The sequence below is a fragment of the Amia ocellicauda genome, chromosome 2 (assembly GCF_036373705.1).
Source record: "Amia ocellicauda isolate fAmiCal2 chromosome 2, fAmiCal2.hap1, whole genome shotgun sequence".
Lineage (NCBI taxonomy): Eukaryota > Metazoa > Chordata > Actinopteri > Amiiformes > Amiidae > Amia > Amia ocellicauda.
In genome coordinates this window covers 23,075,031-23,210,056 of record NC_089851.1, presented here as the reverse complement: position 1 = coordinate 23,210,056, position 135,026 = coordinate 23,075,031, and the positions used below count along the sequence as shown (strand labels likewise).

Below are 135,026 nucleotides of genomic sequence, written 5' to 3'. Positions count from 1 at the left end.
CAACATGATGAAACATGCAACAATAATGCAATGTCTCCGCCTGCAGGTGTAATTTGATAGAGCATTTTTAAATATTATTAAAACCACTAATAGTGATGTACCTTCCACAGATCCGAGCGGTAGAAGCTGGTGCTGCGGTGCACCCCCTCTCTCCAGGCCCGGTACCGGGAGTACCACACCAGCCACGGGTTGAGCTCGAAGCCCACCGCCCGGAACCCCTGCTTGGCTGCTGCAATGACCTGCCATGACACGGAGACAAGGCAGCAGTGAACACAAGCAGCGCATTCATACATAAAAGACATTTCACCACTACGGCAGAATTACATGGCTGCTTTAAACAGAGGTCCTAGACGGGGAGATGCCCGGTCCCTGCACTCATCCCAGGCCCAGCCCAGCGCTCAGGCGGGAGGTTTGCGACTTACTATCCGTCCGTCGCCGCTGCCGAGATCCACCACCGAGCCCGTCCTGCGCTGCAGCGCCGCCAGCACGTTGCCCACCTGGGCCGGGGTGGCCGGGACAAACGGCAGGCACACCTTTCTGAAGGCAGGTATGACAAACGGGGTCGCCACGGCGTACAGCGCCAGCACAGCTCCTCCGACCAGCCCTGCCAGCACCACCCCCCAGCCACTGGCTCTGCTGCCGGCGCTGGGCTGCGGGTCTCCCGACTCCAGGGCATCTGCGTCGGGCTGCAGTTTAGACACGGGTACCATAACACAGAAAGGGTCTTATTTATATATTTGTGTCAGTGACCCCACAATGACCCTTGTATATACACCTCCCCAACAAATAACTACCATAAACAACATCCAGACTGTGATTGTGCAGTTAGTGCAGCAGTGAAACCGAGCCGCCCTGCGCCCTGCGCTCACTGACACTAATGGTCCGGCCTGGCGCTTTGGGCAGCAGCTCCTTTCCTTTTTACAACCAAAACGCCAACTTGATCTCAACTCGAAATATATACTCAAAAGAACCTATTGAATTTATTTGCACTTGCTTTCAGTGTGTGTATGTATAGTCAAAAGCATGCTTATTTGCTCAAACAGTGCATAGGCTGTGAATTTAACAACTATTTTTCTAAGAGGAATACAAACTAAAGAAAAAGTTTTAAATGCAATACGCTACAATACGCATATGCTTTTTCTTAACATTATGTGTATTTCTAAGTACTTGTGCCTTCATGTGGAAGTTATAGCCGTATAATAGCTCGAATTTAAAGTATCTGGAGAAACTTTGCATGTGACAGTACTTTTCACATGATCTATATACCTGGATATGTATTATTTTTATGGTAGTAGTTTGCAGGTTCATATCAACTGTAGTTTGCATTCAAAGTAGTAGTAGTGGAATTAAAGTTATGCGTAGTATGCATCAGTATGTAAAGCAGGCTAGAAGGTATGTTCATGTTTGTGACAGTATGTAAAGTTCGTATATTAATAATAATAATAATAATAATAATAATAATAATAATATTATTATTATTATTATTATTATTATTATTAATCATACAGAGGGAATAGCCCCAAGAGGAAATAAGCTGTTTCTACATCCTAACTCCATTATAAATAAGGAAGCCCAAAAAGGAAAAGACAGCTTTAAGTGTCTTGTAGATCGTGGTGTGGTGTATTGTGGTAAATATACAGTAAGATGTAGTGTGGTGTAGCATGGTAAACATGTGCTGAAGTATACTTTACTATAGTAATGAAAGCTTAAAATGTGATGTATAGTGATGCATGGAAAAAAACATGGTAAACATGTGTTTAATGCATTGTAAAACATAATGAAATCATGGGGGGGACATGGTAAAACCATAGTAAATATATGGTAAAAACATGTTAAAATCATAGTACAAATGTAGTATAATTGTAAAAACATAGTACAATCATGGTAAAGTTGTGATAAAATAATGGTAATGTATAGTGTTCCATGGTAAAACATGGTCAAATATGATAGTGTAGTGTAGTGTAGGATGCACAAAGACCATATGGACCATATGGACCAAAGACGCACACTTGTCCCATACTTACCTGCAGAGTCATACAATACAGATTATACAGATTTGTATTTAGACTCGCCGGTGTCAATGTTTTGATTTGTTCTACCCCTAAGTGTAGTGAACCATTAATCAGCAAACTTCCCATTTAAAAACACCCCATGCCACCCCAACATGGCACATCAGAAACAACAATTTCAAGTTAAATTATAGATTTTTTTTATTAAAGAAATTAGATGTCTTTGTCACTTCATATAAATAATGCAAAATAAAAATAATACGTTCAAACATATTACATTAAATAAATAAATACATGGAATAATATGGCAATAATAATTGCAGGAGTTGCTTGTAGTTATTTTCATATAGGTTCATCACTTATTTACGTCCTTGCATTTTCCCAAATAGCAAAAAAAAAAAAAAATATATATATATATATATATATATATATATATATATATATATATATATATTTGTAAATGCCACACATTTGACAGATAGCACATGTTTTACAATAACAGAAAGGAAAACTTAACAAGACACGTTAAGCTCACAAAACGAGAAGTAGCATCTCCAGGAGGCCAGTGCAGAGGATGCGCGGCGCGTCAGCCCGGCTGCCCCTCTCTGCGCAGCTGTGCCCCGGACCGCCGCGGAGACCTGGCTTCATCAGGCGGATCCCGCTTTTCTTTTGGCCCAAACAACAACCACTTTCCATTGGAGATGATGCCGGCAAGCTTGTGTTTCCAGCTGAGAAGGTCGCCTATCTCTCGGAGGGCCATCGCACAGGTAAAGACGGCGTCTTGGTCTGCAGATTATAAATCACGCAACACGTTAGACTGATAGATCAAAACCGTGATCATTAATATGGCATGACGGCAGTGGCTCACACGCCCGGCTGTATACAGGCGACATCACTTGCAAATTCATTCAAGAAAACAACGTACTTTTTGTCATTTGCACACGATATTATAAAGTTTTAACAGAGAAACTTGGAAAGTCGTCTGTGGTCTTATTTCTTTGCAGATATAAAACGGCTTGCTTGCACCCGCAGGTAGGCACGCATTTACATGTTAACCGTGGGGGACTCATGTGTCTTGTGGATCGACTATCCCATTCATGGCAAGGACATGTCAGGTCTTGTTTTTCTACGGAGAATACATGTAGTGATGCGACTCCCATCACATAGTAAAACCTAAATACACCACAAGGCAGTTGGTTTAAAAGCAAACAAATAATGATACAATCATATATAGACTTCTAAGTCATTGTCACTTACATTTGATTTAAACAGTATGTTTTGGATCATAGCCCTCCCGACCTGATTGTGGTCCCCAGTGTATGGATGGCTGGTGGATGGACAGTCAGTGCTGGTCCATGGTTGAATGGAAAATCAACAGGATTGCTACTAATGACTGTAATCGTTTATTGTTATACATAAGTATAACTTAGACCTCAAATAATAAGTCTTAAGAATCTTAATTTCTCAGTAGGATGTAAATCAAGTGTTACAATTGTTTTCCCATTATTATTATTATTATTTTTTTTTATTTATTTATTTATTTATTTATTTTTAAGATCAGATTGTTAGGTTTAATTAAACAAGTGTGTCTTAAGGAGGTGTGTTAAAACAAAAACAATCATTAAGTATAATAATGATGACATTGTTAAAATGACCATCCAATTTATTCTCCAGTTGTCTATTTATGACTCTTTTAATGAACTGCCTTTTAAATGTACATGCACCTTAGGGCTATTCCTTTCCTTTAACCGAGCTATCCTAAATGGCCACTTGTGACGTCAGCGCCTTAAGCAGCGGCTTCAGTCCTTCACTAATTGGATTTTAGGCACCTGAGCAATTAAGGCAATGACGTCACCTGCGCAAACAGCATGTCCGTATTTATGCTTGGAGAAGGTGGGTGTATGTAGAAGTGTGCTAGGGAATCCCTCAAAAAAAGAAACTAAAGCTGGGACAAAGTTGCAGCATGAAAGGCCCTCCCATCTTTTAAAATGGGAATGGATATTTGTTTAGCTTTTGTTAGATAGGCTACTTCAATCTCCAGTGGTATTCAACAAGGTCATCTTTGGCAAACGGGAACAAAATAATGAAACATTACCTTTATTACATTAAACAATTGGCAAGAAAAAAATGAAATCCATTTGGCTCAACATAATGAATAATTGGGAGGAATAAAATGGTAAATGTTTAAAGTGGCATCTTTGCTTTTGTTAGTGAATGTGCAAGGGAAAGCACCCTGACTTTCACAGGGAGGGAAGAATTAAACCACTTAACAAATATTCCAAATATGTAATGTTTCACTATGCTTTACGAGCACATGTAACTTAAATAATTCAGCAAGCAATTGAAAATATATAAGCAATATAAAATACAGTTCACAAGAAAATAAAAATAGAATTTGTAATATTTATGTTAAAATATACATTGTAATACATTCATTGTACAATAATAAAAAAACATGTTCAGTATATGTCTGTCATGTTTTACCTCACACTTTCCCTATTCGTCACCAGAGGTCGTCATTCTAGCTTCTGACATTGCACAGCACCATGTGCATCTCATGTACCAATCCTCTCTCTCATTGGTCCAGCTCTCCAAACCACAGGTGCCTCTTCCCTCAACCCTGAGTATTTATACCCCGTTTTGTCTCCCTCAGCTTCTCCATCTAACACTTCTGTGAGAATGCCAAGCCTCTACATAGTTAATGTGTCTAGTATGTATGTGGGTAATTCTCCCAAAACATGTAACACTAGTGATAAACAAATGTATTTATAATGAATGTCAACACAAACATTTTGGTTATTCTGAATTGATGGGCTAAGAGGCACAGAAGCAGCACAATGCACAACAGCACTCCCTTGAGGGAGATTTTATTCCAATAGGTCATCTTCATGGCTTTTACATTATTGATAAGGTAATACTTTGGTGGTGTTATATATCTGCAAGCAAAACATATAAATGAATTACAAACCATTTTATTTTGTGAAGCAGAATAATTAATAATATCAACAAGGATTTGACATCTGCAATTTATCAAGCTTCCTTGTTCTGGGATTTACAAAGATCTAGAAATTTTTAAAACATCTGACCATATTTTATGCTCTCCAGTTTTTATTCCTGGTTTGCAGGTATTCCAGCTTTCACACCAGAGTACAGTGTTCTGTATCCGAGGACCCCACAACTTCGAATTGTTACAGTATTCACCTGGAGATCCTGTGACGTCCTGTCCTCGGAGGTGAGGGGTACCTGGGCCTGCTTCATGGTCCAGAGCTGGTCCTGTTAACCGTGGGGAGAAACGCATGATGGGAGGGTGAGAAAGGGATGTGTGCTATGTGCTAGTCGTCTGTCTGAGTCAATAAGACGTGTCCAAATATCTACTGGGGAGGCAGGACATTGGAGACAGGAGCACACCCATAGAAGGGAAGCAGAGATCGGGACTTATCAGGACGGTTGACTTGATCTGGTATTCATATAACAGGAGGAAAGTGAAGTGGATTAAATTAGCAATACATTTTTGCTCAGTTCATACATGTAAATCTTAGCCCGGGTTTAATTGAGATCCGAGTTGTGATGTTTGTGGTTTGGGTGATGTATTTATGTGTTTTTTCCCCCCCTTCGCTTGAAATTCAAAACTTAAACCTTCCAGACCAGCCTATGTGGCAAAATGCTGTGCATCCAACTATCAATCTATCTGACAGCTTCTTAAACAAACAGTAACACAATATAATCTGTAAGAGAAACACCATTGCACAATGACTCTGCACATCTCATTTTATGCAGCAGTGCAGTAGCACACAACCAAGGAATTATTTTTTCATGAGGGAAAATTATTGCACTTTGGCTTTGGCCTCTCCGGCCAGCAGGGGTCTCAACTACACTGGACTGCTAGACCTTTGTATTTTGGTCCTCTAACACACAGTTGGTATAAGTATCTTTAACACTATCAATTTATACAACATGGTTATAGCTCACTGCATGTCCTGCTGTATCATTTGTCATTTAGCCATAGAATTTGCTGAAAAGCCTGAATACTTTGGTGTTCATCTGGACTTCTTAACCTGTTAACGTCTTCCATAAACTTTGCTTTAGTCTACCCAAAGGCAAGGCAATACGAGGCAATGTATTTCACATTATGGGATTTAAAAAGAAACACTTAAAAAATTAAAACAAGCGAGTCAAAATTAATCAAAATCTAATAGTGTGCCTTTTTTTCTAGTGAATAATAAACCTCAATATCCCTGCTGCTGTTTCCATGGGAAAGATTACTGGTAATCCCCCCTAGATGGCAGCACATGGTGACTCAATCTGTTATAGCAAAACCAGGGCATCATTAAATTCCTTTATTTATTTATTTATTTGTTTATCTATGTGTTTAATTATTATTTGTACAGCCATACACCTCTTCACTTGCATTTCCCTGCGAGGCTGCATTCTGCATTAAATGGAAATATCTATAAGGGCACTGAATAGTGAAATTCATCTTTGGGGGAAATATGAAGCAGCCAAAGTCACACATCAATGAAAACTCTATGGAATACAACGCACCAAAACAAAAGCAACCAAAACAAAGGTACCTGTAAATTAGCACCTGTACACAGCATTTCAAACACACACATACAGTAGGAAATTGGGTAATTTAAAATACCAAAAACAGGTAAAAGGGCCAGCTGTAGAGTTATAACTCTAAGTCTTGCTTATTTAGAACCACTCTTGTGTCAGATTGCACTAATAAACATCTCAATATAATCACATTAGGAATAGGAAGAGAAATACAAATATTGTTGTGTTCTTAAAATTGATTCTGCAAATCCTTCCCTGAGACTAATATTGCATTATTTCACAAAGTTAATAAGATAACAAGATAATAGATTTAAGCAATTGGAAAGGAGAAGTTATTTATGTAAGCCTAGCTCTCCTTTCTTCTCATTTGAACAAGATGTATTAGTGGTAGAAGCATTTGTTTGTGCTAATATTCCCATGGGGAAGAAAAGATAAACTATGTGCTATGTCACAAACTACATGCATTTCTGAACAAACATGTAATAAATGCTCTACAGCAGGTCAACTGAAAAGGGAAAATCTTCCACAAATTGCTGATTTCCAATTGGTGAAAATTGTACAACTGGTAAAGGTGTCTGATAGAGTATCGACAGATTATTATCATAACCCCGGTTCCCTGAAAAAGAAAGACAGCCATTACCGAATGGGAAGAGCCTTCTGACCTGTCAGTCAGTGAAAGTATGTACCAAAGCTTCCCAATAGGGAATACTGGCAGGAGGGAGACTTACCCCCGGTGTCTGTGAAAAGTCTCCTCCTGACTGCAGCTCCCTGCCATTTCTTCATCAGGAAGGTAGTCTGGCCGAGCAACCCCTGAAGGGTAATGGCTATCTTTCTTTTTCAGGGAACCGGGGTTATGATAATAACCTATTGTTCCCTTTCAAATCGAAAGACAGCCATTACCTAATGGGAAGACTATACCAGAGCTGTCGCGAGTCCGGACACCTGACTAAGCCTAAACCCACAATGACAAGGATAGCAGAGCCTCACGGCGCCTGAGGGCTAGCAGTTTGCAGTAACTGGGAGCCCAAGCCTGGGCGCAGCCGATCCACCACGTTGTTGACCAGACCAGGTCGCAGCATTGCACAATTCTTGCAGTGTGGCACCGTGAAAGAGAGCCCACGATGTGGCTTGTCCCCTCGTTGAGTGCGCTGAAATGTGTTCAGGCATGGGAACATTAGCAATCTCATAGGTGAGCTGGATCGCGTCCGCCACTCAGTGCGCCAGTCGCTGTTTTGAAACTGCCTTCCCTCTAGTGGTGGAACCGTAGCAGACAAATAGCTGGTTGGATTTGCGGCTCTGCGCAGTCCTCCGCATATAGCACCTCAAAGCCCGGACAGGGCAGAGTGTGTGTAGTCTGCGGTCCTCATCCGATTCGTGTGGAGGGGGATGGAAAGACTCCAGGACAATAGGTTGATTTATATGGAACGCCGACACGACCTTGGGCAGGAAAGCCAGGTTCATCCTGAGAGTGACTGTCGTTGCTTCCCGAGAAGATCAGACAGGTTTTATCCACAGGACAAGGCATGAATTTCACCAATTCTCCTTGCCAATGTTATCGCTACAAGAAAAGCTACCTTGAGCGAGAGGAAGTGGAGCTCCGTTGTGGAGATGGGCTCAAAGGGAGCACCGCTCAGTCCTTTCAGCTCTAATTCCAAGTCCCAGGCTGGAATTGTGTCCTTCATCGGTGGTCTCAAGCGTCTCACACCCTTCAGAAACTGGATCGCCAGGAAATGCGCTCCTGGGGAGACATTGTCAATTTTATCATGACATGCCGATATGGCAGCCAGATAAACTTTCAACGTGGATATAGATTACCTGTCTTCAAGCAGCTGTTGCAGGAAGCACAGGATTGTCGATATGGGGTACGACACAGGATCCACACACCTCTCTATACACCAGTTCTGAAAAACTGACCACTTAGTAAGTATACTGGGCCCTAGTGGAGGGGGCCCTGGCTGATTGCAGTCTTTCCACGACATTCACAGGCAGCCACAGAGACATCAGACGGTGCCCTTCAGGGACCAAACCCACAACTGCAGCTGTGCTGGATTGGGGTGCCACAACAGTCCCTCTGCCTGACTCAGTAAAACCGGTCGAAGCAGAAGCTGCCATGGATCCGCGCTGATCATCTGTGCCAGCGTTGCGAACCACAATTGTCTCAGCCACCAGGGGGCGATCAGGAGAACTCAAACTCCGTCCTGGCGAATCCTCTCCAGTGTCAGTGGAAGAAGTGGCAGTAGGGGGAAGGCATACAGCAGTTCCTGCAGCCATGGGTGAGCATCCACGTCCAAAAGCGTCCATGCCCAGCGGGCCGCCTGCCGTCTTCAGGCAGAACCACAGCGGACAGTGGGTCGTTGGCTGTGTAGCAAAGAGGTCGACCCGAGCTCGTCCCGGCCTCTTCCAGATCTGCTCCACCACCTGAGGATTCAGTCTCCACTCTGAGCTGTCCAGACCTCCCCTGGAGAGAGTGTCCGTCGCTGTATTGGACACGCCCGGCAGGTGTATTGCCCATATGGAGTGGAGATTGTCTTGCGCCCTCAGGAGAAGTCTGCACGCCACATGATGTAGTCTGGGGGAGTGTAGGCCCCCCTAGTGGCTGATGTAAGCCACCACCGACGTGTTGTCCGTCTGAACCAGTACGTGTCTGTCTGCCAGACCGTGGTGAAAGTGGCGCAGCGCCAGTCACACCGCTTACAGCTCTTGTACATTGATGTGTGCGGCTGAGAAGGAGGCCGCTCCACACTCCTTGGACTCCCCTCCCATTCCAGACAGCGCCCCAGCCTGTTCCGGAGGCGTCTGTGGTGATGACTTCCCGTCTGTGCGGGCATCCGAGGGGGGAGCCGAGGCGCAGATTGTTCTGGTTTCTCCAACAGGACAGTGCATGCCAGCACGCCGTGGTCACTGTCAGTGGGTGGTGTTTGTGTCTCGCTGGGTGTAGCTTGTGGGCGTTTACCCAGCGTTGCAATAGGCGCATGCGCAGCAGGCCCAAGGGGAGATTAATCGAGGTGACCACCATCAGCCCCAACAGTGTTTGAAAGTTGACAAGCCAGAGAATCAATGCCCTTCTGAATTACGCCAGGCATTTCTACAACGACTCGATTCTGTCTCTGGACAGGTAGGCAAACATTTTTTGAGAGTCCAGCTTCATTCCCAAAAAACCCACCATTCACCTTTGCGTCTGTCGTGCCCTTAGGCTTCCAGCTGGTGAACCTGTTCTTCCCCCTCGTCTGCAGCTGGCTTCTGCGGTGTTCAGGCTGTCAGCCACTAGACTGTTGCGGCCTGGGTTGAGGCCTCCCCATGGCCTTCGCCCCTTCTCGCAGCAAGTCAGTCATATAGGCGCTGACTAGCTCCATCTCCTCTACATCCATCATAGACCGGCGCTCCCTCAGGCCTCCCATCAGGTAACCCATGTACAGGATTAAGATGGCCTGTGTGTTATTGGCCCGGACCGCTGAAGTTTCCGTAGAATATGCTTACTTCAGCATAGCGTCCGTTGTTCTGCATTGTTTATTAGGGCAAAGCGGTTCTTTGCCTAATATGGCATTCACCTGAACCAGCCTGGACACCGAGTCTCCTATCGGAGGAAAAGATCCCAGTCCTTTCACCTCAACCCCCGCTGTTTCGTACATGGCATCCGCCTGCCTAGAAGTCGTAGGAGCAGATGCCGGCTGGTTCCATGTGGATTGTACAATGTCCACGTAATCATCAAGTAGGGGAAGGGTCTCCGCTGGTTTAGCGGTCTTCTCCCTCATAAACCGGATTTTCGAAACCTCACCCTGGGGGCACCGGGCTTCATCCCAGTTAACAGCTCCGTGTCTGTGTCTCCTTCGTTCAGACTCTCTAAGTAGGTCGACAGCTCTTCTGGCAGATGGACTTCGCCAAACTCCTCAGCTCTGATACTGCCCCCCTCGATGTTTAAGTCGAAGTTGTCGACATCGAAGTCCGAGAGGTCGACACGGGGCATCCAGAGGTCGAGAGCAGGTCGTGTTGTCGAGAGGTCAATGGGACATGAAGGTCGACGAGGTCGGTCGTGGTCGACACGGGATGGACACAGGGAGAAATTCCACGGTCGATATCGACAGAAAGGTCGAGGGATCGACAGTTCGTTGTCGACAAGGTGTTCGTCGAGCGGTTTAAAATCTGCCGACAGAGGTCGAGAGAATCCGGAGGATAGAGCAGGGCGGTCGCCGACCAGCCACAGGGAGGCTGCTCCAGTGGAGTAGTCTCCGTCTCTGTCCTCTCCTACACCACTTGAATCTGTAAGAAGGAAAAATGGTACAAGAAGGTAAAATCCGTGCGATAGATCTCCGTGGAGAGACTGAGGCCGGCGCCGATCGAGACTCCTACCACACACTTACCTCCCAAGAGAAGCAATTAATAATAATAATAATAATAATGAGGACCGTAGTCCGAGCTCCGAAGAGACAGGAATATTATAATACACTCTGAAGAGGAAGCAAGAATTCAACCGCACTCCGAAGAGCAGGTGAGCACACTTCTCAAGCTTTAAGGCAATCGCAAGCGAAAATCAGTAAAGCACATTCACAGACCGGTGAAAGAAGAAATGGCAGGGAGCTGCAGTCAGGAGGAGACTTTTCACAGACACCGGGGGTGAGTCTCCCTCCTGCCAGCAGGGCCCCTATTGGGCAGCTTTGGTACATACTTTCACAGATTGGCAGGTCAGAAGGCTCTTCCCATTCGGTAATGGCTGTCTTTCGATTTGAAAGGGAACTGTAGTTACTGATGAGTCTACAGGTGCAAAAGACCAGTAGCCTATGATTTGCACATTTAGTTTGTTTTCCAAGGACTAGCAAATACAGGGAGGTTGCACTTAACATGGTTTCATTTACCATGGTTTCAGAACAACACGGTGAAATAATGAAGGAGCAAATTCACTTTGCACAGTCAAGGTTTCAGAAAATGGTTTGGGAGTGACATTGTGTGCGTGCTACATGGCACATACTAGTGTCTCTCGTCTAACTAGTACTGGTGTTAATTTGTTTTCTTATTTTTGTAGTGTTTTGGCCACAAGAATATCTCCTAAACGTCCTGTTTCTTTGTGTTCAAACCGGAATAAAAGTATTTTTTAAGGTAAATTATCTTACAACATTTGTTATTTCCTACATACATTATAAATAAGGCTAATATGTTTAGTTTTGTTCCATTTCCTACACTTATTTACAATGATTTCTCTCTCCTTGGCTTCCATTGGAACATATCTTCTTCCTACAGAGAACATGCCTTCCTATAGAGAAATGTTTTTTGTTTTACACTATTTCAGCAGCATGGCCATTTCCAGGAATGCATCTACTGCGTTAAGTGAGACCTCCCTGTACATCTGAACTGAAAATAACATAATAATAGCCAATACTATTAGTTAATCTGCACTATGTGAATCACTCATCTGTGGCTCAGAACGGTTGCAACCGTTAAAACAATATTTATACATCACCCAAGTAGAAAACTAGGTTTAAAAGGCCACCTGACAGATGCAATCCAACAAAAAGGCTGTGCTTTACCCATAACGTTGCCACCTGAGACATGCAAAGCAGGATGGAATTTGGTATTCTGCTGCTGAATATCATTCCAAATACATTCCTTTTTTACGCAGGCTTTCTGGACAATTAATTCACAGATCACCAAACACGTGTGCTGGGACCTCTTGAAATTGCTGACAGATGTCCAAAGTTTAAAATTAGTTTGCATTAAAGCTGAACAATTATTTCCCTTTTTAACGCAAATATATTGTAGCCTTTTACTAGTTATTACCAATTCTTTAGATGCTGCAATAAATTATTTTCTTACGGCCAAGTTTTCAAAGAACAACATCAATCTCTGACAGAAGACAGGGTTAACCAACTGATAATTCAATAGTAAAATGTAATGCCTTTCTTTATCTTTAATAAAGACATTTTCTATCATGAAGTGACAATTAATGTGCTGCCTGCAAACAACCTTGCATTATTATGATTATCTTTGTAATTACAGCATTGATGTAATGAATTCAGTATTTTATATAAATTGTTCCCTTTAAATAAATGTCCATAGCTGCTGGAACTTAATGCACCATTGCCCCTTAAAAGACTAATTGAGATTATTACAGGAACCCTGAGATTAATTAATAAAGGGTTCAATTAAGCAGATTACATGGCCACCTTGTGTAACCTTAGGAAGCACATAGCATAAAATGCAGGGCACTAAAATGAGGCATGTGTGATCACCAGGCAAAGGGCCTAGAACAGTGGTTCCCAAACCGGTCCTGGGGGACCCCCTACCCTGCTGGTTTTTGTTCCAACCGAGCTCTCAATTACTTAATTGAACCTTAATTGAAGTAACAATCTGCTTAGATTTTACTTTTTAAATTGTGTAAGAAAATAGTTGTTTCTTCAATATGTTTTTAAATATAATTCTATACTTAACTTAAAACCCCTACTGTTTAAAATAATTAAAAGTCTCTGATTTAGGAAATTAATAGTTCAATTAAGGGTTCAATTAAGTAATTGAGAGCTCAGTTGGAACAAAAACCAGCAGGGTAGGGGGTCCCCCAGGACCGGTTTGGGAACCACTGGCCTAGAAAATGGCAGTTCACTTGCGGTTTTAAATTGTTGATACTTTTCCTAGGATCATCTTCATTATTACTGTTGGATGCTTGTTCTATCATTGGAAGTCAAGTGGACATATTTTACTGGATTATCACTCCTGTGCATGTAGTTGTTAACAATTTGGAAACAGGAAACAGGAAACACAAGCACCACTTAAGATTTTGGGTATTCCATGAAATAAATATAAAATGGAGTAAATATATTTTGTACAGATTGACTGTAAATATTCTGGAGTAAAGCTACTGCTGCAGATCAATCTGACACTCCTAACTCTGCCTACAGGTATCACTATTTTTAACTGTATAATAATTCTACCTGCATGGGGTGAATATCTGTTTTCATGGCAACCACACAGGTTAGAACCAGACTGCATAGAAACACAAAATCAAAATCTCCATCTGCGCTAGTTATATACAAAAAAAAAAGCACTAACCATCTTACACCATTTTCTTATATAAAACAATATGAATTTGTTTTCAGTACCGCAAATGGTAAAACATTATACCATTATGTCAAATTTCAAAAGCTATAAAACTTTATTTGTCCTAAGTTTTTGTACATGATATAACAATAACCAATAAATGCAGTGTACAAACTGGAAAGTAGTTTTATACAAGTTATTTGGGAATTTTATTTACATTTATTTTTTAAAATATGTAATGAAATGTATAATTTTTTGTTGCTTTAAGTTAGCCTTTAATCTGCAGAAAAATGTTGAAACCATTTTGTTAGAAACCCATGAATTATCGAACACATGGAGCAGGATCAAGACTAAGGGCCTTGGGGAAGAAAAAATTAAATAAAAGCCAAAGAAAAAAGCAAAATGCATGATGTACTTTTGTACCAAGAAATGTGGTGCAAAAATATCCCTAAGTTTAGTCTACTAAGCAGATCAGTGCATTGAGTAAGACATAACTTTGTTTCAAAAGTAAATTAAATTTGTAACAAGAATTGCTGTAGAGCACAGTACAATGCAAACATGCCTATAAAAACTATATTAAAGCGTCACAAACCAACTGTATATTGATCCCACAACCACCTTTAATTGCATTAACCTTACATAAGACTGGTTCAATTTCACATTAACTAACCAGATTGATTTTTACATTAAAAGTATTAAGAAATTTCCCTTAAAACGCTGGAGCATATTAACAGTCCAATTTCAGGTGCACATTATATTTGATTATGCCCCCCAAACATCAAACTCTCACATTTGAAAAACACAAATCAGTACATTTGGGAATTTCTAATATCTTCCCCTAAGAATGGCACTAATTACATTTTAGTCGGCATTGGTAGATTGGATGGCATAATTAGTTACCCCAACAGGTTTGTTTGTGTGGTGTTATTTTGTTATTTTGCACATGAATCAACAGACTACAGGTAAATTTCTCTCACTTATACTTGAACACCTGCATTGTCCTTTTATGTGGCCAGTTTTATTATTATTTAACTTGTCCATAACTGATTAAATAAAATTTAAAAACAATGGAATGGAAAAACCAGGGGGAGAAGAAATAAATATGGCCTTAGTCACTTCAACAACAGATCAATCCACAGTGGGTTATATTAAGCAAAATACACACACATAGACACAAAAAGTTGTTAAAAGGCCTGGAAACAGTGAGTCACAAGCTGCTAATGTTTCTTGAGAGAAAGGAGATAAAGCAACCTACATCTCTGAGAGCTGCAAGGACAGTAAATTAGTTCATTTCTGCATTTCAGATGCTGCTTCCTTAAATCATTGAATCACTTGTCCCTTTTCTTCACGACTGAGAGACGAAATCAGTCTTTATTCTGTGAATATCGCAAACCAAGGTATCCATTCCTCATCTTAATCAAAAAACAAAATGGCACTGACAAGAGTCATCCCTGGTGAGTTTGCAAAACAAGACAACACAGCTCAACTGCCTTCCGATCACTTTCAATATGTGCAGTGCAATGGCTCTTGACATCATCACAGAAGCTTGACATTTGAAGTTCTAGTTTCGGGAGGCCGAGGCAGCTGTATTTTGGTCTGCCTGCACATAAGCTGGTGCCGCTCCATCTTGCGGCGGTGCATCACTGGTCGGGCTGGGAGTGTATGGCGGAGGTGCGTCACTGATGCTGGAAGAATCACAGCTCTCTGCAAGGGGAATCACCTGGGAGTCCGAGATGGTTTCTGCTTGTGCGTACAAACTGTAGGGTGGAGGTTTCATGTCATCTGCTTTGGGGACAAAAAAAACCAAGATCCTTTAGATTAGAGTACACAATTTGCATATACAAAATCTTTTCAACCTGAAAAAAAAAAAGGATATCTTTTATATCAATAAAATATTGTATATAAATATTGATGCCCTGAGAGAAACTGGCCCCTAATAATGACTAAATGTGTAATTAACACAAGGCAACTAACCTAATGTTTATAGCTTAGTTATTACAAACTTATGTTTGTACCTTAAACTACAGAATTTCTAATCCTCCTGAAAATTGTATTCTGCCAATACAAGCTCTGACCCAAAAAGCCTTCTGGTGAATAACAGAAAGGTACTATGGTAAAATTTACAACTTTGATATTTACACCCATATCAACAGAATCTAAATATGAATTACTTACTTCATTCATTCATTCATTCATTCATTCATTCATTCATTCATTCATTCACTAACTCTATCAATAACCACATCATGGTTATACTCATGGTGTACCCAGACATTGTCATAGCTTTACTGATTTCTAGAAGCTTTACACATACAATAAAATCTCTCACTTTGGTGTAAGTTTGTAAGATAGAAATGAAATTAGTTTAAAAATACACAAACTCTTATAAAGGACTTTGCGAAACAAAACAAAAGCTATCTGACAAAGCAAAGATTAAACAAGTTTAACAGTGTTTACTTTAACAATACAAAATATTCCTCCCAGGTTAGCAAATTTATGTTATTGAAATTATTATTATTCTTTTACCCATCATGGGGTTGCTCTGAGCATTTACATGGAGCCCTTAGGAGAGTCTTTCTTCTCACACTCTTTGTAACTGACACACTGAGTGAGAATTGAAGATCTTTGCACTTCAGTTACAATCATATTACAAGGTCAGAACATTATCATTTTAGTTCAAAATAGCATGGGCATGTGATCACAGCCAAGGGCAACAACACACACTGTGGCTTTGGTTTTCTTCCAGTAATATCCTGTACAGTCCACTACTTTTAAATGTAATACTATTAATAATAATAATAATAATAATAATAATAATAATTTAAAATAAGTATCAAAATTGTAATAGTTACTATTAATATTATAAAATACAGATACTGAGTGGTACCGTAATTGCAGTTATGTTTCCAAAAAGAAAGCATAAATAAATCTCCCATGAAATGTATTCTCTCTTAAATAGCATCCAAAACTGTCACTTTGGCATAGTTGAGAAAAACAAGTTCCTGGCATGGAAATGCAAAGAGAGCAAACTGCATTATAATAGCAGGGGACGGAGGTTTCTCCAGAGACAGACACAGCTGTGCGTTTACAAAGTCAACACACAACGCAAGTCCTCTCGGAACATGACTGTTGAATGAACAATTACATTAGCTCAGGGGAGTGATGCGAGTGTAGGACCAGAAAGGCACTTTGCTGTTAATGTTTCATGGTGCAGTGCCCAATATATCTATCTCCATAGAGATCCAGTTCTAATGTTATTAGCATATGTGATCAAGTAGGTTTGTTGATTTAAATTCACCGAGATAGTGTCTCATTTCTAATCAGTCTCCTTCTGCTTATATTGCGATTTTTAATCCTTTTTGATAACGTCAGCCTGCCGTCTCCCTGCTCCTCCCTGCTGCAGAGACACACATTTTTCATCTCTACATTTGTTTTTCCAATATCAATTTGACACTGTTCTGTAACTCCTGTCCTTGTGAGCCATACTTAATTCAAGTATATACTGATGAGCAAAAGCTAAAGGGTTTTACCTAGTAAAAAATAATTATTTAAATATGGCTTGAAATGTGAAATGCATTTAGTCCTTTAAGATTCATCCACTGAACATGAAAAATTATTCAGAAGTCAGTGTATTCAAATGGAGCATCCATAGCCGATGTGAGTGACTGTCAGATGTACATTAATAATCATATTTGTTTGATATTTTAAGCCTCTGTACATAGTATGTTACTTAATACTAACAAGGTTCAAATGTATGATAATTATATTGTGCAATTACATCAATTGTTTTAGATCAGGAATCAGCCAATCATAATTATGGGTGTGTGTTCTTGTGGTGCAGATTTCCATGCTTTTCAACATGCAATTTTTTTTCCTTTATAGCATTATATATTTGGAGACAGACATCACCAACAACCAATCAGTAATGAGTATGTAGTCTGTTCTCACCAATGATATGCTTTGGTTCATAAATCTATGAATGTGAGGTTGACCAGTGCAAAGCAAACTCAGGTTGAGGTTAACCTGAGTAATACTTTACCACTGGAAATGTGAGTTTAAAATTTGACAGAGTGTAAGAAAGTCAGGAGTCGATTCCCCCCCGACACAGAGGAAATGATGTTGAATCAAATTTGAAAATGTAACGCTAAGAAAAAAAAAAAAAAAGAAAGAAGATGAATTGACTATTTAATGTTTCCTGAACAAAGCACTAGGCAGGAACAAGATAATACAGGAACAACGTAACAAAGGACAACTTGCTGTCAAAATATTAAACACTGACATTTTCTTGCAGCGTACCTTTAACAAATTAAAGAATTTTATGATTCGAATATGATATTTGAACACAGACACATGCCTCAAAACAACATGCAACAACAAAAGCTGATTTCTGAGGTGCAGCATATAGACATACAAAAGAGAGTCATTGCCAGAAGGTGCATTAAGAAGCACATTGACTTATTTTAGGCTGTTTGTTGCATTACCAAAGTAATGCACAATATATTCTGTCATTAAGCTTTAGACCCCCAGAGATGTATTTTCCCCCCTTAACAATTTGCCATCCTATAGGAGTTTTAGTTTATCTCCTCCATGGCTAATGGTTTGTGTGTTTAATTATTTTTCAATCTGTCAAGCGCTCTGTGGCTACCCTGCGAAGTGTGCTATACAAAATTAAAACTGATTGATTGATTAATAAGAAAAAGTGAACTGGATCACGCATACAGTTTACATTACTCGACAGTGAAAAACATTTGTGGCCTTTTTAAAAAATAAATAATTAATTCTGCATTCACACAACATGATCATGAGAAAGCTCTGGTTTTTATTCGTTTGCATTTTCATTTGTTTTATTCAATAAATTATACTGTTGCACAAATCTTTGACTAGAATACTTTCGCAACACAATGTAACTCGAAGACAGTCCCTACATACGCATAATAAAGTGAGGTTTTGTGGAGATTCAATAAGAATTGAAACTAAAATGAGCTCCCACTACAAATAAAATGTTAAATTGCTTACAGATTAATATGATTTAAGAACATTATGTGGTACATGTTTTAAAGATGACTGTCTATAATTTAAACATTTCAGGACCAACACGGGCTCTGGGGTCCTCCTTTCTTAAACTAAGTAGAAAGTTTAATAAACTGAAACACTGCATTTAGTTTGTATATACATTAATTTTATGAAAGTTTAAACAAGATTTGTGTGTTCTAACATAAGGTGCATTGTGAGGAGGTGAACTCGCTCCTCATAGAGCCAGCTTAGACGTCTCCTTTTAATAAGGGCAATCGGTAATTTAATTCAGTTTAGCTGTGTTATTTGTTTGGATTACATGAGTGACATGCATGTCTGTGTGCATCGCCATTTTGGTTGAGTTAAAGAGATGCGGGCCTCCAATGTCATGGTATTTAAAGGGGCAGGCAAGTTTATCTAAGGGGGAGTATATTGATGAACAGTGGAATCTGTGTTATTGGGGGGGAACTGAAATACTTTTTATTGTTTGGGGAATTTTATGGAAAACACAAAGTTAAGGTGTGGGTTTAGGTTGACTTTATTTTATTGTTCATTTTACATAATAGTTTTCTTTGTTGGTTTAAACTGATGGAGGAGTCAGCCTGCCAGCACCAATATAAGGGTGCTGGATGCTTCAGAAGAGAAACTTCACCCCGTACACACACTACCCTGGTTTCTGATAAGACTGAAGTATGTATCGGTTTATTTGATGGTATTTTCAGTTACATTTAACTTTTAGATAAAGAGAGTCCTGAGTTTATTTTATTCTTCCTGTTTTATATAGTTTGTTTGGACTTATTTTTGGTTTCCTCCTTGAACACCACGCTATTTTGGAATAAACTTGTTTTTTGCACTACTCCTTTGTGTTCCCACAACTTTGTCTCTCCCCCATCGAGCAGCTGGGAGGTCTCCTTCACATGCCACACTGCTATTTCTGATCCAGATGAAGTGCATCAGTAGCATTTAATCCTGCTCAGAAATGGCAGTGTAAACCCTCAGCAATCGGATCAAATGCACCTCTCAGAGAGACAGTACAGATCTGGATCAAATGGTAGCATTTGATCCTGGCAGTGTAAACACTCGACCGGCTCAATTTCCGGCATGCACTGCGGTGGCATGTGTTTTAGAGACAGACAAACACCCTTCACATTAGTGGACATTTATATACATAAGAGAACTCTTCCGTACTTCCCATATTATAAATAAAATCTTGTTAAAACTAGCACTAAATGGCTTTTTATGTTAGCAAAAATATATAATTGTATTTTTATTTGAAATGCTTCAGTTGTGAAAAAATATGCAAGTGCATTGGTTTTATTAGTTTAATAATTTATACTTGAAATAAAATGTCTAATTCTAAAGAACTAATTTATTATATACATATAACTAAGTGGACTTACAAGCTACTACAAATGATGACGGTAAATGTTATTGCAAAGTACACACATACATACGTATCATTAAGTAACACTGTGCAACAACAGTGGCCCAATGAAGCTTCACTGATTTATACCCCCATAAGGAAAAGACCAAAGCATGAAATGTTATCAATGGGTACAGCTGAACTTGTGATTATCAGCCCCTACAACTACTGTCTTCACCAGATCCCTGTTCCATACCTGGAAGTAAATCCATGTGCTAGTTATTGATTATGTCCATATACATTTCTGTATTTGATCATACTTCCTCAAAATACAGGCAACCACTGTCATATTGGTTCAGTTCAAGTCAAAGATGATCAATCAGGCATGATCGTGACTTGATCCCATTTGAAACTGACCCAACACATCTTATATAAAGCTAACAAAATGGTGGCAGATTGTCGTGAATGATTAAGACAACGGACTGCTTTCTGCAGCATTCGAGCTGGTCCCTTACTTCCTGAAACGGCTTCATATGGAGGAGGCACGTCCAGATGACTGTATGAGGGTGCTGGAGGCAGGGATCCAGAAGGCTCGCCAACAGAGCTGTCATCCTGGACACCATACCAGCTAGGCCAGATTGAAGTCTGTAGATATAAAGATGTAAAATATCAGTTGGTGTTTAACACCCACAATAATATCACGCTGTTACAAAGTGCCTTCCAATTGGCAAGCTATGGCAGACAGATTTGCATCGGATTGGATTGGATTAGCGGCTTCTTATTCACCCCATTTAGATCCAAGTCCAAGGGTGATTACCATGCTGTCTGAAGACCACATTAATTCTTAGTTCTATGTTTGAATCTTCAAAAAACATTATATTGGAATAGTTCTTCTTTTTAAAAATCAAACACAAATAAAACATTCACAGTATTTATTTGACAAAAATCATTGTTACAGGACAATTAAACAATTTCTTAATAGACTAGGAGTCCTTCAGAGTTTTGAGATAAGGTTTGGTGATGTTTAGGAGAGACAGGCTTGTTAACAATTGTTTTATTAGTATAGTGCAAACGTCAAGTAAACTGAGTGGTATTAAAAAGTAAATGGCTGAACTGTATTTAATACCCTGCAGTAGATGTATAATCAGTCTATGTGCATCAACAATTACTGATAGTAAAGGGTTTTACTTAAAAGGTTTTCTGCAGACTTAAATATCATTACAATCCCTGGTATGTCATTCTTCCTCACATTACCATCAACTCTCCTTCTTAAGTGAACAAAGTCACACAAACATCAGTATTTCCCAGTAAGTAATTTTCATCCTTAAAAGATCTGAAAGCACATTGTATTAGGATGACACCCATGGCTTCATTTATCCGCAGCAAATACTGAAATACTGAAAACAAACATGTCAGCCACACCTCTAAAGGTCGTTGGGCTCTTCCAGGAATAATGTTTTGTGGTAAACATGAACTTTCAAACACTGTTCTGTCATCTGTACAATGTATCTGTTGAATTCCTTCATTAAAAATAGCTTTCTTCAGTCCCTAGTAATATGTTGGGTAGACTACAGTCATTATAAGGAAAATCTGTGCTTTGGCTTTTGCTTACTGATTGCAAGGTCACATTCCAGTATTAAACAGGAAGATAACATGTAATATAATGTTTTGGGGAGGGGGTTCTCATGTTTATATGGCTTGATAAATATTTAAGACTAGAGACATGTATGTTATGACACACTACATTTGATTTTAATTTAAGATTATCTCATCAGCCCTTACATTTGCTGTGCAGTGTAGGCATGGTAATTGTTTTGGTCTCTGACTGAAGGGACACAAATGCTTGTCTTATAATCTGAAGCACTGTTCCAGCCCTAGAATTAACTAGCTGAAATTTCCTGTTACAGTTTAGTCTAGACTATATTTAAAAAGAAAGATTAGACTCCAGTTTTTAATAATACCCTTTAACATCTGGAATATACAGGCTACTAAGTCATTTTAAAAATAACTGGAGGCAGTTTCAAGATTGCAAAGCATAATTATAATGCTCTTCGTGGAGTAACAGTTAAAGTTTTGAGTGTTATGATCTTAGGGTTTGTACAGGCAGTAGATTCTCTTGTGCCTCTTCTACAATTTCCTGTCATATTTTCCATTTTCATAGTTGCACTTGCTGGAAAGTGTGAAAACCAATGAAGTATTATTAAAGGTTAAACCAATGCACTTTTAAGGCTGGAAACATTCTATGCAATACCTGTTGAATAAAAGCATCTGGAACTTTTATACACAGAAGATAATTTTCCAGGTGTCAGAAGTACATAATTACATAGTGGTACAGCACATTTAATTAAAAAAAAGTATCCATCCATGCAGCAATATACATTTATTGAAATAAAGCTACTATGACTTGATTTAAAAATAAATAAAGTTGGAATACTAATATTTGTATTGAAGGATTTTGTATATATAATCTTTACATTAAAAAAAAAGTTTAAGAGTGCTTTTTATTAGGTCAGTCTAAATTATTTCAGTCTGAGAAAGGTCTAATGGGAAACATTAGTTTCCCTTTGTACGCAGCCAGGATTAGCACATATATGAGTGACATAACGTTTTAAGAATAAAAACATCAACATTTATATACATAAACTCTGGTCAGTGATGTAAACCACAAAAAGCCCAAAGGATAACACATGTAAAACTATTAGTCATGTACTGTATCGGTAACTCTGATGCAGAGAAGACAGGTTAAAACAGAGCAAATAAGGACATCTGTGAAAAGGCATTATGTATCCTTATGGATTTTACAAGGGGGATTGAGACTGTGACTAATCAAAGGTGTTCGATGTTATTTGGCATATAATGCACAGATTACTCAGCACAGTTTGAAATTTTCAATGGTGGTCATTATTACAAAGAATACTTTTTCAGCTTTCATTTTTAAAGGATTTTCCGAGAACAGATCTTAGGAATTTCACATCCAGGTTTGAGAGTGTATGTTCATCTCATCTGTGAGACATGTGACCTTTAATGCACAATGGAATTTTGAACCGATGTGAAATGTTTTAGGTTTTCTTTTTGGTTGAAATAAATGAAGTGACAATTCAAAGTTCACAAAGCCTGTCAAAATAAACCTTACTGTGGTTTCTGGGCTGAATCTGTGTTCACCAAACTGTGACAAGATAACTAATAAGTACAGTTTACTGAACAATATTAATTAAACTAAACAAATCACTGAGTTTCAAATGAAAGGTTGTGAGTAGAACTAGAGGAAGCCATCCATATTTAGTCATTCACATAGCTTTTACAACAAAGGTACAACGAACAATCAGGACACTCACATTTTGCCTCTCACACATTTGGTGCAGGTAGGCCCTTCCCCCAACGATCACAATCTGTGCATTGCGTGGATTACTGAGGTACGCATCTAGCTGCCTCTGCCGAGACCGGTACCAGCAAATGTAGAAGAAAATCTTGATGATTATAAATATTATGACAATTCTGTATAAAAAGAGAAAGAGAAAATTATTCACAGGATAAAATGTAATGGAACTTGGGGTGTCAACATTAACTTGACACAACCACAATGGAAGGAAACTGTGATCTCTACACAGTCAGAAAATACTACAATACATACTTATACTGTATATAATATTGAAATCTGGTCCAATCTCCAAAATGTGGGTTTCAAAATGATGAACTAAATTCTGACCATATACCTAAAATACAGTCTCACTGAAATGCAATGCTAGGCCCTTAAACACTGAACATTGTTTTTGCAACTTAAAAGTCAGTATGGGACAGGTTTAATGCAGCACTGTTTCTGTAATTACACGCTTCTAATAGAAATATTTTCCAAAAGGTAATGCTGTAACTTTTTTTTTTCTGATGTTCAAACAGGGCTGGGTTAACCTTCTGATGGCAAGTGCTTGCAAATGTTAATTGAATACACAAACAAGAAACATGGGGAAACAGATTTGTTCAATTTTCAGAGCAAATGGGATTTGCTATTAAAACAACATTTACCTCAATAAACCCAAGAGAATTTTTCTTTCTTTTTTTTAGAATATTATAGTAATTTCAAAGTTTTGTACTCAACTGTATCTTATTATTAACTAGTATCAGTCGCCATGAGTTATACTTACATGTACCAGTACAGCTCCATTTTAGGCTCAGTTGTAACTGGTTTGCATTACTAAATCACAGGCACGTACTTCTGTTTGTAAAGAAAAATCAAAGGCTTGAGTAAATAATGTGTTCATTAGCCCTGCACACAATGTATTGCATTTGATATTTAAACATTTCTGCCTGCACAAAATACAGTACCCAACAATAGGATTAAACATTACTAGAATAGAATTTGGAGATATGTTAGCAATATGTCACTGTCCTTTCAGGCACATGACAGCATATTATGTGGATTATGACTTTAGGTAATAAACAACAATACAATAAATTAGTGCTGGGACAGTGTGACTTTGGGTTTACATGTTGCTATGGTTAGGTAGTGATCCTAGTGAAAATAGCAGACTGGGGAGAGAAAAAGAGCAGGAGCACAAATCTGATTGAAAAATATGTAAGGGGTGACCACCACTGACTTTGTCGCATGTGCATATACTGTATATATGTACATGAAGGCATCTTGTGGACAAGTCAAATATACACGTGAGAGAGGGAGTTAGATGAAGTTGAAGTTAAATTAATACTTGTTATTTGGATAGAGAATATGAACAGTGTAAGACAACCAAATTAATATCTTAGAGTTAATATTACAGAATATCATCTAGTAAGGGTGCCATTATTAAATGACAAATGGTTACTTTTATAAAGTTAACGATTAATCGGAAACATAATTATCAAATTCTTATCGATAATTTAAAACAAATCGTCCAGCACCACTAAAGTAATTATATATTTTTGGTTTATAGGCAAGATGCCAACTGAACTGGCAATACATTAGTCCAATATTACTACCAATAACCCTTGTGTTTTGTTTCAAGAATCATCTAAATAAGTGGGAAATTGGGAATTCCAAAGTAAGATAGTATTTGTATCTACTACACTTGGTATAGATCTAGGATAGAACTCTTAAAACCCTTGACACAAAGAAACATTACATTTTGTGGATATTCAAGTAGATCAGTATTTAAAATGACCATGTCCTTCAAAAGCTTAAAAATTTCAGTGACAGCTCCATTTCATTTGATGACATTTCAAAAAAAGTAGTAAGCAAACTGTAATGAAAGAGTAATCAATATTATTTGGGTACTTAATAAAATTTGACTGAACAAGTTTAGTCTAATAACCTACCTGTAAGATGGTAAAAATGTCACAGTGGCCATCCAAAACTATGTGAAATGAGATTTTGTGAAATAATGATCAAAATTGTAAGATAATATTAAATATAAAGGAAAATGTAGCAATATAAAAAGCATTTTATAGCAAAGCTACAATGAACGATGTATTGCATACACAAACTTGTTCATGCTTACTTAATGAGACTGGGACTCAAGTGCAGAATTTCAATATATTTTATCCCCACCTGGCTCAGAGAGGGTATAGCTTTAGGGACTGTCCACTGCCTTACTTGCCATGTCATCTGTTATTACTAATAACTCAAACTATAAAAGCTTTTTGTTTCATTTTGGAAGGATTAGTGTACATATTAGACAATCATTTGGCATGGGTTGGGTAACTTTTCTGGGGTTATTGTTGCCATAACAACTACATTTGGGATTGTGCTTATATGCAAGTTTTTGGACAATAAACATTGTTTTCTTGCAAACTTAAAACTAAGATGTATTATGGTTTGGCCAACATCTGATTAGATTTGTAGTCAATTCAACCAGTAAGCAAACAAATGGCAACATCTTTTACAGTTTACTGCATCATGTTTGTATTGTCTTGTGTGCAAAATGATCAAACGAACTATTATAGTTTGGCAAAGATCTGATTGGATTTTGGACGAATTGCACCAGTACACCACTGGCAGCCATTTTGACATTTTGCGGTCACTGCTTTTAGCCCTTTTAGTGCTGCTGTCTTCTGTTAAAAAATTAAGGCAATTTAAACTGTATACAAACAAATGGCAGCCATGTTTACGTTTTGCATCCTCTGCAATTTAGAGTCCATACGTACACAATAATTAACAGTTTTAAATTTATTTATAATACATTTTATCATGTTCATCTCGATTAAAATAAAACTAATAAAAACACGTATTATTGATTCTGTCCTGTCAGCTGGGCAATCCTACTGTTCTGTAGTGGTTGATGATTACATTATTCATATAGTGGTATCATGTAAAGCTAAATGAAAAGGATACCCCATTTCCACTAGCCATGTTCAGGTGCCCCTCAGCGTGGCCGTGCTGTAATTGTGCACCTACACTATGCCCAGCAGCGTTTCCACTCATTGTCCTGAGGTGCAGCTGCCCTAGGAAGCGACTGAGACACGAAAGGTCAAAACCAGTCTGGGACACTCAGCACTCTGGGATTTAGTGTTTTAAACTGGAGACTGAAATACCGCTAACATTACAGTGCAATACACTTTGGGCTGAAACGTTTTTATGATATCTAACAGTCTTATAGTATAAGTTATACCAGATATTCAAAAGTACAAACCGGGACACACTGAAACAATATATAAAATACATTTCATCTAGTTTATTTTGTTTACCAGCGCATCGTAAATAACCGTGTTTCTACTCCTTGTATCATGATCCGATTAACTGACAATATAGATTAATTTAAGTATCCTAGATATTCTCCCTTATTATTTTCTGTGGGAGAATGAATTGTGTTGCATTATTAAATACAGTGCGCTGGGTTTAAATCTGTCCTGTAGCCACTACACATCTATATCATGAAATATACAGTATGACAGTCACAGCCAGTTTCTTAAGCAAAATTAATACATGTGTATATAAATACGGCTACAACACTCTGGGATCCATAACTTACTCAAACAGTTTTTCCTGTCCAGGCACAGCAGAGGTGCAGCTGAGCCCTAGTGGAAACAGCACGGCCACGCTGAGGTGCAGCTAAATGTGGCTAATGGAAACGGGGTAGGAACCTGGGACCACAAGATACTCTTAGGTCTTTTCTGTGTTTTATTTATCTATAATGCGAAGGCTTCCAGTAACTACTTAACAAAGATGCCTTCTGGGGACCAAGTAGACGATTACAAAATATACTTAAAATGTAAGTGCATAAATAAATCTTAAGACTTTTCAGAATGATGCAGCACATGTTTTTACATTTAATTTTAATAAGAATAAATTAAATCTTAACCTTTTCTATTGGTTACATGAAGTGATGTAAATCATATATACAACCATGAGGAATGATTTTAAATAACTATTTTCTAACAGACACTTAAAACAGCAGTCACAAATGTTTACCTTACATGGCTAATTTATTAAAAAAACATAACTTAAGTTCTCACTTATCTGATACAACAATACAGTAAGAAAAAAAAGTTTAGGTATAAAAAGAGAATGCCTATTTACCTTAACTGTTGGTTCACATCTACTGTGTGTGTACTGCTTTAACTGTACAAGTTGTTAGTATTCTCCAGGATGGTTTTTGTGCCTTCACCCTATAAAGCAATAACAGCAACATTACTAAGTACCTGACACTACAGATTGACTTATAATATATATTAATATATTCTTGACTTGGGGTCAGCTAGACAAAGATAGCTTACTTCATGTTAAAGTTTGGTAGCCAAATTAGACAAATGTAGACATCTAGTTACATTTAGACCTCAGTACAGTATATCAAAGGGTTAACATATTTTCATGTGATAATATTTAAAAAGTAATGTTTTATTTCCTCTACTGATAAGACATCTTGGAATTTCCTAAATTCATAGAATAGTTACTAGAGCAGAAAATCACGAAAGTAGAATTGGGAACATTAAGACTACATTGTAACATTTTTAGATTCAACGTTGCCTATTGTATTGTATCAGTTCGCTGTAGCCTATTCCTAAGAACAAATTACAGATTTATTTATTGCACTTCTTCATCCATTTATAAATTCTTAGACTGTATGCATATAGGTATTCTGTGTTTTTTATTAAGCATGCATAGTGGGGTTATTATTTTTTTTTATATATAAATATAATGAGTAGTAGCTGATGTTGTACATTTGGAAAAACATTTTTTGTACATTTCTGTATGACCTTCACTTTTCATATAATGTAGACACTGACAAGAAGTGTGCTTAAAAAATGAATTTCTCAAGCAGCTCAGTGGAACTATAAGTAACTGATAAGAAATATAGTAATAAGTAAAAGATCAATGTATCACAGTATGGCCAAAATACACCGCTCAAAAAAATTAAGTGTACAATTAAATCGCACATCAGATCTCAATGAACGAAATATATTAAAGATCAAAATCTTTACTGGTCATTGTGTAATTCGTTGAGAACAAAATGATGTAACAACGGTCAATGGAAACCAAAATCATCAACCGATTGAGGGCTTCAACTCACACCGAAAATCAAAGTAAACAATTGAAATCACAGGCTGTTCCAACTTGCGTGAATTTCATCACAGCAACTCATAATGTGACTCAGTAGTGTGTATGGCCCCCACGTGCCTGTATGCACTCCCGACAACGTCTGGGCATGCTCCTGATGAGACAGCGGATGGTGTCCTGGGGGATCTCCTCCCAGACCTAGATCAATAAGCATTAAATGCTCTGTAACATCCCATACCACCTGCAGCAAGCAGCAGCAGATAAAAGTGTATACTGGTCAAATGTGATGATGGCCCCACTGGTCACCACCCTTAGGCCTCCCCTAAGCATGTTTAAATAGTAAAGATGCTGCTTCCCAATTGTTAATTGATTGAATAATTACACATAAATAAATAAAAAATGTATCAAAGAATCACAAGCTAGTCACATTAACAATAATTAAATAATAATAATAATAATAATAATAATAATAATAATAATTAACCCTAGAGATGTAGGGAGGTCTGAAAGACTGTGGAACATAGTCAGTGCCTTATGGACATCATACATAAGTCTTACATATCCAATGACTGTAACCGAAGAAATCAAACAAAATTAGCTGCTTCAATAAGCATAAAGTTTGAATGTTGTCATGTGGTCAAATAAAATCCCATTTGAAACATTCACTTTTACATTGAGAGTGCTCTCTACAGTATTATTCCACATGAAAGATTATATAAATAAAGAAAATGAGTTTGTAAGGCTACATTTGAGTTTCTCTCTTTTTGAAAGATAATAGAATTGCTTCAGTCAAGTATCAACAATGTAACATATTTAGCAAATTTAGCCATATCCTGCCAGGCTTTTAAAGATGGCCACATGGGATGCAAAATTACTGTGGATATACTGTAGATATGACTCAGATTGCTGCTCGGTTTGCTTTCTATCCTTGATTATTAATTTGAGAATAACAAATATAATACACATAACAAATGAGGTCCTAGCTTAAAGATAATGTTCTTAGTAAGACAAAAAAAGATTAGCATTTTAGTATTCAGTGGGTGATAAAAAAAAACCTGGTATTTAAAAAAAAAAAATTCTAGTAAAATCGGAGATGGTCGGACAAGAAAACGCCCCTTTTCTGGTTGAGCTGTTGTAGAACGACACACCAACAGAACTATCACACACTATGATATGACTTATGTATCCGCTTATAAAAGGTAAACTGCCCTTAAAGATTTTCTACAACTCTGCTTAGCATGCTTTAAAAACCTCATTGGAAAAGGAAAACCTATAAAATCATAAAAAGTAAATTCTCTCATTCAGTCACAAAGGATTTTCAAGTATGTAAAAAATCCTGGAACAAAAGGGCATTTCAAATTATCAAGAGGAACCTTGTTTATTTTTCACCTTATCTCTGCATCTGTGTAGACGTGACTTAAATATCGAATATCCTGCCAAAGAAGATGATAAGTAGCATGAAATGTGCAGTGCCTTGGTGAACACACATTTGATCAATTTATAATAAACAGCATAAGGAAAAAAACAAAAACAAAACAAAACAGTAAAGGGCCTATATTTGATTCATATGTTTAAGACCTATGCAATGAAAGTTTTTTGCGATGTAAACAACTGACTGATGAGATAAAATTATAGCCATTTTTAATTAGGCCAAGCACTAAATACTAAAACGTTTTCATTTTACAATTCCTTCCATTTAACATCCAGACATCCACCAAGAGACTGCATCTGAAATGGCTGATCAATGAAACAGGAAGGAGTTTGCACAGGCGACTGACACAACTGAAAGTTTATAGAAAATACATTAGTTACATGGCAAATATTCTAGTAGAAACACTTACTAAAAGTTAATAAATAACTTCCCAACATTATCAAAGCAACATTTACATTTCTCCTGCATTTGAATTATTTTTTGTTGCGTGTGAATTATGTGAGTAATGTAACTCACATACACTGTGGTTTAGTGTAGTTCACAATACTCTCTCTCTGTCTGACTGACATCCTGCACCTACCATTAATTGTGGTATATTGGCTTAGTTATGACATGCGCTGGAAAAGGTCTAGTTAATGTGCCAAGCAAAATTTAAAGGTTAAAGGCATTTTTATGACAACAATACATAAATGTGGAAAAAATAAATAAAGTTAAGGAAGGTGTATTTTGTTTCGGTCTGTGTACAGAAAGCGAAGAGCAATTTTAACTGTTACTAGATTTGGCAATGGTTTTTAAAGTTCACACATCATAAAGCAAAAAACAAGTAAAACACCACTACAGTAATTCAAACTTAACTTGAAGGTTTGTACACTGTATTGATTTAATCCTGATTTTATTTATGGCCTCAATGTTATAAATTATATCTCAAAAAATGAAGTCCATACAGGCGTGTTTCTAGACTTCCAGATTTAGGGGGGCTTTGAAAAGGTGTCCAAGAACGGTGGGTGACGGTGGAGTTACTTCTTCATTCCTGGATTCTTTTGTTGTATTATTTTTAGGGGGCCTGAGAGAAAATACAGGTGAGCTGAAGCCTCCCTAAATTGGGTCTAGCGCTGCCCCTGAGTACATACCATTTTAAGTCTCTGTGTTAGTGGAAATCGAAATGAATATTAATGTGTAATTACCAGTTATCAGGCACTGCAGATTCTCATTTCCTGTCTGATAAGAGCCCACGCATAGGTCAGGAGGTTTTCTTGGAAATTCCCAAATTTGTCTGGGGTTGCAGTGACATCAAATACATTTATTCAACTTTATGCATTATGTTATAAAGGTAAATTCTATTTACATTTCCCTAAATAATTAGCTGGGATTAGTTAATGTGTGTTAAAATAAAAAAAAAGAGAAAAGCAACCATCTATTTTGACTAATTTCATGTGATCATTGCGACTAGTGTTTTTGTAGTAGCAATCTGTACACTTGATTTATGTATTCTGTTTTGAACACCAATTTAACTACAGATATGATTTTAAAAGCCTTGATTATGACAGACGAGCTTGACAGACAAATACTATAATGTGCAATACCTTGGCATCACCCCAGTTATTTAAATAATACTTCATCACAGATAAATACAAACTCTTGAAGATAAACCTTAGAAAATGCTGGATAGGCACATCATTTTAAACAGAAAGAAAGACCATTGAGAAATAATAGTACCTGAGTGTAATAAAAATCAAAACTATGTCACATTGAAAGCACATCTGCTGCAATGCACAGCAATATGTGTTTATTTTCAGGCAAACGCTGTCATCATCTCAGGCGTGAGCTAATTTAATATCTGGGGTTTTGGACACATGTAATTATATCCAGGGTGTTTTTGTGCTACTGATTGTATCAACAAGTTGATAAAACCAGACCTGATCTACAAACAGAAATGGTGACATTACAGAGGTCTTTCCTGCGTAATAACATTTCATGTCGACAGGAATTGCTTACAGCAGAGATTTTAAAATGTGTAACATTTAAATAACTCCAGAATTGTATCAAATCCACATACAAAAGAACATATAGTGCAGGGCTCGCCAGTCTTCTATTTTGTCTGTAACATACTGATTTAAATCCTACTGAACTTGAATGGGGGTAATTTAAGAAAAACACATTGCAAAAATAATGAAATAACATTTGAATTGAAAGACGTGAAGCTCTTTGAAGAACATAAATGTCTGATACAGATGTCAGAGATCAGCTGTTACCACATATTCAGCACAGTACATAAATACAGTGCCTATAGAAAGTCTTCACCCCCTTTCAAAATGTTCACCTTTTGTTGCCTTAGAGGCTGGAATTAAAATGCATACAAATCATTGTTTTGTTTTTCTTCCATTTATACTAATCATACTCCCAACTTCCAAGTGAAAAAAAATCTATTCTAGAAATGTGTAGAAAATGAATTACAAATAAAAAAAAAAAACTAAAATAGCTTGGTGGGATAAGTGTCCATCCACATTGTAATAGCAATCCTAAATTATCTCAGGTGCCTTCAAAATCACACCAAGTTAAGTGTAGGTTCTGTAGGTGAATTTCAAAGACTCAACCATGAGCACCTAGGAGCATTCAAAATAACTCTGGGACAAAGTTGTTGAAAGGTACAGATCAGGGGAAGGGTATAAAAGAAAATATCAAAGGCCTTGAATATCCTTTGGACCTTAGTTAAGTGTAAGGTGTATGGCACCATCAAGACCCTGCCTAGATCAGGCCGTCCCTCCAAACTGGAGGACCGAGCAAGGAGGAGACTGAAGAGAGAGGCTAGCAAAAGGCCAATGGCAGCTTTACTAGACCTACAGGAGTACGAAGTGTAGATAAGCGGAAAACAAATCCTCATTTAAATGCATGAAACTCTGAGGTACTGACTCAACAGAATGTGAAAAACAGTCAAGGGGGTGTAGACTTTCTATTGCCACTGCAGAATGAGACATTTATTTATAAAACAGAGAAAACTGAAACAATCAGCATTTTCTCAGGATATAATTGACATTTAACTCCGATTTCACAGTTTGTGACAATAATATATAGGCAATGACTAGTTAAATAGGTATGTGGGTCAATGACAAATAAGGTTTTCAAAATGGGAGGAAAAAAAAAAAAACGCACAGCAAAATGAATGTAAAATACTTTTATGTTCACAAGAATGCATTCCGTGTATTCTTGTTTGTTTTATAGCTTTTAAGAAGGCATTTATTATTATTATTATTATTTTTTATAAGATTCCTGATTTTACCACCCAAGAAATGTCAGATGGCGCAACCGTATATTAATACAAAAATATATACTTTTAATGCATTTCCCACAACTGAATACAAGTACATATGAATCATTGAACTGTCTAAAATACCTAAGACATACTCAATTTCCCTTTAAATTCTTTATTTTGGGGGCACTTCTTAGAAATTGACACTTGTTTATGTTTTTAAGCATCCAATTTCCCATAGGGAGAAAGAAAATTGATGTTTTAAAATATAAATTTGCTGGTTGCACCGCCTGACCATGACTAGTTGTGCCACCTGATATGCTCAATAACAACTGATTATCACAAAACAACAAGAAGTTCATGCATTTTATTCTGATTTCGTTTGGCTTTTAACTCGCTTGTTTTAAACTTCTTAGACTAAGTTTTTATATTTTTTTATATTACATTTTTAATATGGACATTATAAGGAATACAGGTATGTGACGCCTATCAAATGAAAATAGACAAACTGTACTATAATTTTCTGCATAGTTGATCATGATCAGACAAACTATATTACACTACTACCAATTTTTTTTTCACAAAAACAAAAATGCGTTTCATTAAATTGACATTTTCTTCCATTAAAGTGTGAGGGATATTTTTAGATGAAAATGTAATGTTGAAATACCACTAAAATAAAATTTGTAGAAGTTGTTGGGTGAAAATAGCATAAGAAATGAAGGAATAATGTGCAATTGAAATAACCTAACCAATGCGGAAAAGTTTAGAGAAAAGTTTTGCTTTGGACACCCATGCTTTGGGCACCGACTGAACTCTGCTATTGGCAAGTTATACACAGTTAATATAAATGTTAGTGAAATGTTATGTTTACCAAAATCACCAAATCAGGTGTGAAATAATTAAAAAAACAATGTAAGCAGGAGAATTGTGATTTTGCTGTAGCAATAATATAAATAAACGGAAAATTGTATTTAAAATACAAATGAGAACTATATATTGCAATATTTTTCTCTGTCTACAGAGAAAGTTAACCAAGACAAGCGAGTGGACAGAGCAGTTGGGGTCTGTAAAAGGGTGGTGGCTGCCTTTTCCTACTCCTGGAAGAAGAAACGGGGACTTGCAGCTGCTCAGGAGGAGTATCACTTGCCAAAGCACAAGTTCATCAGTGAAACACCAACAAGATGGGGCTCTCGTTAACAAATGGTGAAACAGGTTCTGGAGCAGAAAAGGGCCATCACGGAGGTCCTCTCAAAGGACAAGAAGACCAGGTCGCTGGTTCCTACCTGGCAAGAGGTGGATGTTTTAGAGTATATAGATGCAGCTCTAAGCCCACTCCTCGAATTCACTAATGCCTTGTCCGGTGAGTCCAATGTCAGTGTGTCATTCCTAAAACCAGTGATGCATCTCTTCAACACCTCTATCTTGAAGGAAGCAGAGGATGACCCAAAGCTCACCAGGACCATAAAGACAACAGTGATGGGATACCTCAAAAGTATGATGACCCAGCCATGGATGATCTACTTGACATGGCATGCCTCGTTGACCCAAGATTCAAGCTTCAGTACACTCAGGAGGAGAAGAGAGAATACATCAAAGAGAGAGCTGTGTTGGAGATGCTGAAGGGAGAGAGAGCTGTTGTGGTAAGGGAAGAGCAGTCCAGAGAAGAAGCCATGGGAGACGCTTCTGCAGCAGTGCCACCAGCCAAGAAAATAAAGCAGTCTCTGGCTAGCTTTTTTTCAAACAGGCCCACCACTACCAACACAGAAGGCTTGAGTGCACAGCAGGTAGTTGAGAGGGAGCTCGGCAACTACCTTCTGTCAGATGCTGACAAAGACTTTCCACCAATCCAGAGGATTTGAGTCAATCAAAAGAACTTCCCCAGAGTAAGCCAACTGGCACAACATTACTTGTGCATTCAGGCCACAAGCTCCCCCTCCTGTTTTTTATTTTTAATAAATTTGCAAAGATTTCCAACAAACTTCTTTCACTTTGTCATTATGGGGTATTGTTTGTAGAATTTTGAGGAAAATAATGAATTTAATCAATTTTGGAATAAGGCTGTAACATAACAAAATGTGGAAAAAGTGAAGCGCTGTGAATACTTTCTGGATGCACTGTATCTTTAACAAATTAAAACATTTAAATGTGGTCCGAAAGCGCTTTCATACTGATATTTACATTTATTTAAACATTTTATTTTTGTACTTTGTCAAATGAATGTACTAAATATAAGCAACGGGGTATATTACTAAGTCACAGAATTGTGTGTGTGTGTTGGAAAGGGGCATTTGGAGGTGTGAATTTTTCCCCCCCCCCCCTCTGGAGTCTGAACCTTGACCAAGAAATTTGGACCCTGAAAAAAATAATTGACAACCTCTGCTATAAGAGGTAACCAAATAATAAAGATCTGATCTGATTTGTTCAATGTGTTTCTACAGGATGTGTATCTGTATAACAGTTTTATTTTCCCTTGAGGCATTGTAATATATATACACACAGATCAGCCATAACATTATGACCACTGACAGGTGAAGTGAATAACACTGATAATCTCGTTATCATGGCACCTGTCAGTGGGTGGGATATATTAGGCAGCAAGTGAACATTTTGTCCTCAAAGTTGATGTGTTAGAAGCAGGAGAAATGGGCAGCGTAAGGATCTGAGCGACTTTGACAAGGGCCAAATTGTGATGGCTAGACGACTGGGTCAGAGCATCTCCAAAACTGCAGCTCTTGTGGGGTGTTCCCGGTCTGCAGTGGTCAGTACCTATCAAAAGTGGTCCAAGGAAGGAAAAGCAGTGAACCGGCGACAGGGTCATGGGCGGCCAAGGCTCATTGATGCACGTGGGGAGCGAAGGCTGGCCCGTGTGGTCCGATCCAACAGACGAGCTACTGTAGCTCAATCCAATCAAGCATCTGCGGGATGTGCTGGACAAACAAGTCCGATCCATGGAGGCCCCACCTTGCAACTTACAGGACTTAAAGGATCTGCTGCTAATGTCTTGGTGCCAGATACCACAGCACACCTTCAGAGGTCTAGTGGAGTCCATGCCTCGATGGGTCAGGGCTGTTTTGGGGGACCTGCCCAATATTAGGCAGGTGGTCATAATGTTATGGCTGATCGGTGTGTATATTATATATATATATATATATATATATATATATATATATGCAGATCGATCCACAGCTGGATGAAGGCCTCACCAAGATGTTTCCACTTGTTTCAATTTACAGCATCTCTTTTCCATGTCACACTTGCAAATCATATTATTTTATCTTCCCATCTTTTATGCGGTCGTCTTCTAGGTCTTTTTTACTCTCTTGGGATCCATTCTTTAGCTTCCATTGTCCATCTTTGGTCTGTTCTGCTTGCATCTTTTCATGCTTCTTTATGTTGTTTCCAGTTTCTGTATCATTATTGCATTTACTGACCTCAGACCACTGGTATTATGCATTGATCAAATACTTTCTCATCAAGCAAATGGGTAATTTCCTTTCCTTCCAAATGCACTCCATTCCATTGATTTCTTCCATAAAATCTGCATTGATTTGCTATTCCATGGAGATCACTTTTGACTTCAAGAATCTTTTGATCTACTTCAGTTTCCTTAGTTTTAACCAAGTTGTTGAACATGACTTTAGTCTACATCAAGTTCATAGTTGTATTCAATCAATTGTCTGTGTGTGCATGTGTGAATGTATATATAGTTAAGAAACATTCAAAACCTTATTAACGTGTGTCCACAACTACCAAAGAATATGCAGCTGTCTTTTTCAAGAAATGCATGAAAATGTGAAGAAAAGTTACTATCAATGTCATATATAGGCCTAAATGTTTTGAAAATGTATATGATATATGGTTAGCATAACAATGCACTACATTGTGTTTATCTGGTGGTTTTGCAAAAGTTGATTAAAATTGATCAATGGTAAATAAAAGCAGTGTGCCATGCAAAGAAGCAATCGAGATTTGTATGGAGTTGTCGGCTCCACATTTCTGGGGATAACCATTAAAATATCTATGAGGGAATACATATCAAAAATTCAGCTGTAGGGTAAAAGATGTTCAAGTCCAGTGGAAACATGACTATCCTCTCGAGAAGCAGAAGGAAACATACAGTCACAAAAGTGGTTTCAGAGACTTAAACCAATGGGAAACTGTCAGAGATCCTCAAGAAACTCTATCATTGGGATATAACATCTGGTGTCCAGATCTGGTGGCAGATGTCTGCTATGGAACCCTCCACTGAAATAGCAACATGAAAAGACTGAATAACTCCCGGGTCAATTAGGTCCATGTTATGCAGTCTAATGATTTTGGACATGCACAAGTGCATTATATTTGGTGCATAAAAAAAAGTGATGCTCATGCTGAGAAAATGTGTCAGATGTGTTCTGAATTGAAGGAAAGATGGATTCCTGATGGAGGGAATCATTCATAAGTGCAACTGCTGTATTGTTTACAACAGCTAGGCCTATGTGTCAAAATTAAATTATAATACATTGTAACATCTGCCCCTCAGCAAGAATGCCTGGTAGATAACATCCTAGGAGTTGAAGGTATGCTTAGGTTGAAGTAGTCTGTCCATCTTAAGAATATTTAACACATTGGGGGAGAAAAACACAAAATCAAGCCATAATCCAGCAGTTTTTTGGGAGCTAGACAGTAGAGTGGGAAAATCCACAAGAATGCATCAACTCAATGATCTGAAGCATTCCTTGTAATCATTAGTCTTGCACTGTAGCAGTCGGACAATATACCAAACTGAGGAGTGCAACCATGCATCCAGTAGCAGCTGCTTTTTCGAGAGCAGGTAAGATATTAGACAATACTCTACTGACACTCAGGACTTTTGGAGAATGTTGAGTGTTTTGTGCTGAAATAATAATCCAAAGTGCAATTCCAAACCTTGTTTTGTTTGGTTTTTGGCTTGTTTATTTCTCCCTTTTGGGGGAAGGCACACAAATATCTAGACAAAACCTTTTAATACATCCATGTTTCTAGAGCAATTGCTGCAATACTAGAATTCAAACCATTCGTTTTCATTGGCACACAGGAAATATACTCAAGTTAATATTAACATTGTTAAAACATATGGAAAGACATTCAACACCTTCTTGTTTACTGTGAAAACAAATCTGTTTCCATTGTTTCTCCTACACTAAACAGGACCAGAACAGACTAATGAGTTTACCATACACTGAAGAACTGCTGTCTGTTAACTGAACTGCACATCATACTAGTCTTCTCAGACTACATGCTACAGTAAGAATGAGACTTAAATCACCCGAAAGCTCTTCAGAAACCATACATGGACTTGAAGTTGCAACCTCCATTACCTCAATGTTCTCATAAGTCTAAAATGATTGTTTCTTTTTTGACCAATAGGCCTACATGTGAACATTTACTAAAAAGTACAAATGGGTGGCATTACCAAGGAATTATCATTTATCAAAATAGACAGGCACGAATCTCACAAAGGGTGCATAATTCTTTGTCTTCAAAACAATTCAGCTTTATAGGGTCAATGCCAAGTGCTGCATGTATATAACTAACTGAAATTCATTAAGACAGTCAGTCTGCAGTGCAACAGAACTAAAGTTTAACCTTTGTACACTGTTCTGTTTTAATGTGGGACATATTAAAAATGAATTGAGCCTAGTTTGTGTTGGTACTTCCAGACTCTCTATACATATATAAGATGCATTGAGGCATTTTAAAATAGCTAAGTATTTGCTGCTTTTTTGGCTTGATTGTAATGACATGCAAGTTACCAGGTAATAAACATGTAGGCCTATTTCTAAGCAATGGGTCTAACTTTCCATTATTGCTTGCTTATTTTCTTGTCTGTTTTTTTTCATGACTGTAATATCAAATGTGTGACATGCATTAAAGGTCTATCTGTTCCACATAGCTTTCCAAAATAATGTATTCAAGAAGCATCTTTAAAATGTTAGCTGTAAATCTTTCAGAGGTGACAGGTGATGTACTTCGATTTAATGGTGAATGCATTTTCTTATTTCACCCTCTTAAGCCACTACACTCATTATATAAGTGCTAAATACAGGGGATTTGTATTATTTATTGATGAACTTCTGGATTTGAATACTGTGTGTGTATAGCAACCATCCTTTTCACCATCTATTGAGAGTTCTCTCCATCACTACATTTCACAATTTAGGTTTCATAATCATTATCTTGCAACAACTTTGAAAAGTTAAGCATGAGTAAGAGTCTAAACTCATCTGCAAAGTATCAGCCTAGAAAATGCATATCCTGTAATATTTGATGAGGGTTTGTACATTTGGAATGCAAGCAGGGAATTTAAGACTCCCACTGCACAGCAGTTTGAGTCATTTCAAATTGTACTTGTGACAGGCTCTTCAAGTAAATGTACATCAGATGTGAAGTTAAATTAGTATTATATAATATATATATATATATATATATATATATATATGCATATGCATTTCTGATTCATCAATACATTTTAAAGAGCCTTAAAGTGATAGACCGTTATTGGAATTTAAAATGTATAATCTATAAAATGATGGATAAAAAAATATCTGTATAGGCCTAGATCTAGATATTTCTCTCACTGCATAAAAAGACATCCTTTGGGACTGTTTACCTATGTCTGAAACCCATATCTAATTGTTGGTTTGTTGTTTAAATCCAATTTACAAAAAACAAAATCTGGTACAATAACAAGCAATAGGCTACTAGAATTCAAAACATATCATTATGAAAAACAATGTAAGTAATGTGCTTGTCAAGCAAAATATAAAATTATAAAAATTAATAACTTACCAGCAATTTACAGTTTCTAAACAGTGTCTACAATGCATGATGTCTATGCATGGATAGACTAATCCAGTGATTCTCAATCCTGGTCCTGGAGGAATACTTATCCTGCTGGCTTATGTTCGAATTGAGCCCTCAATTACTTAATTGAACCCTTACTTTAAGTAATTTCATACATTTTCATATTTAAATTGTGTAACTGATACATTTATAAAATAAATTCCTTATACAATTTTATACTTAACTTAAAACCCCTACTGTTTAAAATAATTAAAAGGCTTTGATTTAGGAAATTATTACTTCAATTAAGGGTTCATTTAAGTAATTGAGAGTTCGGTTGGAACAAAAACCAGCAGGGTAGATGTTTCTCCAGGACCAGGATTGAAAATCACTGTCCTAAGAAAAATGTTTATTTTGTAAATCCCTACTAATGCAGAGCTCATTCTTAAGTGAAATGTAAAGTTAGCTATACATAAAAGCCACTGTTGCATTAAAAAAATAAATACATTTACCAGAAGCTTACACAGCTTTTTTATTGCTTTCAAAAGCAGTGGACTACAAAACAATAGTATCCATGGAAACAAACCCTTAACGTTCATTAACTGCAAAAATAAGGAATACAATGCCACCTGATAATGAATGGTTTCTTATAATATAAAGACTCCAATTCATCTACTGCAGACAAACTTTTTAATTTACTAGAGTAAGAGAAACTAGTAGTGTTTTTATTTTTGTAACCTTTAAATCAAGCATGAATTTAAATACATGGACACTATTATTGAAATGGACTTTGACCAACTTTAATTCTACAGAACGAAAAACTACAACCGAAGAACATCTGGCTACTTCGTTCCATTACCTTACTGTATGCAGGTTACATGTTGCCAGGGTGAGTAAATACTTAAATATCAGTAAAGATAAAGACTCAGCTTTAACAGTGAGTGTGTGTGCGTGTGCGTGTGCGTGTGCGTGTACATGGTGGGTGGGTGGATATAATTGGTCTTCATTTCATAGATGTATTTTTTTTCTCCCACCCAGTTTTGAATGTGTTGCTTTTATATGGCTTGTTGATGCAGGTTCACCTTTGCTGATATGTTGACAAGACCTCAGGCTAGTGTTCACTGTGCAGCAGAGCTTGTCATAAAATGATTCAATCTCTTATGATTCACCCCTTTTCTTTCCTGAAACCCATGTTCACAGCTGGCTTGTTTGAAAACATGAGGCATTACAGCTTTGGGGTTATCTTTGAATCAACAAGTATGTATGAGAAAAACAAAATCAGCTTCTTCATGGCAACAGAAATTGCATTAACTGCCAGTTTTATGACAGATTTTAAATGATTATAAAGATGCAGTACTGTAATTGTTTAAACCAATATATGCTGTACTCTGAAGAATCAAGAGGCTGTTTTTTACTCTAAGGTTAATGGATAGTCTTTTTAGAATGTTTATTTAAAATCTAAAAGTACTGTATTTCCAAACAGATCTTTCCGATTTGATACATCTGGCCGAAGCACTTTGAATTTACGTAATGATTTTGGCATTTTTACATCATTACGGGTGATTGTATCAGAGAGCTCATGGAACCAATTCTAAAACCGAGCACACAACATTTTTCGGTTTAGTTATCTTAGCACCATATCAGTGAAACGAGTGTCACATGATACATCACTTTCCCATTAAAATAATTTTAGTATTTATGAGGGAAAGTAAATCATGTATGGGCCTCTTTTTCCCTCAAAATGTACTTCAATATGATGGATTTAATACAAAATCACAAACATTTACACAATAACAGCTTTTAAGCATAATTCAGTTTGAATCAAGACAACTAAAAGCATCAGATGGTTTACAGTAGTCCCTCAGTTAACAGTGACATCGTTAATAATTTGTGGTTAATGTTTCCCCTCCCACTTTGATTAATGATAAATTGACACGGGGGCCAAGTTCGGCCAATCTGAGTACTCCTAAGTGGACAGTGTATGCCTAAGCCAATCAGTGAGGCCTATTTACGTTGAACGTTTAGACCTGGACTGGCTTTGTTCACATTGGCTGCATCCAAAACCGCATACTACAGTTACACTGGATAACGTACTGCCGAAGTATGTACTTTATACTTGTAGATTAACAGAACGCACACATTTGGAAGCACTAATTATGTAGTCTAATCAAATCTGACCATGCTGAACTTTCCCATTCCGGTTTAATGACGACTTCCTGTAAACAAAAGACACCGCAGTAAATAAAACAATTCTGATGACTACTTATTTACACTCAAATTAATCACTTAACATAGCTAGCCTATCTGTACAGATTTTGCTACTTACAACTGAAAATGGAGTTGTCCCCCAATTTCTCAGACCTAAAATGATCACATCAGGCATGCCCCCTTTTTCCATATGGCCTTATGGGATTGAAAAGTGTCCAGTGCTCCCATACTTCGTTTTTGAAATGGAAACGGTACGTCATCCGGGTTCTTTTCGCATATTCATACTGTGTATTTTTACCTACTACTAGTGGTGGCGTATTGTTTCGACACACTATTTAGTACTGTGGTATGCGGTTTTGGATGCAGCCATTGTGTTTTGGAAAACATCTCTCTTGCACATTCAGTCATTTGCACTTATTTTTCCAACTTATTTTTGCCTTAATAGTGAGCCCTAAAGTAAACTCACAAGAGGAAAAGAGGAGTAGGAAGTAATTAGCCTTAAGTAGGATATTACGGATAAGCATGAAAAGGGGGTAAAAACCAGTGCACTCATCAGTGAGTTGGGCTTGACGCAATACACAACTTTTACAATTTTGCTAAATTAGAACAAAATTAAAGCCACTAATGTGAAGAATTCCTTACCAGGATATTCAAAGGCAGGGAAGTTTCTGTAGAAGTGGAAAGATTGCTAATGATATGGGTTCATTATTTAACTATAGTTCTAATTATATTAATGCTTTAATGTTTTCTAACTGAGTGTTTACATGTTATAAAGTATGTTTTTAGGGTCAAAAAGGTCAACTTCCAATCATCTTATACTTAATACTTTTAACACGCAATTCCTATGTTCGACTGACAGTTATTTCAGTTAGTGCCATGAAGTTGGCAATATTAACAGTGCTGTCATTCTCGCCTATAGAGTATACATTTATGTGATTCCCCAAAAAACTAAGGATTGTGCACCCTGCATATTTCTTATTACAACATTATTGTAAACATTACTGTTCTTAACATTTCATATAATTCTGTGCTATTTTATCAATTCAAATTAAAAAGCCTACATCATCTAAATACATTTACTTTACACAAACAAACACACAGACCTCACAGATAAACATCTGGTGTGAGCAAGTTTTAGAATGGTTTAAACAATGCAGTATTAAAACACAAACATTACTGTCGGTTGGTTTTAGTTGATATAATATGCTGCTTAAAATTAAAACCGTAATATAAAACACAATAAAACTAGGCTATAAAATGTGTTGTAATACGTCAGTTGTTCCTTTTATTGCATCACACTTAATAGCCTACTGAACAAAGAGATGCTGTTCTTGAGAGACATTTAACTTATTCCATTAACAATGAATATAAACAATACATATGTATAGAAATAATTACAATATATTTTCATAATGATAATAAGAATTATGAATAAAGTTTTATGATGAATCGCTTTAATCAGGAACCCTGGAAGGCCAATGAAAAAATAAATATCAACACTTGCAGACGTTAGCTTTACCACCGGAAGTCACTATCGTTGCTATAAATGTTGCTAGTTTCACTCTTGTTCCTCAACATGTTAGAAAGCAATTCCCACCTAAAAAGGGCACATATTTTCACATTAATGTCCACACTCTGTACACATACACCATAGACCATAATACCACCCAATGCATTGCTGAGTTGGGCTAATCATCCAAGACATGTCCTAGTGTCTGTGATGATTTCATCCAAAATCTCTCTCAGATTTACCTGTGCTAGTACTTGTCTGGCTGTGATATATCAGTTCCCTACTAACTGTCACAGGTTATGGTCTGTGACATCTGTATGCAAAATAATATTAATTCTTTACAGCTTCATGTTGTACTTTATGTTTTTCACCACTTTCTCAATGATCCATTTACTAATAAGTTTTGGGATTACTGAAGGCAATGCCGACTCGAAGACCCAAAACAGATTTAGGGGAGCACTGTCATGATCTTAGGATGTTCTTCAATTTGTGACACAGATGAGAGATGAGAAATACATTGAACATTTGTGTTTTTGGTTTTTTTTAAAGCATAAAGTTCTAATCAAAACTAGACTTTCTATAGGTCTTTGTAGTTGTATAGCCCTTAGCTTCATGGCTGGGGATTAACAGTTTCATTCAGTTCAGTGCCTGGAAAACTAATAATGATTTCCATAAAGTCCTGAATCCAGCCCTGACACACAGGACTGAAAGAAGCACACTTCACACAATCCAGCCCCTGGCAGTGGGTGCGGCGACATCACAGATCTCAGTGATAAAATCTCTTCTGATAGTTAGCCTACAGACACATCTTAAAAACAGCTGGATAGTTATTTGCCTTCTCATCACAGGATACAAATCAACAACAGTGTTTCACCTCAATGACTGTGATCTAGGAACCCAATAAACATGTGGCCAACACCAACACCAACACAAAAAAGCAGAACAGGATCAGGACTGTAGATGATGTTAAGTGCTTGGTTCAGATCAGACTGCAGAAATAGTTAGAGCTGCAGGCTGGTTTCTAAAATAACAAGCATGAGGCACACTGGCACTGAGCACACAAAACAGGACACAACCGCTTCTGCAGCTGCCCTTTCACTCGCATTTGCCTCATTCTTTGTCTTTATTTAAATAGATCCTCTAGTTGTATAAAGTTGCTTTCACCTCTCACTCCTTCCCTTTTTGTGGTGGAGGGAGTACGGCAACAAAAAAACACGGATCAAATGACGTTTTCCTCCTCTCAAAACTCCCATTAAGCTGCTAAATGTCTCGGAGAGGGTGGAAAGCACAACCCATCAAGTTAGATCATATGTATTGGTGAAACTTACTGTGTAAACAATAGAAATGCTCCAGGTGACACTTGGCATTGCCCTTATCTGAGAGTCATTCCTCCTCCGCCTGCTCTGACTTTCTGCGCTGCGCTGCGCGGTGTGTTTGCGCTCACAGCCGTGCAGAAAGCGCATCTGGGTGCCTCCTGCGGGAGCGGCTGCCAGTTATTGCGATACTGTGTAACTTTGCATTCGCTTTGTAACTGTAAAGCACACAGCATAGACATGCAGCAGAGGGACGACCGCTCTTTACACGGATAAGTCAAATAGACAGTGCCCCTTCTGGTCGGAAGACCGAAATGAACACTCCTTCAGGCATGCCTATACCATGTATATTTCATTCATAATTACTGATATCAAGTTGCTGATATACAATTGTTGAGATCAAAATTGCAATTGTATTCTTGATATCAGTCATTATGGATTAAATGTCACAACGGCTTGCCATAGGTTAATGCTTTTATTGTGCAAATCATGGCATGCAGCAAACCGATGGCGCATCCTATGCGCAACATACTGGCAGCTGCGATCTGGCTATACTGCTGCAGCGACTTCACATATTCTGTACCTGACAAATGTTCAGGGTCGCCAATTATCCCTTTTTGGTGGAAGAATGCGTGTAGGGGTAGCTTTCAGTGCGTCTCTCATTAGTCCATTTATTTCACTAGGGGTTCACCAGGTCAGCATGAAGTGGGGGTCACCCCCGCACTCACACATTGCTCCATAATAAGAAGCAGTACACTGCATTTCAAGTTTTAATACTTCAGCTTGAAACACAGCTATTTCTATTATAATTGTTGAAACGTAAATTGCTGAAAATCAATCTTTAAATGTGTATTATCCGCACTTGTGAGCATTGTGATTAGCACTGTACCTGGCTGGTTGTTTGGTGTTACAGAGAAATGGTGTGTAGGAATGAGTTTATGCCACACAAATATTTAGAAGAAAATGATTTAGGAAAAAAATAATAAAAAAATCTCTCACCACACTAACTAACTGGCAAACTATTGTTGGGGTCAATTGTATTATTATTCCTGATTCATGGATCATGGATTGTCCAAGGGCTACAAAGATTATGGATCCAAATGACCTGATGTGTAGGAGATTCAGGACAAATTGTAAAAGAACCCCAGAAAGGAGAGAACAAATAAGTGATCCAAAAAACAGGAGTGTATGGTAAGACTGCAGACTTGTTGCATTTAATGAGGAGTGGTTTGGGTCATGATGTACTTCCATTATTATACTTGCAATGCAATGCAATGGAGGTAAAACAAAATGTTGTCTTTCATCTGAAAAAATTGTGCAGCTGGTTTCATGAGTTGACAATATAAAATAAATGTCACAAAAAATAACAGTAACCTCCTTAACAGCTGCAAGTAAAATATCCAGTTCCTTCAAAGTTGGTTTGGCTTCTACCAAAATCCCATTGACCCATTAAGCATGAACACATTAGTTAATTAAGGTCAATTAATTGTGGGAAACCTTTCTGTTCATATCATAGCTGGTACAAACTGAGACTTCCTCTGGCTTCCGCTGTTCCTACAGCTAAAAGAAACTGGTTATTGTTTTCACATGTCCATACCTTGTCAAAGCAACACCACCCACATGTGGCGCCAAGGTTCTTAACTTCTGAAGTCTAATGACATCAAGTGGCCATTTACTAGTACTGCAGTCAATATTTATTAAAGGTGGGGAATGCTATACTTACACACACTGATCAATAAAAGACACCTGTAGGGAGGTCCAGGATGAAGAGCAGTTAAATAGTTGGTAAAACACTGAGAATAAACAGTAAATACTCCAGCTGATTAAAATGGGGTTGATGTCAACAGAGTGGGAGTGAAAAGTTTACTCCTCTGTCTTACCTCAGTTCTATTAATATTACATTTTGATAGTTTTCACTAGCCTGAATCAGTGTTCAAAAAACTAAAAATACATAATTGTCCAATAAGTACAGTTTGAATAATAATACTGGATCATATTCTTTCCAAATGAAGTAGGCGATACTCTCAAATAAAACTATTCACCCTCTTGTTGCACTTCTGAGATTTTAGAGATAAAGATGATAACATAAATGTTCCATAAAGTAGTGACAAGTGATTCAACTATCATTTTGAATGAATTAGTAAAATAAATATGAAGAATTGTGTTTAACCTAATGTCTATTAATAGATGTACAAAGATTTATATTGAACGCAGTCACACACACATATATATATATATACAGTGGGGGAAAAAAGTATTTGATCCCCTGCTGATTTTGTACGTTTGCCCACTGACAAAGAAATGATCAGTCTATAATTTTAATGGTAGGTGTATTTTAACAGTGAGAGACAGAATAACAACAAAAACATCCAGAAAAACGCATTTCAAAAAAGTTATACATTGATTTGCATGTTAATGAGGGAAATAAATATTTGACCCCTTCGACTTAGTACTTGGTGGCAAAACCCTTGTTGGCAATCACAGAGGTCAGACGTTTCTTGTAATTGGCCACCAGGTTTGCACACATCTCAGGAGGGATTTTGTCCCACTCCTCTTTGCAGATCCTCTCCAAGTCATTAAGGTTTCGAGGCTGACGTTTGCCAACTCGAACCTTCAGCTCCCTCCACAGATTTTCTATGGGATTAAGGTCTGGAGGCTGCCTAGGCCACTCCAGGACCTTAATGTGCTTCTTGAGCCACTCCTTTGTTGCCTTGGCTGTGTGTTTTGGCTCATTGTCATACTGGAATACCCATCCACGACCCATTTTCAATGCCCTGGCTGAGGGAAGGAGGTTCTCAACCAAGATTTGACGGTACATGGCCCCGTCCATCGTCCCTTTGATGCGGTGCAGTTGTCCTGTCCCCTTAGCAGAAAGACACCCCCAAAGCATAATGTTTCCACCTCCATGTTTGACGGTGGGGATGGTGTTCTTGGGGTCATTCCTCCTCCTCCAAACACGGCGAGTTGAGTTGATGCCAAAGAGCTTGATTTTGGTCTCATCTGACCACAACACTTTCACCCAGTTCTCCTCTGAATCATTCAGATGTTCTTTGGCAAACTTCAGACAGGCCTGTACATGTGCTTTCTTGAGCAGGGGGACCTTGCGGGTGCTGCAGGATTTCAGTCCTTCACGGCGTAGTGTGTTACCAATTGTTTTCTTGGTGACTATGGTCCCAGCTGCCTTGAGATCATTAACAAGATCCTCCTGTGTAGTTCTGGGCTGATTCCTCACCGTTCTCATGATCATTGAAACTCCACGAGGTGAGATCTTGCATGGAGCCCCAGACCGAGGGAGACTGACAGTTATTTTGTGTTTCTTCCATTTGCGAATAATCGCACCAACTGTTGTCACCTTCTCACCAAGCTGCTTGGCGATGGTCTTGTAGCCCATTCCAGCCTTGTGTAGGTCTACGATCTTGTCCCTGACATCCTTGGACAGCTCTTTGGTCTTCGCCATGGTGGAGAGATTGGAATCTGATTGATTGATTGCTTCTGTGGACAGGTGTCTTTTATACAGGTAACGAGCTGAGATTAGGAGCTCTCCCTTTAAGAGAGTGCTCCTAATCTCAGCTCGTTACCTGTATAAAAGACACCTGGGAGCCAGAAATCTTGCTGATTGATAGGGGATCAAATACTTATTTCCCTCATTAACATGCAAATCAATTTATAACTTTTTTGAAATGCGTTTTTCTGGATTTTTTTGTTGTTATTCTGTCTCTCACTGTTAAAATACACCTACCATTAAAATTATAGACTGATCATTTCTTTGTCAGTGGGCAAACGTACAAAATCAGCAGGGGATCAAATACTTTTTTCCCCCACTGTATATATATAATTGACCATCTTGATGCAAGACAACAGTGAACTATAGCAGAGTATTGTTTCTATATGAACTTTAACTTGTATTAAACATAGTTGGAGTTGCCTTGGTCACATTTTCAGAAATGCTGCTTACACTCATATTCCCGAAGAGGCATCACAAAGCTTTCCCCAGTTAAGGTTAATTAACTATTTTCTGATAGTATTTTTTTCTTGTAGCTAGGTGTCTCCTGCTATAGAAAATCATCAAGTAGTGTTAATTGCACTTTTTGCTAAGGTTATACAAATACATGTTTTCTTTTTAAACAAAATTCACTTTTTAAACTGCAAAATTTGATTAGATTTTTTATTGGATATGTATTTATTACACAATCATGTCACATGAAGCATGCTATAAAAATATATGAACTGAATCTCCTACTGTTTTGACTAATGTTTGCAGAATAAACGAAGCAATGTATAATTAAAGGAACAGCATGTTTCAAATAAACAATAACTACTGTAATATTGAGGCTTTTTTATTCTCCATTAATGCAATATAATTCAGAATAATACAGAGTGGCTGTTGTTTTCAATATGGTGGATTCTGACAAGGAAGCTAACTGAACTATTTCCAAAACACTCTATAACCTAACTATAGTCATACAAGCTGGTGCTATATTTAGCCATAGTTGTAAAGTATTTGCCATAAAAACATGTTTCACATGATTTAACACATTGAACATTGAACACAACATTGAATTCTGAAATTAATCAACCAGAGAAGGAAGCTCAAGTCCATTCATAACAGTCTTAATTATGTTAACCAGTACATTTGTTTTCTTCATTTGTATTGACATTTTAAGATTTTGTATCTCTCTATTCATCCATATCCCTGCATAGGATATCATTGAATATTTTCAGCTCACTCTACTGAACAGTCTGGGCATTCTCTTCTCTTCCTCTCGGTCTCAGCACCCTGAGTGTAGTAAACATGCCCCTCACTACACTTAAACCAGTGATTCTGCTTAAAAATGTCACAATGAAGCATTGTGCTCTTCTTTTCATCCAAGATCTTCAGCTGGCTCTTCGCAATGCTGTCAAGCTTGTCTTGCAACTTTTTAATTTCTCCTTCTCTAAGTTTCATCACACTGTCATTCAGTATTAATATTATCTCCACCAGCTGTTTTTTTTTCCTTGGAAACAAAGATATTTGAGACATGCAGGACAATGCATAGGCCTCAGCCAAGAGCGCAATCCTTTTGATTTCTCCATTGTATTCAGATATTTCATGATTTTTGCTGAAGATCATATTACTGCAATGTTCAATTTGTTTGTTGACTTTAATCTTGTACAACATGTTCGGCAGGGCCAGTCCAGCATTTTCTTTGATTTCAGCCAGCTTGGAGAGAAGACTAACCTGTTTGTCGATTAACAAAACTTGCTGAAGACCTAATGTGGAAAGGTCTAATTCAGACAAGTTAAAGTGTGGGAAGTGTCTCTCCACCTCTGTTCTCTCTCTCAGTGAGTTCTGCAGTTGCTCTGAACATAGTTCCACTGTCTTCATTTTCATGCTCTCAATATTGAGCTGTAGTCGTTTGACAATAGGACCATACCGTACGCTTCTACGGATGGGAGTGAGGCATTTGGGGCAAGCCTTCATCTTAATCTCCCCGTTCTGTTCAGGCTGCATCATCCAGGTGTCAAACCCAGTCACCTCAAACATATGAGAGCAGTCCAGCAGCTGTACAAAGCGGGCACCTGGATCAGCCTCATTCCCAAAAAACAGCTCCTGGACCTCATTTACGTGGCACACACGACACTTATTTGGACATGGCTCCCCACACATCCCGATACATGGATGCTTACATTTTTTATTTTTTTTGATGCATGGATTTTGACATGGTGGTCTATCACAGGGCTCAAAACACAACTTGGTGCACTGATGATGTTTGCAGCCCCAGCCACATGGCTGCTTACAGGGGAGGCACGGATCACAGCATCTTCTGTCACACATCCTATGAAAGCATCTGTTTTCACAAGTCTTGCGGCAGGGAGCACATGCCTCTAAACATGCCTCTGAACACTGGTGAGAGCAAATCAACCGTTCTTCACACTGGGACTGGCATGGGATATGGGACTTTCCAATGGAACATACAGTGCAGTTTCCAGAGCAGACATGGCCACAATCCAGCTGTGCCCCACATTTCACCCAGCAATCAATCTTCATATTATTTTCTTCAGCCTCTTGCTTCGCATAGCATTGCATATTCACCTGGTGACCACATTCTAGGTCAACTGTCACTCTCTGTGGGCACCTCTGAGTGCAAAAGGAGCTACAAGCCCGAATACACTTGTGACCACAAGGTAAGCTTTTATCACATGGCATCTGGCACGCAAACATTTCTACAGGAACTGAACAGGCGACCTGCTGCCCATGGCCACACTTGGGCATAGTTTTAGTGACCATCACCTGACACTTTCCACATTCCTCAAAGCATTTCTTTTTGCATTTGTGCCCGTCCTGGCACAAGGTTTTTGGACAGGGCTTCATGCATTTAAATGTCTTGTGTTCTGAATCAAATGGATGGCATTTTCTGGTGCAGACATGGCCACAGTCCAGTCGATACTCACAGGGGATTGAGCATCCACCCAGAGGTACCTGGAGGAAGTCTTTCTCTTCAGACACCAAGGTAGTGGTTTCGGGGTGGTTCTCACAGCGCAGCATTAAAATGTCCCCGATCTGCCCGTTGATGCTCAACACGTTCATGATATTGCTCCAAAGAGGAACTCTGGAAAGCATTGACATGTTCCCAATACAAAACAAGCCTTTCTTTGCCCTTGACAGAGCTACACAGATTCGGTTTGTGATTTTTAGGAACCCTACTTTCCCTTCCAGATTACTCCTGACCAAGGAAAGAATTATTATATCATTTTCCTCCCCTTGATATCTGTCAACAACACACACATTTACTCCTTCAAATTTGCTCTTTGGCATGATTTGTTTCAAGCAATACATTTGGCCTGTGTATGTTGTCAGGACTGTTATCCTAGAAGGCTCATAACCTTGGCAGATTAAGTAGTAGCACAGTGACTTCACAAATTTTGCCTCGTGAAGGTTCTGGTGGCTTCGACCTTCATGAATGTTTTCTTCAAGGTGCGTGTGTTCCATAAAGAAGACATTTGTGGAAACTCCCTGAAATTAAAGAAAAATAACATTACTTGTCATGTAACTCCAACTTTATAATTGATTATTGCATTTCAAAACATATAAAACGTAGGTCCAGATTTGTCTTCACATTTGTGTTCAGGAGCAAAATGTTGCCTGCTTCTTTTTGTAATATTAAATGAAAGGTGAGGATTTTACAGATTGTGGTAAAGTATTGTGCTTGCATCTTATATAGACCTAGAATCGAAACGTTTGACAGTAAACTGTCTTCAGCAGCCTCACCTTGTTAGCTGAGTTTGGCTGTTCCTCACCCAGTTTTATTCCTCCTACACAGCTGTTTCTGTTTCAGTTAATGATTGTGTTTCAACCTACATATTGAATTGATGATCACAATCATTAGATTGTTTGGTATAATTGTTACACCTGACTATATGCCTACAAAATCCCTGACTTTGTGCAAGTGTACCTCGAAGAATTGATGCTGTTTTGAAGGCAAAGGGTGGTCACACCAAATATGGATTTTATGTAGATTTTTCTTCTGTTCACTCACTTTGCATTTAGTTAATTGATAAATATAATCTATTAACATGTTTATTTTTGAAAGCATTCTTACATTATAGCATTTTTTCACACCTGCCTAAATGTTTGTACAGTACTGTATATAAATGCATAAAGGACCAAAATGTATTTAAAATTGTTGCACATGATTATTACTTTGATCATCATAATGTTATTCAGATGAATATGAAGGTATCTATTAGTACTTCATTAACACGTTTTGTGATACTGAATACAATACAATACAATAGATTTTCCAATTCAAATCAATAAAGAGAATCAAATAGATCACCTTCACAAACTGATGCAAGGAATAATCATACAACAATGTTATAAAGAGGGTTAAAGTCAGGGTTCCATGTGCATGGCCTGTCCTCGGCTGTTGCTATTGTAATATTAACATTCACCTAATTACTTTTACTAAGCCACAACCTCTAGTCACACAATGACATAGTGGTTTTCTGTCCAACAACAACACAACATGCTGAGCAATTGTGATACTTACACTGGCACTGAAATAAAATATTAATTTGAGTTGTGACAAGGAAATTAAGTATTAAACTTATTACATACCTTGATACTGTCATACAGATAGACATCATGATGGTTCTCCAAATTACTATAGATGTGTGGTGTTAACAGCCGAGCAATTTCCGGCCGCATACGATGCTGAATAAAGAACAAATTATTATTTTTAATATTATTATACAAATTAAAACAAACTACAGAGAAGGCAGATATTATAATTCACATCCCTACATATAGTATTGATGATAAAGCCCACAGTTTAAAAAAGATAAAGAAAATGTTTTGGTATTTAAAAAGGTGCAATCAAATCAAATATAAGGCTGCCTGGTGGTGACACAGCACTGCAGCATGGGGCTACTGCCTGACCTTTACATACTGGTGACAGATGCGTGCTGGGATTACTCCCCCCCAACACCTGGACAAATGGTGGATGTGAGGGACAATGGGGAGGGGAGCATTAGTGTAAATAGTCTGACGGTGTTAGGGAGGGTCAGTGTTTGTCTGTCCCACTCTGGCTTCAGTTGGGGTCTGAGACAGTTGTCCTGCCTCTCCCCTCTGTCTGAGTCTTGGGGTTTGCATGTACCTCTTATCAGAGCTGAGCCTAAGAGCAGAACCTAATTTAAGAGCAGTGCTTTTTACTCCAGAGAAAAAAATAAGATCTACAAGTAGTGACATATAAAAAATGTTTTTTCTATGGCACATGGTCCTGGTCTTTTTTATTCACAAAATATATTAGTTACATTGCACAGTGTAATCAGGACTGCATGTAGCAAGGATGTGGGTGTTATAATGGGGGATTTGATTTTCCCCAACATACACTGGGAAAGCCTAGTCGGGACTACAGAAGCAGAAATAGAAATGGTTGAGATGGTAACTTAGTTCTTCTGTAATATAACACAAATTCAGCTAATATACTACATAGTAAATATGATTAATGGATTGATCTCCCTCTGAGGATAATGTTTGTTCACTTTATGTGTTATTACCTCCAAAAATTCTTAAAAAAGAGAAAATCGAATATTAAGTCAGTAAAATACAAAGATGACAGCAAAATTGAAATCTCTGCTACTCAAAATTAGGCCTATTCAATATGCACAGTATATGAAATGCATAACACATACCTGATAGTCCAGCCGAATGTATGGTACATTCATTCTTATAAGCCTCTCAAACAAGGACACTTCCAAGTTGAAATTTTTGGCTAGTTCATACACTGTAGCGCTTGGACGAAGCTGAAATGTAGATTGAAATACATGTGCATTTAGTTACCTGGTGACTGTAAGAGGTAAGGTGTAATGAATAGTCAATTGAGTTACTGGAGTTTGCTTAAAGTTAAGAGACATCATTGGTATGATAATACTTTTATTGTGATAGTGTAATTAAGGCATACAATATCTGTGTGATCTCGTAACACAATGTATACAATACAGGCCATAACTCACACCAATGTCACACAAAGCTTTTTAGAGAAAATGGTGATATACAGTAAGATCGATAAATATTTGGACAGTGACACAATTTTCATCATTTTGGCTCTGTACGCCACCACAATGGATTTGAAAGGAAACAATCAAGATGTGCTTTAAGTGTAGACTTTCATCTTTAATTTGAGGGTAGTTCCATCCAAATTGGGTGAACGGGTGATCCAGTTCCCTTGTATTTAGTGATGATGTGACTTTGCCTTAATTGAAGTTAATCTTGTCTGTAGTTTGCCTTAATTGAAGTCAATTCAGTTCAGCTGCTGAGTTGGTGAAAGTAAATAGGTTGTAGAAATGTATTTAGTCAAGGACTAGCATGACTTCTGTTCCAGGTTGAGCCAGTTAGGTGTGAATTGCTGAGATCCTAGAGATCAAGGTCCGTGATCTTGAGGATCAGCTTGTTGATTTGTGCTGTATTAGTGATATGGAAGAATTGGTCAATCAGCCCATGAGAGAGATGGTGTGCATGCCAAAACTAGGAGAGTCGAGACCTTAGAGCAGGAAAGTGTAGAGAACTGCTGGGTTACAGTAGGTCGTAAATGCAGAAAACGGCGCGCACAACACTTAGAGACACCCCAAGAGCTAGAAATGCCCAACAGGTTCCAACTGCTGGACACCGAGTTGGACAGTGACAGCTCAGAGGGTGATGGGAGGGTAGTTGAGCACCAGAGCACCATGGTGCCCACTCCCCCCGAGAAGAGAGAGGTAGTTATAGTAGGAGATTCAATCCTTACAGGCATAGATCACACAGTGTGTTCTAGTGATAAGGAGACCCACATGGTATCTTGCCTGCCTGGTGCTCAGTTTGCAGATCTCCCTAAATTAGTAGACGGGCTACTGGTCAAAGACGGGGGGGAATCCACTGGTCATGGTCCACATTGGAACCAATTACATAGGAAAAGAAAGGGCAGAGGTTCTGCAAGACAAATTTAAAGAGTAAGGAAAGAAACTAAAGAGCAGAACCTCCATGGTAGTTTTCTCCAAAATACTTCCGGTATCACATGCATGGCCAGGGAGACAGGCAGAGATTACAAAGTTTAACACGTGGTTGAAATCTTGGTGTAGGGAAGAGGGTTTTAGATTTATGGAGCATTGGTCTTTCTTCTGGGATAGATGTGACCTGTACAAACCGGACGGTCTACATCTAAACAGAAGGGGGGCTAATGCATTGGGAGAGCGTATGTGCAGAGTAGTTGAGAATCTTTTATACTAGGGACCAGGGGGGCAGGGAGCTCTGACAATGAGAGATGTTCCACTAAGGAAAGAAAACCAAGGGAAACTGCTAGTAGGAAAGTCCTGAAATATTTGTACCTCAGTGCCGGGATTATAAGGAACAAGATGTTGGACTTAGAAGCCACAGTGCTGGCATGTGACTATGATGTTGTAGGTGTGACGGAAACATGGCTTACAGAAAATGATGGGGATGAATACAAGTTGAAAGGATACACACAGTTTAGGAGAGACGGCAAAATCGAAGAGGTGGTGGGGTAGCATTATATGTCAAAAATGACATTGAGGCAGAAGAACTCAAATTAAATGCAATCCTAGTAACGAAACAGAATCTTTGTGGGTTCAACTTTTGAATAAAAGATCTGGAGGATTAGTGGTAGGAGTGTGTTACAGGCCACCCAACTCAGATATTCAGAAAGATGTTGCATTGTACAGTGTAATCAGGACTGCATGTAGCAAGGATGTGGGTGTTATAATGGGGGATTTGATTTTCCCCAACATACACTGGGAAAGCCTAGTCGGGACTACAGAAGCAGAAATAGAAATGGTTGAGATGGTAAATGACTGCTTTCTAACTCAATTTGTCACGGAACCAACCAGGGAGAGAGCATGCATTGACTTGATCTTTTCAAGTGACCAAGCTAGAGTCAGAGGGACACTAGTTAGCTTTAAGGCATTCTTTCAGAAAACAAGGACCAAGTCTAAAACAATGGTCTACAATTTTAGAAAAGCAAACCTTGAAGGTATGAGGCGGCACTTAGAAGAGTTAGACTAGAACACACTGGATACAGATTCAGCTGAAAGTGGATGGGTATATTTTAAGAATATACTACTTGAGGCTCAGGAGAAATCTGTACCAAAACTTTGCAAATTGAGCATTGGGCAAAATGGTTTAATAGAAGTATGAAAAAAATATAAACAGAAAAAAAATGTTATATGGTGTATACAAAAGGGATAGAGATTAAACAAAATACAAAGAATATGTTGAACTGCAAAGAGATCTTAAGAAAGGGATCAGGAATACATAGAGGGAAATAGAAAGAAACAGCTCTTGGAGCTATAACTAATGCAAAGAGCTTTTTTCAATACTACAACAGCAAGAGGACAATAAAGGAGGAAGTGAAACAGATGAAGGGCAGAAATGGAAATGGAAATGGAATTGGAAAACAAACAAGATGTGGCAAATGTTCAAAATGAGTATTTCACAGAGGTTTTTACAAAAGAAAAAATTGATAACATGCCACAGATTGACAATCAGTCCAGTCAAACCCTAAGAGCGATCAGGATAAATGAGGAGGAGGTACTAAAGGGACTAGCAGAATTAAAAACAAACAAATCACCTGGGCCAGATGGGATATTTCCAACAGTACTTAAAGAAATTAGGGAAATTATTTATAGGCCGCTAACTCGATTATTCCAAATGACACTTAGAACAGGGGATGTGCCAACTGACTGGAAGACAACAAATGTCATATCAATCCACAAGAAAGAGGACAAAACTGAGCCAGGAAATTACAGACCAATCAGTCTCGCCTGCATTACTAAAATGTTGGAAAAAATGATTAGACAGAAAATAGAGGAGCATCTTAATGAAAACCATATTCTTGGAGATAGTCAACATGGGTTTAGACGAGGCAGATCATGTCTTACTAATTTATTCGAATTTTTTGAACATACAACTGCAGCTGTAGATTACGTGAAAGCATATGATATGATATACTTAGATTTTCAAAAAGCTTTTGATAAGGTTCCACACCAAAGACTGATCCTCAAATTGGAAGCTGTAGGCATTCAGGGTAATGTAAGTAGATGGATTATGAACTGGTTGATGTATAGGAAACAGAGGGTGTTGATTAGAGGAGTTGCTTCTAACTGGAGTGAGGTTGTTAGTGCAGTTCCACAGGGATCAGTACTAGGGCCTTTGCTTTTTCTAATCTATATTAATGATCTGGACTCTGGGATAGTTAGCAAACTTGTCAAATTTGCAGATGATACTAAAATAGGTGGCTCAGCAGATACAATCTCGGCAGCACAGGATATTCAAAGGGACTTAGATAATATTCAGTTGTGGGGCGACACCTGGCAGATGAAATGCAATGTGGACAAGTGCAAGGTATTACAAAAATGTCCACTATAATTACACTATGGGAGGAATAGAACTGGATGAAGTAACTTATGAGAAACACCTAGGAGTCTATGTGAACTCCTCACTTTCTCCATCCAAACAGTTGTTTCCCATGGTCTTCCGGGCCTTTTGGTGTTCCTGAGCTCACCACTGCATTCTTTCTTTTTAAGAATGTACCAAATAGTTGATTTGGCCACACCTAATGTTTTTACTATCTCTCTGATTGGTTTGTTTTGGTTTCTAAGGCAAAACTGAAGGAAAAACACCAAGAACAAGCAGGAACTAAAGACAGCTGCAGTGCAGGCCTGGCAGAGCATCACCAGGGAAGAAACCCAGCATCTGCTGATGTCTATGGGTCCCAGACTTCAGGCAGTCATTGACTGCAAAGGATTTGCAACCAAGTATTGAAACTCACAATTTAATTCATGATTATATTAGTTTGTCCAAATACTTTTGAGACCCTAAAATTGTGGGGACCACATATAAAAATGGACGTAATTCCTACACTGTTCACCCAATTTTGATGTAACCACCCTCAAATTAAAGATGAAAGTCTACACTTAAAGCATATCTTGATTCCTTCCAAATCCATTGTGGTGGCGTAAAGAGCCAAAATGATGACAATTGTGTCACTGTCCAAAAATGTATGGACCTAAATGTACATCAAAGCAATGCAGCGACTGTGAATAATTCTCACCTGTTGGTGGTCCCCAATTAGAATGAGGTGTTCACAGGTAGGTGTCAACGTAGTCACTATGTGAGCTTCTAGCACTTCAGCTGCTTCCTCAACAATGACAATCTTGGGTTGAATATCATGCAGGACCTTCCTGTAACGGGCTGCACCTAGATAAAATAATGTTTAACACATCACTACTCTTCTGGAGGCAAAGACACCGGCACCATCAAATAGTAGCACGGTTTATATATTATACATATTTTTCCAGAGTTTTCTATAGTATGAAAGGTGAATTTGAAACCAAACCTAGAAGCATATATGGGCAGTGGTTAGGGCTCTGGACTCCTGAGGAAAAGGTGCGGGCTCAATCCTTGCTGTGGGCCAGTGCTGTTGTACCCTTGAGCAAGGTACAACAGTATACTTAGATTGCCCCAGTAAAAACAAAAGGTTGCTCTGGATAAGAGCGTCTGCTAAGAGATGTAATAATAGTAAACACTTGAAGTCAAGACTAAAACTATACACACAGGGATACTGGACAGATATGTTTGGAGCTTTTCTATATGACAGTATATGTACAGCTCTTCCTGATATAAGATAAGTTTTTAGCTTGTGTAATAACATTCATTTATGTATTAATTCATTCATTTTTGCATGAACTATTCTAAATACATGCAACTTTTCAGTTACTTTTCTCGACTTACATGTGGTGGTCATTCCAATGATACTGGCCGTTTGGAGGACAGTCAGGTCCTCCCGGTTTCGCAGTTCCACAATGCGGTTTACTATTCTTTGGTACCGGTTCTCACATTCCAGAATCTGTAGCTTTATGTCACTTCGGTATTGGGAAACCCAAAGCCTGTTGATTAGAAAAAAGAGATTTGTACCATCTGAAATTCCAGGCAATAAAATACAATACATTGACAACTAGAAATATAGTGTTACTGACTAAGATGATTCTAAAACAAAGGTTTTACAATCAGCTATGACAGCTCCAGTATTTTAGTTGACAGTTTGGAACTGCTTTTCATTTCCCTGAACTGTTTCAGATGAGTAGGGTTACTTACTATGTACTCTATGACCCCAAACCCTGAACTGCATGTGATGTTTACACCCATCATGTTAATTAGCCTAGTTTTTATTCAAAGACCTTTTATTGTTGAATGCACAAGTTGACTGTGGTACACATACAAACCTAAAAACACAACAGGTTAAGCTTGAGCGATTCCTGCTGACCGTGTCTGCGATCAGGCACACAGAGGGCACATGGTTTACCTGTATAGACGCCAGCGTTCTTTACACGGCAGGGCCCACAGGTCATGGATTTGCTCGGCCTCTTCCAGCGACATATGTTCAGTTTTCTGCAGCTCTTGCTTTACAATCTGATTCAGTTTTTTCTTCATGTCTTTTGGTATCTAATCACAGACAAGAACAATTATGATTAGCTTTCTTTTCAGGAAGTACAATTCAAATGCACTGTTGCTGCCTGCTATTTCACTGTTCTTCATTTGATGTATTCACCGAACCTGACAGTTCTTCAGGTAACATTAGCATTAAGAATTATTTGATAACCTAATATTTATAGGAAACCATCTCAGAAAAACTTGTTATTATGACAAGTACATTTTCTTAGTATTGTTTGAATAAATCTGCCCCCGTGCTCATTTCCCTTCCTTCCTTGTTTCAAATGTGAGACAGTAGCCCTCAACCAAAGGAAATTAATTGTGGGCTGTCAAATTCAGCAACAATGAACATCCATTCATATCTGCTGTGCTTTTTTGTTTTGTTTAATAAAGTTTGTGTAATTTGTTTTTCCGGCATCAACACTAACAAAGCCTGAAATGCGCCTTTGACCCATTCAAATTTGCGGGTTAAGCCAGCCCAGGGCCGCCTTAACTCATATGTGAACGGGGTCATAGTTTTCAGGCATCCCTGTTCCGGGTGAAAACTAGTCCAGCCTTTTGACCCGGCCTAAATCTTTTGAGGTGGCCTAAAGGCGACCTAAATGTGAATATGAACGCGCCGGGCCCTGGGCTGGGTGGAAAGCGTCAATGCATGATACAACTCAAACCACGCCCCCAGAGACTCACAGGTCTGATTCAAAGGAGACACGCTTCTCGCCAACGCAGACGTAAACACGGGCACCAAAAAATCATACACGACTTCACAAGACAAACAGTATTTTCTCTATATTGTTTGAATGTCATATTGATCTATAGCCTTAAATGTACTGATACATTTAATAATGAGTAATATATAATAATATATGAGTACATATAAAATAATTAGTTATAATGTAAACAATTCAAACTACTCGGTCCATGAAAATAAAAGTGTGTGTAGCTGGTAAACTTGCTATTATTTTTTCTTCTTCTACTGAGTATGATTGAAGTCTGAAATTTAACAGTATGCCATCTTCAGGTGTTAAATACATTATGAAATTGTGAATGGGACCAGGTAACTTGATTCACTTATCCGAATTTTGCATTAAAATGATATACATTTAACCGAAGCAGGTTTCCATTCAAATCAATGCATTTTAAAACAGTTTACTATGCAATTTGAATTAAAGCACTGTTTACAATTTGGATGGAAGATATAGTTAAAAGAAACTGAAGGAAGTGCACGAGCGCTGGTGTCTATGAGGATATAACTACAGAAGTGATCACAGAAGGTATCAATCACTCGCCTGACCAAGTTAAAAGGAAAATAAAAATGCAAAGAGCAGACTTTAAAAATGACAACACAGTAGAGTCTAGAGAAAAGGTTGCATGTTTTTCAGAGGAACTCTGAGAAGAAATACTGAGCAGCAGCTTGGATTGCATAGGACATACTGAACTACAGCAAACAGCACCAAAGAGAAAGACACTTTTGAAGTACTACTGCTATAATATATTATATGTACTGTATGTGTATGTGTGTGTGTATGTAATACACATTTACAGATTATAAATCTTTATAGGCAATTGATAAATAATACATATGATTTCTTGTGATTTAATGTAGATATTGATGTAAACTTGGTCAATTGACGGCTTACCTCCCAACCCTCATCGTAGTTCTCCTGACTCTGCTCCTGTTCTTCCTCCACACCAGGTGCATATGCAAGAACCATGTTCTGCATTGAAGCAAGCCTCCTCCGTGCATTTTGGATGTGCTTTTGAACATCATCCCCCTCCATCATTCTCTCAGCTTGAACCAGTTCGGCTTCCTCTGTGACTTGGATTAGATCTGCCGCCGCCTCCACTCCCTCTGTAGTCACACTGGCAACCTCACAAATACTGTCTGCAAAACCACAAAACACTTCACTGGAACTGGAACTGAACACAGAGTTTAGCCTCGACAATTTGCATTAGACGATTGCTTGTAGGTTCCCCAATACTCTGCATTACCCTGTTGCATTCATAACAATTCACATTCGAAGCTGATTTTGTCAAGCTCTCGTCAAAAGAAAGTACCTTCATCCTCAGCAGTGTCTTCCAGCTGCAGAAGTTCAGTTGCTTTCTCAATATCACCATGATAATAGCTCCTCTCTTCATCCATTATGTTTCCTGAATCACCTTCAGTTTCTTCTTTAAAGGAAGCACATTTTTATGTTTTGATTTATTCCCTTTTTTCATTTTAAACGTAATACAGTTAAGTGGTGTTAGTGGTTTCACTTAATTTACAGATTACATACAACTCTTGATAGCGAATGTGTAAACATTGTATTACATTTTTTGCATTCTGTCTTTAATCAGGAAAATACATATTGTGATACAATGTAAAGCATTAGCTATTCTCACACCGATAGACATACAGTTTTTAAGTTTGAAATGCAGTACATTTATTTAGATGTCTTACCATTATTATTTTCTTCACCTTCAGGCTGACTTTCTGGATCAAGTTCTTCAAACTCACCTACACCATTAATGAAAAGGTAAATTTATGTCATAGTAACCATTTAAAAACAATAGATGTGCATTAACTATACAACCATATACAACTAATATTACCACTGTCTTCTAAAGACTCAATCTTAATTAGATTCTAATCTCATGCTAACTTAAAAAAAATGCTGGGGTCAAGAGAGAATTTTTCCATTAATATAAAATGTAAACACTTCAATATATACTCTAAAGCACTTTGATCAATATTGTAGTAATTTGTTAGTCCCAATTATATTTGTTTCATAGGGTCACATTAGTTTTGCCAGGAGTGACTTGGTCTACTTCCACTGTGATTTCTACAATGCATAACAGAAACATACAGACACTAAAACTGGGTTGTTCACATTAATAATATTAACATAAGAACATTTTCATTTGGTAGCTTTACAGTATTAATGTGAATAGTCTGCAGAACTGCATGCTACATAAAGCTGCTGCTTTTAGTGTTGTGTGCAATGTTTCATGTGTAAGCATCAGTCGTTGCCACACTTCTCAGATGTCAGTATGTTTCCTCCATCTCTTCTGTATTCATGGGATAACTGTAGAATTGATGCAAGCTGATAATCAATGGTTGATTTAAAAGATCATACTGTAAGATAGTTCTATACATCCATGCTGCTAATACAGTAATATTATCTGCCTTTCCTCCCTTTCTTTCTCTATTGCAGTCTCTGAGTTTGTTATTGTACACAGGGTACTAGCTGACATTCTGTTGATTAAGCTTTGTGACCTTCAGGACTTTCATGTCTGTAATTTCGTTGCTGATGAGCTAATTTCTTAAGATAATTAATTGTGCCAGGCAGAATGAAAACCGTATTCGCATTTAACATCTTGACTATTGCATTACAATATGAAACTTTGTACTCCACTTTCAATTTTTATTATTTTCAACTGTGATATGTTACTGAATGTTGTAATCTGCTGTAAATGTTTGAAAGAACTGCCTTACACAATGGTGCTTTTGACCTCATAGTCCATATAGAGGTTTGGCCCACTGACATACCCAACAAAACAAACAATGTGCCTTCAGGTGAACGATACCCTGGTCTTATGTTACCTCTACATCCCAGGGTGCATCCTGAATGGCCTGGAGGCCACACCATGGTGGCATGGACAATTAACAATGGACAATCCACCTGTTGCCTTGGCACACAGACTGTTTGCTGCCATTGTGGCAGATCTTCATGACTCCCTATGCTAAGCAGGACTGAGATAGATAGAGGACAAAATGAGGTGCACTGGGATTTTGAATTGGACTACTTAACTGGAGAAAAATGGTTGGGTTTGGGGAGGGGACTATGTATTGATTAATCAGTGAATTATTGCTCAGATTATCGCCTATATTCTATAGTCTATATTCTATAGTTTCGATTTTCACCCATATCTTTTGTTGTGCTGACAGGAGGGACTAAAGACCTGCATGTTTTCCTTGTGTGTCTGTGAATGAGGTCACTGCCTTACTGTGCTACTGTAATGTGCATAGTTCAACCCTGCTACGCAGAAGAACAGGGTTTGATAAGAACCAGTTTAAGCTAGCAGTTGTATGCTAATACATCAGATGAATGCCCCATATATGTTGACCTCAAATTTGCTCATGCTTGACCATATATAGGTACCCCGCCAGAGTTGTCAGGCAGGGAGGAGCAGCCTTAAACAGGACAGCATGTGATTCTCGTTATCTCTTGTTCTTGCCAGTATAAAAATGCTTGTACTCCTCTTTAGGACTGTTTGTGGGACAGCCCCATTAATGGTCCTCATTGCAGCTGCTCCTTATCAATTCATTTTATTGACCCTGCATCTCTTTCTCCAGATTATTTTGGACTCTTCAGTATTAACGTCACACACAAATTGAACTTACTGGATGTCCTACCAAAGGGACCTTGGCTTCTTAAAAACTATATATATATATATATTGATTAATCATATATACACATCGTTTCCTTCAAAATTGGAGCATGCAAATTTAGGAAAAGCTCAGTAGGTTCCCTCACCCATTTGTCTTGAAACATGACTGAGCACGGAGATTCCCAGCCAGTCCATCATCACTGATGGCTGCTTCCTGTGTGAGAAATTCTTTCCTGTGCACTAAAAAGAATTATGATGTTAAATAAATACATCTCATAACTCAGGTAAACAATACAAATAAACACCAACCAATGATTAAAAACAGAACAAGTGAAATGGGTTAATAAATAAGTCTTCAGAAGGTTGCCTAACCTTTAATTTCCCCAGGGTAGTCCCATGAATTAAAACAATGTAATTTTCCAGGACACTTTCATGAAGAACACCCTTCACAGAACTTTCATACAGAGCTCCAATTTTCCCAATCTGATGTTCCTCAGCCTTCCTTTCATCTGTTAGCTGCAAATAATAATATAATTTTAAAGACATTTGTATAATGCTATAATTTTCTATTTACTGTTTTATTTCAGTTTCTGTTACTCAAATTTGCCTAATTTGGAACATAACTCTACCGGTCAAAAGTTTTAGAACACCTACATTTTTCCAGTTTGTATTGAAATTTATACAGTTTAATGTCGCGATGTACTCAGAAATTAAAACATAAAAGAAATAAACAATTGGAGATAAAAATGAAATAATGGAATTGTTTTGTTTAACAAAATGTAACCCCTTAAGCTGACAAACCCCTTTGGTTCACCAAATCTGTGTGCTTCTCTTTAATCCCATGTGTACTCTTCACAGTTGTGCTGTGTTTGGTATACCATGAAAGCCAAGACTCTCAGCTTTCTAACTATGTGAAAAATTAGTTTTTTATACCCCCCCTCCCACACTTATGCCCCTCTCTGCCCCCCCCCCCCCTTTGGTACTTGGTTTGAGTAGGAATACAAAATCTCAACTATTGACAATATGACATATTCTAGGCCATCAAGACATCCACATTTTGGTAGAAACAACACACACCCGTAGAGAGCTCAAAATGTCAAGATGGAAAACTACATAACTATTTTAAATAATTGGATCTGTACTTCTCTGTATTTCATAAAACATCAAATAATATATACTGGATATACCCCCCCCCCCACCCCAGAGCAGACTGGGCGTTTACCCACCAGGCTCTGAATGATGGCGGGCGACACAGAAACTGTAAATTGGATGTGTGTGAGAATGAAACGCGCTGGTAGGCAAGAGAATAAGCTTTCAAATGATGTGTGCATTGTAGGAATACAGTGTGACTTCTATGCACAGGAGCTGCGCATAACACTGCCAAATAATGCTTAAGAGTGTGTAGTAACACAGTATATAACTCTGAAATGTATATTATTTTTCAGTTTTTGGTAACCTAAACTTTTTTCTAACCTCTTTTTAACAGATTCAGTCAACCTGTGTACCATTTCAGGTTATTCACTGGACTTGAACTGCTTAAATTTCAATAAACATTGGAAAAATGGGGGTGCTCTTAAATGTTGGACCGGTGGTGTACATACAAGTAATCCTATCCCTAAACACTTAGTTCAGGATACTTAACTGATACCAAATATAAATCAGAATATATATTTTAACACTCAATGGATTAATTTTCCATTCAGAAAAACTGCAAAACATTTGCCAAGAATTATCTGTGGAGGTATCACTCTTTAAACAAATTACAATATTATTTCTGCAACTATAATGAAAATATAAGTAACAACAATGCTAATTATCTAAAGATCCATTCACTCAGATACCTGAAGATGATCAATTAAAGTTAATTACCTTAATTTAAGGTGAAGATGTATTATGGTATTAGGATTATATTACCAAAAATCACTCTTTTCCTATTTATTGGGAACAGTCTAGCAATTATAAATGCACCCATGATGTTCATTCAATAATGCACATTAAATTACGCTTCTTGCATACAACATTAAGACTGCTTTAAGCCTGCATTGACAGCTGCCTTTGAGAAAAACTAAATAAAACCCTTTTATTTATTTGAGAAATTATGATTCTTATAGTTGTCTACTACTTACTTCTGCATACATGGCTCGCAGGTGTCCTGGGAGCTTCCTTTTAAATTGATCGGCTCTTCTTAGATTACTCAGAGAAAATGTCTTCAGAATCTCACTGGTGCTTCTTCCTCCCACTCTCACCAGTCCTGTTGGGTCCTTAAAAAACTTGTAGATGCCTTCAAAGAAGTAGACAGGCAAATATAAGATAACCATACCCTTGTTAATGATTACTGTAGTTTACCATGGAAAACTCTCCAAGTGTGATTAAGTACAGTACAATCATGCCAAGACATGAGGAGTGGTGCTTCTCAACCCTGGTCCTGGTGACCAAATATTTTTGTAAGCTACAGAAATTTAAAAGGTAAAATTATGCAAATAATTTGTTCAGATAAGGTATCAGTTAAGTAAATCATAAAATAGAGTTCAGCTGGGGAATATGAGCTTATTTTCTTTCTGTTTTTCCTTTAATAAGTGAACATGTTCAGGTAATACCCAGGAGGAAGTGCAGCAGCTCTGATATGATTGTTTTGTGCCACAGTTTGTATTTCTATTGAATGCTTATTGTTACCAGTCTAAACAGATGTCAGATTTTTTAGTTAGACTGGTCAGCTATGTACATAGTTGAGTACAAATTATGCAACAAAGTAAAATATGTGGTTATTATTAAAATAAAGGGTTGCTAGTTCCTTAAAATTCTCTTCCAAGGTTGAAGTATTTGTTTCTGTCTATTTCCAGCATTTAATAATATGCAGTATACAACGGCAGAGAGTAAATACCATGGGTCTACTTTATTTTTATTTTTCTCTCACTGGGCACACATTTTCATGACCATTATGTTTTGGGAAGAGCTTTGAAATAGTGAAACAATAGACAACCTGGTCTGAACTGAATTTCACCCTTTTGGCACTTTCTCCTTTGAAATGACTTCATATGTTAAGTCATATTTTACCTTCCATTGAATTATGCTCACTTCTTTAAACTATGCTCAGTTCTACATTTATATTTTAAGCAAGCCAGCTTTAAAAGACATCAACACACAGTTAAATTGAACCTACACTAACAATTCTTGATTTCTTGTCAATCTTTACCCCCTGACTTTGTCTTGTTATTGTCAGCTCTTCCCCACTCCACCCCCACAACCCTCCAATTGAAAAAACACAAAGACAGTACCTTCCAAGAACTGATCCAATGCATGGTTTGTGTAGCAGACAACGAGAATAGGAGCTTGAACTCCAGATCGCCAAATATGGGCGTTAGCAAGAAGTGCTTTGACAATTTTTAGACCAACATATGTCTTGCCTGAAACAAAGAAAAATAAATGCATATTGTGCAGAAAGTCAAGGACAAAATAGCAGAGAAAAACAAGTTCCTGATTCTTACCTGTTCCTGGTGGACCTTGAATGATTACTAGCTCCTTAGTTAAGGCCATCTGCACTGCCTTCAGCTGAGAGTCATCCAACTTTAGCTTTTCCTTTCTGGGCCAGTTTCTGAAATCTAGAATGCTCGCTTCCTGATTCCCATCACTGATCTCAGCTAGGTTTGGTATTTTGACAGGGCGATCATTCATCAAAGCCTCAAAGCTGTAGCCATGTGGATGATTTCTCAGGTACTTTGGAGGCAAGACATCAGAATCACAACTGACTATATATTTTTGCATTGGTAGTTCTTCAGCTGCCATCTCCTGTAAGCCTTCAAGTACATGACGATAGGCTTCAAAAAATGCAGTTGTTTCAACCATTAGGAAAGTGTCCGTTGGAGAAATATCTGATAGTTTTAGTCGATTCTCTTCAGTGAATTCCAAGGTTGTAATGCCATGAGCAAGCTCTTTTACATCACGATTGGCCACTGTGGCAAAAATCATTGTTTCAAAGTAATCTCTAGATAGGCACACGAGTGCTCCAAACAAAAGTCGTTTGGAGTTTTCCCAGTTAACGGATTTCAAATTTTTGATATCAAACCGAACTCTGTAGATGATCCCTTTAGGTGTACAAATGGGAGAAAGAATGAAGGTGTTGAAATAAATGCGAATGTCATCGAATCTTCCATGGTGTAGGTCTTTTCCATCAAACTTGAGGATCTGAGATATGCCATCCCTCAGAGGCTTCAGAAAGTCCTCTCGTAGGAGACGGAAATGAGTATCAAGGTAAATGTTGCTGTTCTCAAATTTCTTATCAACAATGTTAGGCCTCATAAATGGTTTTTCAGTAATATGTATATCTTCATATGTTGGAAAGATGGACATATTTCTGAAGTCCTCTATGCCTTGTTCATCCTGAGCTCCCATTAAGTATCTATAGTTGTCTGATTTGAGTGTACCTTCACGTTTCTTCTCTTGCAGATGGGCTATGATTCTTAGAAGGTTTTTTATGTTGTTCTCTGTTTCTTCTGGAATGTAGAGCCCTGTTGACCGTAAGTAATTTATTTCACCCTCTAGAAGAGCTGCAATAAGAGACACATCAATGACTGAGCTAGCTGGAAACACACTAATTAAGGTCAGGTGGAGGGTCAATATTTGATTAAGTTTCACAATGCTCTGCTCTCTTTGTAATGGATCACCTTGTCTACCCACTCTCATTACATACATAGGGAGGATCCTCTTTAGAAAGTTTGATTCTTTTACATCTATAAGGAGATGCTGTAAATTCTCCCTGTTGGTCCTGCTGCTGCATGCCTTAATGAGGACTTCAAGAGCTACAGATATGACTTCATCAGCTGCATCTTCTTTGCTTAGAAATTCCTGCAAACCACTTCGTGGAGCTGCCAATATCATGACCACTTCAGACGGTTCCATTCGCAAAATCTTTTGCAGAGCGCTGTAGTTTAAACAGACATTGTGTCTTTGTTCTCGTTTGTTGAACGTCTCACTTCTGCCACCTTGCTCACTGTCAGATGAGTCAAGATTCATGTCTAACAGGTTGGGCTGACTTTCAGCCCTTTTTCCTGAGAACCGTTGATAACCTTGTCCCTGACCAATGTTGAAGCCATCTAAAAAAGATTGAGAGAAAAACAAGAAGCATTCAGCAGAAGGTTTATTTTCTGAAACATCTCTTGAAATTACACACATATAAAATGTATTAAAATCAGGACAACTGAACATCTGCCAGAGATTAATTAGGAAATATCGACAGGGTTAGATTTTTGAAGATGTTTCATCTCCCTCACCATTTTGCCTTGTGTTGTGATTTCTTGAAATACTCTGAGGTCTGTGATTTATGAAGGGTTTGCGACCATCTCCAGTGGAGCCACTGTATTGATTTGGAAAACTGTCCAAATTCCTTCCTTGAGATTTATGACGTCCACCTTGGCCACGATGGTTTTCTGTAATGAAACCAGTAAAATTAATACAGGCCCACAAGACATTAATGGAAGAAACAAGTAATCAGGCAAAGCCACAGTTATTAGAGAAAAAATGTTATATATTTTTACTTATGACTATGTTAGGAACAGCTCTAATGTGATATCTTCAGACAGAAAAAATTTACCTAGTCTAAGAGGCCTTCCTCGTTCAGGAACATTTTTGATGGCTCCACCCAAAGTGAAATGGGCTGTAAAGTCTAATGGATTCTTTACAACGGTGAGAGGCTGAAAAGATCCTCTGCCTGCACTGTGGTTACGTCTTCTTTGAGGTTTATCACTGGCTCCAGGACGACTCCCTTGAGACGGAGTCCTGCTGCCTCTTCTGTCTTGAGATTGGAATCCTCTTCTGTCTTGGTTGCCTCTGAAAGGGTCCTCTGTGAATTTGAATTCCAAAGATATGAAGGTCACATTAATGATGAAAACATAATGTGCAATGATCAGACATGAAACACAAAACAAACTGTCCTGAGAAACCCAAGTTTATGTGACTGGTCCTGCTTGACAGTTAATATGCTCTGAAGATTTGTTGACTTAAAAAATATGACTGTACCAATAGGACTAAAGAAGAATATTGTGTAGTACTTAAAAACATTTCACTTTAATCAATCACTTACACAGTTGTGCTTATTAAAGTCACTTTGTCCTTCTAAGATGGGATATCACTAACTCTCCCAAAATAAAATGATACTGCATTTTAATTCAGTCAGCTGAGGGGATAATTGGTATACATTTGCATTCTTGCTTTGGTAAACAGTTTATCTATTCTGAAAAAGAAACACAACAGAGAAAACTAAAAGTAGAATATGATATCAACCTATTAAAGGGGTACTTCAGTATTTGGGCATTTCTGAGTTCTTACTCACCGAGGGTCATACGAATGCATAGATACCTTAATTCTGTGCATCCAGTTTGAAGGAATTTGAATTTAACATTTCATTAGAATTGGAACATTTCATTAGAACACAATTGCTGTAAGCAAATGGTCACAAATTGCTGATTCTCAAAAGCCAGCTAATAGATATTTTAAATACTCAAAAGCTGGGTGGATAGCACATCTGTCTGTTAAGTATTCTCTATTAATTTATACAAAATCAAAAGTATTTTTTTGGATTTATCTCACCTTTGTAATCAATGAACTGTTGATTCCTGACTCCAGATTCTAGCTTTGTTAAAGAAAAATATTTCTACAATTGAAACACCTGGTTCATCTTTCTCCAACACCACTTTACAAACTCAGTTTAAATCCAATTCCAATGTGATGAAAATAAAAACACAACCTATCCTGATCTTCTACTGTTTTTTTAATTTAATTTAATTCATTTTAGTTCAAATAAAATCAAAATAACATTATAAATATTCACCTTTGGGATTACTGGTTCTCCCAAACGGCCATTCTTCTGTCTTCGGTTTATCTCTCTGTTGTGTTTGTCCTCTTGCTGAATGAGGTGGTTCTTGTGAGTGAGTGTCTTTTCTGGATGAACCGCTGCTTTGCCTCTGTTTTGATCGGGCACCACCTGACATGGGAAATGTCTCTGGATTAAAGTCAGCAGAGTTATATCTCCAAAAAGTCAACAAGTTATAGTTCTAGTGGTTAAACACATCAGACATCCTTTTCTCTTCCTCTGGTGATTAGTAATCATTGTACTTCTAATTCATAAGCTGTATACATCGATAGATTGCAAATGCAACCCCAGTTATCTGAAAAAGGAAGCACTGCCCAAGGGGGAGGGGTTTCTGCACACTGCCGTAGGAACCTGATTGAAACATCACTCTATCAAAGCTGCCATTGGCCCCTGCGCTTGTCACTCAGAAAGAGGTCCCTTCCTACATCCTGTTCCATAAAACGTGACGTCAGCGCAGGTTCGTCTTCATTTGCTGGGAGCTAGGACTCCCGCGCGACCTTGCAGCCCTTGAGCAGTGCCCAAGGGGGATGGGTTACTGTATAACAAAACTGTCTCAAGGGAGGAGGCAGCAAGCTGATAATACTGTTTTATTGTTTGAAGTATTTTACATAACAATAAAAACATTCATTCAAATTTTAATACTTATGATTAAACAATTTTAAAATCAATTCTTAAAAACACTTAACATTTTTAAAATCTTTGTGATTTAACAAAACAAAATACTAAACTTCAAATAAACAAGTGCACAAAACAACAAAACAAACGTGATTAAAGCAAACTGCTAACCAACATAAAAGTCAAATACATTGAAAATAACTGAAAATGCACTGGACAAAATAAAGAAACAATTAAAAAGGAAAAAAAATAAATAAAAAAAAATGGTCCAATGCATTTAAAATTAAATCCAAAACGGTCAATGTATTTGACAAATAAATAGAACAAAACTAAACCAAAAAAAAACCCCAAACAACTAGTGTTTTAAAAACAACTAAATCTTTAAAAACTGTTAAAATTCATTTTTAAAAGTCATTTTAAAATATAATCTTTTATAAAAGAATTAAAAGATCTTGGCTCGGGCTCCAGCAGGGGGAGATGGTTGTCCCCGGAGGTGGGTCCCATCAAGGGATCCTAAGCTCCCCCAGATCTTTTATGTGCCAGATCTTGTAGGCTTCCTCCTTGCCCCTCTGATGGACCTCCAGATTGACATACTCACGAATGAGTACCATGCCCCTCCGCGCGGTGACAATCGGGTCCAGCTCCTGCTTATTAAAAAGGCAGATGTTCAGTCCCTCCCACAGGGCCTGCTTCACTGCGCAGACGACACGCCACCAGCACCTCAGGGAGGGAGATGTTATTCCCTTGGCAGGGCCATAAAGGATCCGCTGGGCGGTCGTCCGCACAGGAACGGCAAACCTGCGGAGGAACGGGAAAAACAGGAGCCAGACCCTGCAGGCGGAGGGGCAATCCCTAAAGATATGAGCCTCCGTCTCCTTCCCCAGGCAACCCTTATAGGGGCAGGTGTCATAAGGAGCTATGCCCCTTCTGTGCATGAACACTCGGGTGGGGAGACACCGACTCACAGCCATCCAGGAGACATCTTTCTGTGTATTCGTGAGGCAAACGTGCGTAGCGTTAGCCCAGATAAACCGGCAGGTTTCGGGAGGGAAATCTTCTATCTGGCTGGTCTCCTGGGTAGATCTAATCTGGCTACAGATGGTCTTATAATCCCAGGAGGCCAGCACGACTTTATGGAGGGCTACTTCGAGCGCAAAGGCTCGGAGCGCCCTGTAGAACGGCGGGGGATCCCACGAGTGCGGCCTGGTGTTATCCATGGCGCAGAGGCCGAATGGTCTCAGGCTGCTGGCAAAATAAAAGCGGTTCATAAAACTCACTTTCTTGCCAGCAGCCTGGATGTTCTTGACCACATAGGCCAGCCCCTGCGCCTTTATCAGCCGCACAACGTCCGGGACCCCCCTGCCTCCATCCAGGGTACCCTTCACCATCTGCACTCTTTTCAGCCTCTCCATTTTGCTCCCCCAGACAAACCGAAATATAATTCGGGTCACTAGTTTTACGATGACCTTGTCTGGGGGGAAGATCATTCCTACATAGAGGAGTATCGGGAAGAGGATGGCCTTTACGACCAGCACCTTACCAGCCATCGTCAAGGTCCTTGTGCTCCAGCCGTGGATCTTCTTTTGGACCTTAGATATGGCCTCCTCCCAGCTCCGGGTGCCCGTGTTGGTCCCGTCGATCGTGATCCCCAGAACCTTGATAAACGGCTTCACAGGGAACACGGTCGGCGGGCCCCGGCCGACAGGCCATGCCCTGGAGAGGTAGACCTCGCTCTTGGCCTTGTTGACAGCGGCCCCCGTCGCCCTGCAGAAGCCGTCCAGCAGTTCCTCGACCCTGGCCACGGACGGAGCGTCCGTGCAAACCATGGCCACGTCGTCCATGTAGGCCAGGGCCTTCAGTTGCTCTCCGCCGGAACCCGGGAGATGGAAACCTGTCACCCGGACGTCCCGGTGGATCGCCTGCATGAACGGAAATGGTTCGGACAGGTGGCGGTTCACAAGGACCCTGCTGCTTAGACCGCTGTAAATGATCTTAACCCATTTCCTCAGGCCAAGAACGAGACCCATCCTCTCCATGACGAGCTGCAGGTATTCGTGGCCCACTCTGTCGAAGGCTTTCTCCTGGTCCAAGCTGATTAGGACCAGGGGAAGCCCTCTCTCATTCGAGTAGGCCACGACATCCCTGAGCAGCATGGCGTTGTCAGCCGCCGATCTCCCCCGGGCACCACAGACCTGGTCGGGACCCACGACTTGAGGGAGTGGCCGCTGCAGCCGGAGCGTCAGTGCTTTGGCCAGTATCTTGTAGTCGGTGCACAGGAGGCTGACCGGCCGCCAGTTCCTCAGATCTTTTTGGTCTCCCTTCTTGTGAAGAAGGGAGAGGATACTCTTCTTCATAAAAGGGGCCAATCTACCCTCTCTGTACATCGACCCCAAGACCTGGGCCAGATCTTCTTTAAGCACCTCCCAAAAGATCTTATAGAACTCAGCAGGGATCCCATCGGGACCCGGTGTCCTTCCAGAGATAAGACTCTTTATCACCTGGGAGAGTTCAGTGGTGGTGATCTCTGGATCCTCCTCCTCCTCCTAGTCCCCCTCAATGCGGGACTCCAACAGGGACAGAAAGTGATGGATCAGATTTTGATCCACCACCTTCTGATCATACAACTCCCTGTAGAAATCCCACACCACTGTCTCAACAGCCTCTCTGCCCTCCACCTCTTGCCCCGAGGAGTCGATCATGGAGGACATTGCAGGCCGCCTCTCCTTCGTCTTCTTGAAGAAGAAGCGGCTGCATTTCTCATCGTCCTCCATGATGCGGACCCTGGAAAGGACCTTGATCTTCTCTTGCTCCTCCCGATAGAGGGCGGAGAGACTCAGTTTGACCCGAGCCACCTCCTCAGCTAGGTCGAAGCCTCTGAGCTGTAAAAGACTCAGGCGCTGGAGGCGGGCGTTTAGATGCGAATATCTCGCCCGCCTCTCACGAGCTTTCCGTTTCCCTAGCTGAATGAAGTAGCCCTTGGTCCTTTACTTCACCATCTCCCACCACTCTATGGGAGAATCAAAAAGGTCCTTCAGGGTCCTCCACTCCTCGAGGCGTCTGCTAAAGGTCTTAATAACACGAGGGTCATCGAGCAGGGAGGTGTTGAGCTTCCAGACCCCAGCAAGCTGATAAGGGAGCCTGCCCTGAGGTGTACTGCTAGGGGCCTCAGCAACACAACTCCAGACAGTAACCTCAGGGGCCCCGTAGGGTCGCACCTGAGCCACCCAGGAGCGAGGACCGTAGTCACGCTCTTACTGGGAACTGTCTAGAATCAGCATATACAAGGCGGGGCTACAGAGGTTAACTCTTACGCCCTACTCTCACAATAGCAAGGCCGGCTGCTCTACAAGTGCAGCTAGGAGTGAGGCCAGATCTACTTGCACAATATCTGGCGCGGGCAATCAAGCAACTTGTGCGGCCTCCACGCATTATCATGGCAGTGGACCCCTGATCCAATAGGAGCAGGGCCACAGACCCAATGAAAAAACACAGAATACATAGCTGGCTAGTCAACAGAGTAGCCGAGCTGAACAACAATATACAATATCTACATATCGCGTGACAGCAAGACCTTATGCTGTCAGCACACAGCACAGGAGCATCCAACTCAACTGAATAGTACAGAGTGGAAGAGCTCTATTGTGCTGACAATTAGATCTCGTACAAACGAACTACAGTGATGGAAAAAAGTATTTGATCCCCTGCTGATTTTGTACGTTTGCCCACTGACAAAGAAATGATCAGTCTATAATTTTAATGGTAGGTGTATTTTAACAGCGAGAGACAGAATAACAACAAAAAAATCCAGAAAAACGCATTTCAAAAAAGTTATTAATTGATTTGCATGTTAATGAGTGAAATAAGTATTTTACTAGGCCACTCCAGGACCTTAATGTGCTTCTTCTTGAGCCACTCCTTTGTTGCCTTTGCTGTGTGTTTTGGGTCATTGTCATGCTGGAATGTTCACTGGCAAACTTCAGATGGACCTGTACATGTGCTTTCTTGAGCAGGGGGACCTTGCGGGCGCTGCAGGATTTCAGTCCTTCACGGCGTAGTGTGTTACCAATTGTTTTCTTGGTGACTATGGTCCCAGCTGCCTTGAGATCATTAACAAGATTCTCCCGTGTAGTTCTGGGCTGATTCCTCACCGTTCTCATGATCATTGAAACTCCACGAGGTGAGATCTTGCATGGAGCCCCAGACCGAGGGAGACTGACAGTTATTTTGTGTTTCTTCCATTTGTGAATAATCACACCAACTGTTAGTACCTTCTCACCAAGCTGCTTGGCGATGGTCTTGTAGCCCATTCCAGCCTTGTGTAGGTCTACGATCTTGTCCCTGACATCCTTGGACAGCTCTTTGGTCTTGGCCATGGTGAAGAGTTTGGAATCTGATTGATTGATTGCTTCTGTGGACAGGTAACGAGCTGAGATTAGGAGCACTCCCTTTAAGAGAGTGCTCCTAATCTCAGTTCGTTACCTGTATAAAAGACACCTGGGAGCCAGAAATCTTGCAACATGCAAATCAATTTATAACTTTTCTGAAATGCGTTTTTCTGGATTTTGTTGTTGTTATTCTGTCTCTCACTGTTAAAATACACCTACCATTAAAATTATAGACTGATCATTTCTTTGTCAGTGGGCAAACGTACAAAATCAGCAGGGGATCAAATACTTTTTTCCCTCACTGTATATACACCACGGGGCCCAGGAGCCAGAGCGGGCCACAGACTTGCTGACCAAAGAACTATATACACAGAAAGGCAGTGAAACTCGAGCGCCATCAGCTGGGAACAGCGGCAGTGAGCTCCATGCTGCACAGGTCAGACGGAGCCACAGTCCTGCTGTTTAACACATATTATATATATACAGGGAGGGGTACAGGCCAGAAGCATGCACCACCACAACACAATGTATAATGAACGAACTATATACAGGGCGGCCTCGTAAGGCAACGTGCCTGTAGGCCATATGACCCTGGAAACACATCGACAGGTTTGTCAGTAAATCCAGGAGCAGCTCGTGTGGGTGCTCGACTGGAAAGCATAGTCCAGTGGAAGGGAAGACAAGGTTCACTAGCTCCCTCAGGATGTGCTTAACAGGGGCAGACTGGGAGAGGAAAGGCAGGAGCCAGAGCCTGTAAGGGACCAGTCCCATCATGTCCAACCTGTAGAACCGAGCAAATGTAAGCGACAAGGCCCAAGCTGCAGCCGCACAAATGTCTGCCATGGGGGTGCCTTGAAAAAGGGCCTAAGATGTGGCAACGCCTTGAGTCGAGTGGGCCACCAGGTGTTCAGGCACCGGGGTCCTGGTGGACTCGTAGGCCATGGTAATGGTGTCCACAATCCAATGCAAGAGGTGCTGCTTTGAAAGCGCCTGGCCCTGTGTCCACGCTCCAAACAGTTGGTCTGAGCACCTAATGTCCTTAGTGCGATCCAAATAGCACCTGAGGGCCTGCACAGGGCAGAGCCGGTGAAGCTGACTCTCTTGCTCTGAAGAGAAGGGAGGAGGATGGAAAGCCATCAACTCAATAGGCCTGTTGACATGAAATGGAGACAGCACTTTCGGGAGGAATGGAGTGTTAGGCCGTAGCGTGACCCTGGAGCTATCTTCCGCAAAACAGACACATGATGGGTGTACAGACAGGGTGTGTAACTCGCTCACACGTTTTGCAGAGGTGATTGCCAGCAAAAATGCAGTCTTAAGTGACACCAGCTTCGGCTGAGTTCAGTGGCTTAAATGGGGGTTGGGAAAGTGCGTCCAGCACTACGTCGCCATCAATCCGGACATGACATGCGGAGATGGCCACCAGATACACTTTGAGCGTGGACGGGGACTTCCCTGGTCCAATAGCTCTTGTAAAAACTGTAATATGACCCCAATGGGACAATGAATTGGGTCTTGACCGCCGTCTTGGCACCAGGTGCTAAACGTCTGCCAGTGGGACGAATACTGCAACCTCGTAGAGGGAGCTCTTGCCGACTGAATAGTGGCTACCACCACGTCTGACAGACCCCAGGCAATCAGTCGCTCCCGCTCAGGGGCCAGGCCCAGAGCTGGAGGAGGCCCGGATTGGGGTGCCAAAGCGTTCCCTGCACCTGGGACAACAAGTCTGCTCTCACTGGGAGCTGCCAAGGCCCTCCATAGAGGAGGGCGTTCAGGTCTGCCAACCAGAATCTCCGAGGCCACCGTGGGGCTATCAGATGAACTGTCGCTCGTTCTCTCCTGACCTTCTCCAGGACCACCGGGAGAAGGGGGAACGGTGGGTAAGCGTAAGGGAGACAGCGCGACCACATGTGGGCTAGTGCGTCGATCCCTAGGGTTCTTGAGTGGTCTTGGATGGAGAACCATAGTGGGCAGTGTGTGGACTCTACAGAAGTGCGCAGAAACCCCTGCCCCTTGGGCAGTGCTGCCGACTTTAAAGATAACCCTGGTTCCCTCTGGTTTATTTTCCTCACACTGTGAGAGCACAGTCAATGGGAAATTGACATATTTCTCGTAGATTGTTCTGGTGAGATTTCATGATTTACAGGCAGTTTGTGGGATTACCCCGTGAACATCTTCAGTGCAGCTGCTCATAATAAAATTATTCTGATTAAATCTCTCTCTGGATTGTTTTTGACTATCAAGATATTTTTTTTTCTTTTTAAAGAACATGAAGATAACGTGACATATTTCTTATACACATAATAAATCATACAATATATCTGTGTACTCATACATATATATGTACATGTATTTTTTTGTCACTGTGAAAGCCAGAAATTAAGAACTTACATATGCATAGCCATTGAACATGTCTTAAAATCATATTAAAGTAATATTTCTGTCCCATTTATTCCATAAATTTCTAAAACATGTTTAGTCACATTATTGGATAAATAAATACATTAATTTATTTTTCAATTTGAAGTATTTTTGCACTTTGACCTTTCTTCTGTTGTTTCTCCCTGTGTGCACTTTGTTATCACTATGAAAAACCTGTAGGGCATTTTAATGCTAGTCATATCTATTGAATACTGTGCCTACAGAAAGTCTTCATCCCTCCATTTTTTTTTTCACATTTTGTTGGGTCAGTGCCTCAGAGTTTCATACAGTTAAATAAGGATTCCCCCCCCCCCCCCCAAACATACCTAAACACCATACTCCACATTGTTAAGGTGGAAAAATTTCAAATTTTGAAGAAGAAAAAAAAAAAATCTATATATACAAAAAAAAAACTGAAATAGCACAATTGGATAAGTCTCCATCTCCTGAATTAATACCATCTCCTGGAATCACTTTTGGCAGCAATTACAGCTGTCTGTCGGGATAGGTCCAACTCCTAGATAGGGTTCATGTGCTCAATATCAGAACTCAGATGATGTTCATGATGTTCAGATGATGTTTCAATTCTGATAAACTGAAAGTAACACCGTGTCCTGTGTTGTGGTTTACCCAGACATTACATTTTAATCAGTAATTTGGTGCAGCACAAGTGGTTTCTATGTGGAGCAAGTAAATTACTGATGTTTTACTCCTGTGGTATTCATATATTAATTCATGAGGAATCACAGAACCTTATTATAAAGTGTTACCACTGAATTCATAATGTGACAAATGTATATGATATGTATTGGGAGACATGTTATAGTTCAGGGCAAACATATTAATGTAATTTAAATGTATGTTTTTAACACAACACCTGTATATTTCTATATATAAACAATTCTCAGTTTGTGCAAATCCCACAGATATGAGCACTGAAAGATAAATGGACTTACTCTGTTGATTTCCTGGACCAAGCATTTTGATTCACCTTAAAAAAAAAAAAAACATCTGGAAACAATATTAAATGCAATATTTAATTAGAAAACCAAAGCATTATTATGAATCACCAATCATTTTTATTATAACTTTGTGTCCTTGCAACTTTTTTTTTTTTTTAATACAAATTGATTTGCTGCTCTGTTTTCATGATCCAAAGTTCAACACACTGTTTACTTAGCATAACAATGTAATAGCTGGTAAGCAGGTGTGTTCAGCAATGAGGTTGGGAGTGCACTAGCTAGAAGCTTCCAGACAGAACTAAACCAATTACACCCTCAGCTGTTTGTAGCGACGGGAAGGATGTACTCATGGGGTGCGGTGAGAGCGCACAGTGAGGAAAAGTATTCAATTTGTGAGAAATGGGGTGGTTTACACCTGCTGGCACATTAACACATTTGTCACATGCAATCCAATATTACAAGTGTAATGCCACGTATTGCATGAGGTTGTTGGGCAAAACAGCATATCTAGAGAGCACAAGAATAGGGGGAAGTGAGCTATCAATATACCTACGTCAATATCAATATACATCAATACACCGTATTGAGCACTATATGGCCCTAGACAGCCACAATACATTCGTGAACTTGTGTCGTCTGTAGAAACTGTCGTATTTCCAGTATGTGACGTCGGTAATAAACTGTGAATCCATAACATCTCCCTTAACACTATGTGTTCACGTATATTCCCATCATCATGTTATTGTATTTTGGCTACAGTGCACGATTATTCGTAGCGTTTCATGTACAATCCTACATATCTTGACATATATGGCATGACGCATGAAGAAAAATAGTTAGAGAATACATAGCTATAATATGAATTCACTTCCTTTCTAATGGATCACATTTTGTTAATTTAAAGATTAAAACAAAACCTATACTTACCCAGTTCAGGAGAAGGGTCCCTCAGTGTGCGCTCTCTCCGGCATCAGTCGATAAGCTGAGCGGTGCCCGGTGACGTCAGCAGCTTTGATAGCATTAAGTTTCGATTCTGTTAAACTGAAAGTAACACCGTGTCCTGTGTTGTGGTTTACCCAGACATTACATTTCAATCAGTAATTTGGTGCAGCACAAGTGGTTTCTATGTGGAGCAAATTAAATTAAAGTCTCGCAAATTATGTAACATTTAAACACACAAGAAGCAATGCATATTACCCATTAAACATGCACAAATGCAGATGTTGGGTTACTATTATTCTACTCCTCCTCCTACTACTACTGACGAACAATCTCTCAGCAGAACACCCATGGGACTTCCATGTTTACTATATATATATATGGTAATATATTTATACATACATACACATTAAAAATACAGGAGTATTCCATATCAGTATAGTCTCTGAGAATGCTGCAATATGTTCTCCACAAAATTATTAATATTATTTTGATTTATTACAAGTTTTTGTATTTGTACAAGTATTAAAGACAGAGGATGACATCTAGTGGAATACAAACATATTACACTACACTTTCCTGATGATTGAACTGTAAATGTACCCGAAGTATTTAGTTGTTGCTCCGGTTTATAGGCCATAATCTTATGGGTTTGAATGCTTACTTATACTGCTGGAATAAAACTGAAAACGGAATGTAACTAACTTCGATTCTATTGTCAAAAATATTATAAGTATCACTGTATTTGTATTTTGAATATAAAAACATTGGTGGATTCAACAAACAGCATCATTATATTTCTAGCATATAATATTCTTATTTTATATATAATAATAATAATAAAGTAAGTGCATATCCAGTTTCCAGCTTAATGGGGCATTTCCAGTATCAGTTACAATATCCCAGTACAAAAAATATTTGACCATTTGAGTTGATGTATACCTAAATAAATTGTCCATACATCTAAATTAAAATGTACTGTTGTTACAAAGCTCTGCATTGTAGGCTTAAAACATGTAATGTTCATGTCGAATCTGTGTTATTATTATTATTATTATTATTATTATTATTATTAATAATAATAATAATAATATTCATTTGTTTCGTAATTTGTTTAAAATACATTTGCAGCGCCCCGCCCCCTCTGTGCTTGATCCTCCGCTTGACTGTAATGTAACCCATTAATTCTGACTAATCTTATTGTTTGCCAATCCAATAGAGTTATTTCAGTTACTTTACTTCTGGTTCTGTGTTAAAGGCGTTGAACTCAATTTGGGGATTCAAATATCAAAACCTAAAACAAACAAAAATATCAGGTGTGCTATGACTATGAAACTCACCACTCTGAGGCTTGTGGTGTCTGCACCTCCTGTGGGGAAGTATTCAGCTGCAAATCTGAAGTCTAAGCAGAGAGATATTGCTTAGTCAATATACAAGGGCACAGCACAGTGGATAACAAGAAACACATTACATCTGTACATGGAACAACACGTTGTAGAAGTAATAAAATAGTCATATTTAGTAGTATTTGTAATATATACACACATACCAATAAAATGACCAACACTTAAAAAAAAAAAAGATTGAAAGGAAGGAGTGAAAAGATTGAAGGATTACTGAAAGCCAGCTTCTCTCTGAGCCTCTTAGAATCACAGAAAAGCTTTGATTATATATGCAGTTTGTGTACATATACTGGCTCTACAAAATCTACTCTGTTACTGATCCACTGCATGTGCTTTCTTTGCATGAAAACACAATTTTGTGTTAAGATTTTAATCTCAGTATCTGAAATATTATTGCAACCTGGCAATTTGTTTTCTCTTCTTGTTGCCTATAACATGTTCATATCACATTATCAGTATATTAAACGCTGTCAGTTACATTTCTGGGGTACTGTTTTCCCAGTCGTTTGAATCTTAAATACATTATTTTGAGTACTTCTAATATGAGGCCAAAAATGTGAAAAACAAACCTCGATCTTAAAGCAGGCTGGTAGTTGCAATTTGGGGTTTAATGGCATTTTATTACACATCAATGTTGCAATTATAGTTGCCGATTATTACTATAAAATATTGGAAACAAAGCATCATCATAGTTGATAGGGCTCAAAGTGTTAATAAATTACATTTGAATTACACATTTTGGAGTGTATTGGTTTATTTACTTTGCATTAAATATTAGCCTAATTGTAGTAATATGTTAAAATATATGTGGAGTCTCAATATTTTATTTATCATATATGTGGTTTGTAGTGGACTTCACTACCTCAGTGCTACACCTGGGATTTCTCTCTGTGATAGGAGTAAATTCACTAATTTAGGAGTGTTAACTGCACCAGTTTGGGTTTGGTGCAGGTCAAGTGGCCAGAGTGGAGTTACACTTATTTAAGCAAAGCGGCTACATTGTGTGTATTCATTGATTTAAATCTGTTCACATTACATGAGCAACAATAACCTTGGCTCATTCACCCCAAAAAAAAAAAAAAAAATTAATTGAGGAGGAACCACGGAAATAGGGGGAATGCATGTAAATTAGGGCCTGCGCATCTATTAGGATGAATGTGGTATATATATATATATATATAAAAATGAAACTCATTACCAGTAGTATCATTTAAAATCTAGTCTTACTGTACACTACAGTGCATGTATAGTAATTAGCAATTACTGGAAGCCACAAGTTGTGAAGTATGTTTTATTGTTGCAAACTATTGGGAGTTAACAGATAAGGACAAATCAGCCATCTAATATACATTACATATACAACGGGCCAAAAAAAAAAAAAAAAAAAAAAAAATTATATATATATATATATATAAAATCCAAAATTTAGCTCGGGCAAACAAGTGGCACAAAGTTGCTTGCATTGAATGATCTCAACTGTTTATTCAAACTTCATTTCACTTTTCCGGAGGATGCTATATTCACATTACCAAGAGACAGCCAGAAAATGTGCACAGCAATCAGCCAAAACTCCTTCAAAACAAGGGAGTCTCCCCAAAGAACATCAGAGTACTTATCATGCTGTAAACAATTTCCCTGTTCCAATCAGCAGCTGCCTCTGTTCCTCAAGGCTCCATCTTGCTGGCCTTTATTGTTCCTAATTACCACACACCCTCCTGCCTTGCTCCCTGCAGTGCTGTCCTATTCCCTTCTCAGTCCCAGGCATGACTGCCTGCTGCTCTCTGCACTGGTCTTTTAAAGCAGGTTTTTCCTCATTATGGGTGAGGAGAGAAATTAAACAGGTGTGCTAGTTGAAGCAGTGGGAGACAGCGCCCAATCAGACAGGTGTGTCCTTAATTAGTGCCTGGAGCTTTTGAAAAATTCTGCTTTCATGTGAAAATATAATTAAAGTGAATAAAAAGCAAACCAATAGTGAAAATATAACAGAAGTAATAAAACAAGTGAAAATATAAACCCACAACAAAACACTCCAAAATAAAAAAAACATATTAAATAAACACACCAATTATTAGGCACCAGCAGTCACCCCTCCCAGCACCTCTTGTAACACTTATGTTATGTTAATACTATTGCACTTCATACAAAAATATATTTAATCTTTATTCCAAACAATAATTGTGCTTTATTGTATGATGACTATTGCTACCGGTTAGTGAACTTCACATTTGCATCACAGCTGGATTTAAACAAATAAATAACCTGATTAAATGATTAATATTGAACATGCAACAAATCTAACTATTTAAACATGAAAATGAATGACAATATCTGTGATTAATTGACTCAATAGTTACTTGATTTGATTATTTACATTTTCTGTTCTAAACAATGTATTTTAAGGAATTAATGTATATATGGTAAATACTTTAGAAGTGAATTTTACACATAAGGATGCCTCTGTCAAATACATAATAGCTGCATTCCATGTTTCTCATTAATACCACTTTTCAATAATCATCATCATTACTATGTGGGGACATTTTATAATTACCCAGGTACTGATGTTTGATTACTTTAAATTCATGAAGGCATGCAGATCACCAATCAGGGATTATTGAAGGGCCTATGACATATCCTAAGAATTAGACATTTTATACAGTGTTTAATCAATTAATTTTTCAACTTCAGTAAAATATGTCAGTATTAAGTCACATCATTAAGAGTAAACGTCGTACAATAGATTTTTAAAACTATAGGAATATTGAAGTCATACCACCTTTACATGATTCTGTATTTATAAATATATTATTATCTGAGAGGTCACAAGCCTCACATATTTTCAATACACAAAGTGGAGGCAAGTTGAAACCCTAATTCATATTAAATAATAGGACCACTTGTTAATCTTTCCTTTTTTACAAATTAAATCTAACCCTTACAGAAAATGTAAAGAATGTGTAAATAATGTAAATCTTTAAAAGGAAACATGGTTCTCAAATATGGATCATTTTTAGATGTTATGAGCCTGAGGAGAAATTTACTAAAATCAACAAGGATGTGCTTCGCAGTTGGAGTAGAGGGGGATCCTGCAAAAATCAAGGAGGGAGAGCTGAGCATTAACCCAGTCAAAATGCAGCTCCTCTCTCCTTGTTTGCACATGCTCCCATACCTTCACTTTGGGCTGAAAGATCAGGTGTTGCTGACATTTCCATTGACATTACCACAGACAGCCAGAGCACAGAGAGAGAGAGAAAAGAAAAGAATAAAGAACCCTGTTTTGAATAAATTAATCCCTGACAGGCACATCTTTCTGAGCTAAGGGTAATAGTAGGCAGATACATGTTTTGAGTTCTTTTCCCTCCAGGGTTTCAAGGCTGCTGATTCAATTACTGTTATACTACTATTTTAAGGCAGTGGTTTTCTGGGACACATGGAGTATCTATCAAATTTCAATAGCTAGATTGCCCCCCACCCCCAGGTCCCAGGGCTTATACATTTCAAAAATGTAAATTGTTCTAGAATCAAATCTTAGAAATCTTTATGAAGGCCTAGCACTCTTCCTCTAAAAACATGTGTTAAGGTACAACGCTTCAGTTGAAGCAACCCTTCGGGTCCCAGTGAATCAGGCACCCCAGTGAGCGCTTCCAGTAACAGATGAGGCTTTTCGACAGGAGACAGGCCCGGGAAGTAAAGTCACTGACACAATGTCTGTTCGTTTATCTTTGTTTATTGAAAGTTTCACACAGCCTTTTATACATCTACAAGCAATATTTCAAAGGATGATATTTTCTAGGCATATGTCCCGGGGCAGTTCCGAGACTCGGGAAGCAATAATTGATAAGGTATTCTTTCTAATTGGGGAAACAATATTTCATCCAGACATGGAAGCACTGGTACCAAGGACACAGCACACACTATACTGATAAGAACATGTTATATAGTTTTGGTTCGTTAACTAAAGAATGTCTACGGCAGTAGAAATTATCTCTATCTGCCACACAGATAAGTCTGAGCAGAGAAATCCTAATAAGAACAAGGAAACCCTTATAAGAGCAAGTTTTAAGTAGTATCTTACTGGAAAGCAATTTTACCCCAACAATATGTGGTATGTATTTGCAAATATGGACAGCATTCTATTAAAGTGCTAATTTCAGTTAGGGTCTGGTACACCTTGATGCTCTACTTCATCATTGTGTTACTATATGGATATCCTTTTTTTAAATGAAAGTGTGTTTGTCTTTACAGGAGAAAAGGTATCGTCAACGATATCTTGATTTGATCACGAATGAGTCTGTGACACAAAAGTTCATTAAGAGAACTAAAATTATACAATACCTAAAGAAGTTCCTGGATAGTCTTGGATTTCTGGAGGTACACTGCAATTTAAGGGAAGAGAAAGGATGATCCCCTCCTGTATGTAACATAACCACATTTTAGGAATGAAGGGTTATTCTTTATTCTTGAAAAAATGATAAGCTTCACCTTTCAACCAGTTATAAATGACTGCAAATTTGTATAATTGAATAGAGCAAACATAATCCACAGTGTTTTGTGCTTAACAGCACTTGAAACTGGATTATTTTGCCATTTCGTACTCCTACTCTGGTTAATCCCTTGCTTAAAGGATGGAAGGTGAAATTCCTTCAGTTTTCATTTAGTCACCTGGTCCTGACAAACTGATGTTGACAAGAGAAAGATGCAAACTCAAGACACCTCTCTTGAAACATGCTATTTCACATTCACTACAGTGTTTCCAAAATACTCTGAAAGGTACATCAGTCTTCGGAGTATCAGTTTATAGCAATTTCCTGACCAATCATTCTCAGCAATTATACATAGAAAGAGTACAGTTTTGGCTCATCCTAGTAAATGGACAACGTAATGGTCCTCCTCCTTGATGTTACATGAGGACTGCTCCTGGACTCTACCTTAAGGTACTAAACAAAATTAACCCATTCTCCCAGAGCTGGATATAACAGAAATGCATACATCCCCTCCACTCCTAACCACAAAAAACAACAATATTTATTTTACTTCTATATGCTGGTTGTGGGAGGGCTGGATAAAGTGTATGAAATTGGGCGTCAGTTCAGAAATGAAAGCATAGACCTAACTCACTTTTGATAGGTACTGACCACTGCAGACCGGGAACACCCCACAAGAGCTGCAGTTTTGGAAATGCTCTGACCCAGTCGTCTAGCCATCACAATTTGGCCCTTGTCAAAGTCGCTCAGATCCTTACACTTGCCCATTTTTCCTGCTTCTAACACATCAACTTTGAGGACAAAATGTTCACTTGCTGCCTAATATATCCCACCCACTGACAGGTGCCATGATAACGAGATTATCAGTTATTCACTTCACCTGTCAGTGCTCAAACTTTCTGTTCACGTTCAACACTTAAATCATTTTTTGAAGTACACTTACTTCATGTAATTAAAAAGGAGCTTTATCTTTATCAGTTTAAACATGGCAGAGGGTGAATGAGAATAAAACACCATTTCATTTATTTTTGCCATATATTTAATTTCCCCAAATTGTTTCTTCCAGCTAAAAGCTAATTGAACTGGGCCCATATTCATGACATGTGTGAAATTAAGAATTACATAATGTTTCTAACTACTACAAAACTGATAATTGCTCCAGCATTTTGCAGTGATGCAGATTCTTACATATCAAATATATCTGCTCTAGTACTTTTAAGTTAATATGTCACTTTTCCCAGCTGACAGAAAATACCCCTCATATTTGAATTTTTTGTCAGTTGACCATGAGATTTCTAAGGGCACACATTTCCCCTACCCCTTCCTAACAAGTGAATTCTACAGTTTTGCAAGCGTTTCTGCATCTGTGCTGTTCCTCTGGTTTGATTTTAATGAATTTGTGATCAGTGAACCAATCTATTCCAGTCCTATTGTTTTACAGGCCTCCATTGTTTTGATGCCCTTCTGACATTTCATTCTATGACTGTCATTTGCTCTGTTGTCAAGCATGCCTTCTTTCTACCAAGAGCATTTTTGACAATCTACCAGAAAAAGGATATAAGGTTTAAAAATAAATACCGTATCTAACACTCCAGGGACAGTCTAAAATGCACACACTCCCTGTCATAACCCAGGGTTCAGTCAAGAGAAATCTTTACAGGTTTCTCTAGGACGAATAATGTGTTCAACAAACAGAAACAGAAAGAAGGTATTTTAATTTATACTTTGTGTTATATAGAATAGTACAGATTACCCATGATTTTTGACCTCCCATGTTAAATTATGTATATGTTGTTGTTAATATTCTTAAAGACATAAATAAGTTTGTCAGCTTTCAATGCCTTTGCAGAGAAAATGAACACTGGCAGAGTTTACATGTGTGTTTTGACCTTACTCAAGACAATATGCTCCATTCAAAGATTAAATCACCATCTCCCTCTCAGGGTTTACATTGTTTTAGTTAATTACATAGTCTTCCTGTTCAACTTAATTGAAGTACTGTAACATATATTTACTTATTGGAAATATATTGCTTGAGCAACCACAAATCCTGCTATACGTGTTTAACTTCAGACTGTTTTTCATTCAGGCACCGTTCTGAAGAAGGACTTTCGGAACGATTTGAAGAACAAGCTGAGCAATGCCTTCACTGAGCTGAATGATCCTCACAAACAGCATGAGCTTTTTGAAGACCAAGCCAAGGTACAATTGTATTGTTAGTTGTGGCACATTATTTAATTTTTAATCCTAAAGTGAAGAGAAATTGTATAGCCCTTGCACTTCAATGAAACAATTTGTAATGCAATGAACTTCATACTTTGATGCTTTCAGCTGCAACAGCAGCAATACACCCTGTTCTGGATTACACCGGCTAATCCAAATCACCATGAAGAGTTGACTTCGTTACAAAGTCACATTTTTAAAGTAATCTTTAAAGCTTTTAGATCTTGTGCAGGAGTCTCTTCACAACAGTTAGGCTTTTTATCTACAAAGCAAGACATCAAACAAAAGGAAGTTCCCACCCCACATATTATAAAAATAAAAATCTAAAAAAAATAAATAAAATAAACAGTACTGCCCATATTAAATATTCTTTACAATTCGTTTTTCCAAAATTTCACAAATAACCATGAAAATGATTACATTTAGAATGAAACTTACAAATACATTGCTTACTATATACTGTCAGAGTCACTATTTCAATTAAATAACTATCAAAGTAGCTTTGAGTTATGCGGTTTTATTGAACATAAAGCAACATAGGACAGTAAATAAATGGGCCACATTTACAGGCCCAAAAGGCTGGTGATGTTAAAGCCATGGCTATCCACGAAGACTACTTTAAAGCCCTGGAATTTGTCCTCCAACAGCAGGATGGGGAATTGAGATTGATATGCTAACAATGTTGCTAACAGACTCCAAAAACATCAAGGTATGTGGCACATGTTATCCAGTCCAACTAGCTATTCCTGCACAGTGTTGTACAACAGCAAGAAATATTGGACACTTCCCAGAAAGGCTCAACTGCACTTGCCACAGGATTGAAATTAACATCTTGCTGCATGCAATTGTATGTTTTCTTGTGGGTTTTTATACACCAAGAGCAACTCCACTACCTATTCATGCCAAAAAGGACAGTAAAGGTGTATCAGTATAAAATTATCAGTAAATGTAACACTTCAGTTCATGCATAAGTACCTGAGTACACACAATACAAAATAAATGTTGAGGTTCTATTCAGTGCCAAAAATTACAATTCGATCAAATTGACCAAATGCCACAACCCCTTTTCAGTGATCAATTTATAAACCAGTGGAGACCACAATACATAAAAGTGGTTTATGGGAAAAATAGTTTCAATGAAAAATACCTTTATTGTTTTATGAACAGAATTAGTGTTTACAAATCAAACAATTCAATACAGCAAATAAAAAACGATTACATTTACAATTAACACCTAATGTTCTGTAATACATCATTTTTTAGGTTCTTCTGTTTCCTGCCATGAAACCAGATGACAACAAGCAAACTGAGAAGGGCAGGAATGTGTATGTGTCACATAGAAACAAAATATTAAAGTTACTTCCATAACAGTATTTGTTCTAATAACACATCACACTTTTATTGTGTGCTCTGGAGCTCAATTACAGGCCAATGCATCTGTACCAATGGGTAAACCACACAAAATATCAACGCATGCTGCTATCGAACTTGATCCCCCATGGGACCCTCCTAATCCCATTAGAAAAATAACAATGCAAGGTTAAAACTTAGTGCTTTGAATACATTCAGTATCTGTGTGGACCCTTTGTTTTATTGGATATGTCTCATGAATTACATTTGGTGATAAATTAAAAGGAAGAAAAATGTGCTTGTTTTTTAAATAATTTGTCTAGTAAAACAAAGCATGCTGTTCTATCAGTGCTGGTGAGTCAATGCAGCTTCCTGGTGTGGCTGTAGAGACTGATAAATCACTCAAAATTGCACAATTGCGTTGTTTCCTGGATGACCACGAGATCTGTTACAGATCAACACTCATTCTTCTTAAGAAAGATCAGTATCTGAGTGTCAACATGCTTTTGTTACAGTAAGGTCTTGGTCGTATGGGACATCATTATACATAAAAACTTTGTATACTTTTCTGAAAATTTCCATTACATTGTCAGGAGCACCAATGTATGTGAACTTAATAACCTGCTTTGAGCATTTATTTCAAAGGTTAACAGGTTTTGAGAGACTGGCAGCAAAAACACTTAATTATTAACAGTTTCTTTTCATAAGACTACTGCAGTATTTTAATGCGGCACAGTCCCAATCAAGATGCTTTAACCATCATAGATTCATTATAATTCAGCAGGCATTAGTCTCTTCAAAGAGCACATCAAATATATGTAAATTTCCAGAAAATGCTTCTCAGCTTTATTGTCTACAAAGCAAATTACCTTGAAATTATTATTGGCAGCAGAAGCCTCTATTTATTGCAATTACTTACGTTTTTTTTTTTTTTTACTCATTAAATTCTCTCTCTGCCATTCATTAAATGTGGTCAATTGTCTTTTTTCTGTTTATGTGGACACAACTGAACGAAACCTATTGTAGACATAAAGATATACAGCTTTATTTTAATGTTCAATCCAACGCAACTTGCTTTAACATCCAATCGCACCTCATTGTTATTCCATTGCCTATAAAATCCTTGGATGGAAAATCATGAAGGGAATTCACAATATACACATTTTGTCTTTATTCTTGTTTCGAGTGAAGTTATTCAGCACAAAGCCTTAGACCACTTCTCAATGTTCATCTTATCTTATCTGTTATCTTCAATGACAACTGTTCTTCTTGGGTATGTATCGACATCCACAAAAATGTAGCGGAATTCATACTTTCCTGTTTCCGGGTTCTGTGAAAAGGAAATGAAACCAAAACATTTAAATATGTTCATAACTAGATTGAACTAGACTGAACTACATTAATTTATATTCAATCTGTTTTCAGAAGGCTTATCAAAACAACCACAGTACTTCTGTACTTGTGGTATAAATATCAGGCATCATCAGGCAAGATGCATGAAGAAGCAGATACATAGCACCTGTGCCCTACTGACCTAGTTCTAGTGACCCAGTACCCAGTCTCGTGGTTACACCCTATTATTTTCCGGTATAACGTGGTTATTAAATGTGCTGAATGCAAATGTCAGGAATAGCCTAAATGTACTGCTACTGTTTTTTTCCTGTGTTCTGTAGATGAGCAACGTAACTATGCAGCAAATATAAGCCAATTAAGTAGTGACTACACCAAATATAATGTGTATGATTGGTCAAGAAAAATCTGCAGGACATACAATGAAGAAATTATGCTAAATGTATAAGAAACACTGTAACTTAGCAAACTTGGAGACTTTGTACTGAGACTGCCTCGGTATAAGACTCTCCCCAGCTGGTGTGCTGAATAAATCTTCTGAACATGACTCCCTGGTCTCCTTGACTCACTCCTCTGGTTCTTCAATGCACAAGGCCCAGATACCACCTACGGGCACTGGAAAGTAGTATAATAGTTAGCAGGAAAAAAGTATGTGACATATATACCTCTTTGACTTCTGAATGCACTGTTCCTTGTACTCTTGGTTCAGATCCCTCAATGTAAAACTTCAACCTCATGTGCTTCAACCCATCCTTCATGTATTCAACGTGACTGGGGAGATTAAAAACAAAACAAAACAAAAAAATTATATCCCAGGACAATTAGCTGGTTTCAAGTTCTGTTAACTAGGCCTACAAGCTGTGTTGAGTTTACCTGACGTGTTGCCTCCTGCCACGACGAGTCATCTCACCGTAGCCCTTGATCGGCTCCCCAAAAACTCCAATAATCTACAGAGTTAAAACAAAAATACATTGGCTTTCAAAAAACAAAACTATCCTGGCTCATTTGCAATACATATTGACTGATGGTTAAACAGAAAAATACCAGCTTGATGCTCATATTGTATACTATTTTATAGTAACTTTAAAATAAAGCAAATCAATTACATGCTTTAAAAAAAATGCCCAAATACATAGATGTGTTCTTTATTGAGTCAGTGCATGAATAAGAGTTAGAGTAGAACAGTTAGAAAGGTACAGGATGTTGGAGTTTTCCACTACATCATTTTAAACAATATCATTATGCCCCTAACATTTCTTGTACATTAATATATTTGTAAAGATTATACACCTCTAAGGGTCTAAGCCATCTTCTTAATCAGGCTTTTTTGTAGAATTCTTTGTAAGATCTCATTGTTAGTTTTTGAAGGAGTAAAGTATGAAACGTCTCCAATTGTGTTCACCTCTGGATGGGCTCTGCATTTCTCTAAAGCTTTCCCATATATTTTGCTTGGACTAGATGAAGAAAACAACTCCTTGAAAACAACATAGAACAGTCCACCTAAAGAAAAGAAAGATTTATTAGGGGCTATAAATATAAAAAGAGCAACAACTTTTGGAGCTTCCCAATGTCTGACGTACAGTAGATCAAAGTAACAGTAAAAACAGGGGTCATTTGTCATTTGAGCTGGATGCTTCCAATACTAAGCATTCATTATCCATTTATTTTCTGAGCAGGGTAAAAGTCTAGATGCACTAAAATTGAACAAGAAATGCAAAAGGCTACTGACTAATATAAATTACAATAGGTGGAAACCCTTTATACATATATATTGTTTCCAAACATAACAGACTTACCAATCAAGCAAATGAAAGAGCACACAAAAATGAACTGCAGCAGAGTTTTGTAAGGCAGCCAAAGATCCATAAAACTTGGCAGACGTGATGTCTACAAATCACTCAACTGACTAATGAACTTATTATAAATTAACCATCAACACAAAACAGGTATAAGTTTGGCTGATTAAATTCACAAGGCAAAAGCTTTTATTGATAGGGCTACTAACTTTCAATGTTTTTTTGCCTGTCACTAGCACTATTAATCCATATTAATTTATCAACTCACGGAACTCTGATGAGGAATCATCCATTTATTAATAATTGCTTTCCATGAAAATTATTCTTTAAACTGCAGTCATGTGATACAGAGTAATTAAGTAGTCAGTGTGCCGTAGTGTAATGAAAAACCTTGTTTGTAATTCTAAGAACTCAACTAATTCGATTTTCTTTCTGCATTTTTTTTTTCACTCTATGAGTTACAGCACACTAACTCGTTAATTACTCTAACACTTCTCTCTCACCGGATTGCATTTTAAAGTGTGCCCATTTACTGGAGTATGAATAAATTCATGATTCGTCAACATATCTCCCTGATTTAATTGAGAAAGGGATGCAAATTAACAACGCTAATTAAAGTTATAAAGGCTGGTAGTGACATCACCAAAAAATCAAACATTCAAAGTAGGCAGCCAGATCTATCGATTTTGCAAATCAATAGAAACACTTATAAACATCTTTTCATTAACAGAAAATTGGATAAATGCTTTTTAACAAAACAAATATATAGAATGAGGAGTGAGGCTTGGATTTTCTTAAAATCAATATGTATTGGCTGTTAAATCTATGGGGTCAACAGGAAATATTAATGAAATCCTACTAAGGGCCAGAGCAAAGAGAAGAAGAAAGAAAGAAAATATCCTGTCAAAACAATTGTCTGCAAGTACTACAATTTGCAATCTGTCATGTGGACACACAGAATAATGCAAGAAGTTAATTTACATTATAAAGGAGCAGGTTATTGAAATATGTGAGAAAATCTCCTATGTTGAATTGCTTTGGATTGAGCATCACAGGACAGTTATCAAGTAAGCTATGTTGCAGTCTGTGCAAAAATGCTCTGGGAATCAATTCATATTGAATGAACACAGATATAGGTCCATAACGTTTTATGATGACACTCATAACTGATGAGCAACGAGTTTCTGCAGATCAAAGGTGGAAAGGTTTATAGAGAATTGGGCAGCTTTATAGCACATCTTATTAAAGTTTCTAAGAAAATATTCATATTTATTGTTCTATTGAACATTGTTATATAAAACCTGCTCTGTGCCACTCCTGGGCAAGAAAAACTACATATGTCTACTCATGAATTAATGTTATAGCAATTTAGTTATAAAATGCAAATGCTCTAATTCAGGAATAAATGGTAGGCTACATTTTACATTCTGTTTATCATGTATTGTACTAATATTATAGAACAGTTTAATATATGATTTGTTTCAGAAATGATGTGTAATGGACATATAATTTGGCTTTATAGTTTAGGCATCTGTAGCTACATAAAGAGCTGCATTACCTACCTGTTACTCCAATCCCAACCAGTACCACAATTAAATATGTAAAATCTTTTCCTGCTTCTTTAACTGGAAAAAAGAAAAGAAAAAAGGCGCATCATACACTATTATTAATTTAAATATACAAGTTGTATACTCCCAGAACCACACGCGATAACAAATGTATGCACTTTAAACAAACCCCAGGACTGATCAAGTCCACACACTGACGAATACAGTCCTGACTGGGGGACATGGTCAGCCGAGGCGAAACCAGCTTTGCCTCACCTTTCTGAGTGGCTGAAAGTTTGGGAGAGTCGCCCTGGCGTCTCTGCACCGACACCTGTCCAGCCCTGCCATGTTTGCCCTGGTTGCCCGTCCTCAGGGTGCTGTCGGTGGAGATGCCTTTGCTGGGCAGGAGCAGGACAGGTCTGCAGGGCCGCACAGCGATCAGAGACGGCTCCGTGAGGTTGCAATAACCAGTCCTAAACGCTGTTTTCCCATTGTTTTGCAAGGATATGCTACTAGTGTGAGCTGGTTTAAAGAACTGAAAAATACAGGTATGAGTTAAACGCACTTGTTGGCATTTTACACTCGCACATTTAAGTATGAAGGAGGACACCATGTTGCCCTTTCTAAAGCAATCGCAACTGCAGTGAAGCAATACACGGGTTAGGAAGACGAATGAAAGGACAGCGGGCTTCACACATGTAACAAAAAAGTACAAAGTTATATTTATGTTCTAAAAATAATACGTATTGATAGGACCTTTATTTCTAACAATTTAATTTGCGGCAGTCCTTGTAAAATGCAGCGCCACTGCAATTCCGGGGTATTCTGGGACTTGGAGTTTTCTAGCCTGTATGAAGTGATGAAGGCTTTCGGTTAAAGAGGACTACATATCCCACAATGCACTGCGAAAACTAGCAAGAAATACTGTCAAAACGAAAGTCAGAACAAAATAACAATCTTACATTACACTAGACCACTGTTTTCAAACTGTCACCTCCTTAGCATAAGACTTTGTACAGCACATCAACTTCACCTGCCACCCCCTAAACTCAACAACAACAACAAACAAACACAAACTTATTTTCAGTGAAATGCTTGAGTATGCCACATTGTATACAACAGTGTATTTCTGGTAGGGAGTCTTTATTTGTGATAATATTTTAAAGCTATTTTAAAGTGTGTACTACTACTTGTAGGAGAAGAACAATGTAGCACTGGTGTGTTTAGAAAAAGTCTGTTTTCAGCTCTGTAGTAAATCATTGCAGCGGTAATTTAACAGTTTAATTAGTTTACTGGTTCACAAACAGACATATTTACATTTACATTATCATTATGTTCTTCAGCATCATGTGAGTGAGGTGTTTGTTTTGTCAATGTGGCTTGAAAGGAAACTATGAAAGGAGATAATTATAACTATAACTCTTTGTAATACATCATCAGGCTACTCCGTTCTAAGGCCAACCTAAGCCTGAAACTTAACCCGAGGCAACACCAAATTTTCAAGCTAGGCCATCTGTTTCAGTTAAGTCAGTGCAAAAGCAACCCTAACCTTAATGAAAGCCTAAATGTATTGTGGACCCTAACCCTAAACATAGCCCAGACCAATATGTAACCCAAAGTTAATCACTTAGCTTCATTTTAGTACACGATTTAGTTTAATCAAATGCTTTCTCATACTCAACAAAGCCCAGGCACAGAGGAAGCTCATATTCTCTGCATCTTTCCAATATTTCTCTGACAACTTATATATGATCCATTGATCCATTGTGTTATATCCACTTCCTGCTTGTTCTCTTGGGTGGATGAAGTCCAGGGTGTCTTGAAAGCAATGTGTTAATATCTTCTTAAATACTTTGTATAAGATGGGAAGTAGACTAATAGTTCTCAGGATCTTCTTTGTTACCTTCTGTGTTAAACCTGTCCAATCATCCTCCTTGCATTTCCCTTCAGGTACTCTGCAATCTCATGTCTGAGGAGGGACACTTTACACTGCACTGTTAATTAGTGCCGTCACCTAGCTGTGCATTTGACCCTGCAGACTGTCAGGGGTTTGCGCTGTTCACTGCCGGTGCATGTGTGTTTGCCCCATAGGTTGTCAGTGGTGTGTTTATGCAAGCGTAGAGCATGTGTTACTCGCTTGACAGCTTCCTTTCTGCACCATGCCTCTTGCTGTTTCTCTCTCTTTCTCTCACAAACACACACACACACACATAGCCAAAATGATGACAATTGTGTCACTGTCCAAATATTTATGGACCTAACTGTATAGAAGAACATAAGAAGTTAACAAACGAGAGGAGGCCATTCGACCCACCGTGCTCGTTTGCTGTCCATTAATAACTAAGTGATCCAAGGATCCTATCTAGTCTATTTTTAAATGTTCCCAAATTTTCAGCTTCAACCACATCGCTGGGGAGTTTGTTCAGATTGTGATGACTCTCTGTGTAAAGAAGTGTCTCCTGTTTTCCGTCTTGAATGCCTTAAAGCCCAACTTCCATTTGTGCCCCCGGGTGCGTGTGTCCCTGCTGATCTGGAAAAAAACCTCTGGTTTGATGTGATCGATGCCTTTCTTGATTTTGAAGACTTGAATGAAGTCTCCACATAGTCTCCTCTGTTCTAGGGTGAACAGATTCAGTTCCCTCAGTCTCTCAGTGGGACATTCACTTCATACCTGGAATAAGTCAGGTTGTTCTCCTCTGAACTGCCTCTAGAGCAGTGTGGAAGTAAAGTTACACAAATGGTTTACTTCATGTATACTTAAGAAAGATAAGGTCAAGTCAACAGCCAGGCTAGAAGGTAGTTTGACCAGTTTTTTTTTTTAGATGAGCATCTTGGAGAAGATGACAAACAGTATGATTTGAGTGTCTGCTCCTTAATCCTTGTATTGACCCATGGACTCTGTCCTCTAATAATATATTCTGCTTAGCAAGCTTTTAAGATAACATAGTAATGACTTATTAATAGTAACCAGATGTTTGTTTTCTGTGTATAAAAAGCTCTGGCTTTTAACATGGAATCAGAGCAGCTTTGGGATCCTCTTCATTCACTGCTGTTCTCCACGTCACGTGTAATAAAGGTATTGCAATGAATGTTCCAACCTGATTGAAGACTGATTGTTCTTCAACAGCAGCGATATCTTTCTTGAAGTGTGGAGCCCAGAACTGCACACAGTATCCAGATGAGCTCTAACTAGTGCATTGTACAGTCTGAACATCACTGCCCTTGTTCTCAATTCTACACTTTTGACAATATACCCTAGCATTCTGTTTGCCTTTTTTATTGCTTCCCCACATTGCTTGGATGGAGAAAGTGAGGAGTCCACACAGACTCCTAGGTCTTTCTCATGTGTTACTTCATCTAGTTCTATTCCTCCCATAGTGTAATTATAGTGGACATTTTTGTTACCTGCATGTAATACCTTGCACTTTTCCACATTGAATTTCATCTGCCAGGTGTCGGCCCACAACTGAATATTATCTAAGTCCCTCTGAATAGCCTGTGCTGCCGAGATTGTATCTGCTGAGCCACCTATTTTAGTATCATCTGCAAATTTGACAAGTTTGCTAACTATCCCAGAGTCCAGATCATTAATATAGATTAGAAAAAGCAAAGGCCCTAGTACTGATCCCTGTGGAACTCCACTAACAACCTCACTCCAGTTAGAAGCGACTCCTCTAATCGACACCCTCTGTTTCCTAGACATCAACCAGTTCATAATCCATCTACTTACATGACCCTGAATGCCTACAGCTTCCAATTTGAGGATCAGTCTTTGGTGTGGAGCCTTATCAAAAGCTTTTTGAAAATCTAAGTATATCATATGATATGATCTACAGCTGCAGTTGCATGTTCAATTTTTTTTAATAAATAAGTAAGACATGATCTGCCTCGTCTAAACCCATGTTGACTATCTCCAAGAATATGGTTTTCATTAAGATGCTCCTCTTTTTTCCACCCCAATAATTCTTTACAGCATTTTACAAGTAATGCAGGTGAGACTGATTGGTCTGTAATTTCCTGGCCCAGTTTTGTCCCCATTCTTGTGGATTCGTATGACATTTGCTGTCTTCCAGTCAGTTGGCACATCCCCTGTTCTAAGTGTCATTTGGAATATTTGAGTTAGCGGCCTATAAATAATTTCCCTCATTTGTTTAAATACTGTAAATATAAATATACCATCTGGCCCAGGTGATTTGTTGGTTTTTAATTCTGCTAGTCCCTTTAGTACCTCCTCCTCATTTATCCTGATCTCTCTTAGGATTTGACTGGACTGGTTGTTAACCTGTGGCATGTTATCCGTTTTCTCTTTTGTTAAAACCTCTGTGAAATACTCATTTAGATCATTCGCTACATCTTGTTCGCTTTCCAAGATACTTCCATTTTTGCCCTTTATCTGTTTCACTTCCTCCTTTATTGACCTCTTGCTGTTGTAGTATTGAAAAGCTCTTTGCATTAGTTTTAGCTCCAAGAGCTGTTTCTTTCTATTTCCCTCTTTGCTTTCCTGATCACTTTTTTAAGATCTCTTTGCAGCTCAACATAGTCTATGTATTTTGTTTCGTCTCCATCACTTTTGTATGCGCTATACAACATTTTCTTTCTGTTGATATTTTTTTGCATACTTCTATTAAACCATTTTGGCCACTGTTTTTTGGTCCTCAATTTGCTAAGTTTTGGTACAAATTTCTACAAAATTTGGTACAGAATCCCCCATTACAACAGCCACATCCTTGCAACATGCAGTCCTGATTACACTGTACAATGCAGCATCTTTCTGAATATCTGAGTTGGGTGGTCTGTAACACACTCCTACCACTAATCCTCCGGATCTTTTATTCAAAAGTTTAACCCACAAAGATTCTGTTTCGTTACTGGGATTTGAGTTCTAATTTGAGTTCTTCTGCCTCGATGTCATTTCTAACATATAATGCTACCCCACCCCCTCTTCGATTTTGCCGTCTCTCCTGAACTGTGTGTATCCTTTCAACTTGTATTCATCCCCATCATTTTCTGTAAGCCATGTTTCTGTCACTCCTACAACATCATAGTCACATGCGAACACTGTGGCTTCTAGGTCTAACATCTTGTTCCTTATACTCCTGGCATTGAGGTACAAACATTTCAGGACTTTCCTACTAGCAGTTTCCCTTTGTTTTCTTTCCTTAGTGGAACATCTCCCATTGTCAGAGCTCCCTGCCCCCCTGGTCCCTAGTATAAAAGATTCTCAACTACTCTGCACATACGCTCTCCCAATGCATTAGCCCCCCTTCCATTTAGATGTAGACTGTCCGGTTTGTACGGGTGCCATCTGTCCCAGAAGAAAGACCAATGCTCCATAAATCTAAAACCCTCTTCCCTACACCAAGATTTCAACCACGTGTTAAACTTTTTAATCTCTGCCTGTCTCCCTGGCCATGCACGTGGTACCGGAAGTACCGGAGAAAACTACCGTGGAGGTTCTGCTCTTTAGTTTCTTTCCTAACTCTTTAAATTTGTCTTGCAGAACCTCTGCCCTTTCTTTTCCTATGTCATTGGTTCCAATGTGGACCATGACCAGTGGATTCCCCCCGGCTTTGACCAGTAGCCCGTCTACTACTTTAGGGAGATCTGCAACCTGAGCACCAGGCAGGACAGATACGATGCAGGTCTCCTTATCACTAGAACACACTGTGTGATCTACGCCTCTAAGAATTGAATCTTCTACTATAACTACCTCCCTGTTCTAGGGGGGAGTGGGCACCATGATGCTCTGGTGCCAAACTGCCCTCCCATCACCCACTGAGCTGTCACTGTCCAACTCTGTGTCCAGCAGTTGGAACCTGTTGGGCATTTCTAGCTCTTGGGATGTCTCTAAGGGTTGTGCACATCCCTTTTTGCTGTAACCCAGCATTTCTCTACACTTTCCTGCTCTAAGGTCGAGACTTTCCTAGTTTTGGCATGCACACCATCTCTCTCATGGGCTGATTGACCAATTCTTCCATATCACTAATATGGTGCAGATCAACATCATGGATTTTGATCTCTAGGACTTCAAAATGCTGACAACATTCACAAATGAAATCTTCTTGGATGAGTTAATCCAGGAAGACAATCATTATGCAAACCTGACACTGTAGTGGTCACATGCTTCTAAATGTTATTATTTTTTTCAGTCTCTTAGTTTCTGTTCCCTAGTCAACTGCTTGACTTTTTGTCACCAAGAAACAGTGCAGGTCTTTCTCAACAGCTGCTTTAAGTAGCCTTTGTCTACCTACCACGAATTCACATTTAACTGGCTCAACCTGGAACAGAAGTCATGCTAGTCCTTGACTAATTCACCCTTCTACAACTTATTTACTTTCACCAACTCAGCAGCTGAACTGAATTGACTTCAATTTAGACAAACTACAGACAAGATTAACTTCAATTAAGGCAAAGTTAAAACAAAATGAGCAATGCTAAGACTGGTCTGAAACTAGGAAAACAACAACATGGCTGCCTCTCACCTGTACTCTCCTGGGTCTGTCTGTGGCAACTTGTATATACTTCTGTATATCGCTATACCACTCTTTTCCATTTAGTTCTCATTCTAGGCATTTATGTCAGTTTATTTGTGTAAAAGATTTTTCAAGGTGCAATTTGTCAGAGCATATCAGGCTAAGAACCGACAACTTATTAATCAACTGGCATGTTAAAGATTTTCACAGCTTTATAGTTTTTTTTTTAACCACATTAAAGGATTGAAAAAATATGAATGTAATCCACAGTACATTATTAAGGATTCATGCATGCAAAATCAAAAACTTTAAGCGTTTTTATCAATTGAGAGGTGAAGCATAAATGGGAAAAACAAAATATACTTCAAATTTTATCTGTTGAATATTGATAGTAAGAAATATCACTAAAGGGCTTAACTGAAAAAAAAAATAACGAAAAAAAAAAAAAATCTTGGGGTTCAGCCTGAAATGTGTTCATTATTAATTTTATGCTCCAATCATAAAGCCATTATACTGCCAATGTCCAAAATTAATATTACAAATAAATAATCAAACAAAACTGTATTTCTTTACACTGTTAAGGAGGATTTAACAGATGTTGAGCAATGTATTCACCTAAAAAACATACTTCAGAGCAGTACCATGACAAGTAATTCATGACTACATTATACTTTACAAATGGAAAACATAAAAGAAAAATATTAACTTTACACTGTAAATTTCTCAACAGAGTAAATCTCTATATAATTGCCGTATCTAAGATTCATGCTTTTCAAACATTCAGACCATGTTCTTCTAATCATTTTGGCACTTAACTCAATCTTATTTATTCAATCAATCAAATCAAATTTATTTTTACAGTAATGTCAGATTTAATTGTCTGGCAAATTGATGACAATGTATTATGTTAAATAGGATGCAGAAACCCAGATAACAAGTACAGCAGTCAAGTTATAAGTTTCAAAGCTGGTCAGGACTTATAGAATTAAATTAAAATCACAGGGAATTATAGCAATAAGTTGTATTACAGACTGTTACATTTTTTCAGGATACCTCTCTTTGCACTGTCAAACTTGATATTGCCATACAAATAAACAATTATAAAATGTTTCTTTCTTTCTTTCTTTCTTTCTTTCTTTCTTCTTTTAATATCTAATAGTCCATTCAGGTACATATCAGTTGCATCTTAACACTGACATACACCTCTATGAAATCATTTTTTTCATTTAGGCCGAAAACAGCAATGAGATGTCAAAACAGCACAACAGAACACATATTAGGTCTGGCAATTAACCTGGAAACCCACCTCTAGAAGAAATCGCCCAAGCTATTTTACCTCTGTTCCTAAGACATAGTTTGTAACTTCATACATTATGCAAGAAAAGTATGACAAGCAGATTATAAATTGTCAGCCTGTTACTCAGAAATCAAAGACAGTCACTGCAAACTCCCCCATCCTTGTGCAGTGCCACACATTCTCACCTTTCCATTAGAAAATTATGACAGCCATGAAGAAGCAACCAGAGGGGCATACAGCAGTATGCCAAAGGACAGTAAAGAAACACAATATCTGGGAATTGTATAAAAGTCAAAGTATTTGGGAACCTTTATGAAAGAGGTCCAATGTTAAATTTAGCTTTAAATGCATTCCTGTAAGCTCTTCCTTTTCCAGTGCTTCCACACTTGATATTAGGCACATTTACACTGCCATTTCTGATCCAGATCAAATGTATCGGTAGCATTTGATTCAGATCAGAAATGGCAGTGTAAACTCTCAGCGATCAGATCAAATGCACCTCTCAGGGAGATGGTACAGATCTGGATCAAATGCATTGGTAACATTTGATCCTGGCAGTGTAAACGCTTGACCGGCTCAAGTTCCAGGATACACTGCGGTGTGTTTTAGATACAGGGGAGCAGACAAACAGCCTTCATATCAGTGGCGCAGATAAGAGAACACATCCCTACTGCCCGTATTATAAATAAAATACTGTTAAAACTAACACTAAATGGCTTGTTACTTTATGTTAGCATAAAATATATAATTGTATTCTAATTTATTTTTAGCAGCCGAAGCATTTTAACTTATTTTATGTTATCTAAAAACATTTGTATATTTATTTAAAATGCTTTGGATAACAAAAAATATGCAAGTGCGTTTTGGTTTTACTTGGTAAAATAATTTAACGGGATAAAACGACAGTTTTTGATATAGCAGTATTCTAAGGCACTAATTTAATATATGCATATAATGAAGTTTGGACTTGTGTTCTAGTGTGCATCCAAGGGCCCGTGGCGGCTGAAAGTTGATCCTGATCAAATGGCAGTGTAAACGCAGCACCACTGGTCATGATCAAATGTTCCGATGCATTTGATCCGGATCAGAAATGGCAGTGTAAATGTGCCTATTGCGTTGATGTTAGAAAAACTTCTTTTCATAGATATTTAGCTACAGAAAGCTTAAAAGTATTTATTATGCATGGTACTGGACATAATGTACAGAACTGTTTGGTTTGAACCTTAGTCCTTTATTAATTAATGGATATATACAAATATTGTATAAGATATATATAACAAAAATAAGTGTAAGGCCAAAGAAGTCAGAAGAAAAACACCTGATGCCAGATTAAATCAACACTTTGACACACACACTAATTGCAAACTACAAACACCTATTGTATAGCAATGCTATATTATGAATAGAAAAACAAAAAAACAAACAAAACAAAAAAAACATGACAGATTTTTATGGGTCTGTCATTTTATATTTTGTTAAAATTTTCCCACTTGTTAAAGGTATGTTAATACCTTTAAAGGAATTCATATTTTAGTGGTAGCAAGTAGTATCATTTACTGCAGTTTTATTGCATTTTTATTTTATTTTAAAAATGTATTTTTTAGTTTCAAGAAAAGGTAAGAAGACAGGGGTACTGAGTCAAAAACTGGTCAAGTGCAATCCATTTGTTCGTAAAGCAGTTATGAAATGAGAAAAAATATAACTTTTTGTTTGTTTCAGTGCAATAACTTGTCTTTAATCATACATCTAGATAATCTATCAAAATGCACAAGTGTTTAAAAACAGTAGAGATCTGATATCTGCTGGAAAGGCCAATTGTATAAATTGTTTACCTGTGCAGTTATTTGCCATTGAGTTTTATATCCTGGCAGTTTTGTAACTTTCTTGAACAGAGATGAACACAGATGCTTGTATTGAAAATACAATTTTAGCCATTTCTTTCCTACCACTCAAAGAATGGGCATGCATGTATCATGTCTTCAGACCTTTTATGATTTTATTGTTATAATTTGTTTATCTTACCATTATACATGTAGGTCTGTATTCATACACAATTTTCTCAGATGCTGCATTCATTCATTCAAGCATGCTATTGGGTGTTTTCAATTAGAAACCTTAACTAGGTGGAATACTTACCTGTGTTATGTTCTTTTCAAGAAAAAACTTTGGTAAGCCAAGATTTATAAATGTCTCCTTCGTATGGCCTCATTATTTGTGAAATGATGCCTGAGTTATATAAAATGCTGAGGTCTAGGCCCTTGCAACCTTTTCCTTTACAGTCAGTATACCTTTCATCCATTCTCATACTGATCTGGAGAGCTGCTGGTCTTCTTCAACCATTTATCTTCTGTTATGCGCTGTCAAAGGCTTCCAGTCCATTCAGAGTGAAAGATCACGAAGAACAAGCATTCCCTTTGAATGCATGTATGTCATTCTGCTTCCGGGGTTTTAACATAGACATGGAACTTGTTTTCACATGGTTACAGGTATAAAATCCTATAGTAAATATTTTAATGTACCAATCCCCACTTTACTTGGGTGTGTTTCTCAGAGGAATTCTATAGTCCATGCACATTTAATGTAAATATGTGTTAAATCTACCTTAGTATGATATATTATCACAGTCTTTCACATATGTGCAAACAAATCAGTGCTCGGGGGGGATATTTTTACCATAGAGAAGTGTACTTCTGGATGGATATTGTAGCGAGCTTTTTGCTTTTCACCAGTAATTCATTCACATACTATCTATTGAAGTGCATTTTCTGCATTTGTGCTTCCTCAACATAGAATAATAATACATTAGTTTAGCCCTAGGGTTGCATGTTATGACAATACTAAAACCACATAAATCAGTGCAGTGCTGCTCTCTTATGTAATCAGCTGCTAAAGACTACATTAACTGCTGCCCCAGTACCAAAAATAATGAGGCAAGCCACCCTCTTCCTGTCAGATTGAACCTGAGTTCATGTGAAACTGCGTGGGTTACGATGTTGTTTTGTTTGTTTATTTGTTTAACATGTGCCATGGCTGCCAGTATTTATGAAATACTATGGTGATGAGCCATGCAGGTACTGTATTAACACAAAGATATCATGTCATAAATCTGGCAGTGTAACACAATGGATCATGGACAATAGCATTACAGTCAAGACTTATGTATAGAACATGAAATGGAAAATATCCCTCTATGAAAGAGTATGTGCCTACACTCTGTTAATTACATTTTGCAGAGCTGTCGTTTGGTAACTTTCTTTGGTTCCAATACTTTTGGTGATATAGTGTATTTTTGGAAATGTATTGTCAGCACCAGCTGAAATGACTTTACATGATGGAAGCAAAGAAAGTTTTAGAAAATCACTACAAAACTAAAACACTAAAAGGATATTTGTTTGGACTCAGTGGTTTTCAGTTTTTGTTTTAAACATTTTTTTAAAAAGGTGCATTGCTTTAAATCTTGCAAGAAAGAAAAGACCAAACACATTCGCAAATACAAAAAAGCTGTATTTTTTTTTTCTTGATCACAATAAATTGGTAAAGTCGCTTAGAGCAACAGTTCTTTCAAGATGGATGGGGGGTTAGAGTTAGTTCCATAAGTTGTCATACTTGGCAAGATGCAGTAGAATGATGTATCTGCCTGTAGAAAAATGAAAACACTATTAGGTCCATTTTAGCATTGCTTCACTATGAAGACCCTCAGAAGGGGCCAAGTTTGCTGTGCACATGTGCAGTGTTACACACTGTATCAGACTGCGGAAGTATTAAATGTTCACTGATGTATTCTACAATATATAAAAGAAAAAAGGGAGAATACCATCTACACACTTCTTTCAATTATGGTAAATGAATGATGATTCTTATTACAATAATATGTAAGAAAGGTTTTTTTAAAATTACAAATTGTTTCTAGAAAGAACTATATATGTATTGCTTAGATCAATACAGATGTGTTCTCTTTATTTAATAAATGAATGTAAAGGTTTCTCCCTCCCTCTGTATATAACCTCAATATACAAATTAGAAAGTTTTTATAGTAGCTCACAGATGTATTGTTGATTAATACAATAGTATCATGTCTGAAAATTAGATCTAATTATAACTGAATTAATAATAATTATTATTTAGTGTACAATCTGTAAGTGAAATTATTATACATTTTTCACTCAATTTTTTTACTTTGGATTACTTATTCATTCATGCACTCTTTTAGGTATCACTATCAAACACCCTTAAAGTACCTCTGGCATATACTGTATTATGTGATTAGTTGGTACATCCTTTCTGTACAGAAACGTTATTACCAAGGTCAATGTTTTATAAACTTATTTATTCTTAGTTGAAAACACACTTAAAATGAAGAAGAGAGAATTAAGATCACATAAATGAAAATGGAATAGAAGCCACCCTCCTTGAAGTCAGGTCTTCAATACAATCTTAACATTGTATGGCATGATCTGTAAAGCAAAACCCTGATGATGGAAATAAAATAAATAAACAAAGTCAGATATACAATCATATTCATTATGATGGACACTAAGGCTAACATACAATACGTTATGGCAGACACGAAATAAAGGAAAAAAAAACATACATACACTGAAATATTAATCACAAGCATGACTGTTGATAAGCATGTGACTCATGTGTGAAGAAAACTAACAAAGCAAAGAAAAAAATAACAGATTTTATCTAATTTTGTATTTATGTGGAATAATCTGTGCAGATCTACATCCCTGCATTGCAGTTCCTAAGAACTCTAATAAATGATGACTAACTCAAACATTTTTATAAGTACATATATACGGGGGAGAAATTAAAACAGTGATATTTTTTTTAATTTAAGAAATATATGAAATGCATGTATGTATGGTAACATGCATATCTGTTAAAAGTTCACTTTTAGAAGGCATGCAGATTTTTGAAATACCTTTTAGGGTTTTAATCTAAACAGCAGTTACCTCCAAGGTATATACATAGTGTACATGATATGAATTCAGTTTTGGGGGTTAGGACCTGTAGTCTAAGTGACCCAGACATTTTGTATGCTGGTGTGTCAGTTTTAAGAGTAGTCTGTTCTGGTTCATCAGTATATTAGTGTTATGATCAGCCAAGCGAAGGGGGTGTGTGGATATGCTTTTTTTTAAAGGAAAGATTTGCAGCATTCTGTCAATGGGTTTACATGTGCAATTAAGCTTTAAATGTATGGTCCTATAGACCACATGCAGACCAAATACAATTGATCTTAATCTTTTGAATGGAAGCCTTTGCGATTTGTTTGTGAAAAGACAAAACACTTTGCTATTAGAAATACTGCACTGATATTCCTCCAGGATGTGTGAGTCTTTGAAAGGTTCTGGGTTTGTCAATGTGACGAGACTTTATAGATGATCAAGCAGCAGAAGCACTTTGCATTCTAAAGGAAGCATGCAAATCTAGTAAAACATTTCTGGCCATCAAATTATTTGAAATGTGTTTTTTTTTTTTTTTCCACTACCTTTTTAAACCTCTTTAAAGTGCCTAAAAAAGATCCTATTTTTGGGGGTTATGAAAAACAATTTCTTGATAAAACAAAATGCATTCTTTTTAGTTTTTTTGTGTTAAATGCTTTGAAACAGGTTTGCAGTAGATATGTTGCCTTACTGTGCTGAGATGTATTTTACAATTAAATTGCTACTTGTAATATAATTTTGGAAATTGACTACGTACTCTGCTCCACATTTGTACATTTGCTTAATGACTGTAAATGCAATAGATATACTTATTAAAAACAAAAAAATGCAGTTAGTAATAGTGCCTATAATTACACACCATGTCAAAACCATCACCCTACTTTTAACTTGACAACAACTCGATATTGACACTGCAGAATCTGATACTTCTTTGAGCTTAATTCCCAAGTAAGAAAACAAATATATGTCAAACATTTTGGATACATCTTCAGATGCAGCTGATGGTTCGGTACCTCAGGACTATGATGCATGATTTTGGCTGGGCAAACTGAATTGCATTAAATACAGACTGTTCAGCAATGTACATATGTTTGTTTGCTTTCCCCTAAAATGTAAGTGAGTGGTAGAAAGATATTTGATGTCCAATACAACAGGGACAAATGGAGTTAGACTTTTTATCCCTATTTTTTACATGGTTTACTCAATATCCTACTTGATTCATGCTATCCTGGAGAAGATTCTGTCTGACCTTCTGTTTATTCATCTTAATATATATTAACCGACTACAAGGGAAAGATATTGGCATTTGAGCTCATAATCTATATTATTTAATCTGTCTCTTGTGAGGTTTGCAGGATTTCAGGTTTTCTTTGGTGGGAGTGGGATAAAAAAACAAGAGAAGGTGTGGGAGCAGGTGACAGTGTTAGTGGGTTTTGTGAGGCAGGATGGGAGCTGGATTAAAAACAATATCCTGCACAGAGATTTAATAATGTCTTTGGCACACAAGGAGCAGACGCAAAAATGAAAGGAATATAAATCAAGGAATTGTACCAAGAATTTAGGCGGAATATTTGTGGTACATTCTTCCAGGGCAAATACCGCAACTGTTTCCATCCCATTATCTGGCATTATCAATGTACTGTAGGATTTGAAACCCTGTATATTTACACTTGGCCTTCATAAAAGCTTCACAGATATAACATCCAGGTGCTGGGAATAACGTGGATGTACATACACACTGCATTGTTGAGCCTGTGAGGATGTTTGACTACCTAAAGTCTCCTTCGATAAGGACATGTTGTCATTAAATGTCACAGTCTTCACTGTGCTGCCTGTTGCTGACTCATTTTTTTTTATCTTATTGAGACTTGTTGCATCCTGATATGTGATGGAATTCTGTAACTAGGAGAGAATATTGCTCATAAGCTCTATTTTTTTTTCAGTGCTCTGGTCTGTGTTAGCATGAACAGCACAAATCATGTAAACAATAAACTACCAAAGGTCAAGCATCTGCATCAACTGCTCATTGTTTAATTGCTTCATACTTTATATGAAGTCTATAAATGTTTATTTATTTATTTCTACTAGCAGGATCAAATTATTTTAAATATCCTAGGCTTTGTCAACATACTGAAAATGTTATACAATTGTTTTGTAACAAATACATACACATATGGAAAGTGTCTTGATTTTTGGTAAACAACTATCTATATATTTAGAAAGTCAACAATTGAATGCCTAAAGGGAAAATATGTTCTAAATATACTTATGGCTTGTAAATAGTATGTTCCAAATTATATTTCTTTCTTGTATTTTCACACTTCAAGGTTTGCCGCACTCTCAAGTAAAGTCTTAGGCAAACAAACATCCTGGCATAATTCCACTGTAATTTTCTTATCAATCAGCAAGCCTAGTCAGCAGATATGGTCAAACTCTGACACTTCTGATGATTGTGCCAAATCCTGCGATTGGTGAAATCTCCCTTTCTAATTTTCTAAATAACTGGGAATGTGGATGTATGTCCTGTGGGACCCTAGCCGAGACTGGGAGTAGTGCATGGCTAGAAGTACAGGGCTGATTTAATTTTTTAATTGACCAAATAAAGTTATTTGAGCATTGAAACTAATGGAAATCTCTCGTTTTCAGAGCTGAAGACTCAATTATGAATAATTTGTGACAATTACCATGCATATTACAAAAATAATGATTAACAAGGCAATAATGTGAATCCACTATTTATGCATAATTTCATGGAACATCGAATTGTTCAAACATTTGTTTACTAATGTATATAGAGTAAAAAGTGAAGCAGTGTGCCTACATACCATACCACTAGTCATAAAAAACACATACACTGTGTAGGATGAATACAGAGCTAAAGTAGATCTTAAATACGTGAATTTATATTTATAGAGCGGATACAGATCCATCCTTTATCTAAGAGAAACAGAGTGACTTCAGCTCAGATTAATCAAAACATTGACCCCTTCCAGCATTTACAAATTACAAATCCGGTACCTGATGGTGCATTTTCTTTATCATTGGGTATATAATTGGTGTCTGGCATGTGGGTTGAAGATTTAATATTAATTGTGTTCACTGATTTCGGATTTTGGTGAGCATCAATTAGAAGTGTTGGGCATAAAAGAAGTGTAAATCAAACACACTTGTATGCACCTACGTTTGTAGCATTATGTGTTTATGGGTGTAACAATACTCTTCAGTAAGTATATTTACAAGATGAGATAGTAGTGCTTGATTTGGGACAGCACACATGCATACAATAATTTGAAAACATGCAATTCTAAGTTTTTATTTATTGTATGTCATATTTTCAAAATTATTAAATTGACTGTTGTTATAACATATCAATAAATCATAAACAAAATGAAAAAAAAATTAACTGATCCATGAAAAGAAAAATCATTTTGCTTTATTATTTACAAATCATTAACTGTGGAAATGTGGTCTGAAAGGCAAACTGTATGTAGTCAGCTTAAATTTAATCTGCTTTATGTTTTTATTTATTATATTTTTTCAAATAAGAAGTAAAATTTTGATTACAAAATCATTAACTGTCAAAAAACTCAAACTGTACAGAAAACAGGAGGCTGTCTTAAAAATAAGTTTTGTTTTCATAATGATCTACAAATAAATTAAATGTAAAATTGCAAATTCTACAGAAAAGTGTTCAGTTTTTAAATTGTATTTTATCAAAATTCTTTGAATCATGGGAATGTATATGTTGTTGAAGATAGTGTTAGCATTTAGTAAAAAAAATGACTTTGCATGCATTTGACTTTTGTTCATAGAAATGGTGCAAATCAAATTTCCATTTGTTTTCAATAATTCAAAATTCATTTCAGACTGGCATTAACCAGTTAGAATACATACAGGGGTTTGTAATCAACGATTCTTACCCAGTAGTGTGTTTCTTGTGTTTATGAAGCTCTTTTTGTGAAATATAAAAACATGCACAAATGATATAGCCTACTATAATATGTAAATTTGTATAGAAAATCCTGATCTGATACATTCTGAAAAAGGATAGATTTATGAGTGATAACAATTGGTGAGATAATTAATACAAATGTGTTTGTTACATATTTCATAGAAATATACAGGTTGCAGGCAATTAACACAAAATATCATTTATACCTAGTTGCACAGAACAGAAATAAAAAGTGCATGCTTCTTACAGTTCTTTATCTATGAAAACATTTTCTTCTTTAGCCAAATGCTAATATTCTCATTTTTTTAAAACAAATTTATTTCTAACAATATAATTATATAAAAAAAATTAAGCTAAGTTATATTGCTCATTCGTATTATCCAACAGATATGTGTTAAAAATAACTGAAGTGACAATCAAGGCAATCAAGTACCTGAATTCAAGTTTTTGTCTTGACTGTTTTTGGGTCTCACTTTAAAAAGTCATAGTTTTCTTATTGACATTCTTATCACTCATTATATCATTATAATGTAATTTAATTATATGAAAATATTCCACTAAGAAAAGTCCATAAAACATCATGCTGGTGTATATCCTCGGTCCATATTTTCATATTTCATTGAAGCTTGCTCGTAATCATCCGGGAATGCACTATTCTCAAGCAGTCTATATAATGGAAACAATGCACATGTAACACAATGCAAAACGTGAAAAAATACATCACAAGTCACACATTATACAATGTGATACAACAAAGACGTAAACAGAATACTAACCAGTACATCAACTTAAAATGAATTTAAGGAACATCTATGTGTTATATAAAGGAAAATAAATGTTTGATATTAAACAATTTTTAAATAATCAAAATGATAACGAAAATATATATTTCTAATTTTATAGAAGGAAAAACATCAACTATACTATTCAATAATTAATACATTGCTAAGAATCCTTTATATGCCAGATTATTTTGAAAAAATCAATCAATTATGAATTAACTGTTTTTTAATATCAAGAGTTTGATACAAAATAATATTGTAGTAACAAATTACTTAAATGTTTGTTTCAAACATTTGTTTGTCCTGCATATACAACTGTGAAGAAACCTAGTAAGAGGGAGAAATGGCATAGGTTATCACTGGAGACACATCAGTTAAAAAAATCCCTTATGAAGCATAAGAACATTCTACTAAGAAAGTAACAAATGTCAAGTAATATATCGTTTCAATTCAGAATACGATATGACGAATATTGTGTTGATGTAAAGCCTCTGACAATTGAAAATCTAGATAGTAAGCTTAAACAGAAACATTCTCTTTAAAACATTTTAACAACACAAAATAGTTGTAATGTATGCTAATAGGCTAAGACAAATAAACAGAAATCATTAAAACACAAAGTAAGCAAAAACAGAAAAAACATGAATCCTAAAGGAATTAAAATAAACTTAGATTTAATATTAAACAACATAGATATGTTTATAATTAAAATTGTTATTTTTAATTGCATTTTCAAACACCAACTATACAAAAGACTGGAAGACAATTTTGTTGTTTTAGGTTTGTTTGCTTACCTTGAGATTGTCTCTTAGACCCTAGTTGTGTTGTATTCAGATTCATGTTTGCTTAGAGACCCAATGAGGCAGAACCTGGAATGTTATGGCTATTTCATTTAATATAATACTGTTTTGCATAGAAAAAAATATATATATGCATTCATATGCTATGTAAATGCAATACATTTGATTATAAGTGTTTTAGTGGAGTCTGAAACACTTGCATGCAGAGATGAAAAGGAAATACAAAAATAGTATTTTTTCTGTAATTATAGGTGATCCAAATGTACAAAACAAGCATGTAATGTACGTGCACACACCAAACACAGACACAGGAGCACACACGATGTGCATGCACAACAAAGGTGTACGGAAGGTATGTCTGCATGTATTATGGATTGAAAAAAAAAGAGAAAGTACTTCATAACTACCATGTTCTTGTAAACATTTAATTTTTCCTTAAGAGTCAACAAGCAATCAAGGTGCAATTATACAATAAAAATATTTTTTTTTCTTAAATGTTTATAAAACAGTTTCATGCCAAAATGTTGCGTTATTTAGAAATATTTTGTTCTCCTTTTTCATATATGTAGCTCGCTCTCTCTATCTAAATATATATAGATAGATAGCTGTATAATTATATAAGAATAATATGCACATTATACTTTTGAGTATAATTAAAAGGTGCTTTGATTGTTTTAGCCACCAAACAAGCACTTCTGTTATGATTAGAAACAGAATGTGTACATTCTTGTTGATATTAAAAGACATCTTTCACCTTTTGGGATTAAAGACAAAAGGCCTTGGACTGTCTTAGATTATAGATCCATAACATTGGACATGCACCAAATAGTATATAATTGCATTGCATAAGTCTGTATTTGATCAAAAATGAAAGGAATTCCAACAGTGGTGAGAGGTTTGGGTGGGAAGAGGGGGGAGCATGCAGTTTGGTTTAGTATAAAACTAAAGGACGTAAACAACATGGTAACTTTCTTTGGCTGGGAGCAACTGTTTCATCAAAGTTAATCTATTCCTTTATGAATGATTGCAGAGATCTTAATGAAAAGAGGGAAAAGATCAAAGAAAAAAGAAGTTGTAACCTAAAAAAAAAGAAAAACAACAAAAAAGAAAAATAAATCAAAGAAAAACAGGAAAAAGGAAGAAAATGTCTGGGCAAAGAAGTCCCCATGTGATAGTCTTCATCAAAAATCAATGGATACTGACCGCTGGACTGCTTTATCATGTCTGGACAGCCTGTGGCTTGTTGTGGGCACCTCTTCAATTTCATCTAGATCACATCCATCTGCTGCATCTTGTGAATAGCTGTGCTTCATCACCAGTATGCTCCTCCTGTTGGTGGGGGGGATTAGTGGCCGTACGGGTTGGGGCTGTATATCTGTTAAGATAGTAGCATCTCGAGTACTGAGGTTACTGCGGCTACCCTTGGTGCTGGACATCTGAGATCCACAGTGATGGTCATGAATGCATTTCGATGAAGACCGTCTCAGTTTATGGTAGTTCTCAAAGTCCTCAGCAAGGTCCACCAAATCAGCAGATGCTGCCGTGCTTCTGAGAGTGCAGAGTTCATAGTGGGGGGGCTCAAACACCTCCTGAAATACTGTTTGGTCAAAATCTTCTTTCCGTACAATGTATTTTTTGCGTGGCTGTTTAATTTGAACTATAACAGACACAATAAGAAGGATAATCACAATGCAAGAGGTAACCCCAATTATTGTTCCACTGGTGTTGGTGAGGTTGTCCAACAGGTTAGCTTTTCTTTTTTCTGCGTGTTACAAGGAGGAAGAGTTACAATTTAACCCAGGGGTTCACAAAATTAAATTAAGTCTCAGGCATTGAGAACATTGGCAAGGAAATTCAAACCACCAACTAACCTGGTTTTCAGGAACTGCAAATGTTTTGTGGAACAATCTTATTGTTACACCGTTATCAAATCTAATACTTCCTTAGAGTGCACTGCAATCAGACAGGTAAGCCTCTATCAGGCTGCAAATTCATCAGATACCAACGCATAATTTAGGAGCTTTCTAAGCTAAAGCCTAGGGGCGATATAATTAAAATCCACATCAAAAATATTTTAGTGCTCTTCTCAAAAGATGAATCGTTTTTTAACGTGTATGTGTGTGTGTGTGTGTGTGTGTGAGTGTGTGTGAGAGAGTGAATAATCCACATACCTTTGGGCTAAATTATTTTTCATTTTTTTCCACAGGAAGCACAAACAATGTATTTTAAGATCTAAAGTAGAATTCTTCATGTTCTCTTAATTATTTACCTATTTACTTCTTTGTGAGATGGTTGTTACATTTTTTCCTTTTTGATAAATTAAATATGAATCTATTGATTCTAAATCGTTATTGTAAACAGTCCAGTCCAACAGTTTATAATTTTTAGGATATCATACCCTCTAACTGATGTTTTGGATACTCTGTTCTGCTTAGATCTGTTTAATTGAATTGTCCTGATTTTTACACTTGAGCAGGAAAACCAGATTAGTTGATCATTCAAATTCACCTGTGGATTTCAGTCCTTGAATGCGTTTGTACATGTCAATCACTTGTATACCTGTTTATATATGTGTTTTTATGTAAAAAAAACAAACAAAAAAAAAAACAATGTGGAGTATCATTTGTAATATTTTTTGAGAAAAAGTAGGGGGGGAATGTAACATTACACAGAAGGAAATTAAGAAATTATCAAAGTGCTAAACTAAAACACAATAACTACAAAAACATGCATTCATTTGTTGACTATTTCTAATGGGAAAATGTCCAGATACCATAAAAGACCACATAAATACTGTTGCCTGGGTTAGACTATTCAGGTCGTCATTCATTGCAAGTCTCTCAACTGGCTGGTCAGACGTACACAATCAAAGAGGTAAAGTTGTGTACCCAAGGCTACGCAGTAAATCAGTAAACTGAGGGGAGATAGAAAGTATCTAGACTCCCAATACCTTCCCTTATAGAATCCTTAACCACTGTATTGTCATTGAAGAGCTATAATGAATACATTAAAATATATGATCAATAACTCTACAGCTTTTATACACAATTTGAAAAAGGATGTAATCTGGCTAACAGAAAGACACTTATATGAACTGGATGTTTTGTATTATGATTAATAAATAGGTATTAATTCAATACATTCTACAGTTTTAGAAGAAAAGTAACACCTTTACGTACAAACAAAGGTATTGTATATCCTATTGTATAAGCCTGGTTAATGGTGGAGGTGCTCAAAGATGCATTTGGTGAAAATGGTATCTTACCTTTGCAATGGTTTTCATCCCATGGGTAGACACAATTCTGAACCCCATTGCATACCAAGGTGTTATTGATGCACATGTTACTGTGACAAAAGAATGTGTCTGCTTCACAGGGAGCTGTAAGGGGAAAAAAAGTCAAATTAATCAATAAATTAAGATTAGAGTAAAGCTAGGTCTGTGATCAATAAAATACTTTAAATTTCCCATGAGGAACAGTCTGATATACACGCATGTGGTACACACGCCGTTGCATACGCTTTTCTTAGCTGAAATTGCCACATGGGTAACTAAAACAATAAAGATGGAATGTACTGTATATTGTTATTTTGTGTAAATTGTTTAGGCCTGTTTATAGGTTTTGACATATATTCAGAACTGTGCTCTAAGCCACTCTTATGTCACGTTGAAATATGCATGGAGGAAGTTCTCATATAAAACTGAAACTTGAGTTGTGACTTGTGCGATCTTTTGAAATCTGTGTAACTGAAAATAAAATCATGTGGACGTGAGGTCTGGAGGCTGTGAGAGTAGGATTCCTGGCAGTTTGAGTTTAAGTGAATTAATCCCTACTGTTACCCACTCCCCCCCAGTCTTAGCCTAATTGAAACCAGGACCAGTGTCATCTTTTTAATTTATTTCTACAGCTTTTTCCTTCTTTGTAATGCTTTAATTAGTTTCAAAACTGTGCATAGTTTGAGAGTACCAGTGGAATATGTTTATATGTACTGTAATCCCTCGAGATTCCTGGAAAACTTTGCGTAGGTGAGAATCGTGCAGCAAAATCACATCGCAAACCATGGAAATATGATGATATACGTTACTTAGACACAATATTTTATAAGCCTCTATGATCATATCTTCTTATAACCAGCGTACATATGCAGCCACTAATGCAAAATAGTTTGATTAATGTTGAGTATGTAAATATGTTAAACTGATTACATACTTAAACACAAAATATGGTAATAAAAAATGATTAAACAGTATAGTGTAAGACAGCATGGTATTACACAAGTATTAATTTTTCCTTCTTGCCTCCTTCAAAACCAATCTTCTTCTTCTACTCTTTCAAGGAACCTTGGAGGCTATAAAGGATGATTGGTTTAAAATGGCTCCTTCTTTAATATTTGATTGGTTGTAACATCAACATCTACCCATGGGTGCTGTAGGAGATGCAGACCCCGGAAGCTCAGAGAATTGTCTGTTTACCCATGGGGGTGTAAATGGTGGACAGAAGTCGAAATGCTGTAAATTGAGGACTGCCTGTATATGATGATTTATGTATACATTTGGAAATACAGAATACCTGCAGCCACCAGCCAGCCTCTTATACACTCCTCATGAAAAACTAAGAGTAAATATTCTAATTATGTATCTAACAAATACCTTTTTTTCTAGTCCTTTTCTGAATCATATAACATTTCAGCATATAATGTAAGTAACAATTAACACTCCATCAGATTTTAGATCTAGAAGAACCTTTTGATGGAATAGTTTTTTTATTTTATTTTAAATACATTAATGATATAAAAAACTGCAGTCACAAAAAATAGGAAACGATACCATTTTGGGAAATTCTTCAGAGTCTGTTTTCTCTTTCTATTTGAGGTAATGTCAATAGAGGCTAAGACCTATTTTGCAATTAAATACCAAGGTGACTTTCACAGGAGGAAACATTTCCTATTCAATGTGTAATTACATTAATGTGATGAACATTGACACACACAATGTTACTTGCTTTAGATATGAAAAAAAAGAAAAAAGGAATTATGTATATTCAATATTTATTGAAAGGCTGTTTCTGAAACACTCATTAGCAAATTTATTTTCTATTTTATCTGTAGTATCTATATAAATATGTCATTCCTGAAATGACAGTGTTCAAGGTTGTAGTGTATTACCTTGAAAATGTGTTTTATTACTGAGCTAATCCCACCTGAATAATAACAGGAAAAAATTAGGATGAGTCATCTCTAATTCTCAGTTGTGCAATTTGGGCAGTTTAAAAACAAAACTCCGAAGCTAATCTTCTTTTCACCACAAGGTGGTGTCACAGTATTCATAAGTAATCATTATAGGGGAAAATCATACTTTATTAAAAGGTAGGTACAGACTAATCTCCAGTGAAACTAATTCCTAGTCACATTATAATATAATTGGCCTTTTGTTCACACCAGAACATTCCCTTAGTACATCAATTAAATAATAATTGAGTGGCAGGACAAAAGACCAAAGCTGCCGACATGAGATCTAAATGTCATTCATGTACTGTCTGCCGTGCAGCTTTTGTTTGAACATTTAACCACACGTTTCCTCTTTCATGGCAACAGCTTTGGGCAGTGCATTTGCAAAACACCAATTTAGAAATGTGTACCTGAACACAGTCTTAGCTGGAAAGAACAAAGGGAAAAGCCTCACATTTCTGAATCAAGGCAGGAAAACACTGTGCTTTGCATAAAATGGGACTTTCAGAAGATAGGGGATTCCAAATATATTGAAGAGATTCTGTTATATGTGCCATCAGAATTGTATTAATTCTGAATTGAAATGTACCGACACTCCTTAACTTGAATTAACTTTGACTTTGAGACAGATTTGTGTGTGTGTGTGTGTGTGTGTGTCAGACCTTGACTCAAGTCTCAACCAAAATGGTAAGGGCCTTAACCTGTGCATCAATACTAAATACTATTTTTGGGGCTATCTGATGAGTCACCAAAGCCACAAGTCTTATTGTATCCGTTCTACCTATAAATAGGGGCATTTCCATTGCAATCCTTGCAACATCCTACATGATGTACAATATATGATATTTATACATGTATATATGAATAAATAAAGAAATAAACAGGGGTTTTGGGGAATTGTATGTTATGAATGAAACTGAATACTAATATTTGACTGTCTGGTTTATCTTATGAGGTGAATCATATGTATCTTTTTTCTTTCTTTTTTTTGAATGTTGGAAATCAAAACATGTACTTTTAGAGTTTGAAAAATAAAAACCAATGATGATATTTCTGAGGAAGCAGTTCCCTTTTTATCTTTCCCAATGCAAGCTGGCTTTCGTTGCTTGCACCACAGTGAGTCTTGCACTAGGGACTGGGGGGCCCTTGGGGACTCTATGAGACAGGCTAGTAGATGCCTACGACCCCCCTGGGATGCTACACCCCACGAAAACAATATTCTTATTCTACACTCTCCCCTTTGAGATTCTTGATTAGGTTTTCTGTGGATCTACTACATTACATTACAGCATCTAACACTGTAGTCAGCAACAATACACAATGATAATGTTTTTGTTGAACTTTTCCAACAAAACAGGCACATTGACTAACCCTTAATGCAGCAACACACACTCTATTAGGGGAACTCATGTATCATGTGGATGTGTTATTTAGCATTCCAGCTGTAATTGAGGAAGCTCATTTAATCAAATGCCATGACCAGCCTGTACTCTGCTATTCCTCCCGCCTTGTCATGTGTTTTTCACTGAAGAATCTAGTACAAGAGGGAATGGAAATATCTATTGATTCATTGATTGAGAACTGCTTATTTAATGGCTTATTCTAAGCTAGCCCTATGGGTCACTTATTTTATTTTCTAAGCCTTTGTTTTCCCCCTGGATGAGAAATAAGTCACTTAGGTAATGGTTAATTTGCCTTGCTAGAGAATACGCTCATTAAATTCCTTACGCTCTTGAAAAGATGTGAAAAGCATCTGGAATCGACTGTTGCGGCTGCCCTCGTCAGCCCACATACGGATCACCCCCAGCCCTGTAACCAGCATCACATCATTAGCCACTGTGCTGCAGAATTTGGCTTTCAGGTCTTCCACCGAGCTGCTCCCATCGTACACGGCCACAAAATTGCGTTTGCACTCGTTAGAGTTCTGCATCTCGTAGTCTAGGAATCGCAAGTAGATCTGCAAACAAAAGAAGGGAAAAAGAAAAAAGACCATCATGTATCACTTTCTGCTCCTCAAAGTGACTAGGTGTAGCTTATTAATAAACCAACATTAAAATAAATGGCAAAAACATGTGTGTGGGTGTTTCAACTACTCACTTGTGAAAGGTTTAGGGAAAATTGCATTTGGAGTATATATTTTTTTCTAACGTGCTAAAATGGTTTAGCCTAAGGATTGGGTTTTTGAATTAGATTTTGAAGAGGGCTAAGTATAAGCCTGTTGATCTCCCCAATCAAAATGAATGCATTTCCCCCTGAACGTGCGAGTTCTGAATCACATGTATTTCATTGAGTACAAAAGGGTCAAAGGTTAATTTCCGTTATCCCACAGAATAACGTATTACTGAGCAGAAACCTCACCTATCTGTCTAGCAGTTTTTGCTTTTAAATTATTAACCCCATGGTTATTATTATCTTCACACAAGGTCCTGCCAAGTAATGCTACTTGACAGTTTTTACATCTAAACCTGCTATTAGTGCATTAGACAGGGGTAGCAAACAATCCCAGCTCTGGTTCTAGCCTGCTGCCCATGGCATGCTATCATTACATTTAATGAGCGCTCTGCACTACATCATGACAAGGAAATGTAATGCTTTAATTCCTTAAGATGAATGACACTGACGCAAAAAACTAATGGACCCTACAATGTCAGTTTGGCTTTAACAGGATTCTAGGCAGAAATACGTGCCGGTTAAAAGCAGCTGTCACCTTACCTTCCTGTGAGGCTCATTCCACTGCTTATCACCGCATTATTTTAGCACACATCTATATATTATGAAACAGCTAGAAATAGTTACTTTAATGCATACTACTGATGGTTCATTTATGCTCCAACTCCACCAATGCCTTTTATATTATAAATGGTCTTCATTTTTCACCTTTCAGAAATGCTTCTGCATAATATTTTTCATCAACAAGCCTGAATAGAGTCGGTACTCTGAGGTAACCTTGAATACAACAAAATATATGAGCCATAACACTAAGGTTGAATATTTTCTCAGGAGATGAGATGTGTAAGATCTTAAAAAAAAAAAATACACATAAATAAAAATCATGAATTAAACTGCAGTAATATTACAGCATATATCATACATATTCCCCGCTGTTCAATAAACACAATTTACATAAAAATCATGACTGAAGAACATGAATTATACAGATGCCACAACACTTAGCGATAATTGGCTCATTGTGAAAACAGCAGTTTATCTCAACCACTTTTGTATGGCTGATACATAAATTATCTGTACTGAATTAGGTAACACTGTTGATAAGCTAGGCTTGAAACAAACAACAACAACACCAAAATCAATTTTAGTCACAGCACAGCCTGGTAATAAAACAGCAACAAAATAGCATCCGAAAGCCAGTTATCAACATTTGAACAGTTTCATTTGAATTTGTTACAAAAAGCTAATTATGCCATAAAGCAGAAGGTGATGAAGATATTCTCTAGCAGGGCAACTTACACTTGAAAAATTAGAAACATATGAAACACCAATATTTCAATAATAACAGTAAAGGCTGTACAATACAAAAAGTCAATATTGTATTGTATCTCCACCTTGTATCATTGTATCTGAACACGCACTTCACATATACACTGGCAGAAAATGCTCAATTGTTCAGACTTTTGTGAAGAAAACTCAAATCTGTTTTCATGTTAGTTCTTTAGACAGAGTGCTTGTGCAATTATGTAAGATGAGAGTAACAAGAAATATTGTAAGAATGTGAAAATCTTAAAAATTACAGTACAGCAATAAAAGTACAGCAATACAGTAATTTTAAACACTGTTTTGGCTACAGCGGTGTACAGTTTAATGTATCCACGGTTTTGGATAAACCAGTGTCAATCATCCTTCTGGACCTGCCTAATTTAATCAGAGGAATTGGTGCTTGCTTCTTAACCTGGTCAGCCAGTAAGTGGCTTTGATTGTGAAACCACATAACTTGCACTTAATATTTGATACTTATATTAAATATTTGATGCTTGCATATTTTAATATCTGATGCTTGTGCTATTTAATATTCAGTACTTACATTTGATATTTGGTGGTTGTATTAAATGAATAATTGTGAAAATTTTACAAAAAAAAAAGATCAGAATATAATGTGTGAGTTGAAAGCACTGCTATATGGAGATAAAGTAATTGTACTCATACTAAATACAAAGTTTAGGCATATCTGGATTTGACTTTTAAATATCGTAGCGATCCTGAGGCCTCACTAAGGGGCTGGGCCTAGCAGCAGGATCACTGACCGGGGTTTGAAACTCTGAATCTTCTAATTTCAAATCAGTCTTACATCATTATTTAGAAACATTATTTACAATGAAAATAGATTAACAGGATGCTAGGAGATATTCAGTATTGATTTTTGTAATTTCAGATTTTGTTTAGGGTAACTCACAAGATTAGCATATAAACACACAATAGCAGCAATACACACCAAAAATCTACTTTGTTGCAGCTTCAGTATTCATGAAGGCTTTTGAAAAATGTCACATGCAAGACGAGACAAATGGCATCCTCCTTTTTGTAACTGTTTTGATGTTACACGCCTACACACACATTAAATACATATTTTAAGCAGCCTGCACAGTTCCTCAGTATTTGGCAGGTACTTATGGTTGTAAATTTAGTTTCAAATTAAAATAAGCTAGAATTCACACACAATATGCTGCCTTTAAAAATCATAACAGATCATCTCTAATTAACAGGCTGAATAGGAAGCTACTTTGTCAAGGCTGGATATGCCTCCCAGCATCCCAAGTTATTCATAGTGTATAGACTTTTTTGCTGCTTCTACTTTTGAAAGTGACAAAACAAACAAACCAACAAACACAACACTGACTGATGCTGACCAAAAAGGACAGCATTAGCTCTTTATATGTTCTGGATATTTTTCACCCTATTGGCAAGGACTCGACATGAATCATCCTGGAAAAACAGGGAGGTATGCAGACTTGTCAAATTTGCTGGTTTTATGATACATTCTGAGGGGTTTATTTATTTATTTGCTGAAATACATTCGGCATTACCCTTTTGGAGAGCTCTGCTATAGTATAGGAATATTTCCAACACACACAACACAAGTAACATTTTTTCATAATTACAAACACAATTAAAGTTAAATAATTCTATCAAGTCAGCTTTCAGTTTTATTTCAATCTATAAAATTGTCATTGTAATTTCCTTTAGGGGGCTTTTTATACCCTACTTTACAATCGCTAACTGCTCTTCCACCCCTTGCCTCTTGCACCCCATCTCTGACATAGGCCTCCCAGGCGTTTTGTGTCAAGCTGAGTCCTTCTGTGTACAGTCGCTTTCTGACTGCACTGCTTCCATGCCACTTGGAGAAGAGAAAGGACTCCTACTGACACCGCCAACCCTGTAGGCACCAGACCAGGAACAACAGAACGATTCCCAATCCAAATGTACCCACTATAAAGCCAAAATTGCCAGCCTAAGTCATTAGCGGCATAGCATGGACTTAACCTACAGAGCCCCGCTGGGCCAGAGTCATTATGCACATAAGAGGAGGTTTTTACTAGATAGCCCGCTTGGGTGCTCCAATAATCCTGATTTCTTATCACCCTGCCAATCCATATGGTATTTATGACTGCTCAAGTAGGTTCAAATAAGCCTCTTTGTAGGGGCCTTTTTCTGTTAATGTTTACACTATCAAAACACTTTTTACTATCCAACAACCTCTGGTAACATGCTGTTTGTCCACTATGATTATTTGAGGTGCAGATCATGCTGATAAGACCTAATGTGTTACTGGTGCCAGCTGATGCTTGGAAGTTGGTGGAATATGGGAACACCACTTATGTGCTGGATAAAAACATGTGTTTCAGTTTCAGACAGAAACCATCTACTTATTTTTGTGGAAAACAGGTTATTAAAAATAGATGAAAATAAATAAATGAATGAATGAATGAATAAAAACAATAATGTTAGCAGGGATTCTGTTCACATACTTAAATACAGCACCGTAAAAATAATATCTCCCATGAGTCTGTGGCAAAGTGACTCTGTCAATTATGTTTTATATGAAAAGGTATGTTACATTTGTGACTCAAATCATTAGAACAAAATGTTGATTAGAAAGCCAGAAGCACACCCTTTCATCAATTGTCATGAAATTCAATATATTATTTTCATGTGCCAGATAAAAAGTAAGGCTGGCGTAATTTGCTAAGTGGGGTCAGAGCTGCATGGCTAGATGATCAATAAGAATACTGGGCATAGCATATCTGATTTCATAATGCAACACACATCATCTGGAATCATAACGTACATGTCCATCAATGAAAATAATGTTCTTATATTATCTTTCTATTATCCAAAATATTTTCCTACCAAAATTGCATTACTTAGTGTTGCATATTTCTCACACAGGACAAGACAACATCTTTCTTTTTGATATGGTTGGACAGGCATCAGGAGAGAATTAAATCAATCCACACAACAATCCATGTTTTAAATGACAAACCAAAGTTTCCTGCGAGACACTGTGTAACGAACAGGACTCATAATATGTCAATGGAGAAGGAGAGCTGGGTCAAAGAGAATAATTGACTGGGGAAAGTGAGGAAGAGGATATGATATTCTGAAATAAAAGCATTGATAAGGAATATGCCTCACCATAACTCAGGGAGAATCAGTAAGTTACTCTGATCCCAACAGACAATAAAGGATTGGATTTGTCAAGGGAGAGAGCTTCGATTGAATGATAAGGGAAAGCAGCTGAAGCAAGATCACACCACAGTGCGACTATAAACGCTAGTAGGCCCAGGCATCAGTTTTATTTAGCAATTGATCATTTATAACTCTGAATACTTCACCTTGGCACAGCAGATGTATAGTGTAGGTTTGTATTGTGAGACTGAAACTGTATTTGCAGCTTGAAAAGGATCTAAAGTGCAATATATTTACCTCCAAGCATAAGTGATTCACCATGGTCTTTTAACAGTAAACATGTTTTTTTCACATGATAACGTAAGTTTGAATAGAAATATATACAAGTACCGGTTAACACTGGAAACCGTAATTCAATTGAGTTGCCTGCATAATTATTCAGGCACCTTTTGCCTTGTTGTATTCAAGCAGGCAAAGGATTTCATTGAAAAAAAAAATAAAAAGACCACAAGATGTGCAAGAGGACAGTTTAATAGCCTTAGGCCTGCCCCACAGTAGCACTTTTGTGATTGAAAACCATGCATGACCTCCGAAAGACTCTGTTGCTCTCAGCCTGACCTTTTTAAAGCAAAAGCCTTTCCTCCTTCTTTCACGTCTGGCATGACATCAATAGCACCCTTCAGTGTCTCATGATTTTGCTCTTTAAATAATAGCCTTCAGCGGTCATTTTCCCACTTAACATTAACACATATAGTAACTGGAGAATATTTGTAGCCTGGAGCCATTCTAAAGTAGATTCCTAAGAAATTATGTGTACAGTACTTGTCTAAATTGACAAGTTATGGCATTGCTGAGGAAACTATTAACAGTAATTCACCAAAACCTTCTTTACAGAAAGGAACAGGCCTTATATATACATTTTGTGTGTGTGTGTGTGTGTGTGTGTGTGTGTGTGTGTGTGTGTGTGTGTGTGTGTGTGTGTGTGTGTGTGTGTGTTTTTAATAGTAACATAACATAAAAAGCACTGACCTTGGACCGCGGTGGAGCTCGGATATACCATTTGCAGTCCACTGCCTCTGTTTCTAAGGCTTTACCTTCTTTGGTGATTTGCTGAGATTCAACAATACCTTCAGGTCCTCCCATTTCAAATTCACAAACTGAGCCACAAGAAACACACCCAAAACAAAAGAGAGAAATATTAGTATCATCTGAAAAATCATCAGCTGTTAGCAAAATATAGTTAAAAGGTATGTAGAGGATAATAAATTATACCTACAGGGCAGTGGTTTCAGGGCACCAAGGTCTTTAAAGTCCGGATCTGAAAAGAGAATAGATATGTTGTTATTACAGATACCCTTATTTGTATACCAGCAAATGGTAATACTATTTGCTTAGCACATTTTACCCAGCAATATACGTACAGTATATGTATTTTTGAAATACAATTCTTTCTCAGTAGTATAGAGATGTACCAAAAGAGGCAAAATAACCGTACAAGAAAGCTAAGACACATGCAGTTCGGTGGTTACAGGACTGTCTTTGTAAGAGGAGATAGTAGGGCCTTCTGATTTTATTGATCACATTGATTAAAAAAAGCAATATATTCTTGGGCTGAATGCCATTGGCAGTGGTATGCTGTTTTTGTGAGGTCGATTAATTAATTCTGAAACCTACAGAAGTATGTATGGAAGTTATCTTCAACCCCCTCACATGCACACTTACACGTAGAGTCTTGAACGAGAACTTGTGATAAATATAGCATGTGTGTAACACCAACACAAGACTAAGTGGATCATGTAGGGCTTGTTGCTGACACTCATTCTATGGTTGTGTAGGTTGTGCGTTAACCTGGACGTTTAAGTTTTTATTCATTTTTTTCTTTGCCATACAGTTGTAGTCAAAGGTGCTCAAACCATCCATTTGTTAAATTGTTGTTAGGTAATCATTTAGTTTATGGTTCTTTAAACTAGACTTATTTATCAATTTATATTTGTTGAACACGGGTTCAGCCTAGAGAAAACTGTTAAAGATACCAGCTGATAAAACTGTTCTAAGGCAAGGGCTATGAGAACCTCTAGCTGCCACTGCACAGTAAATGGAGTAATAGCCAAAGGTTTACACTACCTATTTTAACCCTATTCAATCAATCAAAATCTTTACAGTTTCCTCTAGGATAGACCACTGTTCAACAAATGGTGAAACTATAAACAAGTATACTTCATCTAAAAATATTTAACTAAATGTGTAACAAAATAACACTTTCAAATAAGGGTGTGTGTGTTTGAGTACTTTTTACTGTACACCAAGTGAACTGTAGTTTCATATGAATGACTGAGAACTTGGGAGATTTAATCTTAGTATGCTTTGTCCCAGTTTATAGGAAGGAAATTGATTTGTGCCAACTCCTTTTTTCTTGTATCCACTTCACTGACTTCCCCAGGTTGTAACTGATCCAATTAAATTGTTTTTCCAATATGTTGGTTACAGAAGATGTATAGGACAACAACAACAACAACAAAAAATCACATCTTGCAGTGAGTTGTTACCAGGTTTTATTAGGTCCATCTGCCCTAGTTGTATGTCTAGTATGCTTTATGAGAGTGACTTTCTAATGCACACGAAGTGTTCGTTTCTCTATATTCTGTCTCTAAGGCTTGATTTATAAACGGGGTTAACATCAAGCACAGAGGACTGGAGGCTTTTCATTGAGAGGAATGAACACTTCATTGAAGGAATGTTGGCATAGTAAATGAGTGCCTACTGCACCGGGAGAGCTTTCACATTGGGAAAATACTTCTGGTCAGTGACTTAATTTCTGTTTTTTATACATGTATATGTATTGGTTTAGAACATATGAACAAGAGCCCAGATAGTTAAATCATACTGGTAAAATACCTGTTTCCCTTTGCAAATGTAACAATAGCTGTTTTACTACTCACATTAAGAGGTGCAAGTTAAACATATTTCACAGTTCACCATGCATCTGACAATTCATTCATCGTGAAAATGACAATATATAAACAGCATGAGCACCTTTTTGTTTCCGTCATATCATGAGTCATATTGTACTGCTTCAATGCACTGGGTTTAAAACCAGGGAAGTATTAAAACAGGAAGAATGAGTCTTTTGCGCTGTTGGATTTTTAAATCTGTCCGAGCCTTAAGCATTATTCTGATTGTATATCTATTAAAAGTCGAATGGCTAGCTTTATCTGAATAACTAAAAAGCAGTACTCCCATGTTATGCAGTTTGCTTCCATAACCCAATACACTTCTGCACTTAACAGTTATGCAAATAAGGCACCATACTCCTTGAGGGCGCCCGTCTTCAGAAGCACATAGATTGGAAGGCTATGATGGAATAGGGTTATTTGCACATGTTCTGTACTGAATACAAAAGGTCACAGGCTCCCTGATCGGAAATGTGTTCATGATGTTAAATTAATGATGCAATAGATTCTGCAGATGCACTGTTCATTTTTCTTGATTAGTGTGATCAAAGGATGTTCTGCACAGCGTACAAGAAAAATAAGTCTCTTTAAACCAAAATCAAAACAACCAAAGCCGGAAGTTGACTTGAATAGAAATGCAGGCATGACGTCACGTATAAGAGCCTTGTTTACACACCCCTGATCTTCTCAAAGCAGTTGAGTGCATATACAAATTCAATTATCATTGTGCTTTTGAACACACGCTTTCCCAAGGTATCTTGCATGATTCTTATTTGTATATCTATAAATATATTTCTCATATGTAATGCAGATAAGTGTATATAATGTGCACAAGGAAGGGAGCCCACTGTAATCTGTGGGGGGAAAAAACAAGAAAATAACATGAATATAAAGTTTACAAAAGAGAGGAGGCCATTCGACCCATCATGCTCGTTTGGTGTCCATTAATAACTAAGTGATCCAAGGATCCTATCCAGTCTGATTTTAAATTTTCAGCTTCAACCACATTGCTGGGGAGTTTGTTCCAGATTGTAACAACTCTCTGTGTCAAGAAGTGTCTCCTGTTTAATGTAGACATTCATTCGTTATAAAACAAATTAAATGTTATGATATTGTCACAGTTGCTTGTCACATGAAGAACAGAGCTGTTATTTCCTTTGTAATGTGAATGGAAATTGCATGACAAGCTACAACAATTTGATGTATGCTTCTATAAGAAACATAACATATGTCAATTTATTTAAAATGTAGAAGTATAGCAGAAGGTAAATTGGTTAGTTAAGTGGTTTCAGAAGAACTTCCTTGAACTTATAAAAGAGCAGAATATATTGATTAATCTACAGGCAAGAACACAGAGTAAATGTCTTGCCCTTATTTCCATGATTACAGTTGTGCATTTGCACTAATGTAAACCTGTCTGCATACCTTGTTTGTTATAACCAAAGGTGGGCATATATACACTTCAGATCTATAACTGATATTAGCTGCTGTCGAAATCCCTCCAAATAAGTTAGTATTCTCAACTGACAATTTAAATATTATGAAGAGAAACTGTTGTAAAGCGCTGTGGGGCCTGGAAGCTCATACTGCATTGCTTGTATAATAAAGCTTTCTTCAGATTGTTTAAATGTAGTCTTTCATTCTCCTGTGTTCCTGGATGAATAGGTAGGGGAAGGAGATTACCACTTTTGTGAGCAAGAATTTTACTCATACAGTAAGATATATCAATAAAACAGGTATATACACCCCTATATTACATGTAGGGGTAGGGGAAATGTTTGAGTGTACACCAACATTTGTATCACACATTTTTGCACACTACTTAAATCCTCAGTGATGCAATGAAAATCAGACAGACAGACATTTAATTAAACAACGTCCCCTAGGTTAAATGAGCTGGTTACTGAATTGACATTATTTTGGGTTGGTAGCACTTAACCTGTCTTGTCAACCGGCAAACATAAGTCTCCAGGGAAAATAAACAAATGCATTCACTCCGGAATCCCCCTTTTCTTTAAAGAAAAGAATTGCCATGAAGAAAAACATGGAAGTAATTGTGGTCATGTAATTTAGAAGGAAGACTAGGAAACTATTAAAGGATTCTACAAATGAAATACATTATATTAAATCATATCATGACTTCTGTTTTGACATTAACCTTTTATTGATTGCAAATAAATTTTGAATTAGTTAAAATGCAACATGTAGATTTAAGACAATAAAATGGGACAAAATGTTTTGAGAGAATAAAAACAGGAGAAGTAGCCTAATATTGCAGCCTAATATTTCCACCAAATTTACTTTACACCAGTAAAGTCAAAGCATGTTATTTTCATGTAGTCACTGAGAATAATTGAATACATGCCACTGTAACAGTTAATTTCACATAATGAAGTTAAATAACTAATTGCAAGGAACTATTTTTTTCTGTATCAATATATTAACAGACTAAACGCTCTAGCTGGAATAATTACATTTGACTTTAACCTACGTGTGTATGCTAATCTTGATTCTTACTTTGGTTTCTGCTTATAATGTTTTTATTTGTCATTCAAGCTCACCATCCCAATTAAAAGGATTCCTTGAAACTAAAAGTGAAGCAGTAGGCTGGGAGAGTATATGCATATTCAGCAGACAGCAGTGTGTAGGGCTTCAAAGCTGTGAGAAAATCTTTTCAGGTATAAATTCTGCAATAATAGTTACTGATATATGATAGTATTACCCTGCAAACCTTACTTCAGTAGAGGACAAGGGAAGTGTGCAGAATATATACAAAAGGACATGCAAAAAGCTTCAGAGGACAGCTCATGAAGACAAAACACACTGTATCATTTTAATTCTTCTTACATATATTATTATGTATCTTTCCAGCACAAACATTATTGACAGTTTTACAATAAAGAATAAGAGTAATATCTTGTCTTCATAAAGCCCTCTTTTAAATAAAAACCTATTTTATTCTCATCAGACTCATCTGTATGCATTTTATGTTTCCGAAAACCAAGCCCTAACATAATACAGTATGTTCACCTAATTTGCCCATAGTGACTCCTTACAAAATGCTTTTGAGAAGTCAGAAGGCTTACGAAAGGAAGGTATCCTATCCTATACTGTATCTACGATGAAGGAAAGCGTTATCCTTGTGCTCCAACTAGATAACATCTGGCACATGGCTGTAATGCAGTCCTGTTATATAGCCTTCCCAGCCTACAGAGTGCCATCAAGGAGAGAGCTATGTGACTAGAATAGTGCAATATTTCCTGCTGAATTCAGACAAGGACAGTGTGCAGAAGGAACTTGTAAATACAGGCTTACAATATAATCTTTACAGCTTATAGTATTTTCCTGTAAGTATTATATATATATATATACACACCATCTGAAATTGCAGCGAAAACAGCATTAAAAGACAACACAAACAGGCATGCTGCATCTTGAATTAAAAAAGTAATTTCAATAGCACTGCAATTTGCAGTTCTCTGGAGCAATGTTTCTGTCGTGGTTGCAGAAAATACAGGGACACTAGATATAAAGATATTGAATTAGTTATCAGTAAAAAAAAAGCAAACAAACAGCATCTTTAAAATGACTTTGACAATATGTATTTAATAAAAGAATAAAGGGCATTTCCTGCACAGTAGGCACAATAAATAATGTAACTGTAAAGAAGCACATTTTACAGTCTAAAGATACAGCAATCTGTTGTATTTAAATACATTTGTTTTCTCACACTATACTAGATATGGTTGTGAAAGTGACCCCTGGCCACTGTTTACTTATAGTATCAAGTGGTATTTAATAATAACTCGCTAAAGCCCAAAACACGCAATCAGTGTTTTTACTGAGGAAAACCTCTGCGACAGCAGGTCCTTACAGACATGCAAGGTACACATCTGCCGCATTGTAAATGAGATATTTGTTGCATCAAAGAAAGATGTTGCATTTTCAGTCCACTGCATATTAAATTGGTACGTATAAGGTTACGTATAAGAACAGAGATCTATCCATTAACGGTTAAGATTTAAATGTATTTTATTTGGTATAATATTTGTTTGTAACCAAGATGTTAATATGTTTATGAGTGATCAAAAATGAATACATGCATGTTTTCCAACAAATTAAAGAAGATATAAGCCACAGTAATAAATCATACAGGACTGCAATTAATTGAAATTACAGTCGCTCATTTGAAAAATTAATGAGATGACAATCGTTGATCAACAGTGACTCAAATATACCGGGCATTGTCCCAATGGTATTCAGCTTTCAATGGGGGAGTAACATGGCAGTCAACCTCAATTTTCATACCAAAGACGATAGGTAGAATGACAAGGAAGCGCCATGATATTCTGACTTTCTGTAGGTATTATAAACACATCCTTGGCACAGATACAGACTAGTGCAGATGAAACCATTGTTGGACCGCGATCCATCAGGAAGTGTGAACCTAGGAGTGCCACTGATTGAAGCTTGACATTTTCACAAAGATATGTGTAATGTCTCTGTAACTTAGTAAATGGAAAACATTCTCACGAAATTTGATTCTGCAATGTTACCTGAACATCCCATATTGTTTGTGTGCAATATTTCACACACCACCCCATTGTGAAATCGCCCCTCGCTATACCACTGACTCGGATATACTGCGGTTGTAGGGTTGGCTCCCTTTTTAAATAGTCGCTTGCCTATAACCTAATCATTTTTTTTACCTAATTCTTATTGTAATATACAGTACATAGGCCATTGTTTCTTTTAGTGTTTCTTGTAGTGTAGGAGGCCTGTGCACTTTAACCGTTTGCCCTACTATATATAGTGATTACACGTTGTCTGTAAGGTTTACAATGGATAATTTAAAAATGCACAGTACAGTATTACAATAACACATACACTGTGTTAGCCCTCTATTTCTTTATGTGTTTCTAGGTGTATTGCTGTCCTGTTCATAATTTCTGAAACCTGAAATAAAACTACATTACACCAGCAATATAACAAGGGGGTTATATATGTCTGGTAAATATTGCAAAGAAATATAAAACGTTCCGCTATGTATCACATATTACAAAATATATCACTATACATACATACATACATATATATATATATATATATATATATATATATATATATATATATATATATATTTTTTTTTTTTTTTTTTTGAAGATTGCTGTTTAATACATTTAAATTGGTTTGAAAGTTAAGGTGGTTATGCCAATGTGAAATCAGTATTTTCTATTTTCTACAATATCCTAAATTCAAATAAAATGAACTGTACAATCCCCTCTACTTCTATATCCTAACAGTATGTACTGTTTATATTCTGAACAAATAAAGATCTGCAGGTTTCTATTATTTTTTAATTATCTAGGTTTCTTGCCTCATCTTATCTACAATGCAGGAGCAGAAGTTGTATAGGTGACTTTAAATAACCAACTGATTAATAGCTAGAAAGGTGTTAAATTGGTTAATTTCACAAATTAATTTGTTCAATTAAGCAGCAAAGAGAAAAGCTGGAATGAAAACCAGGAACCCTCAGACCCAGTGACTAGATTTATGTTCCACTAGTTTAATGTACCATATTGGCAAACAACTGCAGTTGCAAAATACCATGCTGGGTAGTGATACTGTTCTGTTGTGATATCGTACTATTTTTGTCTTTTGTGTTTTCATAATTATGCCTATTACCTAACAAAACACAGGTAGTGATACTGAAAGCAAAATGTTGCTCATTCTCAAGTGTGCATCCAGGCCAATTTTTTTTTAATATATATATATATATATATATATATATATATATATATATATATATATATATATATATAATTTATTTTTAAATAATGTCTTAAATCCATGAAATAAGATTTGGGCTAAATTGTCAAGTTCAATTAATAAGTAAGATGACACTAAACTGACTGTTTTAAGATTTCCTACATAGTCATAAAGCACACATAAAGGTACATATTCAGAATACAGATACCTTATTCTTGATTACAAACACAATAAAACTATAGATCTGGATGAAATAAATAAAAATATATGTACAGTGGGGGAAAAAGTATTTGATCCCCTGCTGATTTTGTACGTTTGCCCACTGACAAAGAAATGATCAGTCTATAATTTTAATGGTAGGTGTATTTTAACAGTGAGAGACAGAATAACAACAAAAAAATCCAGAAAAATGCATTTCAAAAAAGTTATTCATTGATTTGCATGTTAATGAGGGAAATAAGTATTTGACCCCTTCGACTTCGTGGCAAAACCCTTGTTGGCAATCATAGAGGTCAGACGTTTCTTGTAGTTGGCCACCAGGTTTGCACACATCTCAGGAGGGATTTTGTCCCACTCCTCTTTGCAGATCCTCTCCAAGTCATTAAGGTTTCGAGGCTGACGTTTGGCAACTCGAACTTTCAGCTCCCTCCACAGATTTTCTATGGGATTAAGGTCTGGAGACTGCCTAGGCCACTCCTGGGCCTTAATGTGCTTCTTCTTGAGCCACTCCTTTGTTGCCTTGGCTGTGTGTTTTGGGTCATTGTCATGCTGGAATACCCATCCACGACCCATTTTCAATGCCCTGGCTGAGGGAAGGAGGTTCTCACCCAAGATTTGACGGTACATGGCCCCGTCCATCGTCCCTTTGATGCGGTGCAGTTGTCCTGTCCCCTTAGCAGAAAAACACCCCCAAAGCATAATGTTTCCACCTCCATGTTTGACGGTGGGGATGGTGTTCTTGTGGTCATTCCTCCTCCTCCAAACACGGCGAGTTGAGTTGATGCCAAAGAGCTCGATTTTGGTCTCATCTGACCACAACACTTTCACCCAGTTCTCCTCTGAATCATTCAGATGTTCATTGGCAAACTTCAGACGGGCCTGTACATGTGCTTTCTTGAGCAGGGGGACCTTGCGGGCGCTGCAGGGTTTCAGTCCTTCACGGCATAGTGTGTTACCAATTGTTTTCTTGGTGACTATGGTCCCAGCTGCCTTGAGATCATTAACAAGATCCTCCCGTGTAGTTCTGGGCTGATTCCTCACCGTTCTCATGATCATTGAAGCTCCACGAGGTGAGATCTTGCATGGAGCCCCAGACCGAGGGAGATTGACAGTTATTTTGTGTTTCTTCCATTTGCGAATAATCGCACCAACTGTTGTCACCTTCTCACCAAGCTGCTTGGCGATGGTCTTGTAGCCCATTCCAGCCTTGTGTAGGTCTACAATCTTGTCCCTGACATCCTTGGACAGCTCTTTGGTCTTGGCCATGGTGGAGAGTTTGGAATCTGATTGATTGATTGCTTCTGTGGACAGGTGTCTTTTATACAGGTA

The 135,026-nt window shown here is 37.5% G+C and overlaps 5 protein-coding genes across 12 annotated transcripts in view; all 5 read right to left on the bottom strand.

The window, feature by feature from the left end:
* atpsckmt (fATP synthase c subunit lysine N-methyltransferase) overlaps window positions 1-858 on the bottom strand; it is a 6,079-nt gene extending 5,221 nt beyond the window's left edge. Inside the window, exons 1-2 of the mRNA XM_066721377.1 lie at window positions 423-858; window positions 102-239 (exon numbers count right to left, since the gene is read on the bottom strand). Coding sequence (XP_066577474.1) covers window positions 102-239; window positions 423-710 — 426 coding nt within the window. The 5' untranslated portion in view covers window positions 711-858. The remainder of the gene's footprint in view (window positions 1-101; window positions 240-422) is intronic.
* A 12,827-nt stretch (window positions 859-13,685) lies between these two features.
* On the bottom strand, window positions 13,686-45,197 carry LOC136767509 (uncharacterized). Of its 5 annotated transcripts, XM_066721336.1 has the most exons (7): window positions 44,980-45,194; window positions 27,470-27,558; window positions 25,270-25,307; window positions 24,105-24,175; window positions 23,301-23,460; window positions 20,481-20,610; window positions 13,686-15,374 (listed from the first exon to the last, which is right to left on the bottom strand). In XM_066721336.1, the coding sequence occupies exons 4-7, from the start codon at window positions 24,122-24,124 to the stop codon at window positions 15,151-15,153; spliced, it is 534 nt and encodes a 177-aa protein (XP_066577433.1). In that variant the 5' UTR covers window positions 24,125-24,175; window positions 25,270-25,307; window positions 27,470-27,558; window positions 44,980-45,194; the 3' UTR covers window positions 13,686-15,150. The 5 variants fall into 5 exon arrangements, with proteins under 5 accessions (XP_066577433.1, XP_066577461.1, XP_066577424.1 ...); XM_066721364.1 differs by lacking the exon at window positions 25,270-25,307 and having other exon boundaries at window positions 13,686-15,371; window positions 44,980-45,197; XM_066721327.1 differs by lacking the exon at window positions 25,270-25,307.
* Window positions 45,198-49,285: 4,088 nt separating this feature from the next.
* LOC136767492 (NFX1-type zinc finger-containing protein 1) lies at window positions 49,286-80,534 on the bottom strand. 3 transcript variants are annotated; one of them, XM_066721304.1, is made up of 19 exons: window positions 80,473-80,534; window positions 79,540-79,574; window positions 71,121-71,273; window positions 69,885-70,133; window positions 69,565-69,720; window positions 67,783-69,387; window positions 67,573-67,701; window positions 66,424-66,578; window positions 64,670-64,813; window positions 64,444-64,537; window positions 62,367-62,423; window positions 61,982-62,095; window positions 61,564-61,808; window positions 59,799-59,938; window positions 59,228-59,382; window positions 58,548-58,693; window positions 54,139-54,249; window positions 53,063-53,158; window positions 49,286-51,958 (listed from the first exon to the last, which is right to left on the bottom strand). In XM_066721304.1, exons 2-19 carry the CDS (start codon window positions 79,562-79,564, stop codon window positions 49,688-49,690), a joined length of 6,045 nt encoding a protein of 2,014 aa, XP_066577401.1. In that variant the 5' UTR covers window positions 79,565-79,574; window positions 80,473-80,534; the 3' UTR covers window positions 49,286-49,687. The 3 variants fall into 3 exon arrangements, with proteins under 3 accessions (XP_066577401.1, XP_066577393.1, XP_066577411.1); XM_066721296.1 differs by having other exon boundaries at window positions 79,540-79,594; window positions 80,473-80,525; XM_066721314.1 differs by having other exon boundaries at window positions 61,982-62,092; window positions 79,540-79,594; window positions 80,473-80,525.
* Window positions 80,535-89,725: 9,191 nt separating this feature from the next.
* Window positions 89,726-95,477, bottom strand: timm21 (translocase of inner mitochondrial membrane 21). The gene is made up of 6 exons (XM_066721284.1): window positions 94,914-95,477; window positions 94,653-94,715; window positions 92,697-92,794; window positions 92,168-92,241; window positions 91,960-92,065; window positions 89,726-91,274 (listed from the first exon to the last, which is right to left on the bottom strand). The coding sequence occupies exons 1-6, from the start codon at window positions 95,248-95,250 to the stop codon at window positions 91,182-91,184; spliced, it is 771 nt and encodes a 256-aa protein (XP_066577381.1). The 5' UTR covers window positions 95,251-95,477; the 3' UTR covers window positions 89,726-91,181.
* Window positions 95,478-105,890: 10,413 nt separating this feature from the next.
* The window catches only part of neto1l (neuropilin (NRP) and tolloid (TLL)-like 1, like), a 92,711-nt gene continuing 63,575 nt past the window's right edge, over window positions 105,891-135,026 (bottom strand). Inside the window, exons 5-11 of one of the 2 annotated variants that reach the window (XM_066721269.1) lie at window positions 126,035-126,076; window positions 125,788-125,915; window positions 119,845-120,073; window positions 116,156-116,269; window positions 114,094-114,652; window positions 112,885-112,959; window positions 105,891-106,044 (exon numbers count right to left, since the gene is read on the bottom strand). In XM_066721269.1, coding sequence (XP_066577366.1) covers window positions 112,899-112,959; window positions 114,094-114,652; window positions 116,156-116,269; window positions 119,845-120,073; window positions 125,788-125,915; window positions 126,035-126,076 — 1,133 coding nt within the window. In that variant the 3' untranslated portion in view covers window positions 105,891-106,044; window positions 112,885-112,898. The other variant, XM_066721272.1, reaches the window with a different exon arrangement.

Coding starts and splice junctions, on each gene's coding strand:
- timm21 (XM_066721284.1), bottom strand. CDS start 95,250: ATGGTGTCCTCCTTCATACTTAAATGTGCGAGTGTAAAATGCCAACAA. Junction 94,716..94,913: donor ACTTTCAGCCACTCAGAAAG/GTGAGGCAAAGC, acceptor TCTTTTTTCCAG/TTAAAGAAGCAGGAAAAGAT. Junction 91,275..91,959: donor TGCATTCAGAAGTCAAAGAG/GTATATATGTCA, acceptor TCCTTTTCACAG/AACCCGGAAACAGGAAAGTA.
- LOC136767509 (XM_066721336.1), bottom strand. CDS start 24,124: ATGGAGCTGTACTGGTACAT. Junction 20,611..23,300: donor AAATGTGTGAGAGGCAAAAT/GTGAGTGTCCTG, acceptor TTATATCTACAG/ACTTCAATCTGGCCTAGCTG. Junction 15,375..20,480: donor ATATGAAGCCGTTTCAGGAA/GTAAGGGACCAG, acceptor TTGTCCCCAAAG/CAGATGACATGAAACCTCCA.
- LOC136767492 (XM_066721304.1), bottom strand. CDS start 79,564: ATGCTTGGTCCAGGAAATCAACAGA. Junction 69,721..69,884: donor AGGAAGGCCTCTTAGACTAG/GTAAATTTTTTC, acceptor GTTTCATTACAG/AAAACCATCGTGGCCAAGGT. Junction 59,939..61,563: donor ACTACGATGAGGGTTGGGAG/GTAAGCCGTCAA, acceptor GTCTGTGATTAG/ATACCAAAAGACATGAAGAA.